This window comes from Furipterus horrens, unplaced genomic scaffold (assembly GCF_987537825.1).
Source record: "Furipterus horrens unplaced genomic scaffold, mFurHor1.1.pri manual_scaffold_17, whole genome shotgun sequence".
Classification (NCBI taxonomy): Eukaryota; Metazoa; Chordata; class Mammalia; order Chiroptera; family Furipteridae; genus Furipterus; species Furipterus horrens.
Genome location: NW_028327187.1, coordinates 13823922 through 13968100, shown reverse-complemented (window position 1 = coordinate 13968100; position 144179 = coordinate 13823922). Strand labels below are relative to the sequence as shown.

General features: G+C 39.3%; 2 protein-coding genes and 2 pseudogenes across 3 annotated transcripts; 2 read left to right on the top strand and 2 right to left on the bottom strand.

Moving 5' to 3' along the window:
- Window positions 1-21357: 21357 nt before the first annotated feature.
- Window positions 21358-22834, bottom strand: LOC149990574 (annexin A11 pseudogene; annotated as a pseudogene).
- An 8279-nt stretch (window positions 22835-31113) lies between these two features.
- On the bottom strand, window positions 31114-32212 carry LOC149990573 (heterogeneous nuclear ribonucleoprotein A1-like). Its single transcript, XM_090264019.1, has one exon. It carries the CDS (start codon window positions 32210-32212, stop codon window positions 31220-31222), a length of 993 nt encoding a protein of 330 aa, XP_090120145.1. The 3' UTR covers window positions 31114-31219.
- A 24174-nt stretch (window positions 32213-56386) lies between these two features.
- On the top strand, window positions 56387-143781 carry ZDHHC15 (zDHHC palmitoyltransferase 15). Of its 2 annotated transcripts, XM_090263898.1 has the most exons (13): window positions 56387-56622; window positions 73199-73225; window positions 80268-80362; window positions 97868-97988; window positions 110329-110398; window positions 111894-111926; window positions 112640-112760; window positions 117298-117430; window positions 118992-119118; window positions 125389-125492; window positions 134940-134999; window positions 137072-137150; window positions 142779-143781. In XM_090263898.1, exons 1-12 carry the CDS (start codon window positions 56487-56489, stop codon window positions 137116-137118), a joined length of 1074 nt encoding a protein of 357 aa, XP_090120024.1. In that variant the 5' UTR covers window positions 56387-56486; the 3' UTR covers window positions 137119-137150; window positions 142779-143781. The 2 variants fall into 2 exon arrangements, with proteins under 2 accessions (XP_090120024.1, XP_090120023.1); XM_090263897.1 differs by lacking the exon at window positions 134940-134999 and having other exon boundaries at window positions 56437-56622.
- Window positions 127122-127996, top strand: LOC149990572 (leucine-rich repeat-containing protein 59 pseudogene; annotated as a pseudogene).
- Window positions 143782-144179: the final 398 nt, after the last annotated feature.

Here is a 144179-nt window from a genome sequence, read left to right as displayed (position 1 = left end):
TTTGCTCCCTCCCGCCCAGCCCACCCCTTCTCCCGCAATCATATCCCTCCCCATTGTCCATGTCCACGAGTCATTTTTACACTTTCCTTGACTAAACCCTTCCCTTACTTATCCCCCTTCTCTCCCTCTCCCCTCCCCCCTATTGACTGCTATTCTGCTCCTTGTCCTATTTAGTTCGTTTGTTTATGTTGTCCTTTAGTTTCTTATATTAGGTGATATCATATGGTATTTTTTTTTCTTTGCCTGGCTTATTTCACTAAGCATAATTCTCTCTAGTTCCATCCATGTTGTCGCAAATGGTAGGAGTTCCTTCTTTCTCTCTGCTACATAGTATTCCATTGTGTAAATATACCACTGTTTTTTGATCCACTCATCTACAGATGGGCACTTAGTCTGTTTCCAGCACTTAGCTATTGTAAACAGTGCTGCTATGAACATAGGGGTGCATCAGTTCTTTTGAATTAGGGTTTTTGGATTTTTCGGGTATAATCCTAGCAGTGAAATTGCTGCACCAGTCTGCATTCCCACCAACAGTGCAGTAGGGTTCCTGTTTCTCCACATCCTCGCCAGCATTTGTTGTTTGTTGATTTGTTGATGATGGCCATTCTGACTGGTGTAAAGTGGTATCTCATTGTGGTTTTTATTTGCATCTCTCTGATGGCTAGTGATGTTGAGCATTTTTTCATGTGTCTATGGACCTTCTGCGTGTCCTCTTTGGAGAAGTGTTTGTTCAGTTCCTTTGCCCATTTTTTAACTGGGTTGTCTATTTTCTTGATGTTGAGTTGTACAAGCTCTTTATATATTTTGGAGATCAGTCCCCTGTCTGAGATATCATTGGCAGATATGTTTTCCCATATGGTTGGTTTCCTTTTCATCTTGCTAATGTTTTCTTTTGCTGAGCAGAAACTCTTTAGTTTGATGTAGTCCCATTTGTTTATTTTTTCCTTTATTTCTCTTGCCTTAGGAGATGTATCCGTGAAGATATTGTTACGTGGAATATCTGAAATTTTCCTGCCTATGTTTTCCTCTAGGACTTTCATGGTGTCACGGCTTACATTTAAGTCTTTGATCCATCTTGAGCTTATTCTCGTGTGTGGTGTAAGTTGGTGATCTAGTTTCATTTTTTTGCATGTCCCTATCCAGTTCTCCCAGCATCATTTGTTAAAGAGGCTCTTCTCACTCCATATTATGTTCCTTCCTCCTTTATCAAATATTAGTTGACTGTAGATTCCTGGATTTATTTCTGGGCTCTCTATTCTGTTCTACTGATCTATATGTCTGTTCTTATGCTAGTACCAGACTGTTTTGATCACAGTGGCTTTGTACTATTGTTTGATGTCTGGTATTGTGATCCCTCCTGCTGTGTTCTTCTGTCTTAAGATTGCTTTGGCTATTCGAGGTCTTTTTTGGTTCCACGTGAATTTTTGGAGTATTTGTTCTAGGTCTGTGAAATATGACATTGGTATTTTAATAGGGATTGCATTGAATCTGTAAATTGCTTTGGGTAGTATGGCCATTTTGATGATGTTGATTCTTCCCATCCAAGAACATGGTATTTGCTTCCATTTATTTGTATCTTCCTTAATTTCTTTCTTCAATGTTATGTAATTTTCAGAGTACAGGTCTTTTATCTCTTTGGTTAAGTTTATTCCTAGGTACTTTATTTTTCTTGTTGCTATAGTAAATGGTATTTTCTTTTTTGTCTCTGTCTCTGCTATTTTATTGTTGGTGTACAGAAATGCCTTAGATTTCTGTATATTTATTTTGTACCCTGCTATTTTGCCAAATTCACTTATTATATCGAGTAGTCTTTTAGTGGAGTTTATACGGTTTTCTCTGTATACTATCATGTCATCTGCATATAATGATAGTTTTACTTCTTTTTTCCCAATTTGGATGGCTTTTATTTCTTTTTCGTGTCTGATTGCTGTGGCTAGGACTTCCAACACTATGTTGAACAGGAGTGGAAAGAGTGAGTAGCCTTGTCTTGTTCCTGATTTCAGGGGAAATACTTTCAGTTTTTGTCCATTGAGTATGATGTTGGCTTCAGGTTTCTCATATATAGCCTTAATTATGTTAAGGTATACTCCCTTTATTCCCATTTTGCTGAGTGTTTTCATCATAAATGGGTGTTGTAATTTATCAAATGCTTTTTCTGCATCTCTTGATATGATCATGTTATTTTTGTCTTTCATTATGTTTAGGTGATGTATTATATTTATTGATTTGCGAATATCCCACTTGATTGTGTTGTATGATATTTCTGATGTATTTGCCAATATTTTGTTGAGGATTTTAGCATCTATGTTCATCAGTGATATTGGCCTGTAGTTTTTTTTCTTTGTTGTGTCTTGACCTGGTTTTGGAATTAGGGCAATACTGGCTTCATAGAAAGAGTTTGGGATTTTTCCCTTGTCTTGGATTTTTTGGAATAGTTTGAGGAGGGTAGGAGCTAGTTCTTCCCTAAATGTTTTGTATAATTTGCCTGTGAAGCCATCCGGTCCAGGGCTTTTTTGTGTCAGGAGATTTTTGATTACTGTTTTGATTTCCTTCTTTGTTATTGGTCTGTTGAGACTTTCTACTTCTTCTTGGTTCAGTTTTGGAAGGTTATATGTTTCTAGAAATTTGTCCATTCCACCTAGGTTGTCAAATTTCTTGTCATACAGTTGTTTGTAGTAATTTCTTACAATCGTTTGTATTTCTGTGGTATCAGTCGTGATTTCCCCTCTTTCGTTTCTGATTTTGTTTATTTGGGTTTTCTCTCTTTTTTTTCTTGATGAGCCTGGCTAAAGGCTTGTTGATTTTGTTTATTTTTTCAAAGAACCAGCTCCTAGTTTCGTTGATCTTTTGAATTGTTTGTTTGGTCTCTATGTCATTTAGTTCTGCTCTGATCTTGATGATTTCCTTCCTTCTTCTTGCCCTAGACTTTGTTTGTTGTTGTTCTAGTTCTTGTAGCTTCAGGGTTAGATTTTTTATTTGAAATTCTTCTATCCTTTTCAGATATGCCTGTATTGCTATGAACTTCCCTCTTAGGACTGCTTTTGCTGTGTCCCATAGGTTTTGAGCTGTTGTGTGTTCATTATCATTAGTTTCCAGAAATTTCTTGATTTGTTCTTTGACGTCATTGTTAACCCATTCATTATTTAATAGCATATTATTCATTCACCATGAGTTTGGGTGTCTTTGATTTTTTTCCTCAGGTTGATTTTTTAGTTTCAAGGCATTGTGGTCTGAAAACGTGCTTGATATGATTTCAATTTTCTTGAATGTGTTGAGGCTTGTTTTGTGTCCTATTATGTGGTCTATCTTTGAAAATGTCCCGTGTCCATTTGAAAAGAATGTATATTGTGCTTCTTTGGGGTGAAAAGTTCTATATATATATATATATATACATTGTATTCGATCTTCCAGTCTGGTTCGATCTTCCAGTCAGGGTACATCAGAGAAGGAAAACTCTGACTCCAAAAAACCTCCGCTGCCTTGCGGCATACCTCTTCAGGGGAAAGGCTAAGGGAGTAAACCCCGACAGAAAATCCGGAGCCGGAGTCCCTAAGGCGGTTTGACGTTGTAGTCAACACCGGCAACTCCTGCGGCGCACCTGAACCCAAGCTGTATCGACTCCGTCTTTCCCTTGGACCCTTCAGCTGCGAAGAGAGGGGGGGTCTGCTGCATGGGCAACAGCAGACCCTCCATATTACCCTGCCCAGGCTCTGTAGCTTCAGCGTCATCGCAAGATGTCGATTCAACACGGGAGGAGACAGATACCATGTCACTCCCGAGTCGGACTGCACAGCCATTCTTGGCGGTGCAGATAGACTCTGAAGAAGCTACACCATCGTCTCTCGAGACGGACGGCTGCCGACGATATATCAGTTAAGTGCATGTGGTTTAGTGTGTTGTTTAATGCCTTTATGTCCTTGGTGTTTCTTTGCTTCAAAGATCTGTCTATTGTTGATAATGGTGTGTTAAAGTCCCCTACTATGAGTGTGTTGCTGTTAATATCCTTCTTGTGGTCTTCTAGTATTTTATGTATTTGGGTGCTCCTATGTTGAGTGCATATATGTTTGTCAGTGTTATATCTTCTTGATGGATTGTTCCCTTAAGTATTATGAAATGTCCTTCTTTGTCTTTTTTTATTACCCTTGCTTTGAAATCCATTTTGTCTGATATGAGTACTGTTACCCCAGCTTTTTTTTCATGTCTGTTTGATTGGAATACTTTTTTATATCCCTTTACTTTCAGTCTGTGTAGATCTTTTGTTTTGAGGTGTGTTTCTTGTGGACAGCAAATATGTGGGTCTTGTTTTCTTATGCATTCCGTTACCCTATGTCTTTTAATTGGAGCATTTAATCCATTTACATTTAAGGTTATTATTGACATGCATTTATTCATTTCCCTTTGTACCTGTGTTCCTCTCCTCTTTTTTTCTTCTTTTTTCTTAACACATTCCCTTTAGGATGTCTTGCAATGCTGGTTTGGTGGAGATGTATTTTTTTAGTCTTCCTTTGTCTGAGAAGCTCCTTATTTCACCTTCCAATTTGAATGAGAGCCTTGCTGGGTAGAGTATTCTTGGTTGTAGGCCTTTGTTTTTCATTCCTTTAGATATTTTTGACCATTCCCTTCTGGCTTGTAGTGTTTCTGTTGAGAAATCGGTCGATAGCCTTATCGGAGCTCCCTTGTTATGTTATTCGCTGTTTTTCTCTTGCTGCTTTTAGGATTCTCTCTTTGTCTTTGAATGTTGCCATTTTAATTATGATGTGCTTTGGAGTGGGTTTTGTGGGGTTCCTCTTCATTGGGACTCTCTGTGCTTCTTGAACTTGCATAACTTTTTCTCTCCTCAGGTTGGGAAAATTTTCTGTCAATACTTCTATCAGCTTTTCTATTCCATGCTCCTCTTCTTCTCCCTCTCTTATTTCAATGATCCTGGTATTATTTCTTCTCATGCTATCCTATAATTCCCTTACATATTTTTCATATTTTTTCAATCTTTTTTCATCTTGTTGTATTGTCTGGGAATTTTTTTCTATGTTGTCCTCTAACTCACTGATCCTATCCTCTGATTCGTTTAGCCTGCTTTTGATTGAGTCTACTGTGTTTTTCAGTTCAGAGATTGTGTTCTTCATTTCTTCCTGGTTCTTGTTGATAGTTTCTATGTCCTTTTTTATGCTGGTGTAGTTCTCTGCAAGTTCCCTGTAATTTTCTTGGAGCTGTTGGTAACTTCCTTGGAGGTTGTCGTAGTTGTTTTTAAGGTTGTCGAGTATATTGAGTTTCTTCACCATCATTGTTTTGAATTCCATGTCTGACATTTGGACTATGTCTATTCCATCTACCTCTCTTTCTGGGGATTCCTCTTTTCTTTTCATTGAGAGATTGTTTCTGCATCTTACCATGTTGGATTCTTCTTGTTTGTTTTTGTTTTTCGGGTTTGCCTGCTTTGACTTCCCACCTTTGTGGTATGAGATTCTTTATAGGAGATCTGGGGGTTTCAGTCGTGCAGTCTCTTTGATCTCCTGAGACTGATGTTCTGGGGATACCCTTTATGTCATTTGTTTATGCTGTCTGGTTATATTTCAGATACTCTTTTGTAGAATCTTCCTTCTGGCTAGTTGATTGAGAGTCACTCTGTCCACTTTGTCTTGAGTTTTTTTGTGGAGATGTCAGTTCAGCCTTTGTGTGTCATCTTCTTTTTCTGGATCCACAGCTGGTCTATTGAGGCGGGCCAAAGGTTCCTGTTTCTTGCAGCAGCGGTGTGCGCCTGCGGTGGCCAGCGTTCCTTTGGCACCTTTTGGAGCCAGCCAGTGTGCTTGTGCGCACGTGCAAGGTGGCTTTCGAGCTAGCCTCAGGCCTGCCGAGCCGTGCCCCGGGAGTTGGTCTTTCGCCCCTTGGGGCGGGGCCCGGACACTTGTGCACAGTGGAAGTGAGCATCTGTGAGTCACCGCCACCCACTGTTCCCGCGCCGCAGCCACCCTCAGTTCCCGCACCCTCCTGGGTGGGCAAAAGCTGAGCCCGTGCAAGTGGTCTGCGTTCTGGCCTGGCGCCCACTGTAGCTGGCTAGCGGTGTCTGCGCATGGTCCTCTGCGTGCCCAGGGGGCCCTCCCTGGGCCTGTTGGGGCACTGATCTTATGTCTGTTGGGGTGTGTCCGAGGGACGCCTGGATGCGTGGCCTTGCGTACCTGGGCCATTGAATGAGGGCACTTCCCTGTGTGCCCGCGCGACCCAAGGGGAGGGTTGGGGAGTGGGCGAGTGTAGTTCTGCACCTGCGCTCGTCAAGAATGTCCTATCACCCCGACCTTTCCTCCCCTTTCCACAGTTCACAAGAGAAAAATATAAAGGAAAATCATGTTGTCATATGCACAGCAGTATGCTGTTTCTTGTTTTTCAGCGCCAGATGCCACCTTGCCCAGTCCTGTCTCTGCCAGCAGGCAGAGATCCGCTCTCCTCCCGATTCCTCTCTGGGAAAGCCTGTGGTCACCAAAAAGCCTTTGTGTACTTCCAGCTGCAGCTCAGGGAGCCAACCCATTCAGAAACCCCGTCTCGTCCCTTTTTCCTCTGCTATCCTCACCAGACAGGTTGTTCCCAGATGGTTTTCTCTAATCCAGCAGTGCCAAGGCTCAACTCCTGGCAGTGTCCAGCTGCTCACCGAGATGTTCTGTCTGCAATTAGTCCAAACTACAGGTAAGTCTCGGGAGCCAGAAAGCGCAGCCTCCCCTCACTCCTCTGCCATCTTCCTCCTACAGTCCTTGGATCAATTTTTCACTCAGAGCCCTCTGAGGCCTTTCCCACAGCCATATTTTAGTTCTCTTTTGCCATTCCACTGCATTCCATTCCATTCTTAGGTGAAGATATGATATCATATCTTAATGTGCCATCAAGCCTGTACCCTTACTGAGCCTGGTGATAACCTTGGTGACCACTGCATCCTGCTTGGAGCTGCTGAGTATGTTGACGCACACCTCACTAGGAGTTCTGAAGCAGCCAGAGAAGAGGCAGTGCTGAGACTGGCTATGACTCTGTGCTGCTGGCCTGATGCTTACCCCTGGTTTGATTCAGGCACATATACAAAAGATTTCAGGGCTCCGGACTCAGGTATCACTAGTAGATTTCTCTGAGAGTGGCTCCTGTTGTTCTCAGTGTCACAGGGTCATCCTATGTTCTGACCACAGGTACCTGTTGCACTGAGTGACTGCCATGAGAGGGAGCCATTTGGGCTGTGCTGAGTGACTTGCATTGCTTTAACACTTTTACCCTCAGCTCCTCAGTGGGTTTATATTCCATCCCATGGGAGCTAGGCCAGGAAATAAACCTGACTAAGCGATATAGTTCTATCCTCAGAATCACCACTTCCTTCCCACAGTTGCAGCACTGTTAGTGGGCCAAGATGGACTTCCTGGCTTGCTCTTCCATAGGATGTCATTTCCTAGTATTCATGTCAGTTCCTAAATCAAACAGTTCTCTGGTGGGAAAGAAATAGTATCTCACTATGGCTAAAAATTTTCAATGCCTGACTAATTTTGAGGTTAAGCATATTTTCCATGAAGAATGGGATATGTGGGAGGAGGGGAGGGGGATGCATGCATTCTGCAGGTCACCACCCATGCCCAGCAATGTCTAGAATGCAACAAAAGTCACCATTTAATCTCATCATAGTAAGATACCTGCAAAGTTACTCTCATAGAAAAGAGACTACAGGGAAGTACATTCAGTACTAAGAGTGATTATGTATTGGTAGTAAAATTATGGGTGATTTTTTAATTCATTCTGGTAACTTCCCCCTACTTTCAAAATTTCTTCAGCAACTGTTTCAAGTCCATGTGGTGTGTTAAATATGAGAACAAGATCTGTAATGATAGGTGGGCAGTGCTGGTCAGAGAAGACTAAGTGAACTGGTTCAAGAGGGGTTGTCTGAGGCCATTCTCTGAGGTAAATAGAAGCAATAGAAAGAAACCTTCTGGATCTTGATCCTGCACCATCAGGTAATAATTCAAGACCCTCAAACTTTTTGTGCCCCATTGACTTCTTTGTTCACCTCTAGACATGAAATTCTATACCACGAGTATCAGAGGCCTGGAGAAGGTCCTTGTCATGGGACCTGACACATGGTAAACCCCAAATGGATGCAGGCCATGATTATTATTACTATCACTATTGATCAAAACATACCATGGCAGACACTTCCTCCACCTCTAATCTCCTTTTCCCCCTATCTCTACAGGGAATTCTGTCCCCAAAATAATGTAGCTAAATTATATGCAGAGTATGGATAATCCTAAATTTCAGTATCCAGAAAATAGAGAACAAATCCTGTCAAGGTCTGTATTGGGAGACTAGGCAAGTGCTGATCATAGAAAGAATTGAAGATCATTGTCTGCTGCAACCCACCATGCAACACAACAAGACAGAGAATTGTCACTATTCTACCTAAAACAGCTAGTGTCTTTCATATTCCCACTCAAGACAAGTAGGTAGATGCCCTCTAACAGGACATCAGGGACTCCTTTCAGTACCTTTCTTACACTGCAGCAACCAGATCCACTCTCTCCTTTCCTCCCCCTCCCCCAACTACTAGAACCATTCACTTTCATTTGTCTATGTACAGTTCTTTTGCCTCAGAGTCAATTTTCTCAGGTCAAGGCCCTCAGGATATTACTTTGCACAGTCAAACCCTGGATCTCATTGTGGCCATTGTTTCTGAAGGCCAATTTTTCTAATTTCCTTTCACTGTGCACCTCACAACTACAAAAGAAGAACTGCAGCTAATGATGTGTCTATAGCTTTTCAACTCTCCCTCCTTCCTCCAGACCCAGGATAATTGAGATGATCCTGTTGCTGTCTACCACAGAATACTCACTTATTCATTCATTCATTCATTCACTCACTCATTCATTTAATTTGTGATGCTATTGTCAACATGGTTTCACCTTCATGCTGAACCAAAAGATTCTTTAAAGTATCTCAATCATAGTCACTTATGCCAAGACTATAGAGCCTCCAGAATGATGTAGGGCCTACTGTACTGTTAACCTTAAAAATAAAAAGCAACCAGCATTTATTTGAGATGAAAGAATAGCTATTCAGGAAGCAATGATTCAGGAAGAAATGCAAGTAGTGTTCCAATTACAGGGTGAAGGCAAAGGAATTTTATGAGAAAGGAAGGAAAATAATTACGTGAATAGAAGAAAGAAATTTCTATTAGTGTTAATAAGCTAAGTTATTAATTAGATGTATTGTGGTGCTAATTCTCCAGAATGTCTTCAATTTTCTGCTCTGTGGTGAGGGTGCCTGCTTTCCTGCTGAGTTTGCAATCAGTTATTTCAAATGTTTTTTGGCCCAGTCCCAAGGTTATTTTGCCCCCTTCAAACATTCCAGAGATTTGAGGAGTAAGACATGCAAGGTAATTCCTCTGGAATAGCTGTTCTGACTCCATTTTAAAAGCGTTTCACTTATGCCAACTTTTCACAGTACCATCCCTGGGCCCATTTTAAGCTCTTATATAGAATTAAAATTCCACAGGTATTGCATTGAAAGCACTGTTGGTCTGTGACATACTCCTCCAGTACAGCAAAGCAAAACCTCATAGTGACCTAATTTGAAAAGATAAGATCCTGGGACCCATAGAGAACAGATGGAAGAAGGGAAGGAAGGCCACAAAGAGGATGGGACACCAGGCTGCCCCACCCTCTGTACTCTTTGGGGTTCAGTGAAAAGAGGCCTTTAACTTAAGCACTCAAGGCCCCTAACCTAGCAGTTTTTGTTGTCCATGCTCTAGTGCCTGCACTTCCTAGCTTTGCTCCATTAAGCCCAGCTATCAAAATATTCTATTTTAATGCAAGTTTTTGGAGTCTAGAAGCTACTGCAGGAATTGAAGCAGCAAACATATTTATATTTTGCATTAATCTAAGCCTCTGTATTAATAAGGCATGAAACAATGTAAAGCAAGAAAGAAGCTTTTATCCTTATGAACGGCATCAGCGCCATACAGAACCACTCCTAATGTCCTTGATTGTCATTTCCTTGAAGAAGCAAACTCTGACAACTTAGTGACAATAGGTACACAGCCACTGCATTTCTTTCTTTCATATATCACCCCATATTTTTTAAAAAGATTTTATTTAGTTTATTTTTAGAAAGAGGGAAAGAGAGGGAGAGAGGGAGAGAAACTTTAATGTATCGTTTCTTCTCACACGCCCCCCTACTGGGGACCTGGCCTGCAACCCAGGCATGTGCCCTGACTGGGAATTGAACCTGTGACCCTTTGGTTCACAGGCCAGTGCTCAATCCACTGACCACACCAGCCAGGGCCCATATCATTTTTTTAACTGTCACTTATCACAACCTAAAATTAACACGGTAATTTATTTGTTTATTTTCTGTCTCCATCCACTAGAAGGAATGATTCTTGAGAACAGACCCCTTCTGGGTTTTTTTGTTTTAATTTTAAGTTATTTTTATTGTATTTTTTCCATTACCATTTAGGCCCCCATTCCCTCTTCCCCGTCCCCACCCCCAAAAACACCACTGTTGTCTAAGTCCATGAGTTCTTTCTCTATTTTTGTTTTTAGACTCCTTGTGTTCTTAGTTGTCTTGGGGCCTCAGGGTCTAATAACTGTGTCTGGCACATAATAGGTGCTCAATGAATATTTGTTTTATGAATTAATGAATGTATGAATGGCTGGATGGATGACCCCCTTAAAATGGGTTCCAGGGCTAGTTGGCTTTCTGTTTATTCCACTCAAGTACCCAGGCCTAGACCCACAAAGTAAAGAAACAGCAGAAACTTCCTGCCAAGCTTTTTTAAAAGTATATTTTATTGATTATGTTGTTACAATAGTTCCAATTTTTTCCCCTTTGATACCCTCTGCCCAGTACCCCCCTTCCCTCCAGCAATTCCACCCCCTTAGTTCATGTCCATGGGTCATGCATATAAGTTCTTTAGCTTCACCCTTTCCTATATTATTCTTAACTTCCCCCTGTCTATTTTGTACCAACTGATTATGCTTCTTAGTCCCTGCACCATTTCCCCAATCTCCCCCTCGCCCCTCCCAGCTGATAACCCTCCAAATGATCCCCATACCTATGATTCTGTTCCTATTCTGGTTTGCTTCATTGGATTTAGTTTTTATTTTTTAGTTTCAGTTGTTGATAGTTGTGAGTTTGTTATCATTTTAGTGTTCATAGTTCTGATCTTTTTCTTAAGTAAGTCCCTTTGACATTTCATATAATAATGGCTTGATGATGATGAGTTCTTTTAGCTTTACCTTGTCTGGGAATCACTTCATCTGCCCTTCCATTCCAAATGATAGCCTTGCTGGATAGAGTAATCCTGGTTGCAGGTTGCCTTTCATCACATTGAATACTGCTTGCCAGTCCCTTCCTGGGTGCAAAGTGTTCTCTGAGATATCAGGTGACAGTCCCATAGGCACCCCCCGGTAGACAACTCTCCGCTTCTCTCTTGCTGCTCCCAGGACTCTATCTTTCACCTTTGCCATCTCAATCATGATGCATCCTGGTGTGGTCCCCTCTGGGTCCAGCTCATCCAGGACCTTCTGTGCTTCCCGGACCGTATGTCCCATCTCCTTTGCAAAATTTGGGAAGTTTTCCTCATTTTTAAAAGTTCTTGCTTGCTTATTCTGCATTGGTTGACTATTTTTTTCTTCCTTATGTTCCAAATCATTGATTTGAACCCTGGTTTCCTTCCCTTCACCATTGGTTCTGTGTGGATTTTCCTTCGTTTCATTTAGCATAATCTTCACTTCTTCTCTTATGCATTTGCCATACTCAAGCATATCTGTCAATCCTGTGAGCACCTTTATCACCAGTGTTTTGAATTCTGCGTCTGTTAGGTTGTCTATCTCCTCGTCGCTTAGTTCTCTCACTGGAACCTTGATCCATTCCCCCTTTTGGAACATACTTCTCTGTCTCCTCATTATGACAGGATCTTGTGTTTGTTTGCCTCCGCATCCCAGGAGAGCTGTCTCTCCTGTTACATTGTAAGCAGCAGAGCCTTAAGGATTCGTTAGTGCAGGGCGACCTGTTTCACCACGTTGTGGCTCTGTATGTGGGGGAGGGGTCCAAAAGGGAACAATGCCGCCTGCCCAGCACTTGCCCCTTTTCCAGGCACCTCTCCCACTTCTGCACTGGACTGGCGCCCCTCTAGCTGCTGCCCTGGCTGTCATTCCAAGAATGGGTGGGTCTACGGACGTTCTAGGACCATGCGGGCCCTTTAAACAAGCGGACTCTGCTGAGAGACTGGCAGTTTGTGCCTCCGCCCTAACCCCCATTGGTCTGCAAAGTCAGAAGCAATGAGGCTTGATTCTCTACGGTGCCGGGATCGTGAGCTGTGAGGTCCAGTGAAGACCTGGGGACGCTCTCCAGGTGTGCCTCCCGATATTTTAAAACATGTGATTGCACTTTCTGCTGGCCTGCCGCTGCCTCTGCTGCTGCTGCCTACACCACACTGCATCCTCTTCGCCCCGGCTTCGCCCCGCCTACTTGTTTGGATGAGTATTTCTTCTTTATATCTTTGTTTGCTGGACTTCCATGCAGTTTGATTTTCTGGAACTTCTGGCTGTTTCTAGTTTTGAGGTAGTTGTATTCCTTCTTAGTTGTGGAGGGAGATGCAGTGTGTGTCTACACCCCCATCTTGGCCAGAAGTCTGGCTGACAAGTACTTTGAAGGCAGAGATGACACAGCTAGCTTGGAAGATCCGTATAGCAATAATGTCCAGACATGACTGAAGAAGTCCTTCTATTTCTTCTCTATATTGAGGACTTTATTATCATAATGTTAATATTATAATTTGTGGCCTAACATTTGGATTTTGCACTTTGAACTCTAAGGCTACTTTAGAAACTCTAACTCTGATCTTTGGAGTTAACTCTGTGCTGTTTGGGTTTGGTTTTTTATTTTATTTTATTTGTTTTTAGAGAGAGGAAGGGAGGAGAAAGAAGGGAGAGAAACATCAGTGTGTGGTTGCCTCTCATGCATCTCCAACGGGGGACCTGGCCCACAACCCAGGCATGTGCCCTGACTGGGAACTGAACCAGCGACCCTTCGGTTCTCAGGACCGCACTCAATCCGTTGAGCCACACCAGACAGGGCTGTGCCGTACCATTTTGTTAATAATGACCCAAAAGCTTTTGTTCTATAAGCATGAACCAGAAATAGGATATTGACTAATACCTAATCAGATATTACACATTGTCCTTATCTCATAAGAGCATTTCTAATCACTGAATCAGTCAACTATTTCAAGGTCCAGTTGCCCCCACTAATCAAACAACCAGTAATGTAAGTTTCTGACCTTGTTTTCCTAAGAAACACATCTCGTGGGTCATGAGCTCCTTACGGCTTTTAGCTTTAGAAACATTGCCCATCCCAGCCATCTATGAATAAAATTATCTCTTATCTTAGAATTTTGATTAACAAGATGACGCTGAATGGGTCCAAAAACTAACGTTTTCTTCTTTCTCAATTACCCTTTCCCTGTAATGTCGGCCAACACCAGGGGGCAAAAAAAACCGGCCCACAAAATAACTCTGCGGAAGGGTCTAAAGGGCAGTCCGCATGCCTTCCGGCCGGGGACAAAGCGCCACACTTCCCATCAGCCCTAGCGCTAGCGTCGCTGGAGGGCCTGGCTCCAGGAGCGCCAGTTTCCGCTGCGTTGCTATGGCTTCGGGGACCCGCCTTCCAATGTCCGCCCAAAGGAATCTCAATCGCAAATCGACTGCCCTGGCGACCCCCAACCGCACCAGCTGCTTTGTGGGCTCACTGCTCCAGCTACTGTCGCTTTTTCCTTTCCACCTTCTGGTACAGGCTCCTCCGTGGACTACTCTGGGTTGCAAAGGGAATGTCCCTCCGGGTATTCTTCCCGGCTGCGTGAAACTGTGGCCGCTAGATGGCAGCACGACTCCACAAATGCTCCGACTCCGGCCCTGTCCCGTCTCTGCGTTGGGAAGAAAGCGGTCTTCGGAATCAAAACTCAAGTCATCTCTCAGCTGAGGCAAGTCTGTTTCAGGAGCCCTTGTAGCTCCCACCTTTTTCCTTAAACATCTTTGATTAGTAGCCGGCTTGTTAGCTTTCTCGCATGTGACTTTTTATTTTTGCCATTGTGCCAAGTGTCCTGAAGGGCTTATTTTAATTTTCCTGTTTTGTTTATTAAATAATCGTTCTAGCCCAGGTCCATGCATTGTGGTGCAATTGGTTAATAATATTATATATATGTCAGATGTACAATGTTATAACACATCATCTCTATATTGCGGTGTGCGCTCACCACCCAAAATGTAGTTTCCTTCTGTCACCATATAGCTGACCCATTTTACCCTCTGCTTTTCCCTCCTCTGCTTTTTATCTGGTTACCAGTCTTATTTTTTCACTGTTTTTGCGTTTATTTTGTTTATTGCTTTCTGTTTATTTCATATTAGTGAAATCATATGCTTCTTGTTATTTTTCATCTGAGTTTTTTCTATTGACTACTCACAATTTATCTCTTGTTGCAAATAGCAGTAGGTCATAGCTACTCGTGGCTCATTAATACTCCATTGTGTATATATACCACATCTTTATCCAATTATTCTTTGAGGAACACTTGGGAAGTTTTTGTCTTCGCCATCATGTATATTGTGTAGGAACACAATCATAAGAGTGCATATATTTTTATGATTAAATGTTTTCAAACTTTTCTGTTTGTGACAGGATAGGAAGATATCTCAGTTATATGGTAGCTCTATTCTTAATTTTTTGAGAAATCTATACATTGTTTTCCATAGTGGTTGTATCAGTTTCTATTCCATCCATCAGTATGAGGTCTCTCTTCACATCTTGCCTAACTTTTTTGATTTTAGAGTATATTTTATTGATTATGCTGTTACAGTTGTCCCAGTTTTTCCCCCTTTGCCCCCTCTGCCTGGACCTGCTTCCCCTCCAGCAATACTCCTTTAGTTTATGTCCACAGGTCGTGCGTGTAAGTTCTTTGGCTTCTCCCTTTCCTATACTATTCTTAACATCCCGGTCTATTTTGTTCCTACCAGTTATGTTTCTTAGTCCCTGTACCTTTCCCCCCTTTCTCTCCCTTCCCCCTGCCAGCTGATAACCCTCCAAATGATCCCCATACCTATGATTTTGTCCCTATCCTGGTTGTTTGCTTAGTTTGTTTTTGTTTTTTAGATTCAGTTATTGATAGTTGTGAGTTTGATGTCATTTTGATGTTTATAGTTTTGATATTTTCTTTTTCTTAAGTAAGTCCCTTTAACATTTCATGTAACAATGGTTTTGGTGATGATGAATTCCTTTAGCTTTACCTTGTCTGGGAAGCACTTTATCTGCCCTTCCATTCTAAATGATAGCTTTGCTGGATAGAGTAATCTTGGTTGTAGGTCCTTGCTTTTCATCACTTTGAATCCTTTTTGCCAGCCCCTTCTTGCCTGCAAAGTTTCTTTTGAGAAATCAGCTGATAGTCTTATAGGAACCCCTTTGTAGGTAACTCTCTGCTTTTCTCTTGCTGCTTTTGAGATTCTCTCTTTATCTTTCACCTTTGGTATTTTAATCATGATGTGTCTTGGTATGGTCCTCTTTGGATCCAACTTGTTAGGGACCCTCTGTGCCTCCTGGACTTGCATGTCTATTTTCTTCACCAAGTTAGGGAAGTTTTCTTCCATTTTTTTCAAACAGATCTCCAATTTCTTGCTCTTTCTCTTCTCCTTATGAAATCCCTATGATGAGAGTGTTGGAACACTTAAAGTTGTCCCACAGGCTGCTTACACTATGCTCGTTTTTTTATTATTCCTTTTTCCTCTTGTTCTGATTGCTTGGTTTTTGCTTCCTTATGTTCCAAAATCATTGATTTGATTCTTGGCTTTATCCACTCTATTGTTGTTTCCCTGTTAATTGTTCTTTATTTCAATTAGGGAATCCTTGGTTTCTGACTGGATCTTTTTTATGCTGTTGAGGTCCTAACTAAGTTCCTTGAGTATCCTTATAACAAGTGTTTTGAACTCTGCATCTGATAGATGACTTATCTCCATTTTGTTTAGTTCTTTTTTTTGAGTTTTGATCTGTACTTTGATTTGGGCCATGTTTTTTGTCTCTTCATTTTGGCAGCCTCCCTGTGTTTGTTTCTATATCATAATTAGGTAGAGCTGCTATGACTCCCAGTCTTGGTTGGACCTAATATAATAGGGGTCCTGTAGGGTCCAGTGGCACAGCCTCTCCTATCATCCAAGCTGGGTACTCGAGTTGCACCCTTTGTGTGGACTGAGTACACCTTCCTCTTGTAGTTGCGGTTTGATTGCTGTTGGCAGGTCAATGGTAGGGATTTACCCAGGCCAGTCAGCTCCAAAGACTGGCTGTGACCACTGACCACCAACCTCCACCCTCCATGGAGGATCAGCTGTGCAGGGGCAGGGTGGTAGTGCTCTGACATGGTCTGTAGCTGTCCACTGGGTGCACTGGCCCTGGGGTGTCCTGGGTGGTGCCGGCCAAGGTCAGCCCCCACCTGTGTTTTGCCTGGTGCTACCCTGCCTGAGCTATAAAGCAATCTGAGATGGCTGCTATTTATGCTGGGTTTGGAGATTCCTAGGCAAAGCCAAGCTGTGAACCTAAACTGGCTGCTGTTAATGCCAGGCCTGGGACCACTTAAGAAGATGGGGTCTTGGGGCTCACTGAGGCCGGCTGTTGCTTGTTTGGTAGGATTTAGGAAGTTGTGAAGCATGAGCCAAGATCAGCCACTCATATGGAAAAGTCTCTGTTAAACAGCTTGCGTGGGCCCATTATGTGGGTGGGAAGCAGTCTCAGGTGATTTCCAGGGTGGAGCAAACAGTGTTAACCAGGTTGATAGAGTCTCAGTTATGGCACCCGCCTGCCAGCTGTGTGGCTTTGTAGTGGGAGGGTTCAAAAAAAGGACTTTGGCCTCTGCCTGACTTTCTGTCTTGGAAAAAGCTTTCCCCCTGCTCTCACCTTCATGCCAGACAGTTCAGTTCCTCCCTGTATGCCACTGGTGCCTTGCAAGCTGCTACCCCAGTGCTGGAGCTCAGAGGGAGTGAACTTCAGTCTGTGTGTGGATTCTTTAAGAGGAACTGCTTGGGAGTCCTCAAGTTTCTTCTACAGACTCAATCCCTGCTAGGTTTTGCTGCCAGAAGTTGTGGGGACTGACTTATCACTCTGGCAGTGGAACCCTGGACTTGGCGTTCTGTTGTGGGGCTGGGACTCCTTGCTCCAGAGATATTCCTCCTGAATTTTTACCAACCACATGTGCTTGTGGACCAGCCCACTCTGTGTCCCCAACCCTCCTAGCATCTGGATAGATGTAGTTTCTTTTAATTCCATAATTGTCAGACTTCCATTCAATTCGATTTCTGGAAGTTCTGAGTGATGGTTCTATATTTTAGTTGTAATTTTGATATGGTTTGTGTGAGGAGGTGAGCCATGTTTTCTATGCTATCTTGAATGGATGTCTTAAAATTTAAAATTTGGAAAGTCTATCAAAATGTATCAAAAGGTTTGGGCATTTGACTAAACAGGATCATGGGTCATTATGAAGCAATCCTTAATTACCCACTTAACCAGTGTGAAAATAAAAGATTTCAAAGACAAATATATAAGTTTATGTAACTGTTAGCAAAACCTAGGTCTTACTATTGAGGTTATTCAGTTTTCTTAAGTAATCAAGGATCTGATTAAGACAACATAAAACACAAGAACTTATTTTGAGAAAACACAGCCTTTTCTTTGGAGACAGAGAAGTTTTTCACTGCTTTAGTAGTAGACCAATCATCCTTTATAGCAGAGAGAGAAAACCTAATCGAATTTTGCATCATCTTACTTTTGAGATTTAGGTTCTCTCACACGGTCACATCCTTTTCAGCCTTCCTTAATGTTTTTTATTCCATTGATCAGAGAGAAACACCGATTTGTTGTTCCACTTACTGATACATTCGTTGGTGGATTCTTATATGTGCCCTGACTGGAATCAAACCTCCAACCTCTTGAGACTAGGCACTAACCCAGTGGTTCTCAACCTTCCTAATGCCGCGACCCTTTAATACAGTTCCTCATGTTGTGGTGACCCCCAACACTAAAATTATTTTTGTTGCTACTTCATAACTGTCATTTTGCTCCTGTTATGAATCGTAATGTAAATATCTGATAGGCAGGATGTATTTTCATTGTTACAAATTGAACATAACTAAAGCATAGTGATTAATCACAAAAACAATATGTAATTATATATGTGTTTTCCGATGGTCTTAGGCGACCCCTGTCAAAGGGTCGTTCGATCCCCAAAGGGGTTGTGACCCACATGTTGAGAACCACTGCTCTACCCAGTTGAGCTACTCCACCGGAGCCAAATTTATTTCAGTCTCACTCAGCTTGATTCCATATAAAATTTCCTCTCTCAAGATCCTGTTTCACAAACCTATTACAACTTTGTACATTCAGATTTCTGTCCTTTTTTTCCCTTTCCCATACTCAAAAGAGCCTCACTTTAGGACAAAATTAATGTTCTTTCCCTCAAAAATACATCTCCATACCTAATTATCTTTTTATGAGCTGAAACATATTCTTTTTCTTGTATGCACAGTTGTTTTCCCTATTATTTTTAATTCCTCTTGTTTTAATTACATCTATTAACACTCTTAACGTTGAAAAACCTTACTTTCTTGTGAAAACAAAAAAGTAGGAAGTGGTGAACCGTTACACCACTCTTCATTCACCCATTCTTTCTTTCTAATTAAGGGTGATGTTGGTTTTTAACATCAGGTGAGTTTGAAAAGTACAATGCTATAACACATCACCTTTATACCGTGGTGTGTGCTCCACACCCAAAATCTAGTCTCCCTATATTTTATGCACTTTAGCCTCTGCTTTTCCCTCCAGGAACTGCTTCTGTTGTCTGTGCCTGCAGCACGGGGACTTAAGAAACGGCCCAGAAATAACTCTGGCGGAGGGTCTAAGGAGCAGGCCGCATTCCTTCCGAGTTGGGACGGGGCGCCACACTTCCCATCAGCCCTGGCGCTCGAGGGCCTGGCTCCAGCAGCTGGAACTTCCGCTGCGTTGCTATGGCTTCGGGAACCCTCCTTCCAATGTCCACCCAAAGGACTCTCAATCGCAAATTGACTGCCCTGGCGACCCCCAACCGCGCCAGCTGCTTTGTGGGCTCCCTGCTCCAGCTACTGTCGCTTTTTCCTTTCCACCTTCTGGTACAGGCTCCTCCGTGGACTACTCTGGGTTGCAAAGGGAATGTCCCTCCGGGTATTCTTCCCGGCTGCGTGAAACTGTGGCCGCTAGATGGCAGCACGACTCCACAAATGCTCCGACTCCGGCCCTGTCCCGTCTCTGCGTTGGGAAGAAAGCGGTCTTCGGAATCAAAACTCAAGTCATCTCTCAGCTGAGGCAAGTCTGTTTCAGGAGTCCTTGTAGCTCCCACCTTTTTCCTTAAACATCTTTGATTAGTAGCCGGCTTGTTAACTTTCCCGCATGTGACTTTTTATTTTTGCCATTGTGCCAAGTGTCCTGTAGGGCTTATTTTAACTTTCCTGTTTTGTTTATTAAATAATCGTTCTAGCCCAGGTCCATGCATTGAGGTGCAATTGGTTAATAACATTATGTATGTGTCAGATGTACAATGTTATAGCACATCATCTCTATATTGCGGTGTGCGCTCACCACCCAAAATCTAGCTTCCCTCTGTCACCATATAGCTGACCCACTTTACCCTCTGCTTTTCCCTCCTCTCTGCTTTTTATCTGGTGACCAGTCTTATTTTTTCACTGTTTTTGTGTTTATTATATTTATCGCTGTTTATTTCATATTAGTGAAATCATATGCTTCTTGTTATTTTTTGTCTGAGTTTTTTCTCTTGATTACTCACAATTTATCTACGTTGTTGTAAATAGCAAAATGTCATAGTTACTCATGACTCATTAATATTCCATTGTGTATATATACCACATATTCTTTATCCAATTATTCTTTGAAGAACACTTGGGAAGTTTTTATATCTTTGCTATCATGTATATTGTGTACAACCATGATTGTAAGTGTACATATATTTTTATGATTAAATGTTTTCAAACTTTTCTGTTTATAACAGAAAAGGAAGATATCTCAGTTTTATGGTAGCTTTATTACTAACTTTTTGAGAAATCTATACATTGTTTTCCATAGTGGTTGTACCAATTTATATTCCAACCATCAGTATGAGGTCTCTTTTTCTTTACATCCTGCTTAACTTTTTTTCTTTTTTTAAGTATATTTTATTGATTATACTGTTGCAGTTGTTCCAATTTTGTCCTCTTTGCCCCCCTCCAGCCAGTACCCCTTCCCTCCAGCAAGCCTCCCCCTTAGTTTATGTCGTGTGTGTAAGTTCTTTGACTTCTCCCTTTTCTATAGTATTCTTAACATCCCCCGTCTATGTTGTTCCTACCAATTATGCTTCTTAGTCCCTGCACCATTTCCCCATTTCTCCCCCTTCCACCAACCAGCTGGTAACCCTCCAAATTATCCCCATACCTATGATTCTGTTCCTGTTCTGGTTGTTTGCTTATGTATTTTAGATCCAGTTGTTGATAGTTGTTAATTTGATGTCATTTTAATGTTCATAGTTTTGATCTTTTTCTTTTCTTTTTTCCAGAATGTTCCAGAGCTGGCTGACTTTAATTTAGAAACTGCTTTTGGCTATCATCATTCAGGTTTAAGGCACATTCTCAACTATTAGAAGCCCTGTAACTGGCAGGGAGTTGGCTTTGTTTTTGTGGTTTTACATGGAAGAAGGAACAGCTGAGTTTCTGGCTTTTTTTTTTTTTTTTTTTTTTCTAAAAAGCACTGAGTTTGGCAATAACAAAGCTCAGGACACATTCTTGCCAGATTCAAAAATTACCCTTAAAGATCTTCCCTTTTACTCCTCAGTGAGGCATGGGGCTCCCCAATGTGACAGCAGAAAGACTCTGTATGGCAGCAGAGAGACTTGTATGAGCTGTCTGGCAATGACTATAAAAAAAAAAATGCCTCCAAATAAAGATTAAAATTACAGGACTAAAATGAAGCTGAGTGTCTCCACTGCAAGGAAAAGGGAACGACTGCCTGAGTCAGGAAACAAAACAGCTATGCGAGCAGCGAGAGACCAAGCAGGGTGGAGGAAAAGGTGTCCTGAGACTTCCAGACCAAGCCCAGGCCCTGCAGCATGAGCATGACACCCAACTGGGAAGGGTGAATGGAAGACGGGGCCAAGGCTCTACGATGGTCAGCACTGGGACACCTAAGGGGCTATTTTGTGGGTTTGACAGAAACAGACATTCTTTTGGCCTTTTCCTGGCGTCAGTGTTGCTGGCTGGTGGACAGAAGTGAACCACCAGTCACTGCTCAGTCATTGCCACCACAGATCTTCAGCAGAATCTTCTAGTAATCCCCCAAGGTGTCTCCCATGATGTTGTGATACAGCAACTTGTCACACAGCTGCTGGTACTCCATCCTGATGTGTAGGAGGTCAACCTCGCTGTGAGACACCATAATGTGAATCAGGGTCTGGTCTTTCGTTCCTGCTCCCCTCATGGCTTTGTTGAACCTTTCAGCAAAGAAGATAGGGTATCCTTGAGATATTTCACCACGGTCAGCATGCCCTGCTCCAGGTCCACAGAAATCTCCCAACATCTGCTATTCTCAATGTGCTGATACTCATTGAAGACTGCCACCAGGAACACAGGATTGCATTGAACTTGGACTCATCTGTTCCCAGGCGGTTCTCCCCAGCTGTGTGCAGCTCCTGAACATCTCTCTGAATGAGTGACATGTCTACATTTGTGCTCTCATCCTAGTTTCCCTGAGAGATAGATAAAGAGCTGCTAGAAGTACCCTGACATGTCGCTTCAAATGGCCTCCTCCAGGGTCTTTTTGCATTCTGTTTGGTAGGCTCTGCTCAGTTCCCAGATGTGCTTGTTACTATGGGAGGCAAGGATCTCAATGAGGCAGGCATCATCAGTGCCAGCCCCCTTGATGACTTCTCTTATCTCATAAGCATCAAAGAGGACTGGGGTCTTCATCATAGCCGAGATAGTGTTTTCAAAGTTTTCTGACAGTTCAGATTTCAGATATTTGATGAAATCCTTCCCAGAAGCTGTCTTGAAGGACAGGAGGATCTGTTGCCGTTGTTTGTTGGAGTGACTACCCAGGCAGTCAGTGATGGCCTGCTCATCAGTCCCAAAGCCTTTCATATCCTTTTGCAGGACCTGAGCATCTCGCAAGGGGTCAAAGCCAGGAACATCTGTGATGGTACCTCACATTCCAAACTGGGCAGGGGTGACGGTCCCAGACCCTTCGTACCCTGGGTAGCTTGGCATCAGTTGCTCCTGCTGCCCAGAAGGTGGCGGTGGCTGCCCAGGGTAGGTCATGGGTGGCTGCCCAAGGTAGGCCCCTGGGGGGCTGCTGTCCAGGAGGCACCATAGGCTGGCATGGCACAGACCTCTGGGTATGGTGGTTAAGAGGGCATCCCAGATGGTGGGTTCCCTCTGGGGGGCAGGTACATTCCATATGGAGGCACAGGCTGCTGGGTAGAAGAGGGTCCCAGGGGCCCCCCAGGATACATGTTTGGCACATTGGCTCCTCCGAACATCCCAGACATGTTGGCTGCCATTGCAGAGAGGTAGTCCTGGTTGAACTGCCCTATGTAGTTGGCCATGTTATCCAGACCTATAGTGGTACAACTGGAGGGTAGCCACCTGCAGACGGAGGATAGCCTGCATAGCTTGTGGTCCGATCTAGCCACTGGCCACAGGCGTAAGGTACTGTGAGGAGTGAAAGAAGATGTGGGCAGCAGTGGCACTCTTGTGGGTGTTCCAGGCATGGCGCCTTGGGTCGGTCTGGAGCTCAGTCCTGCCTGATCTTTTTCTTAAGTTCCTTTAACATTTCATGTAATAAGGGCATGGTGATGATGAACTCCTTTAGCTTTACCTTGTCTGGGAAGCACTTTATCTGCCCTTCCATTCTAAATGATAGCTTTGCTGGATAGTCTCGGTTGCAAGTCCTTGCTTTTCATCACTTTGAATATTTCTTGCCAGTCCCTTCTTGCCCTTCCTCTTCTCCTTCTGGCACCCCTATGCTTCAGATGTTGGTGTGCTTAAAGTTGTCCCAGACATTCCTAAGCCTCCTCATTTTTTTGCATTCTTGTTTCTTCTCTCTGTTCTGGGTGAATGTCTTTCTTCCTTCTGTTCCAAATCATTGATTTGAACCCTGGCTTCCTTTCCTTCACTTTTGGTTCCCCATATATTTTTCTTTATTTCACTTTGGGTAACCTTCATTTCTTCCTTTATTTATTTATTATTTGCCATCCTCTGTGAGTTCTCTGAGCATCCTTATCACCAGTGTTCTGAACTCTGCATCTGATAGGTTGGCTATCTCTGTTTCATTTAGTTCTTCTTCTGAGGTTCTATTCTGTTCTTTCATTTGGGCCATATTTCTCTGCCTCCTCAATTTGGCAGCATCCCTGTATTTGTTTCTGTGTGTTAGGTAGAGCTGCTTTTACTCCCTGTCTTAGTAGCATGGCCTTTGCAGCAAAGGCATCTGTAAATTGTGTGGGACAAAGTCTTAGGTAATTGTGATGGTGGGGCCACCTGCTTCACTGCTCTGTGGCTCTATTTGTGGTAGGGTGCTTGGAGAGGGGACAGTGCCGCTGCCTGGCTTTGGCAATTTGCCCAGCACTTGCCCTATTTCCATTCACTTCATTCACTTCCTGTGTGCAATTGGTGCCCTTCTAGTTTCTGCCTTGGGGTTTGTGTATGTTCTAAGGCCATGCGGGCCCTATAAGTGGTGAAAATCCAGCAGTTTCTTCCACTGCCCCAACCCCCAGTGGTTTTTACAGCCAGAGGTGATAGGGTTTATCTTCCTGGTGCTAGAACCCTGGGCTGTACACGCTGACCTGGGGCTGGGCTTGCTAGCTCCCAGGGCATCCCTCCTGATTTTTATCCACCATACATGAATGTGGGACTTCCCGTTCTGCCATCGCTGCTTGTCCAAACCACACCACCTCTCTGCTCCATCTCCATGACTCTGCTCCTCTTACCTGTCGGGATGAATGTGACTTCTTTAAATCCTTGGTTGTCAGACTTCCATATAACTCAATTTTCTGACAGTTCTGGTTTGTTATTTATTTTTGAGATCTGGTTTTAATTTTTTTATGGTTGTGCAAGGAGGCGAAGCGTATCTACCTAGGCCTCCATCTTGACTGGATATTCTTTTTCTTTTTTATAATAACCATTCTAACATGTGTGAGGTGGTATCTATTTGTGGTTTTGATTTTCATCTTTCTTTATAGGTAGACAAGTTGAACACCTTTTCGTATATCTATTGGCCATTTATTCGACAAGTGTCTGCTCGGTTTTTCTTCCAAAAAAAACATTATAGGATTGTTTGTATGCTTGATGTTGTTGAGTTGCATAAGTTTCTATTATATTTTAGATATTAGCCCTTTACCAGAGGTATTGTTTGCAAATATCTTCACCCGTTTGGTTGATTGTCTCGATGGTACATTGATGGTTTATTGGGCTGTCCAGAAATTTTTAATTTGGTGTAGTCTGATTGATTTTGCTTTTACAACACTTGCCTATGGGGTCAAGTTTATAAAATCTCTGAGACCATGGTCTATAAGTTTAGGATCTTTGTTTGTTTATATGTATTTTATTATTTCAGGTGCAATCCATTTTCTGTAAATTATTTGTGTATGGTGACAAATATCAGTTTAGTTTTATTTTTTTGGATGTGTCTTTCCAATTTTCCCAGGTATTTTATTTTTCTTGTTGCTATGGTAAATGGGATTTTTCTTTCAGTTTCTATCTCTGAGTTTTTATTGTTGGTGTATAAAAATGCCTTCGATTTCTTAATATTGACTTTGTATCCTGCTATTTTGCCGAATTCACTTATTAGGTTGAGTAGTTTTTTTGTGGAGTCTAAAGGATTTTCTATGTACACTATCATGTCATCTGCAAATAATGACTTTTTACTTCCTCTTTTCCAACTTGGATGCCTTTTATTTCTCTTTCTTGTCTGATTGCTGTGGCTAGAACTTCCAAGACTATGTTGAATAGGAGTGGAGAGAGCGGACATCCTTGTCTTGTTCCTGATCTCAGGGGGAATGCTCTCGGTTTTTGCCCATTGAGTATGATGTTCGCTTCAGGTTTCTCATATATGGCCTTTATTATGTTGAGGTATGCTCCCTCTATTCCCATTTTGCTGAGAGTTTTTATCATAAATGGGTGTTGTACTTTATCAAATGCTTTTTCCGCATCTATTGATATGATCATGTGGTTTTTGTCTTTCATTTTGTTTATGTGGTGTATTACATTTATTGATTTGCGAATATTAAACCATCCTTGCATCCCTGGGATGAATCCTACTTGATCCTGGTGTATGATCTTTCTAATGTGTTGCTGGATCCGGTTTGCCAATATTTTGTTGAGGATTTTAGCATCTATGTTCATCAGTGATATTGGCCTGTAGTTTTCTTTCTTTGTTGTTTCTTGACCTGGTTTTGGAATTAGGGTTATACTGGCTTCATAGAACGAGTTTGGGAGTCTTCCCTCATTTTGTATCTTTTGGAATAGTCTGAGGAGGATAGGGGTTAGTTCTTTCCTAAATGTTTTGTAGAATTCACTTGTGAAGCCATCCAGTCCTGGGCTTTTGTGTGTTGGGAGTTTTTTTTATTACTGCTTCAATTTCGCTAGTTGTTATTGGTCTATTCAGACTTTCTGCTGCTTCTTGATTCAGTTTGGGAAGACTATAGTTTTCCAGGAATTTGTCCATTTCCTCTAGGTTGTCAAATTTCTTGCCATACAGTTGTTCGTAATAATTTCTTATAATCCTTTGTATTTCTATTGTATCAGTTGTGATTTCTCCTCTTTCGTTTCTGATTTTATTTATTTGGGTCCTCTCTCTTTTTTTCTTGATGAGCCTGGTTAAAGGCTTGTCAATTTTGTTTATCTTTTCAAAGAACCAGCTCCTACTTTTGTTGATCTTTTGAATTGTTACTTTAGACTCTATGTCATTTAATTCTGCTCTGATCTTGATGATTTCCTTCCTTCTACTTGATCTGGGTTTTGCTTGTTGTTCTTCCTCTAGTTCTTGTAGCTGTAGGGTTAAATTTTTTATTAGAGATTCTTCTAGCTTTTTTAGGTAGGCTTGTATTGCTATGAACTTTCCTCTTAGGACTGCTTTCGCTGTATCCCATAGGTTTTGGGTTGTTGTGTGTTCATTATCATTGGTTTCCAGGAACTTTTTGATTTCTTCCTTGATGTCATTGTTAATCCATTCATTATTTAATGCATGTTATTCATTCTCCATGAGTTTGAATGTTTTTGAGTTTTTTCCTTGAGGTTGATTTCCAATTTTAAGCCATTGTTATCTGAGAAGATGCTTGATATAATTTCAATTTTCTTGAATTTATTGAGGCTTGTTTTGTGTCCTACCATGTGGTCTATCTTTGAAAATGTTCCATGTGCACTTGAGAAATATGTATATTTTGCTTCTTTGGGGTGAAAACTTCTATATATATTGACTAAGTCCGTTTGATCTAAAGTGTTGTTCAGTGCCTCAATATCTTTGGTGTTTCTTTGCTTTGAAGATCTGTCCATTGTCGACAATGGGGTGTTAAAGTCCCCTACGATGAGTGTGTTGCTGTCTATATCTTTCTTGGAGTCTTTCAAAATTTTCCTTATATATTTGGGTGCTCCTAAGTTGGGTGCATATATATTTATAAGGGTTATATCTTCTTGATGGATTTTTCCCTTAAGTATTATGAAATGCCCTTCTTTGTCTCTTTTTATGGACTTTGCTGTGAAATCTGTTTTGTCTGATATAAGTATTGCTACCCCGGCTTTTTTTTCATGTCCATTTGCTTGAAATACTTTTTTTCATCCCTTTACTTTCAGTCTGTGTAGATCTTTTGTTCTAAGGTGTGTCTCTTGTAGACAGCATATATGTGGTTCATTCTTTCTAATCCATTCAGCTACCCTATGTCTTTTAATTGGAGCGTTTAATCCATTTACATTTAAGGTTATTACCGATAAGTACTTATTCATTGTCATTCTTCCCCTTTGTACTCGTGTTCTTCTCTGTCTCTCTCTGTTTCTTTATCTTCTTAGAGCAGACCCTTTAGCATCTCTTGCATTGCTGGTTTGGTGGAGATGTATTCTTTTAGTCTTCCTTTGTCTGAGAAACTCCTTATTTCGCCTTCCATTTTGAATGAGAGCCTTGCTGGGTAGAGTATTCTTGGTTGTAGGCCTTTGTTTTTCATTACTTGGAATATTTTTTGCCATTCCCTTCTGGCTTGTAGTGTTTCTGCTGAGAAATCTGATGATAGCCTTATTGGAGCTCCCTTGTATGTTATTAGTTGTTTTTCTCTTGCTGCTTTTAGGATTCTCTCTTTGTCTTTGAATGTTGCCATTTTAATTATGATGTGTCTTGTGGTGGGCCTGTTGGGGTTCATCTTCATTGGGACTCTCTGTGCTTCCTGGATTTGCATGACTCTTTCTCTCCTCATGTGAGGGAAGTTTTCTGTCATTAGTTTTTCAAAGAGGTTTTCTATCCCTTGCTCTTCTTCTTCTCCTTCTGGAATTCCTATGATACGGATATTATTACGTTTCATGTTGTCCTGCAGCTGTCTTAGAACCTCTTCAGTCTTGTTCAGTCTTTTTTCATTTTGTTGCATTGTCTGGGAGTTTTTGTGTACGTTGTCCTCCAGCTCGCTGATCCGATCTTCTGCTTCCTCTAGCCTGCTTTTAATTCCTTCTACTGTGTTCTTCAATTCAGAGATCGTATTCTTCATTTCCTCCTGGCTCTTATTGATAGCTTCTATGTCCTTTTTCATGCTCGTGTAATTCTCTGTGAGTTCCTTGTAGTTTTTCTGGAGTTCCTTGTAGTTTCCCTGGAGTTCTTTGTAGTTTCCGCTGAGCTCATTTAGCTTCTCCATAATCCATGTTTTAAATTCCGTATCTGATATTTTGCTCCCCTCTATTTCATTTAGCACTCTCTCTAGGGATTCTACCTTTCCTTTTGATGGGGTGTTGTTTCTCTGTCTCCCCATTTTTGTGATTCCTATTGTTTGTTGGTGCTCTTGGAATGATCTGCTCTTCCTGGATCTGCCTCTGGTAGCATCAGGTCATGTACCAGACTGGCCCTAGGCAGCCTGTTGGGGACCTCCAGTGATCTACTGCCTTTGTCTCTCTTCTTTAGTTGTTAGTATATTCAATGTGTGATTGGCCGTCAGGCTTAAGGACCGTGGGTGTGGCAGCTTAATTCCTGTAGGCAGGGCTTTTATTTCCCCTAAGTATGATGCCACTTGGAGGGGAATGGTCTGTCTGCTGTACTGGGGCTGAGTCAGCACTGGCTGGTCCTTGGAGGAGGTTAGTGTAGCTTCCACTTACTCCTCCGCCCTCCTGGATCTCCGTCTGTGTTGTCGTTGGTGATATTTCTTTAATCTGTCTGGTTGTATTTCAGCTACTTTTTGGTGGATCTTTTTCTCTGGTTAGTTGATTGAGAGTCACTCTGCCCACTTTGTCTAGAGATCTTTTGTGGAGGTGTCAGTCACTCCTCTCTGCATTCGTTCCTGGAGTCTCTCCTTAACAGGAGCGAGCTGAGAACACTGTCCCTACTCCGCGGCCATCTTCCCCCTCTCCCTCTTTGTGTCTTTTTAGAAAAATTCCATTTGTTGACTTTAGAGAGAGAAGGGAGAAAAAGAGAAACATTCATCTGTTTCTCCACTCATTCATGCACCTATTGGCTTCCTCTTTTATATGCCCTGATCAAAGATCAAACTCACAACTTTGGCATATTGGGATGACACTCTTGACCAACTGAACAACCCAGCTTGGGTTCTTTGTGTCTTTCTTTTTTTTTTTTTTAATTTTGTTGAACAGTGTCTTATAGTTTTTATTGTATAGGCCCTTCACCTTTTTTATTGTTTATTTCTAGGTATTTTATTTGTTTTGTGCCAATTGCAGATGAAATTGTTTTATTTTTTTTTGAAATTTTATTGTTTTTAAATGGGAATGCAATGGATTTTTGTACATTAGCTTTGTATCCTGCCACTTTAACTGTATTTGTTTATGGTTTCTTTTTTCTTTTTTTTTTTTTCAGATTTAATGTGTTTTATTGATTAAATTATTACATTTGTGCCAATTTCCCTTCCCTCTGCTCCCCTCCACCCGGTGGCCCCCCTCCCTCCAGTTGTCCCCCCCTTTTAGATTATGTCCATTAGTTGTGCATACAGTTCCTCCCAACCTCTCTCCGTCTATTCCATTCCCTCCTACCTTGATCCCCAATTCCTATATCATCTCCCTCCCTTTCCCCATTCCCCCTCCCTGTTGACCTCCCCCCAATATGCTTCCCGTACCCACAGTTCCTTTTCCACTCTCGTTGCCTATTTAGTTTGCCTTTGTTTCATCTCCCTAGCTTCTGTTTTTTTTTAAACCAGTCCCTTTAACATCTCATATAACAGTGGTTTGGATCTAATGAACTCTTTCAGTTTTATTTTGTCCTGGAAACACTTTCTCTGTCCTTCTATTCTGAATGACAATTTCGCTGGGTAGAGTATTCGTGGTTGTAGGTTTTGGATTTTCATTACTTTGAATATTTCTTGCCAGTCTCTTCTTGCCTGTAGGGTTTCCCTTGAGAAGTCAGCTGATAGTCTAATTGGGACCCCTTTGTACATAATTCTTTTCTTCTCTCTTGCTGCTTTTAAGATTCTCTCTTTATCTTTAATTTTTGACATTTTGATTATAATGTGTCTTGGAGTGGTTCTCCCTGGGTCCAGTCTCTTGGGAACTCTCCTTGCTTCCTGGACCTGCAAGTCTATTCCCTTCCCCAAGTCTGGGAAGTTCTCCTTTATTATATTTTCACTCAATTTTTCAAGTTCTAGTTCATCTTCCTTGCTCTCTGGCAAACCAATGATTCTTATGTTGGGCCTTTTATAGCTGTCCCAGAGGTTTCTGATCCTTTCATTGTTGCTTCCCATTTCCTCTCGCTGCATTGGTTGACTGCTTGTTCCTTCTCCATATTCCAGTTTGTTGAAATGAACTCTGGATTTTATTTCCTTTCCTTCTGTCTCGTATGCGGTTTTGTTCCTTTCGTTATGAAAGTTTTTCGCTTCTTTCATATCTTTTTCCTGCTCTTTTGTGAAATCTGTAAGCCATCTGTTAACAATGGCCCAGAACTGAGCCTCTGACAGGTTTCTTATCTGTTCATCTGTCAGGTTCTCTATCTGCTGTCTGGTGAGTTGTGTCACCGGGATTTCTATAGTTGTCTGCCTCATTTTGACAGATGCGTTTTGTTTTCTTGGGCCGGCTGTCGGGGGCAGTGCCTGTGTACGCGTCACAAATCAGCGACCGGCCGGCGCCTGCCTCTCCGCGACCTATTTCGCAGCCCTGTGGTGCTTTCTTTGGGGCCGGGGGTCCAAGATGGATTCACACAGTTATTCAGCTAGGAGACTGGGATCCGTCCTCCCGCCCCCCTGGGCCTCACTGTTCAAGGCGATGCGGCGGCCGCTCTCCCCAGCGCCGGAGTCGCGCACCGGCAGGGGCTTGGCCGCAGCTGGGATTCCTCGCCGGGGTCGCGCACCGCCAGGGGCTTTACGGATCCGGGATTCCTCGCCACCCGCTGTTGTCCAGGTGCGACCGCAAACAGCACTGCCCTCTTTAACTCTTACCTGCCCAAATGGCACCGCTGGTTTATAACTTCATATGTTGAACTTCCGTGTAGTTTTACTTTCTGGAATTTCTAGTTATCCTTTGTTTTGAAGTAGTTGTATTCTTCTCTAGTTGTAGAGGGAGACCTAGCGTGTCCGTCTAAGCCTCCATCTTGGCCGGAAGTCTCCTTTTTTTTTTTTTTTTTAAAGACACATTTATTCAGCGTCATGATCAGACTATTACATTTAGCAATCAACAGCATGGGTGCAAAAAAAAAGAAAAAAGGAAAAAAAAACTACATTAAAAACCCTTTTTTGGAATGCTTTACACTTTCCACAGAACAGAAACTAAAATAATCTGTTATACAATTAGTCACAAATACAGTCCTCGAGTTTTTTGCCCATTCACATGAGTATTGTCTAAAGCATGCCTTCTTTGTAGCAGCTAGGCCCTGTCACCACTGTGCTTGGCTGAGTTCACAAATCTGTTGTAACCTGTAGCTTCCCTGTCACTTCTCTGGCTCTCCTCTCCTGCTAAGCTTTGTTTCCTGGTAGTACTTAAAACCTTCTGCCACTGCCATAGCTACTGCTGCTGCTGGAACCACCATAGCCACCTTGGTTTCGTGGTTTGGCAAAGTATTGGCCTCCACCACCATAAGGGCCAGAGCTTCTGCCTCCAAAGTTTCCTCTTTTCATGGGTCCAAAATTTGAAGATTGATTGTTGTAATTGCCAAAATCATTGTAGGTTTCGCCACCTCCAAAATTACTTCCATCATTACCAAATCCATTATAGCCATCCCCACTGCCACCATATCCGCCACCACCACGGCTACCACCAAAGCCACCTCGACCACTGAAGTTTCCTCCATGACCAAAGTTGTCATTCCCACCAAAACGACCTCCACGACCACCTCCGAAGTTTCCAGAACCACTTCGACCTCTTTGGCTGGATGAAGCACTAGCCATCTCTTGCTTAGATAGGGCTTTTCTCACTTCACAGTTGTGGCCATTTACAGTATGGTATTTCTGAATGACAGTCTTGTCTACAGAGTCATGGTCATCAAAGGTAACAAAAGCGAAGCCTCTCTTTTTGCCACTGCCTCGGTCAGTCATGATTTCAATCACTTCAATTTTCCCATATTGTTCAAAATAATCTCTTAGGTGATGTTCCTCAGTGTCTTCTTTAATACCACCGACAAAAATCTTTTTCACAGTTAAGTGTGCACCAGGTCTTTGAGAATCTTCTCTTGAGACAGCCCTCTTTGGTTCCACAACTCTTCCGTCCACCTTGTGTGGCCTAGCATTCATGGCTGCATCCACCTCCTCCACAGTGGCGTATGTGACAAACCCAAAGCCTCTGGAGCGCTTGGTATTTGGATCTCTCATCACCACACAGTCTGTGAGCTTTCCCCATTGCTCAAAATGGCTCCTCAGACTCTCATCTGTTGTTTCAAAGCTCAAACCTCCAATAAAGAGCTTCCGTAGCTGAGAAATAAAAGGCATCCAAATTGGAAAAGAGGAAGTAAAACTGTCATTATTTGCAGATGACATGATAGTGTACATAGAAAACCCTATAGACTCCACAAAAAAACTACTCAACCTAATAAGTGAATTCGGCAAAATAGCAGGATACAAAGTCAATATTAAGAAATTGAAGGCATTTTTATACACCAACAATAAAAACTCAGAGATAGAAACTGAAAGAAAAATTCAATTTACCATAGCAACAAGAAAAATAAAATACCTAGGAATAAACTGAACCAAGGAGGTAAAAGACCTGTACTCAGAAAACTACATAACACTGAAGAAAGAAATTAAAGAAGATACAAATAAATGGAAGCATATACCATGCTCATGGATGGGAAGAATCAACATCATTAAAATGGCCATACTACCCAAAGCAATTTATAGATTCAATGCAATCCCTATTAAAATACCAGCAACATATTTCACAGACCTAGAACAAATACTTCAAAAATTTATATGGAATCAAAAAAGAGCCCGAATAGCCACAGCAATTTTGAGGAAGAACACAGTAGGAGGAATCACAATACCTGATATCAAACTATACTACAAGGCCACGGTAATCAAAACAGTCTGGTACTGGCATAAAAACAGACATATAGATCAATGGAACAGAATAGAGAGCCCAGATATAAACCCAGGTTCATATGGTCAACTAATATTTGACAAAGGGGGAAAGAACATCAAGTGAAGTGAAAAGAGCCTCTTCAACAAATGATGTTGGGAGAACTGGACAGGGACATGCAAAAAAATGAAACTAGACCACCAACTTACACCATACACAAGAATAAAATCAAAATGGATCAAAGACTTAAACGTAAGCCGTGATACCATAAAAGTCCTAGAGGAAAAAATAGGCAGGAAAATTTCAGATATCCCACGTAGCAAGGTTTTCACTGATATATCTCCTAAGGCAAGGGAAATAAAGGAAAGAATAAACAAATGGGACTACATCAAACTAAAAAGTTTCTGCTCAGCTAAAGAAAACATCAGCAAGATGAAAAGAAAACCAACCATATGGGAAAATGTATTCGGCAATGACATCTCAGACAAGGGATTGATCTCCAAAATATATAAAAAACTCATACGACTCAACACCAAGAAGACAGACAACCCAATTAAAAAATGGGCAAAGGACCTGAACAAACACTTCTCAAAAGAAGACATACAGAGGGCCCATAGACATATGAAAGTATGCTCAACATCACTAGCCATCAGAGAGATGCAAATAAAAACCACAATGAGATACCACCTCACACCAGTCAGAATGCCCATAATCAACAAATCAACAAACAACTTGTGCTGGAGAGGATGTGGAGAAAGAGGAACCCTGGTGCATTGCTGGTGGGAATGCAGACTGGTGCAGCCGCTATGGAAAACAGTTTGGAATTTCCTCAAAAAACTAAAAATGGAACTGCCTTTTGAACCAGCAATTCCATTACTAGGGTTATATCCGAAAAATCCTGAAACACCAGTTCAAAAGAACCTATGCACTCCAATGTTCATAGCAGCACTATTTACAATAGCCAAGTGCTGGGAAAAAAAAAGAGCTTTCGTAGCTGTTCCGGCTCTTTGGGAGACTCTGACTTAGACATGACGACTTCAGGGCAGGAGACTTGAATGATGCTTACTCAGCGGCATCCACCGGCAGAAAGTGTTTATGGTTTCTAATATGACTTTTTTGTGTGTGGCATCTTTAGGGTTTTCTGTGTATAGAATGATGTCATCTGCAAAAAGTGACATTTTTATTCCTAAATTGGATGCCTTTTATTTCTTTCTCTTGCCTGATTGCTCTGGCTATGACTTTAGTTCTTTGTTGAATAACAGTGGTGAGAGACATACTTGTCTTGTTCCTGATATTAAAGGAAAGCTTTCAGTTTTTCACCATTGAATATGATATTAGTTGAGAGACTGTCATATATGTTGAGGGGATTTCCTCCTATACTATTTTATTGGGTGTTATAAGTGAATGTTGTGTCCTGTTGAATGCTTTTTCTGCATCTATTTATATGATCATATGATTTTATCTCGTCGTCGGCAGCCGTCCGTCTCGAGAGACGATGGTGTAGCTTCTTAAAAGTCTATCTGCACCGCCGAAAATGGCTGTGCAGTCCGACTCGGGAGTGACACGGTATGTCTCCTCCCGTGTTGAATCGACATCTTGCGATGACGCTGAAGTGTCCTCTCCAGTGAAGCTGAAGCTACAGAGCCTGGGCAGGGTGATATGGAGGGTCTGCTGTTGCCCATGCAGCAGACCCCCCCTCTCTTCGCAGCTGAAGGGTCCAAGGGAAAGACGGAGTCAATACAGCTTGGCTTCAGGTGCGCCGCAGGAGTTGCCGGTGTTGACTACAACGTCAAACCGCCTTAGGGACTCCGGCTCCGGATTTTCTGTCGGGGTTTACTCCCTAAGCCTTTCCCCTGAAGAGGTATGCCGCAAGGCAGCGGAGGTTTTTTGGAGTCAGAGTTTTCCTTCTCTGATGTGTCCTGACTGGAAGATCGAACCAGCGACACTTAGCTCGCAGGCCGACGCTCAATCCACTGAGCCAAACCAGCCAGGGGATGATTTTATCTAATACTTTGTTAATGTGATGTATTACTTTGATTGATTTGCATACATTGAACCATTTTTTCAAACCTGTAATGAACTCCATTTGATATTTTAAATAATGTTTTGTTCAGTTTGCTAGTATATTGTTTAGGATTATGACATCTATATTCATCAGGGATATTGTTTGGTAATTTCCCTTTTTTCTGTTCTTCTCAGGTTTTGATACCAAGATAATGATTTCATCATAAAATTAGTTAATAAGTATTGCCTCTTCTTCAGTTTTTTTGAAAACTTTGAGAAGGGTATGTCTTTTTTAAAAAATGTATTTATTTTTTTATAGAGAGAGGGGAAGGGAAGGAGAAAGAGGGGGGGGGAACATTGACATGGGAGAGAAACATTGATCGGTTGCCTCTGGTATGCACCCCTACTGGGCACTGAACCCACAACCTAGGCATGTGCCCTGACAGGGAATTGAACTGGTGACCTTTCACTTTGTGGGATGATGCCCACCAACTGAGCCACACTGGTCAGGGAAAATCTTCTTTTCTCAATTTTTTTTTCTTGAGAAAAATAGGTCTTAAATCTTTTTTAAATGTTTGGTAAAATTCACTAGTGAAGCCATCTGTTTTGGAACTTCAACTCCTTAAAAGGGTGTGTGTGTGTGTGTGTGTTTAGATTTTCTTTTTTTTTTACACTTTATTTTTATTGATGACTTAATTTCATTACTTTTGATCTGTCTAGAGTCTCCTTATCTTCATTCTTTAGGAATGTTCATATTTCGAATAACCTGTCAATTTCTTCTAAGCTATCAAATTTGGTGATGTTTAGCCTTTTATAGTATCTTCATAGTTCTTTGTACTTCTGTTTTGTCCATTGTAACTGCTTTTTTATTTCTGATTTTGTTTATTTGTGTCCTTTTATTTTTGTTAGTAAGTCTAGCTAGAGGTTTGTCAATTTTGTTAATCTTTTCAAAGAAGCTCTTTGTTGCATTAATTTCTTTCTATTTTTTCCTCTGTTTCATTTGATTCTGCTCTAATTATTATTATTTTCTTTCTTCTGATGACTTTGGGCTGCTTTGTTCTTCTTTTACTAGTTCTTAAAGATGTAAAGTTAGGTTGTTTACTTGGGATTTTTCTTGTTTCTTGAGATAGGCTGGTAATGATATAAACTTCCTCTTTTTTAGTGCTTTTGCTGCATCCCAGAAGTTTTGATATGTGTGTTGTTATTCTTGTTTGCCTCTGTGTGTCTTTTGAGTTCTTCATTTCTTCTTTGACCTGTCATTTTTTTAGTAGCATGTTGTTTACTCTCCACATATTTGTGGCTTTTCCACCTTTTTTATTTTTTTCTGTAGTTGATATCTAATTTCAAAGCATTGTGGTTAGAGAATATGTTTGGTATGATTTCCATCTTTAAATTTGTTGAGGTTAGTTTTGTGCCCCAGCATATGATCTATCCTATACTTGAGAATGTTCTACATGTACATGAAAAGAATGTATAATCTGGTAGATGAAAGGCTATGTAAATATAAATTAGGTCTGTTTGGTGTAATGGGTCATTTAAGCAAATATTTTTTATTTGTTTTCTGTTTAGATGATCTATTCATAGCTTTCAATAAGGTATTTAGATCCCCTACTATAATTGTGTTTTTGTCAGTTTCTCTCTTTAGTTTTGTGAGTAGTTGCTTTGTATATTTTGCTGCTCCCGGGTTGGGTGCATACATATTTTAAAAAGTACTATGTTTTCTTGATATAGTGCCACCTTTATCATTACAAAATATCCATGTTTGTCTCTTGTTATTGTTTTTATTTTGAATTCTATTTTGTCAGACATAAGTATGGCTACATCTGTTTTTCTCTGGATTTCATTTGCTTGGAGTATCATTTTCCACCCATTCAATTTTGAATCTGTTTAAGTACAGCTGTAATGTGTCTCCTAATGGCAGTATATAGCTTGGTTTCATCTTTTAATCCATCCTGCTACTCTGTAACTTTTAATTGGTGAGTTCATTTTATTTATATTCAGGGTGATTATTGCTTTATTAAGAATTCCTATAGTAATTTTTCTTTTGTTTTCTTGTAGGTCTGTGTCTAAATTATTTCTCTTTATCCTTTTTTCTTTTATTTTGGATTGGTGGTAATCTATAATTTTTCCACTGTTTCTTCTTTTTATGTTATGTATGTCAGTTTTAGATTTTTGTTTTGTAGTTACCATTGTTTATGCAAAAAGTTTTCTGTGTACAATAGTCATTTTTCTTCTGATTACATCTTATTTCCATTTGCCTATGGAAGTTTAGTCCTTTACCCCCTTTTATTCATGTTTTTTCTGTCAAACAATTTTTCATGCTGTGCATTCATTTCCAAATTGCAGTAGCTATTGTCTTCTTTTTAAATGCTTTTAACATTTTTATCCTTTATGTTATATTAAAGTGTTTAATATCCTATTCTGAACAATAGTTATAATTTTCTGTTTCTGTCTGTTAGTAATCTTACTCATACTTTAGTATCCTTTAGTCTTTGTTTATGGTAAAAGAGCACCTTTTTATATTTCTTGTATGCAGGTCTTGTGGTGGTGAATTCTTTCATTTTCAGTATATGTGGGAAAGCTTCTTTTAAAACTTCATTGTTATTGTTGACACTATTACAGATGTCCCCATTTTCTCCCCCTTTGCCCACATCCACCCAGCCCCCGCCCCCACCTTCCCTCTGGCCATCACCACGTTGTTGTCTGTGTCTATAGGTCATGCATATATGTTCTTTGGCTAATCCCTTCACCTTCTTTCATCTCCTCTCCCTTATGACAGCTGTCTGTTCCATGTATCCATGCCTCTGTTTTTATTTTAATTCATGTTTATTTTGTTCATTAGATTCCATATATAAGTGAGATCATGTGGTATTTGTTTTTCTCTGACTGGCTTATGTCATTTAGCATAATAATCTCTAGGTCCATCCATGTTGTCACAAAAGGTAAGAAAGAGTTCCTTCTTTTTTACCACCACATAGTATTCCATTGTGTAAATGTACCGCATGTCCACTAATGAACATCGAGGCTGTTTTCAGATCTTGGCTCTTGTAAATAATGCTGCTGTGAACATACTGGTGCATATGTTCTTTCAAACTGGTGTTTCAGGATTCTTAAAAGATATTCCCAGAAGTAGGATCACTGGGTCAAAAGGCAGTTCCATTTTTAATTTTTTGAAGAAATTCCATACTGTTTTTTACAGTGGCTGCTCCAGTCTGCATTTGCATCAACAGTGCACTAGGCATTCCCTTTTCTCCACATGCTTGCCAGGACTTGTTGTTTGTTGATTTATCGGTGATAGCCATTTTGACATCATCTCTGATGATTAGTGACGTTGAGCATTTTTTTAATATGTCTATTGGTTATCTGTATGTCCTCTTTGGAGAAGTGCCCATTCAGGTCCTTTGCCCATTAAAAAAAATTGAATTGTCTTCTTGGTATTGAGTTGCATAAGTTTTAAAATAGATTTTGGAAATTAATCCATCATCAAACGTATCATTGGCGATTATGTTCTCCCATACAATTTTTTTTTATTTTTTTTATTTTTTTGCCGTGCAGAAACTTTTTAGCTTGATGTATTTCCATTTAGCCATTTATTCCTTTGCTTCCCTTGCCCTAGGAGACATGTCAGCAAAAATATTGCTACAAGAGTTGTCTGAGACTTTACTGCCTATGTTTCCTTCTAGGATTTTTATGGTTTCATGACATAAATTTAAGTCTTTTATCCATTTTGAGTTTATCCTTGTGTATGGTGTAAGTTGGTGGTCCAGTTTCATTTTTTGCATGTACTCATTTCCCAACACCATTTATTTTTATTTATATTAAAAAATGCTCACCTGATTATATTTATTGATTTTAGAAAGAGAGGAAGGGCGATAGAGAAAAACAACAAAGATGCGAGAAAGGAAGATTGATCGGTTGCCTTCCATATGTGCCCTGACTGGGGATCAAACCTGTAACCTAGGTGTGTACCCTGACAAAGAATCAAACCCAAAAACTTTTCAAGTATAGGGCAATGCTCCAACCCACTGAACCACCTGTCAGAAGCCAACACCATTTACTGAAGAGACTGTCTTTACTCCATTGTATGCTCTTGCCTCCTTTGTCAAATGTTAGTTGATCACAAAGGCATGGATTTATTTCTCAGCTCTCTGTTCTGTTCCATTGCCAATACCAGGCTGTTTTGATTACAATGGTCTTGTAGTATAGTTTGATATCAGGTATTGTGACACTTCCAACTTTGTTCTTCTTTTTTAAGATTGCTGAGGCTCTTTAGGGTCTTTTTTGCTTCCATGTAAAGTTTTGGAACATTTTTCTAGATCTGTGAAATAAGTCATGGAGTTTTAATAGGAATTGCTTTGAATCTATATATTTCTTTGGGTAGTATAGACATTTTAATGATGTTAATTCTTTTAATCCTTGAACATAGTAACCTTCCAGTTATTTGTATCTTCCTCAATTTTTTTTCAATATCCTAGTTTTTCGAGTACAGGTCTTTTACCTCCTTGGTTAAATTTTTCCCTAGGTACCTTTTTCTTTGTTGCAATAGTAAATGGGATTGTTTTCTTAGGTTCTCTTTCTAATATTTCATTATTTGTGTATAAAAATGCCACCAACTCATGAATATATTTTTATGCTGCTAATTTACTGAATTTATTAGATCTTGTTTTTTGGTGTCATCTTTAAGGTTTTCTACATACAATATCATGTAATCTGCAAATAAGGACAGTTTTTTTTCTTCCCAATTTGGGTGTCTTTTATTTTTTCTTCTTGTCTAATTGCTGTGGCAAGTACTTCCAGTACTATGTTGAATAAGAGTGGTGAAAGTGGACCCCCCTGTTCTGTCCTCATCTTAAAGGAAACTCTTATTTATTTTTTGCCCATTGAGTATGATGTTGGCTGTAGGTTTGTCATATATGGCCTTTATTAAATTGAGGTGTGAGCCTTCTCTTCTCACTTTGCTGAGAATCTATCATAAATGAATACTAGATTTTATCAGTGTTTTTCTGCACTTATCGCTATGATCATGTAATTTTTATCTTTTATTTTGTTTATGTAATATATCAAATTTATTGATTTGTGAATATTGTACCAACCTTGCAACCCTGGAATAAATTGCAGTTGATTATGATGTATGATCTTTTTAATGTATTGTTTTATTTACTTTGCTATATTTTGTTGAGGATTTTAGCACCTATGTTCATCATGGATATTAGCCTATAATTTTTTTCTTTGTAGTGTCTTTATCTGTTTTCGAATTAGGATAATGCTGGCCTTGTAAAATGAGCTTGGGTGTCTTCACTCCTGTTGAATATTTTGGAATAGTTTGAGGAGAGATGTTAGTTCTTAGAATGTTTTGTAAAAATTCACTTGTGAATCCATTTGGTCCAGGACTTTTGTTTGTTTGGAGTTTTTTGATTACTGCTTCAATTTTACTAGTTGTGATCATTCTATTCAGATTCTATGATTTTTCCTTATTCAATTTTGGAAGATTGCATATTTCTAGGAATTTATCTATTTCACCCAGGTTGTCCAGTTTGTCAGAATATAATTGTTCATAGGTTTTTAAAAATAATCCTTTGTATTTCTGTGATGTCAGTTGTTACTTCTCATCATTCATTTCTGATTTTACTTATTTGGGTCCTCTTTCTTGCTTGCTTTTTTCTTTCTTTTTTTTTTTTTTTTTTTTTTGATTAGTCTGGTTAAAGGTTCATCAATCTTGTTTATCTTTTCAAAGACCCAGCTCTTGGTTTCATTGATCTTTGTATTGTTTTTTTAGTCTATATAATTTATTTCTGCTCTGATCTTTATTGTTTTCTCCCTTGTACTTACTCTGGGCTTTGTTTGTTTTTGTTTTTCTAGTTCTTTTAGATGTAGGATTAGATTGCTTATTTGAGATACTTTTTGCTGTTTGAGGCTGCTAACAATGTTATGAAAGATGCCTGTAATATATTCTAGTGAAAGAAGTCAATTACAAAGGCTGAGATATTAAAATGATTTCATCTGTATTAACTGTCCATAATAGGTAAATTTATAAAGACTGAAAGTAGATTTGCATTTTTTTTAGGCATGTATTTGAATGGGGATGGTGGTTGACTGCTCATATATATGTTTCTTTTAGGTTGTGAATTGAAAATCTCAATAAATCTGTTTATTAAAAATCTTTGTCAGATAATTCCAACACCTGTTTTGTATTGTTATTAGCAGGAGTTGATTATCTTTTCTTATTCAAGTTGTGTATTAATTTGCTAGGGTTGTCATAATAAAGTACCACAAATTGGGTAGTTTAAACAAAAGATATTTATTGTCTTACAGTTCTGATAGTTAGAAATCCAACATTAAGTTACCAGCAGGGTTGGTTCTTTCTGAGGGCTGTGAGCAAAAATCTGTTCCATGCCATTCACCTAGTTTCAGGTGGGTTAGTGTATAGTTCTTGTGTTATTTTGTTGGCTGTACTTACAATAATTATTAAGTTTTCTGAGCCTTTGCAATGCTATTCTAGTTTATTTCATTCTTCTGGTTCTGCCTGACCTCCTGCTATATCTATGCTAGTGCCACCTGTGGGTATTGATGGGTTTTCCCTAGGTCACTTGTGTCATTATGTAAGGAATAGAGGATGTCAAACCCACTGGACAGAGAGCACTTCCCCTGAACCATTCTACATCCACATAATGTTAGTGAGCTCACCACTCTATCTCTGCTAGTGGCACTAAGTAATGGAAGCACCTATCTTTACCATCTTCTTCCACTGATGGGGCAGTAAGTGTTGCATGGTCTGAGTAGGTAGAGATTCAAGAAGCCATTAGCTTGATTTACCTTCTTCTTCTAGGCAAAAGGCCAGGAGTTGGTGGACCTGATTCTCTTCTGCCATTGGGCAGAAATCCAGGATATATTTGGCTTGGATCTTCTGTCATTTCATGGAAGGCCAGGAACTACTGGTTCTCATTCGCTCTGTCACACAGGATGGAGGGCTGGGAGATTGCAGGTCTGTTGGCACATTTGATGCTAACAGGGGGGCCTACCGCTTCTGGTGGATTTGACACATGAGTTAGTTGGCTTGTCTGATTGTTCTGTTGCCACTGCTTTGGGCAGATTAGCTTACTGCTTCCAGTGCCCATAGCTGGAGAAAGGCCAGAGTTCTGTTTTTACTGCCACTGGTAGATTTTCTCACTGCTAATGGGCAAAAGATGGGTTGTACTGTCCTCCTTTATTTTGACACTACTTTTGTGGGAAGATTATGGTAGCTGTGGTGACCCACTAGGCTCTGCTACTACCACTGTTGTGGTCACATCCGTCTGTCTACACTGTGTATATATACCAATTCTAATACACACAAATAATGCATATATGAATTTTGAGTTTCTGGTCAAAATGGAGTACTGGAGGCCAGAGGCCAGTTTATCTTTACTGAGACAACTCTTTTAAAAATAGACAACATATGTAAAATGATAATTTAAAAAGAAACAAACCAGGCAGAGAAATACAGTGAAATGTGAGATTCATGCAGCAATGTGAGACCTATAATTGTGTCAACTTGCTTTCCTAAGAGAGGTTCCAAGTCTCACTGTAGTAATGGGGATCTATGGCGTGCCACAGCATCTCCCAGAATTGAAGAAATATAGCTGAGAGTCAGGGGAAACCAAGGTAACTTGGGTTTGCAGGACATAGTAAGGAAGAGGATAGAGTAGTTACATAGAAGTTACATAGAGAGAGGATAACAGATATGAACAAAGGATTCTCCTCAAGTATGTAGCAGGTTGCTGATCAATACTTGCATGTGAATAAAGTACCCCAAAACAGAAAAAAGAACCACATAAAAAATAAGGTAAGAGAGTAACCAACACTAATTCAGATATAGTGTCTCTTTCAAGCATCTAGACTGAAAAATCACATAATTCATGGAGTAGTGGGTAAAATACTCAGAAGGGTCTTGACTCAGTAGTGACGAATAATTATTCCTAGAATAAACAGAGCTGTATTCCTACCTAATGAATAATAAAAATAAAACCAGAAAGACTCAAACTTTCATGTAACTTAACCACTTTACAGAACAATGCTTAATAGTATTTATAGAAATATAAAATCAGCATTAAAATGGTAATATTCACAATATCAGTCATCCAATGAAAAAGTACCATTCATGCAAAGAAGCAGGAAAAATTATCCATTATAAAAAATCAGTCAGTTGAAACTGGTCAGAACTGTTACTGATTTAAGAATTAGTAGACAAGTATATTAAAGTTATTTTAAGTGTATTCCATATGTTCAAAAAGTTTAATAGAGCTAAAGAATGTTATTTTAAAAAACCAATTAAAACTACTAGAGATGAAAACTACAATGACCAAGATGAAAAATATACTGGGTGGTAGTAACAACAGATTAGGCATTGCAGAAGAAAAGACAAGTGAAATTGATGGCATAGCATTGGAAACTACGTGACATAAAACAGAGGAAAATTTGTTTAAAAAGAACAAAGCATCATTAAGCTAAGGTAAAACTTCAAGAGGCCTAATATGCATGTGATTGTAGCCCTAGAAGGAAGAGATAAGGAAAAGGAAGACATATATTTGAATAATAGTGGCCATTTTTTTTTCAAATTTGATAAAAATAAAGAAGCTCAACAAACCCCAAGCACAGAAACATGAAGAAAAATAAGCAAAGGCATGTAATAATCATATTGTTCAAAACAAGTGAAAAACATCTAAAAGCACCCAGAGGAAAAAAAGGCATGTTATATACAGAGGAATAACATTGAAGAGGACAGTAGATACCTCTTTGGAAAGAATGTAAGCAAGAAGACAGTGCATAAATATTTTTAAAGTACTGTGATGTTTAATTTTATATGTCAATTTGGTTTGGCCATAACACCCAGATATTTAATCAAACATTATTCTAGATGTTTCTGTGAGGATATTTTTGGTAAACACTGAGTAAAGCAATTTGTGGGAGATCTTATCCAAACATTTGGTGGTCTTAATAGAACAAAGACTAACTTCTACTGGGCAGAAAGGAACTATGATAGTGTGACCAGCACCAAATTCTTAAAATTATTTATCTGTTTATCTATCACATATTGTATTGATCCTTTTTCTCTGTATTACCTTGACTAGTACAAGTACTGAAAAATTAAAACCATCAGCTTAGAATTCTATATCTGGGTGTGGGGGGGGGGATTCTCAAATAGATAAAGGTGAAATGAAGACTTTTTTAGGCATACATTAGCAGCAGATCCACACCACAGTCAGAGACAAATACCATATGATTTAACTTATATGTGGAATCTAAACAACAAAATAAGCAAAATAGAAACACATATACAGAGAACAGATTGACAGCTGTCAGAGTGGAGGGGTATTGGGGGGCTGGGTGAAAAAGGTGAAGGGATTAAGGAAAATCTTATAGACACAGACAACAGTATGGTGATTACCAGAGGGAAGGGGGAGTAGTGAAGGTAGAAAAGGGTATGAGGGGGATAAAAAGTGATGGAAGGAGATTTGACTTGGGGTGATGAACACACAATATAATATACAGATGATGCATTATAGAATTGTACGCCTGAAAGCTATCTAATTTTTTAAAGACTATTTTTTAGAGAGGGGTAAGGGAGAAAGAGAAACATTGATGTCTGAGAGAAACATCGATCAGTTGCCTCACATGCTCCTGAAACTAGGGACCCAGCCCACAACTCAGGCATGTGCCCTGACTGGGAATTGAACCGGTAACCTTCCAGTTCATAGGCTAGTTCTCAATACACCAAGCCACACCAGCTAGGGCTGAAACCTATATAATTTTATTAACCAATGTCACCCCAATAAATTCAATAAAATATATTTGGAAAATGATAAATGAAGTCTTTCAGAGGAGGAAAATGACATTTTGTTGTAATACATGTCACCATAAAGGAACGAATATCTGCAAATATGATAACTGCAGGGATAAACATATAAGGTAATTCTATTATTTAGACATCTTTAAAAAGCTTATAAACAGTAGTTTCTGCTTTCAGCTGGAATATGTAGAGATGTGGAAAGAGCCATACAACAGAAAAAGTGCTGGAAAAAATGTAAATTACCAACTTTTCTTGAGCCTGTAAGTGAATTGAACTAAGGGCAGACAACTGACCTGAAATCTGGAGAGAGAGAGAGTTACCTTCAAAGAAAAACAGCTCGATCATTGTCTGCCCAGAATAGATGTCATGAATGCCATATAAATTGTAGGAAGATTAAACTAGAAATATTTAGCCAACTGCTAAAGGCCAATCGTGTACTAGCATGAGAGCATGAAGTCCCCAGGAGCCTCAGGCACAAATGTGTTTTCACCCCTTTGCAGGATTTTCCCCCCCTAGAAACCCCATAAATAAGATTGAAGAGAATTCTAAGAAAGCTCCCCCCACCCCTCGTTTCTGGCTGGAGGAAATGAATAAGAGTCATTGCCAAAATCAACTTAGACCCACATCCTCCTATCCATCTGCATTAAAGAACAAAAGACTATCTTTTTTAAAAAAGATTTTACTTATTTATTTTTAGAGAGGGGAAAGGAGGTAGAAAGAGAGATGTCAAATGTTCAAGAGAAATATCAATTGGTTGCCTCTTACACAGCCCCAACTGGGGACCTGGCCTACAACCCAGCCATGTGCCCTGACCGAGAATCAAACCAGCAACCTTTTGGTTTGTGGGATGACGCCCAACCCACTGAGCTACACCAATCGGGGCCAAAAGACTTTATCTTTAGTGTAGTTCACTAGTGGAAACTCATTATTGCAGTTGAGTAAGGGTAATGAAGACCACCACCAAATGTGTGCCCATATTTATCTCCCCAGTGGCTTTTAGATTTGGAGGGGGGAATACTTGTGAAGAATATACCTGAAAACCCTAGTTCAAAATATTTGTCTAAAATTGAGGCTTAGAAAGAACATGAGAGAATGCCATTTTCACCCATCTACTCAGAAGGCTAACACACCTCAAATAAATATTATAGTGGAGTATAGCTGGAAAAATGTCAAGAGGCAGATTATGTGGAACAAAAAAGAAAAAATCCAAAGCCAAGAAAAGATACAAAAACAAGGTATTACTAGGGGATTTTGAAATCTCTTGTGCCCATAGCAACAACAAAATCCAAGTCTGATAACCATAGCAACAAATTCCAACTCTGGCAACCACAGCAACTAAGTAAATTTCATACCTAGTTTAACTCCTAACTAGATCAATCAAAACATCCACACTTAACGGCCAGAAGAAGAAAAAGCACGTTAATCTTAAAGTATAAATAATTTATCTCAGTAATACTATTCTATACATGTTCATCTTTCAACAACAACAACAAAACTAGCATAACAGCATGAAAAAAAAAAACGTTTGAAGAGACAAATCATTTGAAGCATACTCAGATATAACATGGATGTTAGAGCTTTCAGATAGAACATTTAAAACAACTGTGACTAACAAGTTTAAGCAGTAGTTCTCAAAGGAGGGTAATTTTGCCCACAGGGAACATTTGGCAATGTCTGGAGGTATTTATAATTGTTATAAGATGTGCTACTGGCATCTTTTGGGTAGAGGACAAGATGATGCTAAACATCTTAAAAGGCATGAAACAGCACCTTACAACAGAATTATCTGGCTGAACATGTATATTATGCTGAGCTTGGGAAACCTAGAAAAGCCCATGTTAAAAGTTCTATTGGAAAAAAAGTAGAAATCATGCAAGATTATATCAGTTCTTTTATTAGAGAAAAGAACATAAGAGAATAAAATAGATATGATAGAAATATAAAATACAAAATCAGAAATTAGATTGTCTCTGATGGGCTCATTAGTATACTCACTACAGTAGCGAAAAAAATCCCTAATCTTAAAGAGGAGTCACTAGAAAATATGCAAGCTGAAGTACTAAGAGGAAAGAGTAGAAAAATAGTACAGAATATGCAAGCACTGTGAGACAATAACAAGTGGTGTAATACACGTCATTGGAATCCTATAAATAGAAGAGAGAACAAAACAGAAGAATAATATGAAAAAATAATAGCTGAGAATTTCCCAAAATTACTAATACTACTGACTGAAGAATTTCAGGGAACATCAAGCAGGATAAATACAAAACAAAACAGAACAAAATAAAAACATATACACACATAGCATATCACATTCACTCTGCTAAAAACTAATAGCAAGAAAATCTTGCAGTCAGCCAGAGGTTGGGGCACATTGCTTACAGAGGAAGAAGGACAAAAATTACAGTACTCAGAAACCATACAAGCAAGAAACCTCTTTTTAAGTGTTGAAAGGGAAAAAAAAACTATTATCCTAGTATTCTATAGTGAGTGAAAATACCCTTCAAAAGTCAACCCATGCGGCTTACCTGACCTTTAAAGAACACCCTCCCAGCAACAGCAGAATACACATTCTTCTCAAGTACACATAAAACGTTTACGAAAATAGACCTTATCCTGAGCCATAAAACAAGTCTTAACAAATGTAAAAGAATAAAAATTATACAAAGTATATTCTCTAGCAATAACATAATTAAACTAGGGTCAATAAACACTTCTGGAAAACCACAAATTTGGAAATTAGACTAAACACATGTGTTATAGAGGAAGTCTCCAAGGAAATTAAATATTTTCAACTAAATTAAAATGAAAAGATGACATATCAAAATTTGTGATGCAGCTAGAGCCCTACTTAAAGAAAAATGTATGGCATTAAATGCATATATTAGAGGGCTTTTGGTCAAAATGGTGGTGTAGGTAAATACGCTACTTAAATCCTCGCACAACCACATCAAAATTACAACTAAACTACAGAACAACCACCATTCAGAAGCATGGGAAATCTAGCTGAATGGAAGTCCTACAAACTAAGGATATAAAGAAACAGGCACATCGAGACTGGTAGGAGGGACTGAGACAAGGAGCGGGCTGGTCCCACACCCACATGTGGTGGATAAAAATTAGGAGGGATATCTTGGTTGTAGAGGTCCCCATGGGGAGCAGGGGGTGCCAGACCCACAACAGGCACCTCACCAGTCCAGGATTCCAGTTCTGGGAAGAGAAGTCCCTATAACTTCTTGCTGTAAAAACAGTGGGTATTGTGGCTGAGTGAGACGGAAGGCTTCTGGAGTCCCAGAAAGTTCCTCTTAAAGGGCCCACACAGAGACTTACTTGGGCTCACTCCCTCTGAGCTCCAGCACTGGGGCAGCAGCTTGAAAGGCAACAACGGACATATTGGGAGGAACTGAAGTAGCTGGCATCAGGGTGGGAACTTGAAGGGCAGCTTTCCCCCAGATGAAAGTACTAGCAGAGGCCATTGCTCCTTTTCTGAGCCAACACTCTAACAAAGCCTGCAGGTGGGCACTGTATCTGAGACTCCATCAACCTGGCTCACACTGTTTTCCCAGCCTTGATGATTCTCTGAGACCCTGCCCTTCCCAACTTTCAGGCCCACCCACGTTGTTTCCAGTGGCTTTTCCATATGAATAACCTGTCTTGGCTCATGTTTCAGATTTTCTTAAAATCTCTCAAACAACCAGCATCTGGCCCCAGTGCCCCATATCTCTCACTTAGTGGCCCCAGGCCCAGAACTAGTAGCAGTTGGCCTTGGTTTGCAGCTCAGCCCTGCCTGGGTACCTCCAAGCTCAGCACAAGTAGCAGGCATATGTAGATCACTTTGTAGCTCATGCTGGGTGGCCCCAGACAGAACACAGGCTGTGACTAACCTTGGCCTGCACCTCCCTAGAGGCCCCAGAGATAGGGCACCTGGTGGACAGCTTCATATCATGTTGAACCATTGCCAACCAACCACCTCCATAAGCAGCACATTCAAGGGGCAGACTCAGCAGGCACCAGAGCCCTACTGAAGTAAGCCCTACTCTGTGGGGTAGCCCTCGGCACAGCTGATCCTCCACAGTGGTCAGAGGTCAGTGGTTGGTTTTTGCAGCTAGTCCTTGTAGCTGATTGGCCAGGGGTGTGTATAAATTTCTCCCATTGATGTGCCAATAGCAATCAAGGCCCATCTACAACAGGATGAACTTCGAGGTATTATGCTAAGGGTAATAAGTCAAAGAGAGAAAGGCAAATACTATATGATTTTATTTATATGTAGAATCTAAAGAATAAAATGAATGAAGACAGAAACATATTCATAGACACAGAGAACAAACTTGCCATATGGAAGGGAGGGTGAGAGGCTGGATGGAAGGGTGAAGGGATTACGAAGTACAAAATGGTAGTAACAAAATATTCATAGGGATGTAAAGTAAAGCTTAGAGGATATAGTCAATAATATTGTAATAACTGTGTATGGTGCCAGATGGGTACTACACTTATTCGCGGATCGGTTTGTAAATTATATAATTATCTGACCAATATGCTGTACATGCAAAAGTAATATGAAATAATATTGAATGTCAACTGTAATTAAAAATAAATTGAATTTTAAAAACCATAACCAAAAAATTAATTGCCCAAATGTTTGTTAACTGGTGAAATGAAAAATAAGGTGTCTAAATTACTCTTTGTTCTAAATCATGAAAAAAGACTGTAAATTAGATACTTTATCTTTAAGTACTGACCTATCTTTTTGGTTTCCACTTGTATTACCTAGATTGCACTTTATTTCCTATCACCTGAAATATCTTATCTTAAGACAACTTTCTCTCTGGTTTCTAGCTCTAGCTTCTATCTTCAATTGTACTTCTGAGAAACTCTGTCTATAGAAAGGATTTCCTATTCTCCTATCATTTCTCTGTATAGAAAATTTACTGCCATATACTATTCTGAGAACTTTATATATGTTAACTCACTTAATCATAATAAATTATTATTTTATCTCCATTTCAAAGATAATGAAACTAAGGCCCAGAGAGATTAAGTAGTATTCCCAAGATGTCATAGCTGCTAAGTGGTGGAACTTGGGTTAAAATCCTAAAATCTGGCTCCAAAACTCATTTTCCTAATGAATGAAGACTCGAAGCCAAACACCTGTACCTGAAATCATCTTCCCCTATATTCAAACCGTAGTCAATTCTGACCTCATCCTAGAGGCCTCACTACATGTCAGTAAGATCAACCATATTAAATCAATGTTCCCAAAGCCATTCAGATACTTGTAAAGCCACAACTCCTGGTACAGAAGGGTTGTTTTTTTTTTTTTCACAACTGCTATTGTAGAGTTCTTTCCAGTCTACATGCTATTCTAGATTATACCAGTGATAGTGTTACAAGATTGCTAGGACTAGGTTCAGGAAAGAGGGAGAAAAGAGAAGGAAATAGTGAAAACAGAAAAAAGGAAGTTGGAAGGCCAATTCCACTTTCTACTCACCTGTGTCCTTGAATTTGTGACTAATTTAGGAAATTTTCACGCAGAATTAGAAGCCAGCAGTCTTTTGGGTAACAAGGCCATAAAATCTGTGCTTGAGCATAGTCAATCTGCAACAAACATAATGGCACTATCACAACGAGTCACTACTTATTCTAATTGTACTATGCCAAAATAATTGGTGACTGAGAACAGAATAAAGTTCACAGAACTGCCTCATTATACTCTTTTTATTTATACTTTCAACTTGGTCTCCCTAATGTATACCAAGCCCATGGCTGTCTGCCATTACTGGCTCCTGAAGGCTTGTTGCAAAAGATAGTCCAGTCTCTCCTCATAGGGTGTAATGGAGGCCTATGTACTTACCTGACACAATGTGTGTGTGCATGGTGGGAAGTAAAACCTCATGGGTGATACCTGTGGTCATCCCGTGAAGGAGAATGGACAGATACACAGCCTTTTATATTATAGGAGTGGTATACTTTGCATAGCCAGGGTTATATGCTGACTTGACATATTCTGTTTTCATATCTTCACAGGGCTAAGTAAGAAGGAAGCAACTGGCCTGGGAGGAACAGGTCATGAATTCAGTAGTTACTGCCCATGACCACTCATAACAAGTGACTTTCAAACTTTTTAAGGTGTTATTCTTAGTCCATGGCCTTGTAGATATGGTAGAACTTGAGACAGTTTCTTCATAGTGGATAATGCTATTTTATGCTTCAGATTTACATGAACTAATCTCACAAGGAAAAAACCCCACCAAGTCTGCCATTCCTGATGGCTTTTCTCAATGAGTAGACTATCCCAATGTATTCCTGATGAGTGTACATTTGGTTACCAATATCAATTTTGATAAAGAAGGAAAAGCTGGGCAATGTAATCTCTGCAATTGGTCTATACCATTTTCATCCCTGATCAAGTCATCTTCACAACCTTCCTTCTATCATAGTGCCATCTAGACACTAGAAGCAATGTAACCTAATAAATACAGGCCTTGGAAGACTAGCTCTAGAGAAAATTTCTAGAACTCTTTCTGCATCAAGGAATTTAGTGGTCATTTCAAATATAAATGAAAGAAAATGAGGGTATTTTCTCCTCTACCTGTTTTTGTACTAGGTTCCTCTATCTTTTATTCTTAGAATGGAGACCCTCCCCCCAACACAGACACACACACACAGACACACACACACACACACACACACACACACATTCAGCCAAATTCTAGGGGATCTATCCCTAGTGGCATCTTTAAAAGCTGATCCCTTTTAACTATTTTCACTAAATAGTGAGGGAAAGCCCTCACTATTTCTTTTCTACCTGTATTGATAACTTCATCTCTGGTTTGATCTGTTGCCTATAGTTTTTATCTGTTGCCATTTGACAGAATACAACATCCATTTATGATTTCTTCAACAAAATGAAAGCCATATATGACAAACCTTCAGCTAACATACTAATGGTGGAAAACTGAAAATTTGTCCTCTAAGATGAGGAACAAGATAAGGATGTCTAGTCTACTCTCACCACTGTTATTCAACATAGTACAGGAAGTCCTAGCCAGAGCAACCAGGCAAAAATACAATAAAGTAAAATAGCCATCAATTTTGGAATAAAGAAGTACTACTGTCATCATTTAGCAATGACATAATTTTTTATATAGAAAACCCTAAAGATTCCACAAAAATATTAGAAACAATAAAAGAAGTTGCAGGATTTCAAACCAATGTACAAAAATCTGTTGCATTACTATATACTAAAAATGAAACATCAGAAAGAGAAATGAAGAAAGCAATCCCATTTGTAACCACAACAAAAAATAAAATATCTAGTAATATACTTCACAAAGGAGGTGAAGGACCTGTAGGCTGAAAACTGTAAGACATTGTTGAAAGAAATTGAAGAAAATATAAAGAAATTGAAAGATAGTTCATGTTCATGTATTGGTAGAATTAACATTGTTAAAATGGCCATATTATCTAAAGCAATATACAGATTTAATGTAATCCTTATCAAACTCCCAATGGCATTTTTTCACAGAAATAAAGATATATATCAAATTTGTATGCAGCCACAAAAGACCCAAATAGCTATATCAATCCCGAGAAAAAAAGAACAAAGCCAGAAATAGCATAATCCCTGACTTCAAAGTATGTGTATACTACAAAGCTACAGTAATCAGAACAGTACAATATTGGCAGAAGAACAGAAACACAGACCACTGTAACAGAATTGAGAGCCCAGAAGTAAACCCACTCATATACAGGCAACTAATTTTCAACAAAGAAACCAAAAACATACAATAGAGAAAGAAAACTTTCTTTAATAAATGGTGCTGGGAGAATTGAAAAGCCGCATGCAAAAGAATGAAACTAGTCTTCTGACACTATACACAAATATTAACTCAAAATGGGATAAAGTCTTGAACATAAGACCTGAAACAATAAAATACATAGAAGAAAGCATAGGCACTAAACTTAGGGTCTTTGGTGTCTGAGTGGGTTTTTTTCAACTTGACACCAAAGGGAAGGGATGTAAACACAAAAAATAAACAAATGGAACTAGATCGAAATAAAAAGGTTCTACACAGCAAAAAACAAAACAAAACAAAAAAAAAACCATCAACAAAACAAAAAGGCAAACAACAAAATGGGAGAAGATATTTGCAAACAATACCTCTGACAAGGGGCTAATATCCAAAATACATAAAGAATTCAACAACAACAAACCAATTAAAAAATGGGCAGAGACCTGAACACACACTTTTCCAAGGGAGACACACAGATGGCCGACAGATATATGAAAAGATGCTCAATCTCACTAGGTATAAGGGAAATGCAAATCAAAATCACAATGAGATACCGCTTCACACCTCTTAGAATGGCTATTATCAAAAAAGACAAGGAATAGCAAATGTTAGAGAGGATGTGAAGAAAAAGGAACCCTCATTCACTGCTAGTGGGAATACAGACTAGTACAGCCACTTTGGAAAACAGTATGGAGTTTCCTAAAAAAAGAATAGAGCTACCAACAATCCCTCTTCTAGGTATCTACTTGAAAAGTTTGATAACATTTACTTATAAAGATAATGTACCCCTATGTTCATTGCAGCATTATTTACAGTAGCTGAAATATGGAAACAACCTAAGTGTCCCTTGACTGATATTTGAAAAAAGACATGGTCATGTATACAATGGAATACTGCTGTGCCATAAAAAGATGAAATATTGCCATTTGCATCAACATGGAAGGATCTTGAGAGCATTATGTTAAATAAACTAAGTCGAACAGAAAAGGACAAGAACTGTATGACTTCACTCTTAAGTGGGATATAAGACAAAAAAGCAACAAGAGAACAAGCAAAACAAACAAGTAGATACAGACAACAGTATGGTGGTTACCAGAAGGGGAGTGGTATGGGGAGAGGGAGAAGAAGGTAAAGAGGGTCAAATATATGATGACAAAAGAAGACTAGAATTTGAGTGGTGAGCATACAATAGAAGGAAAACCTGCCATTTGGAACAACATGGATGTACCTTGATCATATTATGCTAAGACAGATAAATCAGAGAAAGATAAATACTATATGATATCTCTTATATGCAGAATCTAAAAAAAAACCATGAAATCATTTAAAACATTTTATTGACTCATTGGGGCAACATTAATAAAATTACATAGGTTTAAGGTGTACAGTTCTATAATATATCATCTGTATATTGTATTGTGTGTTCACCACCCAAAATCAGTCTCCTTCCACACCATTTATCCCCCCTTTACACTCTTCTACCTCCTGCAACCCCCTCCTTTTCCTTTGGTAATCACCATACTGTTGTCTGTGTCTATGATTTTTTTCTTAGTCCCTTCATTGACCTGTAGAGTATTATTAGTGAAATAAGCCAGTCAGAAAAAGACAAATACAATATGATTTCACTTATATGTGGAATCTAATGAACAAAAGAAGATAACAAACAAAATAGAAACAGACTCATAGATTCAGAGAACAAACTGACAGCTGTCAGAAGGAAAAACCTGAAATCTTAAAAGCAGAAAGTAAAATGGTGGTTACCAGGGAATAGGGATTGAAAGAATGAGAGATGTTGTTTAAGGGCACATACCTGCAGCTAGTAAATAAAGAAGTCCCAGAGATGTAATACACTGTACAGTGTTTATAGACAGCAAAACTGTACTATAAACTCACTAAGAGACTAGATCTTAATTGTTTGCAATACTAAAAGAACTTATAAATAAATGATGTAATAGCGGTTTTAGCTAAGGCTACAGTGGCAATCATGTTGCAATTATAAATGTATCAAATCAAAATGTTCTAACCTTAAACTTACTCAGTGTTGCATGTCAAATATATCTCAATACGAATTGTCAAAAATGGTAACTATATGAAGTGATGGTTGTGTAAACTAGCTTGATTGTGGTAATCATTTCATATAAACATTGTAGTATATGTAATAGCAAATTATCACTCTATACACCTTAAATATATACAATTTTTATTTGTCAATTATATCTCGACAAATCTGAAAAAACATAATATTTAATTATCCATGTCAGAACCTTAGGGCTCAAATAATTAATTAAGCTGTTAAAATCCTGCAACTGTAATGAGTCTGCATTTGATTATATCATCAGTTTAGTAATACAACCATGAAGTTAACTTAATCGGAAAAAAAACAAAGCTCTTCTCCCTTTTAGAAATTTACTGTGTATATTATCATGAATAAAGAACAGAGACAACCTTGTCGAAATCCTTGCTCCCACATTGCAGTCACACAGAATGCGAATCAATGATGGGTCTCAGCAAAATAAAAAATTTCTTCATGTCATAGACCTTTGAAAATCATTAAACAGTGAGTATCAAATCCATAAATGTCAAAAGCTTGCTACACTTCTATTATTGCACTTGCACTTGTGTCACTGAACACCTGTGGTACTGATGAGAACATGAGCTTCCTGCAGATAAGGCCTCTGCTTTGTCATTCCTTTTACACTAAATTTGGCCTAACACAAAGCAACCACTCCAAAAACATTTGTTAAATTAAATTGCTTCTCTAATTGGTCTCTGCTTTTGGGCCATCCGCCTCTCTGAAATTCTGCCAGTTCTTTTACAAAAATACATCTCTCATAATGTAATCCCATTGTTCTCAAATCTTTTATTTTATTTTATTTATTCATTTTCAGAGAGAGGAGAAGGGATGGAGAAAGAAAGGGAGGGAAACATCGATGTGTGAGAGATACATCGATCGATTGCCTCTTGCACGCCCCCAGCTGGGGGTCTGGCCTGCAACCCAGGCATGTGCCCTGACCCGTAACCTTTCAGTTCATAGGCTGGTGCTCAATTCATTGAGCCACACCAGCCAGGGCAATCATTAATGGCTGTTCATAATCTGTTTTACAGGATTATGTGCACACACCCTGTCTGAGCATATAAGGACCTTCAAACCCTGCCCTCAGCCTATATTCTCAATCTTACAAGCAGGCTCTTATCTTCACACACCCTCTTCTCAAGGCACACTAGCTGTTCCTAGAACACATTGGATTTTTATTACTCTTGTGTCCTTGCAAATGCTGTTTCCTCTGTCTGAAGCTCCTTCCACGCTCATCTGCCTGTCAAACTCTTATTATTAAAGCTCAGCTTAAATATCACTACCTTTGAGGCTTTTCCTGACCCCTCACAGAATTAATGTCTCCCCATTTATTTTTTCTAGATCAGTATGTTTACTTAGTTTGAAAATGGACTAAACAAACTCAGGAGGGAAGGGAAGAAGAGAAGGAAGGAGGAAGAGGCCCGTCAATGGACTTACCCAAGCAAGGACTGCAACATTACGTGTTAAGCATATTGTTCAAGCAGCAGTGGGAGGATGAAGCTGAGTGACCTTTAAGTCATGAGATGTTAAGATGAATCTTTGACACTGTGTGTATGAGTTCTCGAGTGTGTTTGGCGACGTGGGGGGGGGGGGCGGCAGGGTGTAAAGAGAGACAGAAACAGAGCTCAGAGAGGAGGTGAGCGTGGACTCGGTGCAGTAAGGGCAGATGGGCAGACCCAAATTTCTTCTGCTTCACAGTTTTGCAGAGGTCTAGCCCTGCATCTAGCACTGTAGCAAGTGGGTGGGAGAGGAGAAAGGGGGAGGGCTGTACTCTCTCTGAGCGTGCCTTGCCTCGACTGCCTGACGGATCACCTTCCGCTCCCAAACGGCCAATTCCTGTGCGCCGTGACTCATGCTTATTGTGCCAGCCAGGGCGCTCTCTGCCCTGCAGCCCCACAGGTGGTGTCGGCTCGGTGAGAAGGTTCCAGCCAGGGTAGGCAGTGGAGCGCCGCGCAACGCGCCTTCCAGCCTCCCAGCTGCGGCCCCAACAGTTCCAGCCCAGCGCCAGCAGGCCTGCTCGGTCGATCTTCGAGCTGAAGATGCGGCGGGGCTGGAAGATGGCTCTGTCCACGGCGCTGCGGTGCTGCCGCCGAGTACTTTCCTGGGTGCCAGTGCTTGTTATCGTCCTTGTCGTGCTCTGGTCTTACTATGCCTACGTCTTTGAACTCTGCCTGGGTAAGTGGAGCTGGGCACGTAAGGTAGGGAAATTATGCTCCATCATAACCGTCTGCCCTACCCCTTCACTGTGGTGTCTGTTCCCTGTGCTCTTCGCCTTCACACTGCGGTTTTTCTTTAGCTCCCTGGAGAGCTCCCCACCTCCAACCTCTGGATTCCCACAATATTTCTTACGCCCTTCCAGCACTTCCGACCTAGGATTTCTTACATTATTTCCTGGCCTTGCCCACAAGAAATTCCTTGCTCTTCCCACTAGGGCTCCCTTTTCTCATACCGGACAAACACTTGTGCCTTGTGTTCTCATTCTGGGGGCTCCCGCCCTACCAAAGCGAGGAAACAGCATATCCCGTATTTTTAAACTGTCTACTTACATTACGAATCCCACCAATGCATTCAACTAGCACCTCCACATTTCCCCAAAGCCTCTTACTAGGAATCTCAAAATATTTCCTGTGTTCTCTTGCTCTCCTTTCTCCAACATGGGATTCATCTTTTTCCTATATCGTCTCACATTGACTGAAGTGCTTCACATCTTCTCCACAGCACACCTTGTTCTATCCCATCAGGGTTCATTAACCCTTTACAAAGTGGTAAAACTTTCATTCTCTTTCCCTGTGGGCTTCACCATTTTTTTTTCCACTTTCTCCATTGTAATGGGAGTCCTACAATATATTCTGTCTTGTCTCCTCACACTAGAGTCCCTGACTTTATCACAGTGGGGTTCCCCTTAGTCTCCTGCCTCCCTGCTTTGAGGAGCATTCAGTACTTCCCTTAGAGGCTCCACATTATTTTTGGACACCTCATGCTAGTCACCTTGCTTTTTTATCACACTATGGTCCTGCCTAGTCCATTGTCTTCTCACACTAGAGTGCCCTCTTTACTCTTCCACAAGGGTTCCCACAATATCTCTTATACCCCTTCCAAGGCCCACTACTTTTCTAATGTTGACCTGCCCTTTTATCTTTTTCGAAATCTACTCCGCACCTCCTGAACTTCTCTTCCACTGTAAGCCCCACATTTGCCATCCTCTTTCTCTGGAGTTTCTTCCTATTATTTTGTCTTACTTCCCCCTAGGATTGCACTTGTACCCTGTCTTCTCAAACAAGAAAAACACCATCTGTTCCCATGGGAATTTCTAATATTTCTTGCTGCCCCTTCATTAGACCACCCATTTTATAAATTTGAGGTCTCCTCTTGTACCCTGTCCTGTCACACTAGGGAGCATTCCATCTTCTCCTTATCTATAAAATGGTTCCCACAGTATAGCCTATTCTTATAAACACAGAATTCCACAATTTTTCTAGACATAACCCCCAAGACCCTATCCTGTGTTTCCCCACTTGGATTACCCACCCCCAGTCCCTTATCTTTACCACTAGTGTCTTTATTATATCCTGTCTCCTCACAACAGGACCTCTGCGTTTCTCACAGTGAGACCTCCCCTTGCCTCTATTGTCTCATACTGAGGAATTCCCATTTCTTCTCTGAGGTTTGACGAATAGTTACTGTCACTTCAATACTAGAATCTCACTTCTTTTTTCCCATTTTTATTGTTGTTCTATTACAGTTGTCCCATCTTTTCCCCCATCGCTAGAATCCCATTTCTAGTATCCTTAATTTTGTGTCCTATAATGTTCTCTATTCATTTAGTGTAAGCTTCCAGTATATTTCCAATCCTCTCACATGAGGACTCCTATTTGTCCTGTTGGACAGCCCCTCCCAATTCCTTCTGAGACTGCTTTATTTCTTCATATCAGATTCTTCTCACTTTAAAAATTATGGTTAGGGTCCTGCTTTATTCCACCCCTGGACTGACTCCACTTGTAACTTCCTTCTCTTACATATTTGACAAAGTAATAGTCTATGCCAGGTAGACTGGGATTAACTAGGGAGGCAGGAAATAACCTTCTTTATAGAATTTTCTTCTAATCAGTTATGTGCATCAGAGTTTAAATTTTTCTCATCACCTTCTTAGTTTTATTGTGGAAAATGCTGAAAGAGTTATTAAAATTAAATACAATTAGTTGCCTTCACAGGTACACATTTTGGCTTTGTTTTTCTTTCTTGCTTTTTTAATCTAAAGGATTGATCAAAGGGTTAAAAGCTCAGCTCCATTTTTATGGTATGGAGTTTGTGCCTAAGTTTAATGCCATGTTGTAAATACTGTTTAACATTTTGGAATTTTTCAATACTGACCTACATGAACTTTGCCAAGAAATCATTTAAAAATTAATGTGATTATGGCCAACAGGTTGTACTTAATATGTGGCAGGTTATACTCTAAGCAGTGTAGATATATTAGTCTCTCTATATTAACTCATTTAATCCTCACAGTAACCATACTGTTCCTGTTGTACAGATGTGCAAACTGAGGAACAGATGAGCAAAATGAGGCAAAGACTTAGTTAGAATCAGTGCAAATAATCAGCCTTCTACAAGTTCTTATTAAGCCATACAATATTAGAAGCTGAAAGGAAATGCAGAGCTCACTTATTTTGTTTTAACATATTTGCAGAATATTTGTTACATTGTTTTTAAATGACTATATACACCTACGTCTCTCTTCCTCTCTCCCTCCCTCTCGTTCTCTTTTAGTTGTTATACTAACCTTATGAGGTACATATTATCATTATTCCCATGTTCAAGACAAGACAACTGAGACACAGAGTAAGAAGCTTGCCTAAGGTTACAGAGCTAGTAAATAGCTAACCTTGGATGGCAACCCAGGCAGTAGACTCCACAGTCTGTGTATTAACCACCGCATTATCTTAACTCTCTGCCTCCTCTCAACTAATACAGAGGTCAAAACTTATGACTCACAGGCCAAGTGTAGCCTGCAGATGTGTTATTTGGCCTCAACAATGTTTTCTTAACATTTAGCACCAGTTACTATTATTTAAAAAACAGGAGAGTCAGGTAGCCTTAACTTCCAATTCTGGCTCCACCAGTCCATTCTGTCATCTTCATTTTACAATCTTTAATAAATTAGAGACCTAGATTTCAGAAAGGTTAAAATACATTTCCTAGTCACACGTTTAGTAAATTAATGGACAATTGGATGTCAAGACTACCTGATATAAAAGAAACACAACCAAATTAACAGATTTGAGTTTCAATATGACTCAAAAAGTATTACTAAGGACTTCTTTCTAGAAATAGAACCTGATGTCTTTCTCTTTAATGTGAGGTCAGAGCTGAAGCCAAAAGTGGTATTTTTGTCTTACAGTGTGAATTCTGCCATTTACTAACTAGAAGACCCGCAGAAAGTTAAGAACATTCTCAACCTGATGCCTCACATAAACCTTACTTGTATGCTTGTTCATTCATACCACAGAATTTACTTAGTATCTACTATATGTCATTATAACACTGTTGTGAGATTTTAAGTAGTCGTCGTCGTCGTCGGCAGCCGTCCGTCTCGAGAGACGATGGTGTAGCTTCTTAAGAGTCTATCTGCACCGCCGAGAATGGCTGTGCAGTCCGACTCGGGAGTGACATGGTATCTGTCTCCTCCCGTGTTGAATCGACATCTTGTGATGACGCTGAAGCTACAGAGCCTGGGCAGGGTAATATGGAGGGTCTGCTGTTGCCCATGCAGCAGACCCCCCCTCTCTTCGCAGCTGAAGGGTCCAAGGGAAAGACGGAGTCGATACAGCTTGGGTTCAGGTGCGCCGCAGGAGTTGCCGGTGTTGACTACAACGTCAAACCGCCTTAGGGACTCCGGCTCCGGATTTTCTGTCGGGGTTTACTCCCTTAGCCTTTCCCCTGAAGAGGTATGCCGCAAGGCAGCGGAGGTTTTTTGGAGTCAGAGTTTTCCTTCTCTGATGTACCCTGACTGGAAGATCGAACCAGCGACACTTAGCTCGCAGGCCGACGCTCAATCCACTGAGCTAAACCAGCCAGGGCCAGATTTTAAGTAGTACGATATATGAAAAACATGCATCATAGTTGATAATCCATTGTGTGAGTGTATTAAATAGTAACTTGATATTACTGTTGTTAATGAGGATATAAGGGATTCTGCTTGGCTCAAAAAAATAAGCAGCTTAGACTTTTAGATAGGAAGGAAATTAAGAAATTCACTTTTTAGGTAAAATTCTCAACATAAAATTAACTATTTTAAAGTTTTCAATTCAGCGACCTTTAGTAAATTTGCAATATTATACACCATAACTAATATCTAGTTTCAAAACATTTCATCACTCCAAAAGGAAACCTCATTGTCATTAAACAGTCACTCCCCATTTCTTTCTACCCCCAGTCTCTACCAATCACTAATCTGTGTTTTGTCACTAGACATAAATTGTACCATATAATACAGAGTGGGGCAAAACTGGGTTTACAATAGTTCATATGGAAAATAATATAATAATAATACAAGAATAAATTCTGTGTTTTGCATACTCACAATTATAAACCTACTTTTGCCTCACTTTATATGTGTCCATTTGTGTCTGGATTGTTTCAATTAGCATAATATTTTTAAGGTCCATCCATAATGTAGTATCTAACAGTACTTCATTCATTTTTATGGCTGATTAATATCTTATTTTATGTACATACCATACTTTACCCATTCATTAGTTGATGGGCATTTGGATTGTTTCCTCTTTTTATCTGTTCTGAATAGTGCTGCTGTAAACATCTGTTTGAATACTTGTTTTCAATTCTTTTGAGTAAATATCAGGGAGAGGAGTGGAGATTGCTGGGCTGTATTCTATGTTTAACTTTTCAAGAAATCTCCAAAATAATTTCCACAGTGGTTACACAATTTGATATCCTACCTGTAATATAGGAGTTTTCCAATTTCTCCATATCCTCACTAACACTTGTTTTTTTCCATTTTTATTACAGACATCATAGAGGGTATGGAGTAGCACCTCATTGTGATTTTTATTTGTATTTCCCTGATGATTAGTGGTGTTGAGTGTCTTCTCATGTGCTTGTTGGCCATTTGTATGTTTTCTTGTAAGAAATGTCTATTCAAGTTCTTTGCCCTTTAAAAATTGGGTTATCTGTCTCTTTGTTTTTGAATTGTAAGATTTCTTTATATATTCTGAACACTTGACTTCCATCAGATAAAGACTTTACAAATATTTTCTCCCATTCCATGAGTTGCCTTTTCACTTTTTTTTTATATCACTTGATGCACACACAGTTTTTAATTTTGATGAAGTTCAATTTATCTGTATCTATTTTTGTTGCCTTTGCTTTTGGTGTCATGTCTAAGAATCCATTGCCAAATGCATGGTCATAGAGAGTTATCCCTGTGTTGTGTTTTCTCCTAAGAGTTGTATAGCGTTAGCTCTTACATTTGGGTCTTTGATCTATTATGAGTTGATTTTTGTATATGGTATAAGGTATGAGTCCAGCTTCATTCTTTTGGATGTGGCTATGCAGTTGTTCCAGCATTATTTGTAGAAGAGACTATTCTTTTTCCATTAAATAGTTCTGACATGATTGTCAAAAATCAATTGACTATAGGTGTATGGATTTATTTCTGGTCTCTTATATCTGTCCTACTGATCCATTGTCTATCTTTCAGCCAGTACCACAGTGTTGATACTATGTTTTTGTAATAAATTTTGAAATCAAGAAATGTGATTTTTACAACTTTATTTTTCTTCGTTAAGACAGTTTTGAAACGGCATGTCCGCCAAAAAAAAAAAAAAAAAAAAAAAAAAAAAAAGACTTTTTGTTAGGATCTCTTGCAATTCCATATGAATTTTAGGATCAGCTTTTCCATTTCTGCAAAATGGTCATTGAAATTTTGATTGTACTGAATTTGTATATTGTTTTGGAGATAACTGTCATCTTAATATCAAGTTTTCCAATCCATTTAAAATGGGGTATTTTTTCACTTATTTAGGTCTTTAATTACTTTCCACAATATTTTGGAATTTTATTTTATTTTATTATATGTATTTTTTCCCTTTGGCTTTCTTTCTTTCTTTCCTTCCTTCCTTCCTTCCTTCCTTCCTTCCTTCCTTCCTTCCTTCCTTCCTTCCTTCCTTCCTTCTTTCTTTCTTTCTTTCTTTCTTTCTTTCTTTCTTTCTTTCTTTCTTTCTTTCTTTCTTTCTTTCTTTCATTGTTTATTCTATTGCCCTTGTCCCAATTTTTCCGTTTTGCCCCCCTCCACCCAGCCCAGCCCTCTCACCTACAGGCAATCCCTTCTCCATTGTCCATGTCCATGAGTCATTCATACATGTTCTTTGACTAGACCTTTCCCCTTCCTTCCACCATTCCCTCCTTCCCTCCTTCCCTCCTACAGCTGTCAACCTGTTCTATGTTTCCATGTTTCTGGTTCTATTTCTCTCATTAGTTAATTTTGTTCACTAGTTATTTTATATTTTTAAATCCTCACTCTGGGATATGTTTATTGATTTTATATATGGAGATAGAGTGGAACAGAGAGAAAGCGAGAGACGGAGAGAGAGAGAGAGAGAGAGAGAGAGAGAGAGAGAGAGAGAGAGAGAGAGAGAGATCAACGTGTGAGAAAAACATTGATCAGCTGTATCCTATAAGCACTCCTTTTGGGGATCCATCCAAGCTGAGTATGTGCCCTGCCCTGGGGATGGAATCCACAACCCTTTGTTGTATGGTACGATGCTCCAACCAACAGAGCCACCCAGCCAGGGCAATAGTTTGGAATTTTAAGTATATAAGTCTTAAGTCTCTTTGGTTAAATTTATGCCTAAATATTTTATTCTTTTTGATGCTATTATAAATGGAATATTTTTCTTAATTTCTTGTTCTGATTTTTCATAGCGTGCGCATAGAAGTAAAACTGGTATGGGGTGTTGATCCTTTATTCTGCAACTTTGATGAATTTGTTCATAGATCTGATAAGTTTTTTTGTGGATTCTTTAGAATTATTTATACATAAGATCATCTCACCTGAAAATAAAAATGATTTTATTTCTTTTCGATTTGGATGCTTTTTTTCCTTGCCTAATTGCACTGGCTAGAACATCCAGTTGAATAGAAGTGGTGTAAACAGGCATCCTGACCTTATCTGAGGGAGAAAGCTTTCAGTCTTTCACCACTGAGTAGCTGTGGATTTTCCATAAATGCCCTTTATCTCCTATTTCTAATTTGTTTGTTTTTTTTTAGAATTTTTCATGAAAGTGTGTGTATAATATTATCAAATGCTTTTCTAGCATCAGCTGAGATTATCATATGGGTTTTTCTTTATTCCATTAATGTAGTGCATTACATGATTGACTTTCATATGTTGAAGCACCCTTACATTTCTTGGATTCATCTCACTTGATCATGATGTATAATCCTTTAACATGCTGCTGAATTTGACTTGCTAGTAATTGAGTAGTTTCGCACCTATATTCATAAGAGATATTTGTATGTAGTTTTCTTTTTTGTGACATCTCTATTTAGCTTGAGTGTCAGGATAATGCTAGCTTCATATAATGAGTTAGAAGGTGTTCTTTCATCTTCAAATTTTTCTAAGTTTGAAAAGGAGTGGTGTTCGTTTTCCTTTAAATATTTGTTACAGTTCACTAGTGAAACCATCTGGTCTTGGCTTTACTTTGTTGGGATGTTTTTGATTACTGATTCAATCTTTTTACTTAGAAGTCTGCTCAATTTTTTTTTTCTTCTTGAGTCAGTAATGGTGTTTTCTTTTTTTCTAGGAATTTGTCCATTTCATCTAGATTATCTAATTTGTTGGCATACAGTTGTTCCTATTTAATCTTTTCTACTTATGCAAGTTTTCTATTAATATCTTTGCTTACATTTCTGATATTAGTAATTTTAGTCTTTCTCTTTTCTTTTTTTTGTTCAGTCTAGTTGATCTTTTCAAGGTCCCAACTTTCAGTTTTTATTGATTCTATTGTTTTTGTGTTCTCCATTTTTTCTCCACTCTCTGCTTTGTTATATCATTCTCTTTGCTAGCTTTGAGTTTGGTTTTCCCTTCTGTTTGACTTCCTAAGGTATAAAGTAACATCGTTGATTTGATATTTTTGTTCTTTAATAATGCAGGCATTTAGAGACATAAATTTCCCTCTAAGTTCTGTTCTCACTGTATCCTGTAGGATTTTATGTGTTGTATTTTTAATTTTAATTAGCCTCTAAGTATTTTCTAATTTCACTTGTAATTTACTCTTCATTCCACTGATTAAGAGTGTTTTGTTTAATTTGTCCATAATTTTGAATTTTATAGTTTTTACTGTTATTAATTTCTAGTTTAATTTCATTGTGTCAGAGAAGACACTTTGTATTATTTCAGTCTTTTAAATTTATCAAGATTTTTTTGTGGTCTAACATATGGCCTATATGGGATAATGCTCCATGTGCATTTGAGAAAAATATGGATTCTTACGTTATTAGGTTCAGTTCTTTACATATGTTTGTTAGGTCTGAATGGTTTGCATTGTTGTTCAAGTCCTCTATTTTCTTATTGATCTTTTGTCTGGTAGTTCTATCCATTGTTAACAGTGGATGTTGAAGTCTCCAGCTAATATTTTAATACTGTTTACATTTCCCTTCAATTCTATCAAGGTTTGCTTCCTGCATTTTAGAACTATGTTGTTAGGTATGTATTTGTTTATAATTTTTATGTTGTCTTGGTGGATTGGCCCCTTTATCAATATATAATATCCTCCATTGTCTCCTGTATCAATTTTAACTTAAAGTCTATCATGTCTTATCATAGCCACCCTAGCTCCCTTTTGGTTACTATTTACACAGATGTCTTTGAAAAACTGTCTTCCAAAGTAGCCGTATCATTTGCATTCTTACCAGTGATGAATGAGAGTTCCTGTTGCTCCACATACTTATCAGTATTTGGTGTTTTAAGTAATCTGGAGTTTAGCCATCCTAATATGTGTGTAGTGATAGCTCATTGTTTTGCTGAATTATTATTTGATTAAATTACTTTTAGTGTACCCATTTTGCTTTCATTTTTAATATAGTTTTAGGTTTTTATAGTGCTTGTTCTGTTACAATTAACATGTAAACTTTATAATAATGAAATTTGAATTAATACCAGCTTAGTCTAATAGTATACAAAACTCTGCTTTTTTATAGCTCCATTCCCCGCTTTATGTTTTTTATTTTCCTACTTTATGTTTTTATTGTCATGAATTGCATCTTTATGCATTGTGTGCCTATTAACATAGATTTAACATTACTGTTTTATGCCTTTGTTTTTTAAATCATATAGTAAATAAAGAAAGAGTGGAAAATCAAACATACAATACTACTGGCTTGCATGTTTATCTGTGTAAATAGAAAACAGATTCTCCCCCCTGGGAGGCTGTTTTTGCTGCCTGTTGTGAGTTGTTTGCTTGTTTGGTGATTTTTCTGTATTAAAGTCTATTCTCTGTTATGTGTGGCCTCTAAAGTCTCTGTTCTTTAAACTTCTTGTTAGTTAGTCATTTGATAAAGATTTCATGACTGTCTGGAGACATATAAAAATAGAAAAGAAGAAAAAAATATTCTCCCCCACCTTTGCAGATTAGCTCTGTGTTGGGGGCACTCCAGCTTCTTCCAGACCGTTTAAGACTGCCTTAGTATTTACCCCCTGCTTTCCAGTGGCTGAAGGCCAGTTAGAAGTAAAAGCTTAGAATGTGGGAAGGGGAAGTGGGCAAGGTAGGGGGGAAAAACGGGGGGCGGGGGGAATGGGACAACTGTAATAGAAAAACAATTAAAAAATTTTTTTAAAGCTTAGGGCATTCGCAGCCTTTTCTGACCATGCATCCACCCTCCCAGTGTATGTTTCCTTCCCAATTCCATGGCACAGACGGCAGGTTTTAAACACTTACTTCCCTGCCAATCTCCTTTTCAATGTCTTCCTTCCCAAGCTTTTTATTCTGTCATTTGCCTGTCTGAAATGTTGTCCTGTGCTCCAGGGGGCTGCTGCCATCAATACCTGTGCTTATAAATGCTTTCAGCAAAAATCACCCAAGAAGGTGCCTCAAGCCTAGGAATGCTCTGACAGACAAAACACAGGGAAGCCTTTGTATTGGTTTTTGAGGGAGGCACCAGGCAGGCAAGACTCCCAACCAACAATTTAAGAATTGTATGCTGTATTCTCACTGTAGTATTGGTAACCTGTATGAAGCCATTCTCACAGACTCTCCAGATCCTGGGTGAGAAGGATGGTAGACAGTCTATTTACAATATTGCAGTACTCTCTTTCAAAAAAGTGACAGCTCCTTTTTGCACTAACTCTTTCCTCCTGATTATTGTACATCTTTTACTAGATTCCACAGTTCTGTAAAAGTTGATTCTGACAGTTTTTTCCACTTCAATCATGGCTTTGGAGAAAGGACAAAAACCTGGAATTCCCTACCCTGTTATTTATTTATTTATTTTTTTTTTGGTGACTGACAGTATCCATTTTGAGGTTAAAAAACAGACTGGCCAAGAGATTAATGCTAAAATATTCATTTTGTAAAAGTTTAGTATGACTATAACATTTTCATTTCAAATATAACTGAAGTATTCTTAGTCTCTTACTTTAATAACAAAAAAAGGCAATATTAGAAAAATAAAGGCAAAACTACCAACATAAGTGCCACAATGTTTTAGAATAAAGACCTTCTTTTTTAAAAACAAGAAGTCTGTAACATCCAACAGATAATTTTGCAAGTAAATATCTTCCCTTAATCTTACTGACTCCTTACAGATTTCAGGTGTTAAAGGACATAAAAGTCAAGTCCCCTGCCTAAATAATGTCTAAATATCCTCTACAACATTTGTAGATCTTTGAAATTGGAAACTCTCTAATTTCCAATGCTGCCAGTCTGGTTGATCATCATTGCCATTGTCATTATCATCATCATCATCATCATCATCATCATCAATCACCATTTTTTCTTATATTGGGATAAAATGTGTTGACCTGCAGTTTGTACCTACTGATTCTTTTTCTTTCCTCTGTTCTTGGATCATATAAACCAGTCACACTTACAAAGGTCAGTCCTGAAATTACTTAAAGACAGCTGTTCCCTACCTGGCGATTTCACTGGCTCTCACTAATTTTTTTACATCTACATTGCCTCATTCTAACATTCACAAAGCACTGTATAATCTCCCTCCTTCACTCAAAAGTGCTGTTGCATCTACCAAGCAAATAGGAGGTAGGACCTCCACTTCTTGTTTAGTAGTAAGTATTCAGCCATAGATGTAGAAAGAGACATACCAAACACCAATTTGTCAGCTACTCGTTTTTTAAATGTTATATTTCAATTACAGTTTGCATTCAAAATTATTTTGTATTAGTTTTAGGTGTACAGCATAGTGGTTAGATAATCATATACTTTACAAAGTGGTCCCCCTATATTTCAAGTACCCACATGGTGCCATATATAGTTATTGCAATACTATTGACTATATTCCCTATATTGTACTTTACAAATCTGTGATTATTTTTTTCAGAGATTTTATTTATTTATTTTTAGAGACGGGGGAAGGGAAAGAGAAAGAGAGGGAGAGAAACCTCAGTGCGTGTGTTGCCTCTCATGTGCCCGCAACTGGGCACCTGTCTGCAACACAGGCATGTGTCCTGACTGGGAATTGAACCAGTGACCCTTTGGCTCACAGGCCAGCACTCAATCCACCTAGCCACACTAGCCAGGGCAACCTGTAACTATTTTGTAACTATAAATTTGTACTTCTTAAATCCTTCACTTCATTTACCTAGGCCCCCAAACCCCCTTTACTCTGGCAGTCATATGTCTGTTTTCTGTATCTATAAGTCTGTTTCTATTTTGTTTGTTCATTTATTTTGTTCTTTAGATTCCACATATAAATAAGAGCATATGGTATTTGTCTTTCTCTGTCTACCTTATTTCACTTAGCATAATATCTTCTAGTTTCATCCATGCTGTCACAAATGATAAGATTTCTTTCTTTCTTTCTTTCTTTATTCATTTATTCATTTATTTATTTACTTATTTACTTTGAGAATGCATTTATTAAAGCTGGGGACAGTAAAACCAGGAAGGGCTTAGGATAGAAGAAGCAACAGAAGAGAGCCTAAGCAGTGCTGCTTTGGCTTACTGAGAAGTCGGAGAAAAGGGGGCCTTGGAGACAGGTTCAGGGGGTTAGCCTGGGACAAGCTGCTGCTGTTGTTCATTGCTCACTGGTTGCAATTATTGTGTAGACTTTCAGAGTTTAGGACATGCATTCATCAGAGGTAATAAAGGTGTGGGCATGCTCCCTGGAGGGATAGCGAGCCAAGTTCATTCTATTTTATGCCAAGTAGTATTTCATTATATATATGTACCATGACTTTTTTAACCACTCGTCTATTGATGGGCACTTGGGCTGCATCCAAATCTTGGTTAATGAAAATAACGCTGCAGAGACTTCCGGCCAAGATGGAGGCCTAGACAGACATGCTGCATCTCCCTCCACAACAAAGAAGGAATACAACTACCTCAAAACTAGAGACAACCAGAAGTTCCAGAAAATCGAACTGCATGGATGTCCAACAAACAAAGATATAAAGAAGAAATATTCATTCAGACAGGTAGGAGAGGCGGAGCCAGGGCGGAGAGGACGCAGTGTGGTGGCGGCAGCAGTGGCAGCAGCAGCAGGCCAGTGGAAAGCGCAGTCACACATTTTAAAAAGTCGGGAGGGACACCTGGGGAGCGCTCCCAGCATCAGACCAGACTGCGCAACTCACGGTTCCAGCACTGGGGAAAATAAAGCCTCATTGCTTCTGACGGAGCAAACCACTGGGGGTTGGGGCAGAGGCAGAAATTGCCGGTCTCTCAGCAGAGTACACTTGTTTAAAGGGCCTCAGGGTCCTAGAATGTCCGCAGACCCACCCACTCTGGGAACAACAGCCAGGGCAACAGCTAGAGAGGCGCCAGTCCCATACAAAGTGGGAGAAGTGCCTGGAAAAAGGGCAAGTGGTGAGCAGGGGGCACTGTTCCCTCTCAGATTCCTCCCCCACACACAGCGCCACAACGTGGTGAAATGGGTTGCCTTGTACTGATGACTACCTAAGGCTCCGCCCCTTACAACATAACAGGTGCAACAGCTTTACCTAAGAAACAGAGGCAAACAAACACAGGAGCCTGTCAAGATGAGGAGACAGAGAAGTTGGCCTAAAAGAGGGAACAGATCAAGGTTCCAGTGGGAGAACTAAACGACGAGGAGATAGCCAACCTAACTAATGAGATAGCCAACCTAATAGATGGACAGTTCAAAACACTGGTGATAAAGATGCTCACAGGCTTGACAGATATGCTTAAGTACAGAAAACGCAAAGGGAAGAAGTGAAGGCTATGCTAAATGAAATGAAGGATAATCCACACAAAACCAATGGTGAAGGGAAGGAAACTGGGATTCAAATCAATGATTTGGAACATAAGGAAGAAAAACAATCAACCAGTACAGAATGAGGAAACAAGAGTTGAAAAAAATGAGGAGAGGCTTAGGAACCTCTGGGACAACTTTAAATGTGCCAATATCTGAACCATAGGGGTGCCAGAAGGAGAAGAGGAACAGCAAGAAATTGAAAAGTTATGTGAGAAAATAATGAAGGGAAACTCCCCAAATTTGGTGAAGGAAATATACATACAAATCCAAGAAGCACAGAGAGTTCCAAACAAGCTAGACCCAAAAAGGACCACACCAAGACACATCATAATTAAAATGCCAAAAGTTAAAGATAAAGAGAGAATCTTAAAAGCAGCAAGAGAAAAGCAGAGAGTTACCTACAAAGGAATACCTATAAGACTCACAGCTGATATCTCAAAAGAAACTTTGCAGGCAAGAAGGGGCTGGTAAGAAGTATTCAATGTGATGAAGAGCAAGGACTTACAACCAAGATTACTCTATCCAGCAAAGCTATCATTTAGGATGGAAGGGCAGATGAAGTGCTTCCCAGGCAAGGTAAAGCTAAAGGAGTTCATCATCACCAAGCCATTATTATATGAAATGTCAAAGGGACTTAAGAAAAAGATCAAAAGTATGAACATTAAAATGACAACAAACTCACAACAATCAACAACTGAATCTAAAAAAAAAAAACCAAAATCCAACTAAGCAAACCAGAATAGGAACAGAATCTTAGGTATGGACATCATTTGAAGGATTATCAGCTGGGAGGTGGAAGGGGGAGAAATGGAGAAATGGTACAGGGGCCAAGAAGCATAATTGGTAGGTACAAAATAGACAGAGGGAAGTTAAGAATAATATAGGAAAGGGTGAAGCTAAAGAACTTATATGCATGACCTATGGACATGAACAAAGAGGGGTAGGATTGCTGGAGGGAAGGGGGATACTGGGCAGAGGGGAGCAAAGGGAAGAAAAATGGGACTACTGTAACAACATAATCAGTTTTAACATTCATAGTTTTGATCTTCTTTTTCTTAGATAAGCCCCTTTAACATTTCATATAATAATGGCTTGGTGATGATGAACTCCTTTAGCTTTGCCTTGTCTGGGAAGCACTTTATCTACCCTTCCATTCTAAATGATAGCTTTGCTGGGTAGAGGAATCTTGGTTGTAGGTTCTTGCTTTTCATCACTTTGAATACTTCTTGCCTGCAAAGTTTCTTTTGAGAAATCAGCTGATAGTCTTATGGGAACTCCTTTGTAGGTAACTCTCTTCTTTTCTCTTGTTGCTTTTAAGATTCTCTCTTTATCTTTAACCTTTGGCATTTTAATTACGATGTGTCTCTTATGTTAGCCCTCCTGTTGTGGTTGAGTCTTGATTGCTGTTGATTCAGTAGACTTCTTAAATCAAAACAACAATGTGTGTCTGCTCTGTCTTTGCTTTCCAATCTGACATTGATATTACTAACTAGTTAATGTTGAAACCTTGATTAGAAATGTGGTTTCTAATTATAATGTTCTAAAGAGGATACTGGAGCTTTTCTTTTGGTATCTTTAATATTGATTCATTCATCAATTCAGCTGTCATTTATATGCCAGGTGTTATGCTGAACAAGATTACTGGTTCATTATAATAGGGTATAACTCAAGAACAACCAAACAAAGAGACACAGAGGGCAAGGTAGTGGGTAGGGGCATAGGACTTCCATGTCCTCTCCAGCTGCACCACTCTCCTTGCACCTCTACCTGTTCACCAACCGGAAGAGTGTCAGCTACTCTTTATTAAGATGATCTCTAAGCTATTCTGCTCTCCCTCTCTAACTCCTTTTAAAAGAGATGTTATTAACCCAGTTCAAGGTCTAGTGGAACTGATGTAGTCACATAACGTGTATGTGCAAAAATCATGAGTTTCCAGGTTAACCCACCAAGGTTTCTTGTTTCTACTTTCACTTTTATTGTCTAAGTTTTGTTTGTGCTTCTTTTAATGATTTTTAAGCAAAATTCATTAACTGGAAAGAAAAAGGTAATTGCTGTCAATCTCCAGGTATAGGAGAAAAAAAAGACATTATGTTGTCAGATTTTTAGCACAGACAAAAAATGGAACAGGTTTGGCGAAGTCCATTTAAATGATTATTAAAAGAAGAATATTAAAGACTCAACAAAAATAGACCTGAAAATGAAGGGAAACAGAAGGTATGACTGATGAAGAACCCGAGGAAATAGCCCCTACATATAGTCAAATACCGTTTGTTTGTTTTTTAACCACATTTTTCTGGCCTTTATGTGTTTATTGTTGTGTATGTAAACTATCTTAATTTAATAGCTTTTCATGATTGGTAGCCATGCCTTATAATTTCACCTTACCTAAGCACCTAGTACAATGCACAGAAATGTTTGTTGGTGAGTAAAGACAGGTAGGCCTCACTTTGTGCAAATGACATTATGAACAAAAGTTTTGTATGTAACACAATATGCCAGGAAGAAATATTTGGGATAGGTAGATACAGCACATGGAAAAATCATCTGAGGCTGGAATCTAGTTCCAACTTTACCACTAATTTGACATATGACCTTGAGCAAATCACTTGATCCTACTCTAATTCATTTTTCCCATCTTTAAAATGACACAGATAAATGAGATAATTGCTAAATTTTCTTTCAGTTCTGATATTCTCTGAAATCTTAGTTCAAATATAATAACAATTAATATTAAGTACTTGCCTTGTGCCAGATACTATGCTAAACAGCATTTTCATGCATTAACTCACTGAAATCTCAAGTAATGTGAGGTAGGTACTGTTAGAGGAGTTAAGGATCTTGCACAAGGTCACAAAATAGTGTGACTGGGCTTCTCACCCAGATAGTTTGACTTCGGAGCTGGCATGCAACCTCTGCACTGCTGCCTCTAAATATACAAAAGATGTTTAGTATTTAAAGATGTTCTACAGTGAATAGTCTGGAAAAATGAATAATAATCTCCTAATTTATCAGCTTCAAAGTTTTAAGTGTTACCACTTGCTATTTCATTTTAAATCAGGCTATACCTGTATTTGTTTAATGAGTACAAATTCTTAATTACTCCAAGTTTAAGACAAGGAAGATAACAAAGAATGAATTTTAATCCTTCCCTTATCTCAGCAGGCCGGTGATTTCCTAAAGTACCATTGACAAACTCGCTAAAAAATAATGCTAATGAAAAATGGATTAGAAAAATAATATTTTAAAATATCACTAATTTTGACCTTTTTCTCTTTTTCCACAGTTACTGTTTTGAGCTCAGCAGAAAAAGGTAAGAGGGTGTTGTGAGTTGTATTGATCAGCACTGTATCCCTTTTTCTATCTGAAAGTGAGTAAAAACCTATAATTTGAGCAACTTTCCCAGGAATATACTGAGGTGAATGGAAGTTAAGGATGATGGTTTTCAGGAAGCTTACTCAGAGGTAGAGCAGAACATATTTTCAGTGGCCCCTCTGGCTATAGGACAGGAATTGAAAGTTATCAACATTTATGACAGAGAAGAGTACAGATAATCACTCTGCTGGCCATAGTGACCCTAGGCTTTCTCTTGGTTCATCACTGCTTTCCTAGGTACCTTGCCTTTTTACCCAATTCACTCCCTCTTCAAGGCATGGAGTAAGGACTCCACACAGGGCTTCTAAGTCTTTCACCATCACAGTTCCTATGTATCTATTTTACTCCACTCCATTTCTCATCCCCATCTTGGCCCTATCTGCAATTTATACTACCATTCTAATGTGATTGAGGTATTTTTCCATTAAAAATGTGTAAACTAAGCATGAATATTAACAAACCTTTAGCTTTACATTATTTTTTCAGGTATAATCATAAGTATTTATGCAGCCACTTTATATAGCCACTTTTAATTCTCACTTCATGGGTATTAATTGTTGTAATTCATAAACTACAAAGCATTCATATTGTGCTATTTAAAGCTCCAGTTTGCTATTACTCATTCAATAGAGCTGTTGGCTATAGAGTCTAGAGTGGTGGGAAGACAGTAGCTCATACTAATTAAAAGTATGAGTTCTGGAGCTGAGCTGTCTAAATTCAAATCCTGCCTTCAGTACTTCTTAATAAATTATTTTACCCTCTTTTTGTTCATTTTATTCACGTGTAAAATAGAACTATTAACATTACCTACTTCATAAAGTTGTTGTGAGAATTTAATGAGTAATTGAACGTAAAGCAAAACAGTGGTAAGTAAAGCGCCTTAGAGCAAGTCTTGAGTTGCCTCTTATGTATGGTTCTTTTTTTAAAGTATATTTTATTGATTACACTGTTACAGTTGTCCCGATTTCTTTTCCCCTTTGCTCCCCTCTGCCCACTACCCACCTTTCCTCCAGAAATCCCACCCCCCTTAGTTCATGTCCATGGTTCGTGCATTATAAGTTCTTTGGCTTCACCCTTTTCTATATTATTCTTGTTTTTCAACAACCATTAATTTATTGAGGTTCAAAAGGGTTTTCTTTTAATGTTTTAACTTAAAAAAAATCTCTTCCTTTTATTTTTAATTCTAAATTCTATCCTGGCTTTCTTTTCTCAATGGGGGTGGGGGTGGGTGGGGGAAGTAGGACAGATAGAAATATTAATAATGTTTAAAGTAATAATCATGAATGACATAGACATTGACTCCCATGTTTCCCTGAAAATTGTCACTTCACGATTCTAACTGAAGAGTTCGTTATTTAAAGTCTCAAAAGGAGGTGGTTGTTAGGCTATGAAATTCTCCAGGGCATGACCAGCTTCGGGCAGAGCTCAGTACTGAGAACTTGGAGAACCCACTGAAGTAGAATTAGACATTAGGGAAAGATTGGCTTTGGCTGATCTGGTCCCTGGAGTTGAATCAAGGAGAACAAAGGCAGGGTTATAACAGAATGTTAGCATGGCCAAGGAAAGCACAGGACTCGGGAGGAGGCTCTGGTTCTCGTGTTCAAAAACACCATGGGACAAGAAACACTGAACTTCCACTCACTTCTGTAAGGGTCCTTTGGGAATCATTGTGTTTGATGTGGTGAAAAGGAACCCCGCAATGGCAGGAACCTTCAGCAGAGTTCAACAGAACGTAGATCTGGCCCTCTGCCCACATTTGTTAATGGAGGCACGTTCCCCCACTACACACACATGTACACACACACACACAGACGCACACACACAAACGCACAGGCATGCATGTGCCTCCCACCTTATGAGCCACACCAGTGGATGCAAATTCCAGAAAAGCTATGAAAACAAAAAATTGGAGAAATACTTGTTGGTTGTCTGCCCAACCACAAGATATATAGTTCAACCTCTACTCTTTCCCAGGAATATCCTAAACTAAGCAGTAGAATTCAAAATTATAAGGGAGAACATCCATGAATCTGTAAATTTTATGAAAGCAGTAGCCCCTCTTGGCCCCGAGGTCACCAGTTCTCAATCAGCAATGGTTACACGGCTTTAGTAGCAGATTTCTGAGGGAAGGAGGAGGAAGGAGGAACGTTGGTTCTCATGTTTGTGCAAAGTGAGATGTGTTGTTTACTTCACTTATAAAGTGCCCCATGTTCTTGACATCTCTCAGAGAGTAGTCAGTTCCATTGGCCACAATGTCCTTGCATGAAGGAACCATCCATTGAGTCAGTTTCTTGCAGAGGGACCTGTGCTAATGCTTCAGAGGCTGTGAGCCTGAAGTGTCCACAAGTGAGCAATTAATATAAATTACAGAAATATTCTCTGGAAAGACTGTAAGTCCAGTGGAACATGTCAGCTCTTGAATGAGTCACGTGTCTGCCATCCTCTTTCCTGTTTCTTATTGTTTGTATGGACAAAGAGGTTAATAAAGATCCAGGGATTTTTCAGGATGTAGTTTGCTCAGGCCAGAAATGAAGAAACACTGTGGGAAGTCACAACCTTTGGTGGTTTGTGTAGAAAACTTCAGAGGAGTCCATGTTGGAAAGTTAAAGAAAAAGTTACAGAGATGAGAAAGATTATAGCAGTCAGTAAGCACAGGAGCAGGGGGTAGAGTGACTGACAGGAGTGGAACAGGAAGTCCCAGTTATTGAGAAAACGAGAGGAAATGAGGATGGCTGTAGAAATGCTGCGGAGGTGGAATGTGTTTTGTGACATGTGATGCTAATGTCAGACGGGGCTTCTGCATCCCAGAAAGAAAGCCAGTGACTCAGGCCAACAGGAGCTGGATTCCCTGAGTACGCACAATAAAACAAGGCCCCTGGGGGACATTTATTTCTTATGTATTTTTAAAAGTCAATGAAAATAGTATCTCATCATTTCAAAGATGTTAGCTTTGAAATGAGATGCTATAAGTTTCTAAAGTTAGAATTTAGGATTTAAAATCATGTCTTAGTATGCCAGTATACAACTATGTTTCTTTTCTATGTTTATACAATAAAATATTTTACAAGATCTGGTAAAATATATAAATTGTCTGCTCTTTTGCAATCTGCTACTATTGCTGTTTCAGGCTTCCCCCATGTCAACCACAATTTAACCCTGTGATCCAAATAGTTAATGATCTCTTCCATTCTCCAGGCGGTGGTGGGGCAGGGGGTTGGGGAGGGGGATCCCAGAAGGTCACAGCTGAGATCGGTTGACTGACAGTGTTGATACCTCTCCTTAGACCATTCAGCACGTGGATCCCAGAAGCTTGCAGAGGGTTTAAACAGAGGTCCTTGAAGTAAAGCTTTTTAGGACCTAACTTCCTGGGAAACAAACAAATGTTTGTTCTAGCATTTGTGTGTGGCTTGGTTGGAATTCTTATGGACAACCGAAAACAGTGCCCCAAGGGTTGTTAACCATAGATACTTCTGCAACATGGCCCCATATCTCCTATATTCATTTTCCATTGCTGTGTAGCTTATTACCACAAACTTAGAGGCTTAAAGCAACATTCATTTGTTATTGCACAGTGTCTGTAGGTCAGAGGTCTCGGCATGGCTTAACTGGGTCCTCTGCTCAGTGTCTCACCAGGGGGTCCTTCTCCAAGCTCACTGCTTTTTGGCAGAATTTTATTCCTTATGGTTGTAGGATTGAGGCCCTCAGCTCCTCAGGGTGTCTTGCTGTCTCCTGCCATGGGTCCCTGTCCACAACAGGACAGTTTGTTTCTTTCCAGTCAGTTGGAGAACTGTACTGATTGGAATCTCTCTGACTTCTTCCCCTATATTATTCTTAACTTCCCCATACCTATTTTGTACCTATCAATTATGCTTCTTAATCCCTGCACCATTTCTCCCCTTTTCATTTCCCAGCTGATGACCCTCCAAATGATCCCCATACCTATGATTCTGTTCCTATTCTGGTTGTTTGCTTAGTTTGTTTTTGTTTTTTGGATTCTGTTGTTGATAGTTGTGAGTTTGTTGTCATTTTTAGTGTTCATAGTTTTGATCTTCTTCTTTTTCTTAAATAAATCCCTTTAAAATTTACATAATAATGGCTTTGTGGTGATGAACTCCTTTAGCTTTACCTTGCCTGGGGAGCACTTTTTCTGCCCTTCCATTCTAAATGATAGCTTTTCTGGATAGAGTAGTCTTGGTTGTAGGTCCTTGCTTTTCATCACATTGAATACTTCTTACCAGTCCCTTCTTGCCCGCAAAGTTTCTTTTGAGGAGTCAGCTGATAGTCTTATAGGAAACCCTTTGTACATAACTCTTTTCTTTTCTCTTGCTGCTTTTAAGATTTTCTCTTTATATTTTACTTTTGACATTTTAATTATGATGTGTTTTGGTGTGGTTCTCTCTGGGTCTAGTTTGTTTGGGACTCTCTGTGCTTCCTGGACTTGTATGTCTATTTCCTTCACCAAATAAGGGAAGTTTTCCTTCATTATTTTTTCACATAAATTTTCAATTTCTTGCTCTTCCTCTTCTCCTTCTGGCTCTCCTATGATTCAGATGTTGGCACATTTAAAGTTGTCCCAGAGGTTCCTGAGCCTCTCCTCATTTTTTTTCCAATTCTTTTTCCTTATTCTTTACTGTTTGAGAGTTTATTTCTTTCTTGTATTCCAAATCATTTATCTGAACCCCAGTTTCCTCCCCTTCACCACTGACTTTCTGTGCATTTTTCTTCATTTCACTTAGCTTAGCCTTCACTTCTCCCCTTATGCATTTGCCATAGTAAAGCATCTTTGTGAAGTCTGTGAACATTTTATCACCAGTGTTTTGAACTCTGTGTTAGGTTGGCTGTCTCTTCATCACTTAGTTATCCCAGTGAAACCTTGATTTGTTCGCCCTTTTGGGCCATACTTCTCTTTCTCCTCATTCTGACAGGCTCCTGTGTTTGCTTGCCTCCACATCCCAGGTAGAGCTGTTGCTCCTGTTACATTGTAAGGGACGGAGCCTTAGGATTTCATCAGTATAGGGCAACCTGTTTTAGCAGGTTGTGGCGCTGTATGTGGGGGAGGGGTCTGAGAACAAACAATGCCCAGCACTTGCCCCTTTTCCAGGCACCTGTTCCATTTCTGCATCGGACTGGCACCCCTCTAGCTGCTGCCCTGGCCATTGTTCCCAGAGTGGGTTGGTCTGGGGATGTTCTAGGACCGTGGGGGCCCTTTAAACAAGCGGACTCTGCTGAGAGACCGGCATTTCTGCCTTCACCCTAACCCCCACTGGTTTGCACAGTCAGAAACAATGAAGCTTGATTTTCCACGGTGCTGGGACCCTGAGCTGCTAGGTCCAGTGAGGAGCTGGGAATGCTCCCCAGGTGTCCCACCTGACTTTAAAACGTGTGACTGCGTTTTCTGCCAGCCTGCCACTGCCGCCACTGCTGCTGCTGCCACCACACTGCGTCCTCTCTGCCCTGGCTCCACCTCTCCTACCTTTCTGGATGAATATTTCTTCTTTATATCTTAGTTTGCTGGACTTCCATGCAGTCTGATTTTCTGGAACTTCTGGTTGTTTCTAGTTTTGAGGTAGTCGTATTCCTTCTTAGTTGTGGAGGGAGATGCAACATGTCTCTACACCTCCATCTTATATACCTTCAAATTTTGAACCTTGTGTTTGTATTCCCTTTCATAAGAAATACAATGAAAAACTTAAGTATAAAAACTCTATTATATGTGTATTATGTTTATATATATTTATCAAAGCATATAAAAAACATCTGGAATGATATACAACAAACACCACACCGAACAGGTATTAGGACTTAGTAAGGGGAGGTGGAAAGTTAGATGTATGTGTGGGATGGACATTTACTTTTTTACTTTATGCTGCTTGTATTTGAAAGGAGATTTTATAATTACACAAATCAACCACATAAAAAGAAATCTTATACTATAGGTCTGGGGGCACTGTACCAAGAGTGTACAGCTTTTTAAAATCTAACCATAAATGTATGAAAGGCTCAGCACTATTAACATGTCTGTCTGTAACATCATTCCCTTTAGTATTTCTGATGGATTGAAGTAATAAGAACTTGTGTTCACCACCCAAATCCAAGAAAGCACACAATGCAATATACAAATAATATATTATAGAGTTGTACAGTTGAAACATGTAATTTTAATAACCAATGTCACCCAAATAAATTTAATAATTTTTAAAAAGGAATAAGAACTTACCATGCAAGAACTCAAATGAAATAGTAAGCTGACCTTCAGTCTTGTAATGACCTTTGCGGAGAGTGCTGAAATTTCCCATACCAGAAGAACTCTCTAGGAGGCAAAGGGCATAAAAAGATAAGTAGTGGATAACCACTTTTACAATGGTCCCGAAGGTACACCTCACATTTTGAAAGTGTGTAGTGTTTAGAGCTATTGAAAAGAGCTTGTGATTTAGAGTCAGAAATCCTCTTTTTTAAACTTAGCTATATTACAGAGCAGCTGTGTGAATCTGGATTATCAACTACCCCTATAGTTAATCAACTACTCCTGTAGTTAATCAACTATCCCTATCCTATTACTTATCTCAGAAACTTACTAAACAATTAAATGAGATATTATGAGTGCACATTCTAAATTATATAGTGTTGTGCAAGTGCTGTCATTATTTTTCATCACCCACAATGACAGAGTTAAGGACGATTGGTTACAGTAGTTTCCCCATATTGTCATAAAGGACATTTCCTCTTTACTCCTAGAATTGCATGTCAACTTTTAAAACATGCAACTTCCAGAACATCTCTGGTTCAGAAGTTCTCATTATAACTTGTTACCCTCACTGTGTGGGGAAAAAGTAAAAATTAATGTTTCATGGTAATACTATAAAAAATACTTGTTACTAGAAAACAAAATAGAAATCTGTTGTTGAGCTTTATGTCTTTTTGAACTCTTAGAAATGGGCAAAAGGACAGTGTAAACACTGTTTTATTTTCTTAAATTTCAGTTATCTACCTCATATTCTACCATGCCATCTTTGTGTTCTTTACCTGGACCTACTGGAAGTCTATTTTTACACTCCCTCAACAGCCAAACCAGAAGGTAAGAATACTGGTTACTTCATAAAGGCTAAAAACAGAGGCAGGTAGAAATGCCAGTAATGCAAGAAAAGGACAAAAAGGGAAGCAAAAAGCCTTCTATTACAAAAATAGAGATTCAGAGTAATCTTTCAAAAGGACTCTTAGTGATAAAGATAAATTAAGTGTAGGATTGCCTATTGAAGGTATTTGTGAAATCACCAGCCATGGATATATTTAATAATAGAAAACCACTGCCTGCATTGGTGACATAATTAGAGAAACAAGAATCCATTTGGATTCTGAGAACTCATCTAGTTCAATTCTATGAAACTATTATTTTGGAACCCAGTGAGACTGTGGAGACAACTGTTGGGAATAATTTGCAATGGTTAAGTTGATTATTTTCAAATTGTGCTACATTGAATCAAAGTGTTCCCTGCGATATTCGGGAATATTTATCAAAGAATTTGTAATTATATCAGGCATTTATATTATGTGACTACTATAAAACAAGTTTACTTCCAAAGTAAAAAGCAAACAAACAAAAAAACCCAGGAAGAGACTTAAACAGCCTACAAACATTAAGGAAAATACTGGTTTAAATTTTATGATTTATGGAATCAAGTTGGTACACAAGAAAAAATAAAATTAAATACAAAAGAAGGCAGTAATATAAGAACTGATGAACATAAAAGATATAAGCTTATAGAAAATAAATAGCAAAGTTGTACAAGTTCTCCTTGTAAGTAGCTATTTGAAATATAAATGAATTAAGCTATCCAATTGAAAAGCAGATATTTCCATAATGGATAAATATCATCTGTTTTATCCGGTCTACAAATGAGTCACTTTAGAACTAAAGACATAATTAGGTCAAAGGTAAAAGGATGGAAAATGTTATTCCAAGCAAATAGTAACCTAAAGATAGCAACAAGGATAGCTGTACTAACATCACATAAAAGAGGTTTTAAGCCAGAAACTGTTGCAAGATACAAAGAAGGAAAAGATCTCCCTGAGTGATGTCAGAAAGATGACAGAGTAGAAGACACTGGCCTTTGTTCCCCCACACAAAAAACAACAGACAGCTATGCATGAATGAAAATAGCCATGGCAAGGGGTGGGGCTAAAGAGTCCAAGTGCCTGCAGCAACACAGTGGAACCAAAAATGGAGAATAATCATACAGGAAGGATTGCTAGGAAGATTAATATGATGGAGACATCTTGAGAAGGCTAAGAACAAATAAACAGGGCGGTTGCTAACAGTACCAGCCACATGGCAGGTGCTAATGCAGTCACCAGTGGTCTGCTTTGTGGAGAACCCTGGCAGCTTTTGCCACCAAGGACCTCAACAGTTCCCAGGACAGCCACGAATCCCCACAGTTTTAACAGCAGAGGACCTCAGAATGTTTGTTGGGATGGACCCCAGCAGTCTCTACCACAGAGGATACTTGCAGCTTTTGCTACTGAGGTAACCGATAGCCATCACTGCCACAAACTCTCCTTAAAGTGGGATGCTGCTGAGAGCTCCTTACAAAAAGAAGCCACTGTTGTGCCATCCAGTACTAAGGCTGCCACCCCCAACCTTGTGCTTTCTCTAGACCCCAGAGCCATGGCTGCTTTATATGCACCTGCCACCAGACACCAACATCACAGCCCATTCCACTCATGCCCATGCTCCAAACACTGGCTCCATAGCCACTCTGACTATACCAGTACCTCAGACACCAGAGCCACTAACAACACATGATATCCCATGCTGCAGATCCCAGAGACACTATCATTCCATGCACACTTGTGCTCTGGACCCTGGACCCACAGCTGCTCTGCAAGTGTTCACAATATGGAAACTGGACTACTGCTGCAGTGTATGCACCTGTCCTCTAGAACCCATTACCATAGCTTCTCCACAAGTACTCAAAGTTAAGACACCCAAGTCACCACCATATAAGATTCATGTATATACCATATATACCTGCTCTCTGGACTCTTGCTCCATCACTGCTCTGTAAATGCATGCATCTAAGTCAATAGAACCCATGCCTCAGACCCCAGAGCCTTTGTAGCTCTGTGAGGTTGTGCTCTGGAACCCAGTTGTGTGGCTCTTTCCCAAGCCCCTTGACCTTACCAACACTGCAGTGTGGGTGCCTGTACCTCAGGCACTAGTGCCACCACTGCCCCAGACCCCAGAGACACTCCAGGAACTTCATGCTTGCCTCCAATCCAGAGTCTGGCTCCATGGCCACCCCATGGTCACCCATTCTTTAAACACCACTGACATAGCCACCCTGGGAGATAAAGAGATCAGGATTATAGCAGCCTTTACCGCTGAAGACCCTAACAGACCTCACTGCTGCTGCAGACACATGCGTTCTTGGTCACCGAGGACTCTTTCAGTCTTTGCTGATATTGATGACAGCTGACAGAATTTTAAAGAGACTGTGACACTGCATCTTCCCTGGAACTGGAACTCCCTATGCCATCCAACTGGCACCCTTATACCCACCCACAGGTAAAGGTATTTTCCCACTGAAGCCAGTCCATAAAATCTGGAAGAGGTGACTGCTCCATCAAGTGTGTGCACATCAATGCAATGCTTCACAAAACACAAAAAGTCAAGGAAAAATGGCACCACCAAAAGAACACAATATTCCAGTACCAACTGCAAATAAATGGAGATCTTATGGGAAAAAAAAACCTCAAAATAATTGTTTTAAGGAAACCCGGAAAACTGCAAAAGAACCCAGATAGACAACTAATCTAAACCAGGAAAACAATACATGAACAAAACAAGAAGTTAAACAAAAAATCATAAAAAGGTACCAAACAAATTCTGGAGCTGGAGAGTACGATGAATAAAAATGGAAAACTATATAGAGAACAATAGCAGACTTGATCAAGAAGAAGAATCTTCAAACTTAAAGACAGGTTATTTGAAATTACAAAATTAGGAGAACAAAGATAAAAAATTTAAAAAAGAATGAAAAGATGAAGATAGCTCATGAGAACCATGAGACGCCATCAGGGAAAAGAATATATGCATTATGGAAATGAAGGAGGACGGGGATGGGGCATAAAGCTTTTTAAAAGAAACAATGGCCCGAAACTTCCCAAGTTTGAGGAGAGATATGGACATCCAGGAACATAAAGCTCTAAAGTACCCAAACAGTTTCAAACAAGAGGACTTCACGAGGACACATTATAATCAAACTTTCAGAAATCAAAGTCGCCTGCAAGCCAAGTGTCACTGGTTCGATTCCCAGTCAGGGCACACGACTAGGTTGCACGTCAGGTCCCCAGTTGGGGACACGAGTGAGAGACAACCACACAGTGATGTTTCTCTCCCTCTCTTTCTCCTTTCCTCTATTGTTACGGCTACATAGGCGAGATTGAACACTCTGAAGCGGTGTATAAAGTTAAGCAAAGGATTTTTAATAATGGCCAGGAGTTGGGCAGACCCTGAGCAGGTCTCTAACATGCTCCAACCTACAATGGAGTCTAAACGCTGGGTTTTTATACTGGTGCAGTCTCTTTGTTTCTTCTTTGGCGGGAAACAGCCTTAGGAAAAGGGGGCTGGGCTGGACTGCAGGAATGTCTTGGCAGTAACAGGAACAGAAATTCGCAAGGCTAAAGGTTATCTTCGACAGCAGTATAGCTCTTCAGCCAGGGACGAACTCCCCGTGAAGCAATTTATTTTCAAAGGGCTAGACATTCTGCAAAGCACAACCTTCACAAATGTTATAAACCAGACACGAGCAAGCAAATGGGAGGTGATAGAGGCTGAGGTGCTTTTAGCTTGTAAATCACTAATTGCTATAACACTCCTTCTTGCATTCCTTTTTCCAGGGCCTTTTAGCAAGTCCTTGCTTCTTCTTACAAAGAACATTTAAAGCCCTTACGTACTTACTTATTGAAACTTTTTACAGGGACTATTTGGTGCCCCTACACTATCTCTAAAAATAAATAAACAAACAAATAAATCAATTATTATTTTTAAAAAGAAATCAAAGTTGAAGAGATAATTTTTAAAGCAGTGAGAAACAAAAGGCTGGTCACTTGCAAGGGACGCACCACAGACAATCAGTGGATTTCTGAGCAGGTACGTTGCAGGCAAGAACAGAGTGGTATAATATATGAAAAATACTGGTAGAAAAAGCTACCAACAAAGATTGCTTTGCTCAGCAAAGCTACCCTTCAGAAATAAAGGGCAGAATTTTCTACCAAAAATAAACAAATCAAAAAACAAAACATGATAGAGTTTATCACCAGAAAAACTGCCTTACAAGAAATGTTGAAGGGAGTTCTTCAAGCTGAAATAAAATAGGTGCTAATTAGTAACATGAAAACATATAAAAGTTAAAATCTCACTGGTAGTGGTTAGTATATAGACCAATTTAAAATACTCTAATACTATAAAGGTGGTGTGTAAATCACTTTTAATTCGAGTATCAAGGTTAAGAAGACAAAGTAAAAACATAAAATGTTTGAGAGAAAATAAGGCAGCAATTCTGCATGTAATTCAAATCAACTTTTACAAGCTTAAAATAAAATTTTATAAATATAAATTGTTTTTTTTAAGCTCCAATATAATCACAATGAAAGAGAAAAAAAAAACCCTCTAACAGATACACAAAAAATAAAGAAGAAAAAAATCAAAACACACCACTACAGAAAATAAACAATAATGGAAATCAGCAAGAAGGACAAAGGAACAAAAGGACTACAAAACAGCCAGAAAACAATTAATGAAATGTAACAGTACACATTTACCTATCACTGGTTACTTTAATTGTGAATGGATTTAAATTATCCAATGAAAAAACATTGAGTGACTGATCAGATAACAGAAAAAATAAGACACAACTATATGATGCCTATAAAAGACTTCATGTTTAAAGATTCTCTTTAGCTGAAAGTGAAGGGATGAAGAAAGATAGTTCATGAAAATAGAAACCAAAGAGAGCAAAGGTAGTTATGCTTATACCAGGCAAAATGTACTTTAATTCAAAAACTGTTACAGGAGACCAAGAAAGTCATTATATAATGATGAAGAGGTAAATTTATCAAGAAAATATAACAATTTTAAGTACAGTATATATGCATCAGCCATTGACACACCTAAATATATAAAGGAACTATTAACAGAACTTAAGGGAGAAATAGATAGTAATACAATAACAGAAGGAGACTGCAATGCCTGACTTTAATCAATGGATATAATATTCAGATAGAAAAATCTATAAAGAAAAAGCAAATTTGTAGAATACTTATAGCCCAAATGAACCTGACAGACATATACAGAAAGTTCTCTACACAACAGTAGCAAAATACTTGTTCTTAAAATATACACACAGAAAATTCTCCAGGATAAGTCATTTGTTAAACCAACAATAGTCTTAAAATTTAAGAAAATTAAAACCATATGAACAATATTTTCTGGTTATAATTGTATGGAACAAAACTGGAAAATTCATGCATATGTGGAAATTAACACCCTCCTGAACAATCTATGGGTCAGGAAGGAATCAAGAGAGAAATCAAAATAATATAGTGACAAATATGAAAATGGAAGTACAACATACCAAAACTTAAGTAATGCAACAAAAGCAGCTCTTAAGAGGGAATTTTATAACAATAAATAACTATATTGAGAAAAAGTAAATATCTCAAATAACCAACCTAAGTTTTTTCAAAGAACTAGAAAAAGAAGAAGAAACTAAATCTGAGATTAATAGAAGGAAGGAAATAACATATATCAGAGAAGAAATAAATGAAATAAAGACTAGGATAAAGAGAAAATATCGAAGAAATTAAGGGCTAGTTTTTTAAAAGATAAAATTGACAAAACTTTAGGTAAACTAAGAATAAAAGAGAGAAGACTCAGAGATAAAGTCAGAAATGAAGGAAGAGACATTAAAAAGGATCATAAAAAACTACTGTAAACAATTAATAAATTGGACAACACAGAAGATATAGCTATTTCTAGAAACATACAATCTACCATGAGTAAAATATGAAAAATTAGAAAAATCTGAGAGCAGATAAATTATAAATAAGGACTTTGAATCAATAAACAAAAAATCATAGACACAGACAACAGTACGGTTGTTACCAGAGGGAGGGTGTTTGGGTGGGTAGTAAAGGGTAAAGGGGGTCAAATATATGGTGACAGAAGATGAGTTGAATTTGGGTACTAGGCACAAAATGCAATTTACAGATCATGTATCATGGAAATGTACACTTGAAACCTATATATCTTATTAACCAATGTTACCTCAATAAATTTAATTTAAAAAACAATAAAAAATCTCTGAACAAAGAAAAGTCCAGGGCCAAATGGTTTCACTGGTGATTCTACCAAATATTTGAAGGAGAGTTAACAATAATTGTTCTCAAATTTTTCCAAAAATTTGAAAAGGACAATATACATCAAAACTCATTTTACAAGAACGACATTACCATGATACCAAAGCCAGACAAAGCTACTACAAGAAAAGAAAATTACAGGCCAATATTCCTGAGGTACATAAATGAAAAATTCTTAACAAAATATTAGCAAATATGCATTATGGGAATGTGCATTATGGGGAAAAAATACCATGGCCAAGCGGAATTTGTAAATCCTGGGATACAAGGAAGTTTCAACACATGTAAATAAAAAAATATGATACACCATATTTACAAAATGTATGATAAAAATTATGATCATTTCAATTGATGCAGGAAAAAACATTTGACAAATTTCAACACCCTTTTATAATAAAAAAATTATCAACAAATTAAGTATAGAAGTAATGTATCTCAAAATAATAAAGGCCATATACGGCAAGCCCATAGCTAATGTCACACTCAATGGCGAAAATCTGAAAGCTTTTTTTCTAAAATCAGGAACAAGACAAAAATTCCCACTCTCTCATCACTTCAGCATAGTAATTGAAGCCTTATCTAGAGCAATAGACAATAGAAAAATAAAAAAAGGCATACAACTCAGAAAGAAAGAAATTAAATTTTGTTTGCAGATGACATCTTATATATAAAACACCCTAGACTCTACAAAACTTTTAAAATAAGTGAGTTCCATAAAGTTGCAGGATAAAAAAACAAACATAAATCAGTTGGATTTCTATACTCTAAAAATAAGTTACTAAATAAAGAAATTAAGAACCATTTACAATAGCATTGAAAAAAATAAAATACTTGGAAATAAATTAAACCAAAGGATGAAAAATCTGCAGAAGGAAACCTATAAAACAATGATGAAAGACAATGAAAAAGGCAGAAATAAATGGAAATATGTTTGTGTTCATGGATTAAAAGAATTAATATTGTTAGTGTCCACACCATAAAAGCTACCTATAGATTCAATGCAATCTCTATCAAGATTTAAATGGCATTCTTTCAACAAAAGGAAAAATAACCATGAAAAGTCACTTAGGACTGCAAAAGATCCCAAAGAAAGCATTCTTGAGCAAAAAGAACAAAGCTGGAGGCACCACACTTCCTGTTTTCAAATCATGTTATAAAGCTCTAATAATCAAAACAGTATAGCACTGACATAAAAATAGACACATACATAAATGTAACAGAATCAAAAGCTCAGAAATAAACCCATGCATATATAATCAACTAATCTTCAACAAAGTTGTCAAGAATACACAATGGGAAAATGATAATCTGTTTAGTAAATTTGCTGGAAACACTGGATATCAGTACACAAAAGAATGAAACTGGACGTTTATTTTACACCATTCAAAAAATAATTTAAAATGGAATAATGATTTAAATATAAAACCTCAGACGATGAAATTCCTAGAAGAAAATGAAGAAAACCCCCCTGAAATTGGTCTTGGAATGATTTTCTCTTTTTTTGGATTTGACACAAGAAGTATATGTAACCAAACCAAAAATAAACAACTACAACTACATTTAACTAAAAACTGTATGCACAGCAATAGAAACAATGCAATGATATTGCAATATATGAAATAGGAGAAAATATATGCAAACTTTATATCTGCTAAGAGATTATTATCCAAAATATACGGAGGTCTGTCTGGAAAATCCAGCTTTTGTTAATATAATGAGAATGGTTTGTGCAACATTGATGTAACCTGGCAGCCAAGGAGAGTGGACTGGGACATGCATGTGTGAACAATGATGACTTCACTGTACTAGTTAGTGGGGGTGGTAGACACCGTTGAGTGAGCATGTGTACTGTATGGATGTCGCATTCAAAATGACTGAGTGAGCAGAGCAATGAATCTGCATCAGATTTTGCATTAAGCTTGAACATTCCTCCATGGAAACAATTTGGTTGATTCAGAAGGCTGCAGGTATGGGCAACTGGGGATTGGCAGCTTCATCGTCACAGCGTGCTGACTTACGCATCACATCTCCTGCAAAGTTTTTGGTGAAACATGAAACCACTCAGGTGACTCAGCCCTCCTACCAGCCACATTTGGCACCCTGTGACTTTTGTTTTTTCCCAAAACTAAAATCACCTTTGAAAGGGAAGAGATTTCAGACTGTCAATGAGATTCAGGAAAATATGACGGGGCAGCTGATGGTGATAGGGAGAACTCTGTGAGATCCCAAGGTGCCTACTTTGAAGGGGACTGGTGTGTCATTGTCCTATGTACAATGTTTCTTGTATCTTCTTCAATAAATGTCTCTATTTTTCATATTACATGGCTGGATACCTTCTGGACAGACCTTGTATGGAACTCAACAACTTAATAGCAAAAAACAAACACGAAACAAGTAACTCAATTTAAAACTGACCAAAAACCCGAATAAACTTTTTTAAAGGAAGACCTGCAAATAGCAAACAGGTGTATGAAAAGGTGCTAAATATCAAGAAAATGCAAATTATCAGTGAAATGCAAATCAAATCACAGAGAGATCACCTCACAGCTGTCACAATGGCTATTATCAAAAAGTGAAGGATGTGGAGAAAATGGAATCTTCTTGGTGGGCATGTAAATTGGTGCTGCCACTATGAAAACAGAATAAAGGTTCTTCAAAATATTAACAATAGAATTACCATATCATCCAACAATGCCACTTCAGGGCATATATCTAAAGGAGATGAAGTCTGTATTTCAAAGAGATATCTACACTCTTATATTCATTGTGCCACTAATCACAGTGAAAAAGATATGTCAACAATCTATAAACACTTATATTATAAAAAGGAGCACTATATCAATGCAACATACTTTACACCTTAAAGAATCAAAAAATGAGCAATCTAAACCCAGTTATCAGAGTAAATAATAAGGATTAAAGCAGAGATAAAGTAAGTAAAAATAGAATACATACAATAGAGGTAATAAATAAAACCAAAAGTGGGATTTTGAAAAGACCAATGAAACTGACAAACCTTTAGCTCAACTAATGAAACAAAAGAGAGCGAAGACACAAATTACTACTATTAGAAAGAAAAGTGGGACATTACTACAAACTTTACATAAACAGAAAGAATTATAAGAAAATATTATGAAGAATTATGTGTCAACAAATAAAATAATCTAGATGATATGGGTAAATTACTAGAAACACATAAACTACAACTGAATCAAGAAGAAATAAAATGTATGAATATACCTATAGTAAGTAAAAAGATAACATTACTCAAAAATCTGTAAAAAATAAAAGAATAAAGACCAGGACCAGATGGTTTCAGAGGTAAATAACAAACATTTAAAGAAGAATTACCACAAGTTTTTTCTCAAATTTTCCCCCAAAAATGGAAAATGGGAGAGGGAGAAACACTTCCTCTAGTAAGCAAGAAAAAGAAAGTCATCTAAATGTGACAGGAAGAAATAAAATTATTTCTGTTCACAGATTACATGATAAAATGAGTTTGGGAGTCTTCCCTCCTCTTGAATTTTTTTGAAATAGTATAAGAAGGATAGGGGTTCTTTTAAAAATGTTTGATAAAATTCTCCTGTGAAGCCATCCAGTCCAAAACTTTTGTATGCCTGAAATATTTTTTATTACTGCTTTAATTAATTATAATCGATCTATTTAGAGTCAGTTTTGGAAGATGTAGGCTTGTATAAATTTATCCATTTTGCCCAGATTGTCCAATTTGTTGGCATATAATTGTGATATTTTTTTACAAACCTTTATATTTCTGTGGTGTCAGTTGTTACTTCTTTCTCATTTCTGACTTTATTTATTTGCATCTTCTCTCTCTTTTTCTTGATGTGTTTGGTTAAAGGTATGTCAATTTTGTTTACATTTTCAAAGAATCAGCTCTTGATTTCATTAATCCTTTGTATTTTTTGTCTCTATCATTTATTTCCGCTCTAATCTTTATTGTTTCCTTCCTTCTGTTTACTTTGGGCTTTGTTTTTATCTAGTTCTTTTAGGTGTAGGGTTAGATGGTTTATTTGAGATTTCTTGATTCTTGAGGTAGGCCTGAAATGCTAATGATTTTTTTCTTGGAACTCTTTTTGCTCTGTCCCATAGATTTTGGGGTGTTTTGTGTTCATTTTCATTTTTCTCCAGATAACTTTTAATTTCTTCCTTGATCTCATTGTTGATGCATTCATTGTTCAGTGACATGTCATTTAGCCTTCATGTGTTTGTGTGTTTTTCTATTTTATTTTTTTGTAATTGATTTCTAGTTTCATACCAGTGTGGTCAGAAAACATGCTTGATATGGTTTCAATCTTCTAAACCTTATTAAGACTTGCTTTGTGTTCTAACAAGTGGTCTATCCTAAAGAATGTTACACATGCACTTGATAAGAATGTACATTCTGCTGCTTTGAGGTGAAATGTTCTGAAAATATCAATGAGACCCAATTGGTCCAGTTTATTGTTTAAGATCACTCTTGCCTGCTTTCTTTTGTCTAGAAGATCTATCCATTGATATCAATGGGGTGTTAAAAATTCTCTACTATGACTGTATTACTGTCAATCTCTCCCTTTATGTCCACAAGGTTTTCTTTATATATTTAGGTGCTCCTATGTTGGGTGCATATATGTTTACAAGAGTTATATTTTCTCCCTTCAGTATTATGTAAGGTCCTCCTCCTCCTCCTCCTCCTCCTCCTCCTCCTCCTCCTCCTCCTCCTCCTCCTTCTCCTCCTCCTCCCCCTCCCCCTCCTCCCTTTCTTCTTCTTCTTCTACCCTTTAACATTTCTTGCAGTACTGGTTTGGTGGTAATAAACTCCTTTAATCTCTTTTTGTCTGGGAAACCATTTATTTTGCTTTCAATTTTAAATTATAGCCTTACTGGATAGAGTAGTTTTACTTGTAAGTCTTTCCTTTTCATCACTTAATATTTCTTGACAATCCCTTTGGCCTGAAATGTTTCTGTTGAGAAATCAGCTGACAGCCTATGGGAGCTCTCTTGTAGGTAACTAACTGTCTCTTTCTTGCTGCTATAACAATTCTCTTTGACTTTAGCCTTTTCCATTTTAATTATGATATGTCTTCGTGTGGCCCTTTTTGAATGCATATTGATTGTGACTCTGTACTTTCTTGACTTGTGTGTCTTTTTCCTTCATTAGGTTAGGGAAGTTTTCTGCCATTTTTTCTTTATGTTTTTATTTTTTAGACTTTATTTACTTTCAGAGAAGGCGGAAGGGAGGGAAAAGAGAGGGAAACATCAATATGAGAGAGATACTTGGATTGGCTGCCTCTTGCACACCCCCAGCCCAACTGGGGACCTGGCCTGCAACCCAGGCATGTACCCTGACCAGGAACTGAATTGGCGACCTTTTGGTTCGCAGGCTGGTGCTCAATCCACTGAGCCACACTGGCCAGGGCTCTGCCATTATTTCTTCAAACAGTTTTTCTGTTCCTTGTTGTCTCTTTTCTCTTTCTGGTGTTCCTATGATGTGGATGTTGTTACACTTGATGTTGTCCCAGATGTCTCTTAGACTTCCCTCATTTCTCTTAATTCTATTTTTATAATGTTCTCTTTGGGTGGTTATTGTTACTTTTTCCTCTAATTCACTTATTCTATCCTCTGCTTTATCGAACCTTCTGTTGATTCCTTCTGGTGTATCGTTCATTTCAGATATTGTATTCTTCATTTCTGACTGGTTCTTTTTTGTGGTTTCTGTGTCTTTTTTAAGGTTTACTATCTCTTTGTTTAAGTTCTCACTGAAATCATCTATTCTTCCCCTAAGTTCTTTGAGAATTCTTATAACCATTTATTTTAAATTGTGCATCTGGTATCTTGATTGCTTCCATTTCATTTATTTAGTCTTCTGTGGAGTTATCTTGTTATTTCATTTGTGGCATGTTTCTTTGTCACCCCATTTTGTCTGCCTTTTGGGTGTCTCTATTAGATAGTTCTCTCACTCCCAAACTTCTTATCATGGATTTGTGATGTAGGTGTCTTGGGCTCAGCAGCACAATCTTTCAAGGTACTTGAGGTAGGTGCTCTTGGAATATTTTTTGTGTGTTATATTTACCTTTCTGTTGTAGTTTAGTCTTGAATGCTGTTGACCCATTCGTGGGTGGGGTTAATCCTCAGGTTGACTGTAAGGATAGACCTCTATTACTGTGTATGAGTCACTGTTCAGGGGCTGCCCCATGAGCTGAATTTGTTTCCAGCAGGGTCTTGTGCCTGCTGAAACCCCCCTTTGGGTGTGCTACTTGTATGACTAGTTGGGTAGCTCTAGTGTGGTCTGAAGCCCACCACTGTTGTGTTGGTTCTGGATCTGCTTGGGCCGGGTATGGTGTAGGTTGATGTCAGATGTTGTGTGTACCAGGTTTTGGGCTACCATTCTGGGGAGCTACCATGCTACTCACTGTCAGTGGCTGCATCTACTGGGCCTGGCTGTGTTTGGAAGGGCCATGCTGTGTATGAGGGTCAGCTTCCTGCAGCTCTGAGCTGGAGGCAGATCAATAAAAGGTACAAGGCTTTCTGAGATTCACTTCTCTCTGTTGGTTACTCTGCCTTTCACTGAAATTTCCTGGACTTGCTCCAGAGCCTTCTGAACAAAACAATCCACTGACCCTTCCACAAGGTGCAAGTTCAGTAGGGTGGGTTGACTGGTGTCAGGAGGATGGTGGGGGCAGCATGGTCAGTCTCTTAATGTGTGCGTGGGGGTGCCCACTAGTCTAGAGCCCTACCACTTAGTCTCTGCTAGAGTCTTAAACTCTAGCTCCCCAGAAGGAGTGCACTGTAGGTTTATGTTCGGTGGAGCCAGCCATCCCCTCTGCAGGAGCAAACTCAGCAGAGCAGAGTCACTGAGACTCTGAAGGACTGATCAAAAGAGTCTACTGTTTTGGTTGATTCTAACCTAAGCTGCAGGAGGGATGCAAGTACTTTGCCTCTCCACTTCTTCACAATCACAGCCATCTGAATCCTGGACAGGAGGCTCTGAGGGAGACATGCTCTGAAGGTCCCAGCTCTGAGAAGCACTCCCTATCTTCATAATTTTAATTGGTAAAAAGGAATGATGAGTTTTTTGGGCTTAACTGATAGCCACAATATTAATATTTTAAATATCAGCTATATCCTGTTCTATCACCAATTGTCCCACCCAAAATTCATTTGCTGGCTCATTGTATTCTAATCCTCAAAAAGGCTTGGTTAGTACCAGAAATTGGGCATCCAGGCATGGCTTATTATTCTAAACAAAAGCCAACTTGTTGAATAATCACAAGGTATTCATCATATACAAGCAGTAACAAACCTGCCTCTACCTTTTATGCAGGCGCTGTGTACTACCAGAAAGTTATATTCCGAAAGACATCCCAAAAATTTAAGTGTTGTCCCAAGGTACTCGTCGTCGGCAGCCGTCCGTCTCGAGAGACGATGGTGTAGCTTCCTAAGAGTCTATCTGCACCGCCGAGAATGGCTGTGCAGTCCGACTCGGGAGTGACACGGTATCTGTCTCCTCCCGTGTTGAAGCTACAGAGCCTGGGCAGGGTGATATGGAGGGTCTGCTGTTGCCCATGCAGCAGACCCCCCCTCTCTTCGCAGCTGAAGGATCCAAGGGAAAGACGGAGTCAATACAGCTTGGCTTCAGGTGCGCCGCAGGAGTTGCCGGTGTTGACTACAACGTCAAACCGCCTTAGGGACTCCGGCTCCGGATTTTCTGTCGGGGTTTACTCCCTTAGCCTTTCCCCTGAAGAGGTATGCCGCAAGGCAGCGGAGGTTTTTTGGAGTCAGAGTTTTCCTTCTCTGATGTGCCCTGACTGGAAGATCGAACCAGCGACACTTAGCTCGCAGGCCGACGCTCAATCCACTGAGCTAAACCAGCCAGGGCTGGTCCCAAGGTACTAGTATTATTAATATTAAAAATAGTTGTTACAAACTTCATACTTTTGAGTCAGTCAATATAATTTCTTCTAAGGAAACAAAATAACTGGTTATTTATTAAATTTACATTATTTAGTTAGTATTGTATAATGTTGATCTATAGCCTTTTGGTTGGGAAAATTCTTGGATTTTATATATCTGTCCAGTTCATTACAGAATCCTTAGCACCCATTAAATGCTCGTAGTGCACCATATTTATAACAACCAAAAATGCCCCTACATATTCCTACATACCCCCTGGCAATACTCACCTCTCACTTTACATAAACATGGCATGATACCATAAAAACGCACCACTTGAAATGTTTCTTAAAATAGTGTTTGATTTTATGCATTTCCAATTTTTAAACTTAGATACATGTAAATGATCTTAAATATTTCATTGTTTTACTCTTTTATTGATGTATAACATACATATTCTACTCCAACAATTAAGCTGTAAAGACTAATTTGATGAATTTTTACCTATATATACACCCATATTATCACCATCCAGGTTAAATTTTGAGAATTTATAACACCTCAGAAATATCCTTTATAACCCATAGACACAGACAACAGTGTGGTGATGGCCTGAGGGAACGGGGAGTGAGGGCTGAGTGGAGGTGGGCATAGGGGGGGAAATGGAGACATCTGTAATAGTGTAAAAAATAAAAACAAAGGTAAAAAAGAGAAGAAATATATTTTATGCCACTTCCCAGTCAACCTCCTTTCAAAGGTAACCACTAATCTGACTTCTATCAGCTTTGCCTATATTTGAAACTCACAACAAAAGAATGATAGTATGCTTGACTTAGGTGGCGAACACAATACAATATACGGATGATGTATTATAGGATAGTACATCTGAAACCAATATAATTTTATTAACTGATGTCACCCCAATAAATTAAATGAAAAGAGACAGAGACATTTTAGTTATGATGTTCTCAGTGTGGACCTCTTTGAGTTAATCTTATTTGGGACTCTGTGCACTTCCTGGACTGTGTGTCTTTTTCCTTCACCAGGTAATAGTTTTCCCTCATTATTTCTTTAAATAGGGTCTTGATGTCTTGCTCTCTCTCTTCTCCTTCTGGTACCCCTATGATGCAGCTGTCATTACACTTCACGTTGTCCCAAAAGTTCCTTTAACTATCCTCATTTTAAGTATTGCTTTTTATTTTTCAGTGCTCTGATGGGGTGTTTTCTGCTACATTGTCTTCCAAATTACTGTTTTGATTTTCTGCTCCATCCAATCTATTGCTTATTCTTTCTAGTGTATTTTTCATTTTTGATATTATATTCTTCATTTATGACTGGTTATTTTTATGGTTTATATGTCCTTTTTCTTGCTGTTGTAGTTCTCACTAATTTCTTGAGCATCCCCAAAACCTTTTTTTTTTTTTTACCTCTATATCTGGTAGTTTGCTTGCCTCCATTTCATTTAGCTCTTTTTCTGGAGATTTCTTCTGTTCTTTCCTTTGGGGCATGTTTCTTTGTCTCCCCAGTTAGGCTGTTTTTTTTTTTTTCTGATTTTTCCTATGTGCAAGCTAGATCCACTCTGTTTCCTATGGGATCCAGTGGAGCAATCTCTTTGATCTGGGTATTCCAGGAATGTTCTTGTGTGGATTATGTGAGCCCTCCTGTTGTGATTGAGTGTTGATTGCTATTGGCTAGTTCATGCATGAGTTCAACCTTCAGGCTTACTAACTCTAAGGATCAACTCTTACCATAGTATGCCAGCTACTGTGTAGCTGTGACCACAGTAAGTGGAATTTTCCTCAGTAGAGCCTGGTGCCTGCCAATATATGTCTTTGGATATGCCTCTTGTGAACCTAATTGGATCCTGCTCTGATGCTGTCGGAAGCTGGCCATTGGGTGTGTTGGTTCTGGGCCTCTTGGGAGGGAGTGTGGTGCAGTCCAGTGTCAGATGCTGCCTGTGACTGGCCCTGGGCATCCTTTTTGGAGCAGTCTTGATGTATCTTCTTCTGTAAATTCTTGGTTATAAGACTTCTGTTCTGCTAATCTTCAATTGGTCATTCAGGTTGATTGTTCTATATTTTAGTTGTAATTCTACTTTGGTCCTGCAAGGAGGTGAGTGTACCTTCCATCTATTCTACCACCATCTTGAATCTCAAAAAAGAGACTTTTTATAACTTGGTACTTCTAGCACTTTTACACCAACTTATGAAATAGGTATTATTGCCTCTATTTTACAGGTGAATAAACTTAAATTGAAAGCGTCTGATTTTCAAAAGTGATTTTTTTAACTATTAAGTGGAAGAGATGAGATTCAAACCCAGAAAGTCTGAACACAGATTCTTCTCTTTTTTATTTCTGCTTACACTTTGGCACAGACAGAAGAAAGCTTTAAGTTTTGTGTAATTTTGGGAAATTGTTGGTGTATTTTTTGCAAGACTAGCAAAGTATGGTGCAGAGATGTCAAGAAGCTCCAAACCAGACTACAAGTTTGAATTTCCAAATTTCTACTCATTTGCAAGATTAGAATATGCAGATAATATAACAAGCAGTCTCATCTAGATTCTACAAAGTGTCACCTATGAAAAATATTTATATCCTGGCTGGTGTGGCTCAGTGCATTGAGTGCTGGCCTGCAAACCAAAGGGTCGCAGGTTTGATTCCCAGTCAGGGTACATAACTGGGTTATGGGCTGGGTCCCCAGTTGGGGGCACACAAGGGGCAACCACACATTGGTGTTTCTCTTCCTCTCTCCCTCCCTTTCCCTCTCTCTAAAAATAAAATTTAAAAATCTTTTAAAAATAAATAGGAAAATTTCTATAATATCATTTTTAAAAAGAAAAGAAAAATAGTTACAAGTTAATAACAAGCATAGTTAATTATCAGTAGGGTCCTGTCAGCAAGGTGTCACACATCTGTATGCAACATCATATTGTGGTATAATGGAGTGGAAAGGGCACAAGTCTTGGAGTAAGGTGAACTAGGTTTGCAACTTAGTTTTGCTCCTTACTAGTTGAGTGAGTGTAAAAATACTCAAGTTACTTAATCTAAGTTTTATTTTATTTATAAAACAATGCCAATTAGCACACAGAGTTATGAAGATTGAGATAAAAGCCAGATAAGATAATTGAGATAAATATCCAGAGAAATTATAAGCCAAATCGGTGCCTGAGCTTTAAGGATAGGTAACAAATATTTTCTTCTAAATAATTAGTTTTTTTTTTTTCATTTTTTGTGAATCTTGAAAAACAGTCTTGTTTCTTATTTCTGCTTTCAGTTCCACTTATCCTATACAGACAAGGAGCGCTATGAAAATGAAGAGAGACCTGAAGTCCAAAAGCAGATGCTTGTTGATATTGCCAAGAAGCTACCAGTTTACACAAGAACCGGGAGTGGAGGTCAGTTCATCTAAAGTCAACTAGAGAGGTACATCAGCAGAAAGTTTGTTATATTTATCCTCAGGCTAGCCCCTTTTTTTCTCCTCTCTTCTGAAAAACACTATGGAGTCTTTCTCAACGTTGTATTATAAGAAATTTCAAGCATACATCTAAGATGGGTGAATTATACAATGAATATTTGTATACCCACCACTACAGTTTACCACTGACATTTTACTATATTGCTTTATCACACATCTGTTCACAAACCCATCCCTCAACTCATCATTAATAAAGCCAACTTATTTTTTGGTACATTTTAAGGTAAATAGCAGATATCAGTACATATCCACCTAAATATTTTATCATTTTGGGGGGCTGAAGTATACATGTATGTGTGAAAACATGTACAGATAGTAAGTGTACTATTCAGTGTTTCTGCAAATGTATACACTTGTGTAACAAAAACTTCTATAACCATTGTTACATCCCATAATATTCTCTCATGCTCCTTCCCAGTAAATCCCAGTAAACACAACCACTGTTCTGATATTTTTACACCATAGATTAGTTTTACCTGCTCTAGAATTTTGTATAAATGGATTTATACAGTACTTACTGTTTTGTCTGCCTTATTGTATTTAGCATAATGTTTTTGAGGCTTATTCACATGATTGTGTATTTCATACCCTTTATTACTGAGTAATACTTTGTTGTATGAATATATCAGTTTATTTATTCATCCATTGATGTACATTTGGGTTTTCTCTGGTGCTTAGATATTGAGTTAATCTGCTACGAACATTCTTGTACAAGTATTTTTGAAGAGATGTCTTCATTTTTCTTGGATAAATATATATTGCTTCACTCCCTGCACCCTATTCCCTGGATCCTTGAAGCATTTGTTTGAAGCCCCCATGATACAGGGTAATAGAAGGCTTCTCTGAAGAAATATCATTTGACCTGAGACTTGAAAATGAGGAGGAACTGCAAAATACAAAAGGCCCTGGGAAAGGAGCAAGCTTGCATCATTAGAAGAAAAGACAGACATGCGGTGTGGCTGGAGGAGAGTAATACAACTTAAAGCTGAAGAGGCAGTCTAAGGCCAGATGATGCAGTCCATATTCAGGAGTTGGGATTTTATTCTAAGAGTTTTGGAGATCCATTGGAAGTTTTAAGTGGAGAGTGATATGACCTAATTTACATTTTAATAGATCACTTGGCTCTTTTGTAGAAAATATATTGTAGGGTATGAGGCAAGAATAAAAGCAAAGTGAATAAATAGGCAACAACTATTGTAGTCATCTAAGTGAGAGATGATGGTGGCCTATATCTTTAAAACCAATCAAGCTAGAAAAATAAATAGGCATCCAAATTGGGAATGAAGTAAGTGTCACTTTTTGCAGATGTCATAATTCTTTATATAGGAAACCTTAAGGGCCCTGGCTGGTGTGGCTCAGTGGATTGAGCGTCGGCCTGCGAGCCAAGTGTCGCTGGTTCGATTCTCAGTCAGGGCACATGACTAGGTTGCACGTCAGGTCCCCAGTTGGGGGCGCGAGTGAGAGGCAACCACACAGTGATGTTTCTCTCCCTCTCTTTCTCCTTTCCCCTCTCTCTAAAAATAAATAAACAAACAAACAAATAAATACATAAATTATTAAAAACAAAAACAAAAACAAAAACAAAAACCGTAAGGACTCTACTGTTAGGTTGCCGAGGTGGCTAAGAAAGGATCCAGAGCCAGAAAAGTCCAGTTAAGGGTTTTATTAGGAGAGAGACACTGCAGGCAGACAGACTGAGTCTGGACAGGCCACAGCCCCAAGGGAAGGGGTAGAAAGATTTTTAAGGGTGTGGAGCAGACCCCTGGGGGGTGAGTCATCCTGCTGGTCAGCTCCAGAGTCCATGGTTTAGGTTTTTGTGAAAGAACAATGTCCCCTGATTAGGGATGGCTGTCAAGAGACTTATGGTCCTTGTTTCTGAGAAATGATTGCAGGAGAGGAGACGGGGCAATGGGGGTATAACTAGTTCTCGGCAGGACGCCAGCAGCCATGCCTCAGTTGCCTCTGATAATAGGGAACCTTGTGATTGGGTGCAGGGCACAGGTGGTGGCTCAGGTCCTGCATGACTACAGGCCACAGTTCTCAAGAACACAATGACAACTGACCATAGCCTGTTTTGCAAGTCCTGACACAGGTAGCAGGTTAGAGAGTAGGCAACATGGGGTCTCTGGCCCTAACATTCCAGGCTGTTTTTATTACTTTTACTGGGGAAAGAGGGCGATGGTCTGGCTTCTGAAGCTGCTTCAGGCTGACATTTAGGGTGTAGAGCTGTCCCTAAGCCATGTCCATGAGTTGGGCCTGGAGTTGGGCCTGCTTGAGTTGGTATTATTGTAAGACGAAGATTGTTCCTGTTGCTTTCAGAATTGTTTGAGTCTGGAAGATATAAACTTCACAAAGAGGTTAAAGATACATAGGCCAAGCATAGAAGCAGAAGTATCATGAAAAGGGGTCCTAGGAAGGGTAGCAACCATGTCATCTTGGGAAGCTAGGAAGTAAGATCAATCGAGGGGCTTAAGTTTTCAATTTTGGATGCTGATTCTAATATGCTTTGGATATTTTGTTAGACTTGACCTTACTTGTGTATGTAAAAGCAACATTCTTCCTCAAGATATAGGCATGTCCCACCTGCTGAAGCAGTGAGAAGGTCGAGGGCTCTCCAGTTTTGTAGAGCCACCCCGGCTAGGGAGCCTAGCTGTTCTGGAGTGCAGCTAGAGTTTCCCCCATCTTAGTTAATATTTCAGCTGTGTCTTGGGAAATTTGGTGCCATATGCCTACTGAGGTGCCCCCTGTTGCAACCCTGGCAGTGGCACTGATTAAAGCTATTGTGGGGATTAGCAGGGGTCCCCCTCTTTCAACAAGGTGTCCCTTTCCCTTAAGGGGGAAGGGAAGTGAGGTGTTTTCCCAAGCAAGGGCTAACTCTGGGAATAGGTATCCTAAAGAGCATTGCCCTATCCAGTTTGAGGATGTGGTCCAGTAGGCACGCACTCTGCAGATCCAGTGTATCCCTGAGGGTGGGTGTAATTCTGCAAACAAGTATTGAGTTAAGAGTAGTTCTGGTCTGCCTTCTCTTGAGGTGCCATGAGTAACCCTAGTTCCCCATCATTCTACCCCTTAAGCCACTAAAGATGCTATGAACAGAGGGTACAGGATGGGGGTAAGGTTCCCTGTGACTGGAATTTTTATGTATTCAGTGAAAATTGAGCCCTGATTTTCTCCGAACTGGAGAGCTACATTTCGGTCTTGGTACAGAGTGGGGAAGCTCTGGGTTTCTATTTTGGCAAGAAGGGGGCCTGTTTCTGAAATGGATTTTGGTGGGCCTACCTATACAATAAGCAGAGCTAACATTTGAGGGTGTGTTAGTAAGGACAGCAGGTTGTGGGTTTCAGATGTAGTGGTAGGCCTAGGTCTGTTCATCCTCTAGTAGGAATGGGTGGTATTTTATGAGGGGTCATCTGAAGGAATGGAGAAGTTATACTGACACTGCTCTGGCTCAGCTGGGGTTCCTGTGCTCCTTAGATTCGTGATGCAGAAGAGATAGGTGGTTTTCAATGATCAATGATAAGAGAAAACACCAGGCCCTGGGGAGAATGCCATTTGGAGATGAAGAGCCCTGGCCATGATGTGGTTTTGTACCTATTAAGAATCCAGGGGCCCCAGTGTATGTATAATTGTTCGTGAGTCTAAGATTACAGGAAGTATTTCCTCATTGGGACAGTGTCAGGGGCTGGGCATACCCTCAACTGAGGTCAGAAAGGCAAAGTCAGCAGGAGTAATTTAGTTTAAGGGATTAGGCAAAGCGAGCCACTAAATCAAATGGGGTTTTAGGCCAATTCAGTCAGACAGATGGAGAAAAGGACAGGAGTAATATGCTAATTAGGGCTAATTGAGCTCGAGCCATGTTATAATTTGCTGGTAAGAGTAATCCTGGAAATCCCCTTGGAGAAAAGCATCCCACAAAAAAGCAAGGAGGTCCTCCTCAGTTGCGATGGGAGTAGGGAGTTGAGCAATAAGACGGAGGACAAGGGTGAAAAAGGTCTCGGGAGTAACCAGTGTCCTGGAGGAGACTGGTGAAAAGATTGAGGGGAAGTTTGTCTGCAGGTACTTAGCTCGTTTCATCCTTGTCTCTGGTATTCCGGTGAGTTGGTGACGGATGGGTGACAAGACCTGGGAGTGGAGCGGAGTGAAAGTGTCTTCAGTGCAGGGTTGTCTGTCGGGGTGGATGCCTTCTTGAGCCTAGAAGAGTGGATACATTGGGAGAGCCCCCAAGGCTTTGCAGCTGTAGGGGCAGTAAGCACAACCTGGTGGGGTCCTGTCCATCTGGGAGTTAAGGTTTCCTGTACTTCTGACGGTGTTCTGAGGAGGACCCAGCCCCTGGGCTCTAGGGTAATGGGGGCCAGAGAGCCCTCTACTGGTCTGAGGAGAACTTTGTTAGCATGTTCTCAAGAGTTGCCTAGTCGGGGTTAGAGTTGGGAGATAATCTCCAAGCAGGGTGGGAGAGCTGGGGAAATTGGTAACTAAAAATGGCTGACCGTCCATGAGTTCAAAGGGGCTAAGGAAGGTGGGTGCTTTGGGGGTGTCTCAAATCCTGATAAGCACCAGTAGGGTGAGGGAGATCAAGTCCATCTTTAGTTCTAAGGAAAGCTTCATTAGATGCGTTTTTAGGATGGCATTTGCTTTCTCTGCCTTGCCTGAAGATTCGGGATGATAGGGAATGTGGAGTCTCCACTGAGTATTAAGTGCCTTGGCTGTCTCTTGAGTAATTTGGGATATGAAAGCAGGGCCATTGTCAGGTTGTAAGGGGTGGGGACCCCAAAGCGTGGGATAATTTCTTTTAAGAGAGCAGGGGTTACTTCTGATAACTTTCCCGATGTGGCAGGGAATGCCTCAATTCACCCTGAAAAGGTGTCCACTAGGGTTAGGAGGTATTTGTATCTTTTGATGGGAGGCATGTGGGTAAAGTCAATCTGCCAGTCCTGTCCTGGAACTTGTCCCCTAGCCTGCTGGATAGGAAAGGAGGGAGGTGGTCTAAGTCCCCCATGGGAGAAGAGGTCTGGCTGTAAATATAACATTGGGTGATGGCTGTAAAGTGGTGGCTAGTTGGGGGCAGGTTATTAAAGGGGTGAGGAATTTAAGCAAAGGTTTAAACCCTACATGTAGGGCCTTGTGAAAGCGAGTAAGAATTTTCTCCCTTTGTTTTAAGGGGAGTATTAACCAGCCTCCAGATGTAAGCCACTGCCCCTCCCATACAGCTCTGTTTTGTGTTAGTGCTTTAGTTTCTTTTGGAGTGTAGTGAGCAATAAGGGAGGGGATGGTGAGGAGTTACCACTTGGAGCTGCCATAGCAGCTCTTTTTGCCTATCTGCCTGCTTTGTCATTCCCCAGGGCAATGTCTGAAGAGGTACCTTGGTGGCCCCTCCAGTGAATGACAGCTACTGGAGAGGCATCGTGGGCCCTCTGTAAGAGTTTAGAAATTAAGGCATTGGTGATGGATGAGCCTTTTGTTGTGAGGAAACCACTTTCTGCCCATATAGCCGCATGAGAGTGCAAGATGTGAGTGTAAATGTTGATAATCATTTTTTTGTTCTAGGGCTAGGTCTCAAATTAAAGCAATTAATTCTGCATGCTGGGAGGATGTCCCTGGTGGCAATGGGCTTGATTCCCTGATTTGTGAATGGGATACTATTGCATATCCTGCCCTTCATTTACTATTAGTGACGAAGGAGCTCCTATCAATAAATCATGTATCTTCTGCATTGGGCTGGGGAGTTCCAGAGATTTGGGGAAAGGGGGAGAGTAAGCTAGAGAGAACTTCAGTACATAAGTGAGGGTCTTGTTGAGGAGTAGGTGAGGGTAAAAGGGTGGTTGGATTGATGGTACAGTGCTGAAGAGTTACATGAGGGGCTTGCAATAGAGTGAGGAATGTCTACTGGAGTCGAGAGGGGTGTAAGAATTTTCCAGCCTGATTGGAGATGAGGTCAGCAATAGCATGAGGAGAATAAAGAGTGCTGGGTTGAGAATAGGTGAGTTTACGTGCCTCAATTAAGAGAGTGGTGGCTGCTGCAAGTTCTCTGAGGCAGGTGGGCCATCCTCTGGCAGTGGGATCTAGCTTTTTGGATAAATATGCAATGATTTTAAGGTCAGGGCCAGATCTTTGTCCTAAGAGTCCTAGAGCAATGCTCTACCTTTTGTCAGTATATAAGAAGAATGGCTTATTTAGGTTTGGCAGCATGAGTGCTGGTGCTTTAGTAAGGGCCTCCTTTAGGACCTGAAAGGGCTGCTCTATGGGCTTATCTGGTGGTAGAGGTTCCTGTAAGGGTCCTTTTGTTGCCTCATAAAGCGGTTTGGCTAAAGTGGCAAAATTGGGAATCCAATTTATAAAATATCCAGCCAGCCCTAAAAAGGAAAGTAGGTCCTGGTTAGTGGTAGGGACTGGCATTGAGGCAATCAGTGTGCGCCTGTCTGCTGCCATTCCCTTTTCAGTGGTGTCAGAGTGAAGCCCAGATAAGTGACTGAGGTTTGAGAGATTTGGGCCTTCTGAGGAGATACCCAATACCCTAATTTTCCCAAGTGATTTAAGAATCTAGCTGTATGCTGTTGGGAGTCTGCTAGGGAAGGGCTGCATAACAGCAGGTCATCAACATATTGTAGAAGGGTAGAGGGAGAGACATCTATTTCCCATAAGTCCCATGCAAGTGCCTGCCCAAATAAGTGTGGGCTGTATCTGAAACCTTGAGGGAAGACTGTCCGGGTTAACTGTTGAGAGAGGCCTGTCTCAGGATCAGTTCAGGTAAGGGCAAAGAGTTTTTGGGAATCTGGGTGTAGAGGGATAGTAAAGAAGTTATCTTTTAAGTTTAAAACTGAATAGTGGGTAGTGTTAGATAGAATGAGAGAGAATAGTATAGGGATTAGGGACAATAAGATGTATTGAAATTATGGCCTGGTTGATGATTTGTAAATCCTGGACTAGGTAGTAGGACCCATTGGGCTTATGGGTAGAATGGGATTGTTGTAAGGAGACTTGATTTGTTTTAACAGTCCTGCCTACAGGAGATGGGAGATAGTAGGTTCGATGCCCCTAAGGGCCTAGCAGGAATGGGGTGTTGAGGTTTAGCTGTATATTGGGTGGGTCTTTCAGTATGATGGAAATGGGCTGATGATGGGGTCATGACTGCTGGAGGGTCTGTGTTCCAAACTTCTGGGTTGAAGATGGTGGGAGGAAATGGAAGAGGAGTGTCAGGGTTTAGAGAGGGATCAGCCAATGAGAAGAGGAAAATGCTGTGTGAGTCCTGAGGGGAGGGAATGAGTATTTGGGCTTTAAACCTGGCAAGAATATCCCTACCCAGAATTGGCATGGGACAGTGGGGACAACGGGGACAGCGAGGGATGATTAAAAATGAGTGCATAAAAAGGTGACCCTCTAAGGTGCAAGCTAGTAATGGGGTAACAGCAGGCTGTGGTACAATGCCATCAACCCCAATGATGGAGACTGAGGGATTGGCCACAGGTTTGGAGTATTCAGGGAGAGCAGAATAAATTGCCTCTTGTTGGTGAGAAAGGAGATTGGCTCACCTGCTACTGACAGATTTGCCCAAGGTTCTGTCTGAGAGATGGGCATGGAAACCATAGTGATCCCTGAGCACCTTCAGTCTTCCACTGCTAGTCCCAGAAGGTCTGGGAGTTCAAAACCAGGGGTCCAATTCAAGTGGTAACTGATACCCCCTTGCCCTGAGAGGCCCGGGGGCAGTTGGACTTCCAATGACCCTCTATTTGCACGGTGGGCACAGCCCCAGAGGGGATTGGGAATTTAGGCATTGTTTAGCCCAGTGCCCAGGTTTCCCACACTTAAAACAAGCCCATGGAGGGGCTTTTCCTTTTTGCCTGGGAGACTCTCAGGTCTCTTTGAAAGCCAAAGCAAGCAGTTGGAAAGCTTGACTATAGGTCTTGGCCTTAGCCTCTTCCCTTCACTTCTCCTGATGGGCCTTTTTCTTGCCTCTGTTATTGAAAACCTTAAAGGCCAGTTTAACTAATTCAGTTTGGCCCATCCGAGGTCCCACCTGTAAATTTTGGAGTTTAAGCTAGATGTCCGGGGCCAACTAAGAGATAAAATGCATGTGTATGAGTGTGGATCCCTCCAGGGAATCGGGGTTCAGGTTGGTGGAGCATTGGAGGGCTTCTCATAATTGGGCAAAGAAGGCTGTGGGGTTTTCATTTGCTCCTTGTGAGATTTCTTTTAACTCATCATAGTTGACTGCCTATTGGGCAGCTGCCTGGAGTCCCCCAGTTAGGCAAGTTATCATACGATTGTGGGCTAGACTTTCCCTCCTGATAGTCCCAATCAGGCTTCTTGTGGGGGGCCACAGTAGTCCCAATGGGACCGTTATTAGGGTCCTGTCTGTTAAAGAGTGTCAGCATGAGCCTGGGCTACCAACCAAACCTCTTCCTTCTCCTCAGGAGTCAGGCAGGTAGAAGGATAATGTAAAGGCGGTGCCAGGAGAGGTCATAGAAGACAGTGAGATATTGAAATTCCTTAATGAAACGGGTAGAGTAAGAACCGAGGCATTGTTCTATTTGGGAGAGGTCAGAGAGGGAAAAGGAACATGAACCCAAATGGGGCCCTGGGGTCTGGCAAGCTATCTTAAGAGGGAAGACAGGGTGAGGCTGAGAGAGGGGCTGGGGCCGGGTCAACCTAGTTCTGTGAGGTAAGAGAGGGGGTGAGGAATCATCACAATGTAGAGTCTGAGGGAGCTGGCTGGTTGGGACCAGCTGCCCCCGGGACATGAGGAGGTGGAGGAGCATAGGGAGGAATAATGGAGAGCAGGCAGTTTTTTAGGGGATCAGAAGGAGTTTGGGGAGTCAGAGACAGAGCAGTGGTATCTGTAGGATCAAAATGGCTGCATTTCGGGAGGGGAGATCGAAGAAGGAGGATCTGGTAAGTGGAACAGGATTGACAGAGGGTGGGGTACCTATGCAGTTCAAAAAAGGCTTGAACGTGGGGGATTTCACTCCATTTGCCCACATAATGACAATAGTTGTTGAGATAAGTTAATATTAGGGGGTCAAGTGTCCTGTTCTCAGGCCAAACAGACCCATTGTCTGATTTATATTGAGGCCAGGCAGTGTTACAGAGAAATATCGGTCTTTTAGGCTTGATGTCCACTTCAAGGACTAAGTCCTTGAGGCTTCTCAGGAGACACCCCAGGGGGGGGGGGTGTTCTGCAGGGGTTTGGATTGGCTCGAACCCCTATTGGCAAGGAATAAATATGAGAGGGGTGAAGAGTAAGACCTGTCTCCCAGCTTGAGGGCCTCTCAGGGGCCACCCCACCCTGTGAGCTATCAGAGCCAGGTGTCTCTCGATCGTCTCACCCTCAAGGGTCCAAGACCCAGTAGCACCTCTCACCCAGTGCTGGGGGTTCCAGAATGTTGTCCAGTGACAACAGGAGCAGAGAGAGGACTAGAAGCATGGGGAGAAAGCAAACTCCTTACCCTGGTAGAGGCTGGTGTGGATGCAGAAGGCCAGGCAAATGGGTGTCCCTGGGTCTCCTAGGTCTGGCTTTCAGGCCTCCAAACCTCACAGAGACGGGGTTAGGGGGTTATCACAGGTCGAGCTTCCACTGCCCACTGCTCCCCTAGTCTCAGGTCTCAGGAGGCCAGAGGAAATGTCCCAGGTTTCCGGTCCTGGGCTTCAGCACCAAAATGTTAGGTTGCCGTGGTGGCTAAGAAAGGATCTGGAGCTGGAAAAGTCCAACTGAGGCTTTTATTAGGAGGGAGACACTGTGGTCAGACCGGTTAAGTCTGGACAGAATGAAGCCCCAAGGGAAGGAGTAGAGGAAATTCTAAGGGCATGGAACAGACCCTCAGGGAGTGAGTCATCCTTCTGGTCAACTCCAGAGTCCAGGGTATAGGTGTTTGCAAAACAACAATGTCCCCTGATTAGGGTTGGCTGTCATGAGATTTATGGTCCTTGTTTCTCAGAAATGATTATGGGAGGGGGGAAGGGGCAATGGGGGTGTAACTAGTTTGCAGCAGGATGCTAGTGGCTATGCCTCAGTTGCCTCTGATGATAATAGGGAACCTTGTGATCAGGTGCATGGCTGGTGTCGCAGACCCTCTTTGTTTCAGCACAGGTGGTGGCTCAGGTCCTGCATGGCTGCAGGCTGTAGTTTCTAAGGATACAGTGGCCACTGATTATAGTCTGTTTTGCCAATTCTGACACAGGTGGGCAGGCAACATGGGGTCTCTGGCCCTAACATCCACCAAAAATCAATTAAAAATGAAAAATAAATAGAGTAAAATTGCAGGATACAAAATTAATGCACAAAAATCCACTGAATTTCTACATACTAACAATGAAATTTCAGAAAAAAAAAATGAAAATAACAATTCCTTTTGCAATTGCAACAAAAAGAACAAAATACCTAGGAATAAACTCAATAAAGGATGTGAAGGACCTATATACTGAAAACTACAAAGCATTATTAAAAGAGATTGAAAAAGACACAATGAAATGAAGAGATATTACTTACTCATGCATTAGAAGAATCAACATAGTTAAAATGTCCATACTACTTAAAGCAATATTAATGCAATCCCCATTTAAAGAGACACACAGTCCAGTGGAACAGAATTGAGAGCCCAGAAATAAAACTACATGTATATGGGCAAATAATTTTTGACAAAAGAGCCAAAAACATAAAACAGAAAAAAGAAAGCGTCTTCAATAAATGGTTCTGGGAAAATTGGAAAACCATACGCAAAAGAATGAAATGGCTACCGTTTGTCCCCATGCACAAAAAATAATTAAAAATGGATCGAAGACTAAATATGACATCAGAAACAATACATTACATAGGAGAACACATAGGTACTATGTTGTGGACCTTGGTCATAGAGAAGATTTTATGGATTTAACCCCAAAGGCAAGGGAAGTAAAGGCAAAAATAAATTAATGGGACTGCATCAAACTAAAAAGCTGCACAGCAAGAGAAACTGCCAGCAAAACAAAAGACAACCAACAGCAAGAGTTTACTATCCAAAATATGGAAAGAACTCATACAACTCAACAGCAAACAAGCAAACAATCTGATTAGAAAATGGACAGAAGAGCTGAATGTGCAAATTGGCAGTTACAAAACAGTTATGGGGGTGTTAAGTACAGCATAGGGGATATAGTTAATTATATTGTAACAATTATGTATGGTTTTAGAGGGGTACTAGAATTGTCAGTGTGATCACTTTGTAAGGTATATAATTACTATGTTGTATACCTGAAAGTAATATAATATTGTATGTCAACTGTAATTGAAAGATTTTTAAAAATTATAAAAAAAATGCCTTTCATGTAATGAAAATAAAGTAAGAAAGGAAAGAGGGAGGGAGGGAGAAATGATTTTTCATATCAGACTTACTGAGTAGAGAGGACCCTGAACTATGGGTTCAAGAAAACTGTACTGGTCACAGCCTGCCTGCCACTCACTCATTGTGTGAACTTATATAATTCAGTTGGTTTGGTTGAGGTCTTCTTTCATCTGTGAAATGATCACTTGATGTAATTGTTCTAGAATGTCTCTTATGTTCTCCAAATTGTTATTTTAAGAACCAATATATTTACCATGCTTTAAGAATTTTACTTACCTCATAAAGCCTCTGAAGACAGAACATAAAATATGAATCCTAGTTTTCAGATATGAGGGTTGAAGTAAACAAAGGCTAAATGATTTTCCCAAGATCACTCAGTTGACTATATGGTTTGTTTTATAATACAAAATCTTATGATTAAGTATCTTATCTAGTCCTAAGATATGAAAGCTTTCCCCTTACCTTCATCCCCCCAAAAGCACTTTCAAGATCTATACAACAGAACATTCTCCCTCTTTCTGTCTTGAGTATACCTGAACCTTTCCACACCCTCTTTGTTTCCCTCTCCCCTTTCCCTCTCTCTGGGGCACACCAGCACCTTTCCCCTTCTTCCTCCCTCAGGCATGTTACCTTTGCACAGGCTCACTCTCCCTCTCAAAGGGCCCTCTTTTGCCTCTGTAACTTAATTCCTGAGCAGCCCAGCTGACTCATTTATTCTACCTTTGTAAATTTCTAAGTAACTATTGCTTGTATTTGAAAAAAGAAAGCATGGTACAGCAGGAAAAAATACATGCCACAATTCTCTTATGCCATCTGTTTTTTACTTGATAACCTGAAATGAGTTTGACTACCTGTAATCAGTGTATAGCAAGCCATTCAGATAGGCTAGGAAGATACATGGTATCACATTGACCATAATCAGTGCTAACCATCTTATTTTTCCTATAGCTGTAAGATTCTGTGACCGGTGCCATTTGATCAAGCCAGATCGCTGCCACCACTGCTCTGTCTGTGCTATGTAAGTGACAGTCATATTTCCCCTGGACTGAGCTTGGCCACTGATGGTTGCCTAGACAACAATGTGACTGATCTTAAGATGTAACCATTTCTAAATAAGAACATTTCCTATCAATCATAATGAGTACATGCCAAACACCTTCACAGGGATATTATTCAAACTATTCTAAGGATAGGAAAGAAAAATCAAACCCCATTTAAAAAATAAACATTTCAATAAAAATGAACATTTTATTTTAGAACAGTTTTAGATTAATAGAATTACTGTAAAGATAGTTTTCATATGTCCCACACCAAGTTTCCTTATTATTAACATCTGATATTAATATGGTAAATTTGTTACAATTAATGAATATTTATACATTATTTTTGACTGAAATTTATCCTCTATTTAGATTTCCTCGGTTTTCCCCTAATGTTCTTTTTCTATTCCAAGATCCCATTCAGGACATCACATTACATTTAGTTGTCATGTCTTCTTAGGCTTCTCTTAGCTGTGACAGTTTCTCAGACTTTTTTTTTTTTTTAATAGTCTTGACAGCTTTTAGGAATTGTCAAGTACTTTGTAGAATATACTTCAGCTGGGATTTTTCTGATATTTTTCTCAAGAATGGACTTGGGTAATGTATTTTGGGGAGGAGGACCATAGAGGTAAAGTGCCATTCTCACTGTATCATATCAAGGGTACATAGTATAGACATGACTGATCATTGTGGTGTCAATTTAGATAATCTGGATTGAGGTAGTTTGTGTCAGATTTTTCCACTATAAAGTTACTCTCTTCCCCTTTCCAAGCTGTACTCTTTGGAACGAAGTCATTATGTGCAGCCCACATTAAAGGATTGAGGAGTTATGTTCCCCCTTCTTGAAGGCAGAGTATCTATCTACATATGTTATTTTGAATTCTTCTGCATGGGATATTTGTCTCTTTTCCTTCATTTATTTATTTATTCAATCATTTATTTATATCAGTATGTAGGTATGGATAATTATTTTATATTTTGTTTTACAACTCACTACTCCTTTGTTTCATTACTCAAATTGCTTCAGCTTTGTAAAACCCCATTTTTTGTTAATAAACATAATCTTATCTTTCTTCTTGGGTGCTTGTTCCACCTGTATTTATTTTACCCTTGATTCAAACACAAGCTATAACCATAAATTTTCTTATGTACTTTTAGTAAACTAAGTATTGAGCAAAATGAAGGATGATGTCTTAGACTTCTCTGTATCAATATCCTAGAATTCACAATCCCTTTTAAAGGTTGGACTTCTAGGCATGTAACTTGTCACCAGCATGATTCTGTAAATTGTTGTGATTGGCTAATCTTAGGAAGAAGTGAGAACACAATTGTTTTAGAGTAGCTATAGTGGAAATCTAAGCATGAGTGTACTGGCACCATGTAAAAATACTAGTGAGACCTTCAGTTCAATTATGAGGTGCTGCTTCATATCCATAGCCCTACTTATCAGACTGTATTTTGCTCCTTTTTTAGGTGTGTATTAAAAATGGACCATCACTGCCCTTGGTAAGTTCCTTTTATTTAATTATTTCCTTTAAAAAGATCAAAGTTGCTTCATATGCCTACTTTACTAAGCATAGTTGTAACATGCCTGTTTCTGCTATTCACTGGGCTTTTTATCTGTGGGAGGGAAAGGGGGCTTAATATTTTAAAGCAAGAGGAAATATACCACCAAAGGCATGGTAGTGAATTCTTGTGGTCACAGAGTTAATGGTCTCTTGTCCATTAGCTTTAGTAATTAGATATAATAATGAAATAGAGCACAAAATAATTCTCTTTGACATTACACAATCTGTTTTTTTTTTTTTCTGTCTTGGTGTTTGAAATTCTCTAGATTGTTAACTTCAGCAATTCTCCAAAATTTCTCTCTGATCTAGGGAACCAGTCTGAAATCATGCCACTGTTCTAAGTATAGCTACTAAGGTTTTAATAGGTCTTCAGCATGCAAGATCTAGATTTGCTTGGGTGTGTCAGGAACCAGCCCAGAACGAGTAGAATGGCCAGGTGTCTCTGTACCTGTAAATAAAAGGAGAAACAAGTGAGGCATGAACCTGTTTTTCTAATCTGTTCCTCTAAAGGGACTTTATTTCTGTTGAGTTCCTATGCAACACATAATGAAACATCAGGAGCAACATACTTTAATTGCTTAATTCACTTATGTGTCAGTGTGCTCTTAATAAATGGGTCCGATTTCAAATTAGTTTTTCTCTTTTTTTTAGGGTTAATAATTGCATTGGATTTTCCAACTATAAATTCTTCCTTCAGTTCTTAGCTTATTCTGTTCTCTACTGCCTGTACATTGCTACAACGGTCTTCAGCTATTTCATCAAATACTGGAGAGTAAGTTTAAAAACCCTGAAGTTCCCGGCCACCCCCACCCCAAAACCCCAAATACACACCTAGTACGGTCTGTGACATTGTTCACCTTATCTTTCTTTTATGCTTTTAAATAACTAGTATGGAAGTAACCAGAAGGGAAGGCACCAAAAGCAAGTTTTCCATCTTGAATATTCTGAGATTCAGGAGATTCAAAGATTCCCATTGAACAAGTTTCTGTCATATATGAGAATCTTTTTAAGGTGTTCAGGAACCTAAGCTCTTGACTCTTACTGATTCTTTACAATGTACTTCTCTAGTCAAGTTTTAAAAATTTACATCTTACCAATTATAGATTTGACAAATGCTGAAACAAATTCCACATCCTCAGCTTCTTAAGAAAAAGGGGTAACAAAGTACTCCCTCATTGTTAGAAAATAATTTCTAATTCCTTATTCAAAGGAGAGTTGCAAAATTTCTGCTGGAAAGAAAGGTACATTGGCTCATCTTCACATATGACCAAATGAAATTAAGAGTCTTATTTGAACTTTGTATAGCAAAGCTGGAGTTCTAATACTGGCTCTATTACCTGCTTCACTGGCTTATTGCCAAAACCAAATAAAACAGATGCTGAAAGCACTCTACTTTTCAAAATATGATTCTAATAATTATAATGAAATCTAAAAAATATCCTACTTTCGTTTTTCTTCTACTTGAAGATATATATCATATCCCATCTATTTCCAAAAGAATTGAAGGCAGATTTTGAGTTTACACATGTATACAGGGTCTGGCAGAAGTATAGTAAAATATGTTGTTTTGTTTCATGCCAGTAGACTCCAGAAGACATTCCCTCCACACAACTCTAGTGTAATTACAAAGACATCATAACCTTCCATGAAGAGAATTGTTCAAACTGAACCTGAATAACAAAAGACAGATGTAGGCAGGGCCATTAGTGATTTTAGGAATTACACCAGAGCCTGTATAACGGGAATATCTCGCACCAGGTAGAGATAAAGCAGCAGGGAAAGAACGTGAATCCTGTGATCAGAATGTGGATTATAATAAACTGGAGGGGGAAAAGGGAGAAAAGCAAGGCAGTGAGAACCTAAGTAGCTGAGAATATTTAAATTGTTAAATAGTGATTCATCCCTACTAATATAGGAAGTATAGTGTAGAAAATTATAGTGACATGTGCTTTCCATCCTCCTGTCCACTTACTTAATCGATTCAAATATTTAATAAACGTAAGAATCAGGAACGATGTAATGGATATCAAAATTTTTAACTCAGAGACACAAAAGTATAAGCAGAAATGAGATTTTCTCATCAGTTTTGTATTTTTCCCCAAATACAAAATGCTTCACCATCTTGGTGTTTTTTCATTGGCTCTTTTCCACAGCACAGGATCTCTTCTCTATTGCTTGTTTCTATGACATGTTTGGTGTTTTATTCACACACTGAGCTACTACTCTGAAAGTAAATAAAATCTACTGCATCCAATTCAGCAGGCAATGCGTCAGCCTTAGTCTTCACTACAGACTTGACTTGGCCCTTAACACAGTAAGCTACTGTTTAAGAACTACTCAATTCTCTCACAACAGAGTAAACAACACGTTTTGCCTTTGGCATTCCTAGTCAGCCAATAATCAAATACCAAAATGCTAGCCAAGTGCCATATGCTTTTTTTCACTCTTAAAAGATAATATTTGGATTTGACTCAATCACCAGAAATCTGTCAATATTCACAAGCAATATCAGCAGTGAACATAGCCTTGTCCTTTCCTATGCCCTTATTTTGTCTCCACAATATACTAGCTCATTCCTGACAGATGAGAAAGAGGCAAAGAAACCTGTCTTGGCTTTCCTTCAAATGAAAAGGACATTGACAGTTCAGAGAAATGCTTCTTTGCAGTTTCTCCAGCCGGAGAGCACTTTGGAGCAGTTTAGAATTTTTTTTTTTTTTCCAGTGTGAATCGGGTCTCCCTTAAAATGAAAAGTAAACACTGCCATTTATTTTAAAAGCTATTGAAACAAGGAAACTAGCTGTGCTTCTAAGAACGACAACATTCAGTTGTGTGGTACTTTACCATTTTCAAAGCACTTTTATATCTATTATTTCATTTTATCCTCACCACAGTCTTGTGAAGTAAACAAAGCAGGAATTGTTAGTCTCATTTAAAGATGATAAAACTGAGGCTTATGATAGGTAAGCGACATGCTCAGGATCACCCAGCTTGTAAGTTTCAGTCAGGATTTGAATCTGACTCTAAGCCCAGTGATGTTACTGCCCATAATGGTCCTGCTATGGAGAAGCTCTAGTTCCTTTGGAATAAAGAATTCAGAAGATCATCAGATTGTGTCTTTCCTCTCAATATTAACTTAAAGAGTTGCTATTTTGTTAGGAAATTGATCTTTATCTTATGAAAAATTAGTAATATAATTCTCTAGTTCTGGGCCATGATCTCCTCACAGAGGCTATGAATTAATTTGGAACCAAGGTAATAGGTATTATTTTACCAGTATTCCCCGGAACTGTTTCTGGTGGTTATTGCTTTGAGTAGTTTAGCTTGGTTTTCTCCTGAAAAAGTAATTTTGAGCATAGGGCCATCACCCTATTCTAATAAAAAATGTTAAATATTAAGTATTTTATCAAGGGACAGCACAATAGATATGATTTGACAAATAGAAGAGAGTCCTGTAAGAGTAATTAGGGGAGAGAAAGACGTCCAGCTCAGCTATCCAGGGTGTGAAGTGACTTTATGTCATTCCCTCTGGTGTAGTCATTTTCTATTGTCCATTTCAACATAAAAGGTAAATATTAAAATAAATATGAGTTTTAAAAGCTTTAAAAAACATACTGAAAAAGTAGAGATGTGAAATAAAAATCCAGCCAGGCAAAAACTACTACAGAATGATATATGGAGTTTTATCCTATAAATTCAAAACAAAACAAACAAAAAACAATCATATTCTGTTTGAGTGCTTAGGCCAAGAGGTATCATTTTAAAAGGGAGCTTCAGATAAAAGTTCCTGAAGGTTGAAGTCCTGGGGGTAGCTATTGTCTGGGGTACAAATTTCATGCAAATTTCACCCAGACCACTCCTCAAATGAAATCATCTCACTGGCTTAATTCTGCTTATGTTTGTTCTTCAAACACACACACTCTGGAAGATTGCCAGTATTTCCTTACATCAAAAGGAATAAAAATCTCCTCTTAAGAGAAGAAAATAATATTTGTAGTAGCCAAATTTGCCAAGTGTTTTCCAGCCTTGACTTTCTCCTTCCCAACTAGAGTAGAACCAGATCCTAATGTAAGGCCTACTTCAAGAATCACCTTTAACTGTATCACTTGAGGTCACTTGGAAACATTTGAAAATAATTCATCACATCAAAATAATGATCAGCACAGGAAAGGAGGGAATGAAGAAAAGTCATTCTCACAACTGCTCACACCAAAATTGAAAGAAGTTTCTAATATTATCTTCAGAAAACAAAACGTTACATGCTGTGCATGCTGTATAACTTTAGAAAATTCATTTTGGTGTAGGGCTGCATATTAAAAGAAAGTCTGGTGCCACATAGATGATAAGATGCCCCAGCTAACTATAGAAATCTTAAAGTGCAGTGATGGCCTGAGGGAAGAAGGGATGAGGGCTGGGTGGAGGTGAGCAAAGGGGGAAAATGGGAACATCTGGAATAGTGTAAATAATTTTTTTAAAGATTAAAAAGTCTTTAGCTATCTACTTTTAAATTTGCCTGTCAAATACTGCTTGATTTTACTGTCTAAACATAATTTTAGAGGATGTAATATATCAGCATATTGTACTTCAGCTACTAAAAACAAAACAAAACAAAACAAAACACACACACACACATATAGTTGGTAGTGGCCTTAAAATAAGGTCATGGCTTATGGGAAGAATGTTTTAAAATTCTACCTATGTACTTTTTTTGGCAGTAAATGTTTATTGGAATGGAAGGGGGGAGGAAAGGAGGAAGAAAAAGAGGAAGGAGCAAGGAAAGAAGGGGGAAAGGGTGAGAAAAGGAGCTCTACCTATGTATTTTAACTTCTTACATATATCACCATGACATTTTCAACACACATATGTGTCCAAGGAAACATGCCATATAAAGTATTCCAGAATAACCCACCTTGAGGTAACAGGATGAACCGTACGATCTCTAAATTACCTCTAGCTAAGGACTCACAATTTGGAAACTAACTGGGAGAACAAGTCTTAAGACATTGCATACCAGTTATGGACTGAGTATATCCTTTTCACATTACCCTTTTCTATTGGGTACATTATAGACTCTTATTTTACACTGAACTGCACTTAAGCAAGAATCCATTTTAGACTTTGTAAGCTGAAAGCATATCCATAAGAGGTATGGTCATCAACAGAAAGAACTGTTCTGTAGAAATTTTACAAAATCTACCTTTTAAGTCACAACTAGACATTTTAAATGTATGAAAAATTTCTAACCAGTATAGAAAAGCTAGTCAAGCCTCACTACTTTAACCTTTTGTTTCTGTTTATTATTTCTTTCCTAGGGGGAATTGCCCAGTGTTCGCTCTAAGTTCCATGTCCTTTTTCTCCTCTTTGTGGCCTGCATGTTTTTTGTCAGCCTCGTGATTCTCTTCGGTTACCATTGTTGGCTTGTCAGCAGAAACAAAACCACCTTAGGTAAGACTGAATATTAAGACTAGAAAAAAAACACAGTAATGTATATCATAGTGACCTAAGAATTGTTCCCAAGGAAGAGGAAAACTTCCAGTGAAGCATTTTAGCTGCAGTGACATCCCTTTGTCTCCAAACGGAGACAAATGTAAACACATTTTACCAAACTGGAGAGCCATGCTGAAGGAAGCTTACATAAGGAAGATAGCAGTAGTGAATGAAACCTCACACAAAACCAAAAATGACCTTTGCTCTTTATAGTTCATATTGCATAATAGCTCTCCAGATGTACAGGTGGAAAATTTCCTAAAAAATGTTCACATGAGGAAGCGAAGGGCAGAGTCAGTACAGAAGGGAATACCCGAAGCAGGAGGTAAAGGTTGATAAAGATAGAAGAGTCTAATTTATTGCGCACATCCAAAAATAGAGTCCCAAGAAAGAATTCAGACCAACAAATTATTGAATATCTACAATCATCAAGGAGCTGTGTAGGGACTGTGGGAATAAGATAAACACCTTAAACAATTGAGTCTCTGGAAAATGAGTACAAGAAATGAACTTTTTTTTTTCCTGTCCATTACTTTGTACTCTGGGCTGTTATTTGGAGAACTATATTTCTGATGGATTACAGTGCAGCAATGTTTTCATCTATAGTGAAAGAAATATTTCCATTGTATGCAAATTAATACATAAGGAGTGAGGAGAAAGGGTCATATTGGTAATGTTCAGCTAAAACAGATTTGAGGAAAGTTTAGTACAAAATCCACTATACTTTTAAACTCATTTGCTAATAACACTAACAGGTAAGAAAGCATTTACACTCATTTTCTAAACCAAATATATATGTAGTACCTAGTTGCTAGGATGGTAGATTCAGCTGCAAATGGAAAAGTACTAAAAACTTCATGATAAGAGTCTGAAAACAAAGAACAAATAGGAAATGGCCAGATACAGCCAGAGTCCATCAGTGAAAGTATTTGCTTAATGGAATAAATGTGTGTTTAAATATAATATGTAGTAACATGGTTCAGTTTCTCAGTCCTTAAGGTGATTATAGTTTGCCCGGTTTCTTATACTGCAGCCTTCAGTGTGAACATCTTCATTTCTGAAGTGATTCAAATCCAGATCAATGTTATTATCATCTCTTTGCATTTTATTGCTTTGGCCCCAACTTTAAAGATGGAGACTATTTGGTTGTTGTCAACTAGATTCAAATAAAGTGCTATTAAATTTATTCTGTTGCTACTTACATGCAGCACTACAAAATATATTCTGTGCCTGTGGCTGCCTAATTATTTCCTCCATCATATGTTTTTTCTGCCATTAAAGAAAAAGAGAATAACAATTCTTTGTATTTAATAATGAAGTTACTTTGTATTAAGTGGTTAAAATGGTTTTTCCTAAGTAATATAGCAGTCACTAAGAATGAAGGGCCTATGCTACCACAGCAAAAAGATCTCATAGAACCAAGTCACATGCATGGAGAACTATTAAATCATGATAGTCCTGAAATTTATTTCTTTATTGTTTTCTTCCTCTTTTCTTCAACTCCCCTACCCTGCACTAGAGGCCTTCTGCACTCCAGTGTTTACAAGTGGCCCAAAGAAAAATGGGTTCAACCTTGGCTTCATCAAAAATATCCAGCAGGTTTTTGGAGACAACAAGAAGTTCTGGTTAATACCTATTGGGTCCAGGTAGGTAATTATTACCACTGAAAGAAGTTGATGCTGGGCCATACCTTGAAGTATCAGATTCAGTTTTGATTGAAAGATGCAGCTGGTATCAGTGCAGTGTAAAACTCTATTCCCTAAGTTTTTCATTTCTAACTTAGCAAAGATAAATCAGGAAGTAAGGGTATGATAAAACAGACATTCTTGTGCTTTTTTTGTGGTAGTGTAAACTGGTACAACTCTTTTATAAATGAATTTGGTAATATGTATTTTAAAATCATAAGAATATACAGGTCAATAATTCCATGTCTGAGAACGTATTATAAAGACAGAGACAAACTAGGCATAAAAATATTTATCACAGCATTATTTCCAACCAATAATTAGGATACAACCTAAAGTTTGACAATATGGGAATACATAAATGAAAATTAAAAAGTGAAAAATAATGGTTATAAAGATTATGTCACAATAAGTCAAAAAATGTAGAATTCAAAATGGTATGTACACTGAATATCATTTCGGTGAGATGTGCACTTGCGTTAATTTGAAAGCAACCTAGAGAGCTAAGAACATATTTTTATTTTTTAATTTATTATAGAGCACTATAATATTTATTTATTTAAAGCTTATATATTTTAAAAGTGAATCTGTAAAATAAAAAATATGTAAAAATAGGACTTCCAGTCAAGATAGAATAGTAAGTAAATGCTATGCTCTCCTCCTCCCATGATCACATCAAAATTACAACTAATTATAAAACAATCACCCTGGAAAACCATCTGAACACTAGCTGAATGGAACTCCTATAACTCCTATAACTAAGGATACAAAGAAGAATCCACATCGAAACTGGTAGGAGGTGTGGATACTGGAAATGGGCTGGTCCCACACTGCGTACACCAGCTTGGAATACAAGTGCTGAGGAGTCCCTGTGATATCTGCAAATCAGTTTGGATTCTGTTTGGGTGAGATGGAGGGCTGCTGTAAACCCAGACATCCTCTTAAAGGGCCCGAGCACAGACTCACTCAACTACAAAAACTCCCCCTAAGCTTTAGTGAAGAGAGAGCAGCTCAAAAGGCACCAGGGTCATATGGGGAGAAACTGAATTGTGTGGCTTCAGGCAATGACTGTTCCTTTGTTGAGCCCTATTCCCATATAGCCTATAGGCACAGGATGGTGCCACTGTTCCTGTGTTGAGCCCTTTCCCCAGACAGCCTGAATTCTCAGGTAGGTTCCAAATCAGAATCTGCATTAACCTGGTAAATACTCCTGGCACCATGCTGGTGACTCTCTGGGACCCCACCACACCCAACTCCAGCAACACCAGAGTCTCTTTCAGCAGTTGTTTCTTACAGGCAGAGGGACGTGGCCCATACTGGAGAATTACCTAAAACCCCTCAGAGGTCCACAGGCCCCAGGGAGGTGACAGCTGGCCTCTGTGCACCCTGTGCATCTTCCTGAGTGGTTCAAGGCCTAGAAATGATGGTAGCTGCCCTAGGTAAGCAGTGAGGCACTTCACATGATACTCTGGGCAGAGCACAGGCAGCTACCAATCATGCAAGAGGCCACAGAATCAAAACACGCAACGGCCAGGTTCAGACCACAAAAGAACACCACCCAATAAACTCCACATATAGCACACCCAAAGCGTGGTCACAGCAGACACTAGAGGACCAATGTGGGGAATGATGCTTCATGGAGTCAGCCCTAACATAACAGCTCGCCCCCTGCGGTCCAGGCCAGGCTTCACAGCCAGTCTGAGGGTCAACCTCACCCACTGATGTGTCAATAGCAATCAAGGCTCAAAGACAAAAGCAGTACATAAAAAGCCCACACAAAAGATACTCCAGGAAAATCCAGCTCAAGTGACCAGGGAGATTGCACCACTGGGCCTCACAGGATACCTACTACAGAAGGCCACCCTGCCAAGACTGGGAGATGTAGCAGATCTACCTAATACATAGAAACAAAAAGTGTCAGCCAAAATGAGGAGACACAGAAATTGTCCCAAATGCAAGAAAAGGAGAAAACTCTAGAAGAAGAACTAAATGAAATGGAGGCAGGCAATCTACCAAATACAGAGTTTAAAACACTGGTTATAAGGATACTCAAGGAACTTAAGGGAAGAATAAATGAAATCAATGAAAACATCAACAAAGGGATAGGAAACATAAAAAAAGAACATAGAAAGCATTAAAAAAATCAGAAATTAAGAATGCAGTACCTGAAATAAAGAATACAGTAAAAGAAAGAATAGCAGGTTAAATGAAACAGAATTAAATCAGCAATTTAGAAGACAGGGTAGTGGGAAATACCCAATGGGCATAGCAAAAAAAATTTTTTTAATGCTAATGAGAAATAACAGGTCAAGGTGACAGTGTAAGTAGATATGGCTCACCTCTTAGCATAACCACATCAAAATTACAACTAAATTATAGAACAACCATCAGCCAGAACCACCAGAAGTCAAGTTGAATGGAAGTCTGACAACTACGAAATTAAAGAAACCACATCCATCAAGATGGGTAGCAGGGGCACAGACATGGCACAGGCTGGTCTCTCACCCAAGTGGGGTGAATAAAAATTCAGGAGAGATATTTCAAGAGCGAGGAGTTCCAGCTTCACACCAGGCCCACCAGTCCAGGGTTCCAGTGCCAGGAAGATAACTCCCCACGACTTCTGGCTGCAAAAACCAGCAGGGATTGAGTTGGTGGAAAAAACTCCTCAGCCCCAAGCAGTTCCTCTTAAAGAAACCACACATGGACTCACCTACTCAGACTCACTCCCTCTAGGCTCCGGCACTAGGGTGGCAGCTTGAAAGGCCCCAGTGGTATACAGGGAGAAATTGAAGTGTCTGGCATCAAGGCGAACAGAGGCCATTGTCCCTTTTCTAAACCCTCCTTCCACAGAGCCACAGAGCCAGCAAGCTGGTGCCATATATGAGACTCCATAACCTGGCTACACTGTCTGACCTGCCTTAGAGATCCCCAGAGACCCTGCCCGACCCAACTCAGGGACCTACCCAAGCTGCTTTTCCATATGAATGACTGGTCTTGGCTCATGTTTCACAACTTCCTAAATCCTATCAAACAAGCAAAAGCTGGCCTCAGTGAGCCCCTGGCCTGGCGCTAGCAGCAGCCAGCCAACATTCACAGCTTGGCATCATCCAGGAATCTCCAACCCAGCACAAGCAGCAGCCATCTCAGATTGCTTTATAGCTCAGACAGGGTGTCCCCAGGCAATAAAAAAGGTGGGGGCTGAACTTGGCATGCATCACCAAGGACACCTCAGGGCCAGTGCACCCAGTGGACAGCTACAGACCATGTAAGAGCACCACCACCCTGCCCCTGCACAGCTGATCCTCCACAGAGGGTGGAGGGTGGTGGTCAGTAGTCACAGCCAGTCCTTGCAGCTGACTGACCTGGGTAAATCTCTCCTATTGATCTTCCAAGAGCAACCAAGGCTTAACTACAAGAGGACGGTGTACTCAGCCCACACAAAGGGCACACCTTGAGTACCCAGCTTGGGTGATAGGGGAGGCTGTGCCACTGGACCCTATAGGACACCTAGTACATTAGTCCATGCTACCAAGACACAGAGTCAAAGCAGCTCTACCCAATACACAGAAATGAATACCGGGAGGGTTCCAAATTGAGGAGGCAAAGAAATATGGCCCAGATGAAAGAAGAGAACAAAACCCCAGAAAAAAAGTAAATGAAATGGAGATAGCCAACCTATCAGATGCAGAGTTCAAAACACTGGTAATCAGGATGCTCATAGAAATGATTGAGTACAGCCACAAAATGAAAAAAGAAGTGATGGTTATACAAAGTGAAATAAAGAAAAATAGACAGGGAACCATCAGTGATGGGAATGAAGCCAGGATTCAAATCAGCAATCTGGAACAAAAAGAGGAAATAAACATTCTCCCAGAACAGAAAGATGAAGCAAGAATGCAAAAAAACAAAACAAACAAACAAACAAAAAAAACAGCAAGGACAGGCTTAGGAACCTCTGGGACAACTTTAAATGTACCAACATCCAAATCATAGGAGGCCAGAAGGAAAAGAGGAAGAACAAAAAATGGAAAACTTATTGGAAAAAAATAATGAAAGAAAACATCCCTAATTTGGCGAAGGAAATAGACATACAAGTCCAGGAAGCACAGAGTCCCAAACAAGTTGGACCCAAAGAGGACCACACCAAGGCACATCATAATTAAAATGCCAAAGTTTAAAGATAAAGAGAGAATCTTAAAAGCAGCAAGAGAAAAAAAGTTACCTACAAAGGAGTTACTGTAAGACTGTCAGCTGATTTCTCAAAAGGAAAGGCAGGAAGGGACTGGGAAGAAGTATTCAAAGTGATCAAAAGCAAGGCCCTACAACCAAGATTACTCTATCCAGCAAAGCTATCATTTAGAATGGAATGGCAGATGACGTACTTCCCAGATAAGGTAAAGCTAAAAGAGTTCATCATCACCAAGCCATTGTTATATCAAATGTTAAAGGGACTTATTTAAGAAAAAGAAGATCAAAACTATGAACACTAAAATGGCAATAAATTCACAAGTATCAACAATAGAATCTAAAAAGCAAAAACAAGCTAAGCAAACAACCATAACAGTAACAGAATCATAGGTATGGAGATCATCTGGAGTGTTATCAGCTGCGAGGGGGAAGGAGGAAAATTGGGGAAAAGATCCAGGGATTAAGAAGCATAATTGGTAGGAACAAAATAGACACAGGGATGTTAAGAATAGTAAAGGAGAGAGAGAATCCAAAGAAGTTACACCCATGACCCACGGACATGAACTAAGGGGGTATTGCTGGAGGGAAGGCTGGTCTAGACAAAGTGGGGGGGCAAAGGGGGAAAATTGGGAGAACTGTAGTAACACAATCAATAAAATATGCTTAAAAATCAACTCAAAATAGATAAAAGACTTAAATGTAAGATGTGAAACCATAAAGTTCATAGAAGAAATATGAGCAGTAAAATCTCTCACATTTATTTTCTGAAGTATTTTTTTCTGATATAGCTCTTTGGGCAAGGGAAGGAAAGGAAAAACAAATGGAACTACATCAAACTAAAAAGTTTTTGCACAGCAAAGGAAACCATCAACAAAATGAAAAGACTACCCACTGAATGGGAGAATATATTTGCCAGTGATTGATAAGGGGTTAATATCCACGGTTTACAAAGAATTCATACAAGTCAACACCAAAAACACACAAACAAACAAACAGCCCTGGCAAATGTGGCTCAGTGGATTGAGCACTGGCCTGTGAACCTCAAGGTTACTGGTTCGATTCCCGGTCAGGGTACATGCCTGGATTGTGGTCTGGGTTCCTGGCTGAGGGTATGCAATAGGCAATTGATTAATGTTTCTCTTATACAGTGACGTTTCTCTCCCTTTCTGTCTCCCACCACTCCCCTCTCTCTAAAAATAAATGAATAAAGTCTTTAAAAAACAAATAATCCAATTAAAAAGTGGGCAGAGGACTTGAAATCTGTTAACTTTCAGTCAAACACATTTGTGAACATGATAAAAGGCAGAGGTAATATCAAATGAATAATGCGGAAGTCACTTCTACAGATTTGGAATGCATTCAGATATATAGACTCTAATGTTCAAATTATAACCCACTTTAGTTAGGGCCAGCTCAGTTTCCTCAAAGGCATTCCATCTGCTAGTGGCCACAGATTAACCTCAGAGGTAGTCCTAGGTTACCACAGATATCCATAAATTGGGTTCCACATGTGAATAATTGCACCCAGAATCTGCACTCTTAGGGATGCCTCACTGTTTCTTTTGCCCAATTCTTAATAACCTTTCTGCTATACAGGCCAAAGAGTGGGGCATTCAGACAGTATTATCTGTCACCAGTTCAAAGCAACTTATCTCTACTGTATTCAATGATACTGAATCTGGCAATTTTCTTTGAAAATTTAGAAGCAAACAATAAGATAGTGGCATATAATTGAGATCACCATATTAAATGATATTTATGCAGTGTTTTATACACACATAAGATGTTTTTGTTTGTAAGTAGCTCTTTAATTTGTTTCTTACAATGCCCAGTCAAGTGATACAGACAAACAAGATATAGAAATTGAAGGCAATACAGCAACTAAATGATGCTATTATAAGATTCTATTCCACTACAGCTCTAGCAAATAGGCTAAATGGTTTAAATGTTGCTAAGAACCTCCTTCTTATTTCTAGTAGGATTATTAACTTACCAAAAGTCTATGTCAGTTGCAAGAAGTCACTGCCTTCCTTTTCCCACCAGCCCTGGTGATGGACACTCCTTCCCTATGAGGTCTATGAATGAGTCGCAGAATCCACTGCTAGCAAACGAAGAGGCCTGGGAAGACAATGATGATCACAGCCGAGGTAAGTAGGCTCAAAAAGAAGGAATTCTTTTCTCCACCCAGCAGTCCAAGCACTAATAAAGACTATGTTGATACAACCATGGTAGTGTGGTGAGCAAACAGGGTCCAGAAAGATTATATAACATGTCAATCTTGTAAGTTCCCTTTGGATGGACAAGGACAAGTATGGGCAGATTTGTTTAGCAAATATGAGTGGCTTAGGTAGTATGAGGTGGCAACTTGGGAGGTTCATCACCAGCTTGTGATACCATGATAAATAGTCAGATAAATCAGAAAATATAATGAACAGTGCTATGCATTTTTGTAAACAGTTCTGCCAGTTGGTCACTCATTGTCCTTTGCTTGAGTTAATTTAATTAGTGGGCAACAGCTTACCTTTTTCTACCCCGATTCATTCACAGTGGTTATGTTTTCTGTAAAATCTCGTTCCTGTTCTCTTTTAGAATGATTTAAATACATGAAAAAATAAAAGATAGCATTGCAGGCAAGGCTACAGATGCATGTAGTCTACTTTTCTAAAAGGCAGAGGAGCAAAGGAAAAACAAGGAAGCAAACTTTGCCCTTCCGCCTTTCTCCCACCAGATTATTGGGTCATCTTGAAATATTTTTGTGAAGAGCTGAAAGTTAAGTTCTCAAGCCATGTACCTCCATTGCCACCTATTCTTTGTCTTTGTGTAATGCTATGCTTACCACTGTGTCTTCAACATTTATTTATGTTGCTAATAACAGGCTTCAGAGGGTAATATTTAGTGGCTGGTCCCAATAATGCAGTAGCTGACAGAAATTTTGAGTAATAACTTGAGGCTCATTAAGGTGGGGACAGAGCTGGGAAACAAGCCTTTCTAAATATTCACCCACTTAGATGATCTAGGCCCAGATTCTGTACCCGGAAGTCCAGTTTTAGAGTGAATTATGTTAACAAGACTAAGGAAAGCAAAGCAGTCCCAAATCCATAATTCCAAAAGGAAAGTGTTCTTGCCAAGCCCAAAGAATTTGTAACGGTAGAAACTCCCTTACCTTCTCTTGCTGACTCTATTGAAAAACTGATTGTGTTTTGATTGACCTTCCTTCAGGTATCAGTCCTTTTTTTTGGATATTTTATTGATTATGCTGTTACAGTTGTCCCAATTTATTTTCCCTTTACGCCCCTCCATCCAGCAGGTATCAGTCTTTTTGAACAGACTTTTACTTATAGCAGTTTCTAGTAAAGGTAATAATTTTTATTTTGGTATTAAAAAACCCAAACTAATAGAAACCAGAGATTTACAATGTCTTAACCTGGTTTAAAATATCTCCATAATGGAAAAAACAATTCATATCTGAGCCTGGTGTTGGCAAGTCTAGATGTAGCACTACATTATAAAGAGGTTATTTTCTTGAGCCAGTTTCCAATTCCAGACTTGATAAGAAATATCCAACCATAAAAAAGGTATAGCATCACCAGTGGGAGCTGGAAGCAGGGATCATAATGTGGCCAGGGGGCAGACAGCGGTGGCAATTTCATACCTGGGGCGGCAGAGGACACAGGTGTTGTTGGTTGGGTGCGAGTTTGCTGAGCTGAGGAGGTACTTCTTATGCATCTCCTGCCAACCAAAGCCCCAGAGTGAGGACCTGCTCAGAGTGTGTCACCATGACCAAGGCCAGTAGCAAGGGCAGGAATCTCCATGGCAAGCTGGATGGCAACGAACTGAACCTGAGCCTCAGTGACCTGAATGAGATCCTGGTCAAGGAGCTGGCTACCCTTGCAAAGGCCACCATACTGGATCTGTCCTGCAATAAACTGACTTCTCTACTGTTGAATTTCTGTGGCCTCACATACCTGCTGCACTGGACCTGAGAAAGAACAAACTGCAACAACTGCCACAGACCTTGGCTGTCTGGTGAACCTCCAGCACAATATCCTCAACAGTAAGTTGGTCATTCTGCCTGGCACCTTTGCTCAGTTCAAGAGCCTGAAGTGGCTGGACTGAAGGACAACCCCCTGGATCCTGTCCTGACTAAAGTGGCAGGGGATTGCTTGGATGAGAAGCAGTTTAAGCAGTGTGCCAACAAGGCATTACATACAGCACATGAAGGCTGTGCAGGTGGCTCGGCAGTGAAAGAGGCAGTGGCAGCTGGAAGTATTAGAATGAGAGGCCAAGCAGTGAGCTAAGGAGGCTCAGGAGCAGGAACTGCGGAAGTGGGAGAAGGTGGAAGAGAAAGAACACTGGATAAAGGAGTATGGTGCCCTCAAAGCATCCAAATGGCAGCAGAATAAACCTAAGAAGGAAACAAATCAGGTCCTGAAATCCAAGTCTGGTTCTTTGTCCCGTTAGGCCACCCCAGAAACACAAGTGGTCCTGGGCTGTGCTCAAGCTACTGCTGTGCATGGCCAGTAGGCTGGTGGCGAGACTGGTGACAGAGATGCAGCAGCCTCTGCATCAGCATGATCACCATCTAAGACAATGCGTTCCGGATCTGTGTAGCTATGATATCCTCCAGTGGGAGACCGATTCTCAGCAGTGACCTTGTCTTCAACAGCTGCTGCCTCCCAGCCTTGGAGCTTCGATTCCTATGGAATTGGATTCTGCTGGACACAACCTCTTCTTAGTGTCAGACCTACCTGCAATCTCAAATGGCTGCCAATGGGTACCTGAGACTTTCTCTTTGTAGGACTTCTTTGTTCCTTAGTCAGGGTTCCCTGGTGGCATAATAACTGGGAGGGAGGGACAGGAAGAAACCTGCCTGCCTAAAGGAATAGGCTTGAGGGTGGGAAGAGGAAAAACAGAGCTTTTTCTAGTTGTTATACAAAGCTATGTAAAGGCGAGGCTCATTTATACTAAATGGTCAGCTGTCAATACATTCATACTTTTATATGTCACAAACCCCTTCTTTCATTTCTCCGAGGGTAGCCAGGGCAGATCAGGAGGCAGTGGGTTGTTATTGGGGACTAGGAAAACATCATACTCAGCAAATCTAGCCTAAGTTGGAGGGGAGGGGCATACCTATTTTCTTAAGGAGCCCAGGTATTCAGACATTTTAATGACCATACAAAACCTCAGGCTTGGAAAGAAACTTCAGGACTATCCACTCCAATAAACCACCTGCACATAAGGAACTTGAGGCCTTCCATGACTCGCTTAGAGCCTCCCAGCTAGTTTGAGATAGCTGGACTCCCACTCTGGTATCTCCGCCCCCCCCCAATCATTTTGCCTTCCTTATAATGTCCTGAGAGAACAGAACTCACACAAGAATTGAATATATCTTAACCAGAGTATTGAATCTTTCATGTAGACAGATTTATGATATACAAATAGAAATCTCAGTAATAAAGGTCTTGGGCAGCTCCTGTGGAGTCCTGCCCCTACTTATGTGGCTTCTGTAAAATACCTAAATTTTAGACCATTAACTCACTGATTGCCTGTAAACAAGAAAGTGGACCCTTGCAAAGCCACGCTGTCTGTGACAGAGGTTAGTAGTTGGTGTGACTAAATGCCTCAAAGGCAACCTGAAGATTCCAGTGTTATAGAGACTGAAGTTAAGAATTGTTTGATCCTAGACCTAGAACTACAGTTACACAGTGAAGGGAATCCAGTAGCATCATGGCATTTAAAAGTGGTCAGGAACTGTGATGACTGGCATAAATAAGGGTAGGACTGCCATTCTCTTGTCTGCTAGAGTATGCATTTTCTTGCTCAGTGCCTCCTTTGCTTCATTTTGATGGCACCTGTATGTAGGGATCAGAAATGGCTGTGTCATGGTGCTCATTCATTGAAATCTCCCAACTGCAAGCTCCTTCCCTCTCACCCAGAAGAGCAAAAGCCTATTATGGTTCAGAGACAGAGGATGAGGTCCAGCTTGTTAGACATCATGGCCCAGTTGGGTAGGACTGCCACATGTGACTGTCCTGATACTAGAAGAATAGACTTTTCTCCCCCAAGGATAGCTGTGCTGCACAGGCCCACATGTTACTCAGGCTCACTACACATTCCTTTAGTCTTCCTCCAAGCTCCAGAGCCATTGATACAAATGCTTAATTGAAACTAAACACATAGTACATGAAAGAAGATTGAGAGAATATGAAGTTGGCGTAGTGATCAGACCCATTCCCTGGTTAGTTGTGGCAGCCTCAGTGGGTCAGAGGAAGACTGGAACACATCCAGCCTAGTAAAACCAGTCCATCAAGAACAATTCACTTGTGATCTCAAGATTTGATGCTGAGGTTTTTTTGCATCTTCACAACTGTTAAATATGTAACTGAGTGGTCAAAAAAAGGTATACTATTTTATAATTTAGAAAGTACTTTCATATACTTTTTTCATATCCTTGGTCTCTCACAATTTTCAGGTTTAGTAGGCATTATTATTAGTACCATCCCCAATTTATAATTGAGGAAACCGAGATTTGGAAATGTTAAATACTTATCCAACATCATATAGCAAGGAAAAGGCAGAACTTGGATTTACAGTAAGGTATTCTGTCTGTCCTTTGGACAAATACATCAGAGACATAGTGTTGTGATTGGATGCCATCTTGTTGTCTGATGCGTTCAACACCTTACATAAACTGTAAAATCATAGACTATAAACAGTCTTTAGCTTTAGCAAGATTGCTACACCATCCCAGGTACATGAAGGTTTTTTAAAGTCCATTGAAACAGATTCCACAATCCTCCTTTATCACCCATTACAGTATCTAACAAATTTAACTATTAGAAAACTGTACTTTTCTCTAATACAAGTTCTTATGCTTCACTATTTGTGCAGTTGATTCTGTTATCTTTTAAATTTTTTCTCTTTTTTTTTCCAGGTGTATGATTCTGTAAACATCATCTTTGTATTGTGTGCTCAGTATGCCAAGTCCAGTTTCCTTCCATTACCACATGTCCCCCTACCCTATCCTACCTGCCTCCCACACCTTTTCCCTCTGGTAATCACCATGCTGTTATCTGTGTCTATGAAGGTTTTTTTTGCTTAATCCCTTCAACTTTTTTACCCAGTCCTGCAAGCCTCCCTCCCCTCTGACAACTGTCAGTCTATTCTCTGTTTCTATTTTGTTTGCTAGTTAATTTTGTTCATTACATTCTACATATGAGTGACATGATATGGTATTTGTCTTTCTCTGAATGGCTTATTTCACTTAGGATAATGCTCTTCAGGTCCATCCATGTTGTTGCAAAGGGTAAGATTTCCTTCTTTTTTATGGCCAAGCAGTATTCCATTGTGTAAATGTACAACAGCCTTTTTATCCACTCATCTAGTAATGGACACTTGGGCTGCTTCCAAATCTCTAAAATATAAAACCAAAAATTTGCTTGCATTTGCTAATATAGCCTTTGGTGTTAATGATAACCAGGGCTTGGAAGAATTGATCTCATTATTTTAAAATGCTGGACACTTATTCAGAAAAATATTGACTTCAAACTCTAGAATATTATAGGCCTTAAATATACCCTAATTTTCTACTCCTCTGTTTGGTCAAAAACAGAACTTTTTTTTGTATGAGGCTATTAGTAACTATTCCAGGTAGAAGAGGATTCTGATTTATTTTCAATTTGGTACTTTCTGCTGCCATGATAATCCATTAAGAAAAATAAAAGACCTCCAGTCAAGATGGAGGCATAGGTAAACGCTTGCCTATTTGCACAACCACAGCAAAAATTACAACTAAAGTACAAAATAACTATCAATCAGAATCATCAGAAAATTGACCTGTATGGAAGTCTGACAACCAATGAATTAAAGAAGTCACATTCATTCAGATGGTTAGGAGGGTCAGAGATGCAGAGACATGGGGATGCAGAATGGATGGTCTCGCCCCCACGTGTGGTAGATAAAAATCAGGAGGGTTATCTCAGGAGCAAGGGATCCCAGCCCTACACTAGACCACCCAGCCCAGGGATCCAGTGCCAAGAAGATAAGTCCCACAACTTCTGGCTGCAAAACCCAGTGGGTGTTGGGGCGGCAGAAAGAACTGTGGGATTCTCAGGCATCTCCTCTTAAGGAGCCTGCAACAGACTTAGGACTTACACAGACTCACTCTTTCTGGGCTACAGCATGGGGTCAGCAGCTGGAAGGGCACCACTGGCATATGAGGGGAAACTGAAGTGTCTGGCATCAGGGTGAGTGCCGAGGAAAGCTTTCTCTTGGACAAAACTCCAGAGGCCAGGTAGCAGCCATTGTCCCTTTTTTGAGCCCTCCCCGACACAGAGCCACAGAGCCCTGCACCATATCTGAGACCATCAACATAGTTCCCAGAGGTTGCCCCACCCTGGTGATTATCTAAGGCTCTGCCCCATCTGACTTAGCAGTGTGCTTTTCTACATTAGGTCACACTACTAAGACAGGGAATCAAAGCAGCTCTACCTAATACATAGAAACAAACACAAGGAGGCTGCCAAAAGGAGGAGAAAAATATGGCCCAAATGAAAGAACAGAACAAAACTCCAGAAAAAGAACTAAACAAAATGGAGATAAGCAATCATCAGATGCAGAGTTTAAAACACTGGCTATTAGGATCTCAAGGAACTCATTTGGGTACTTCAACAGCACACAAAAGACCCAAGCAGAAATAAAAGTTATACTAAGTGAAATAAATAAAAATTTACAGGGAGTCAACAGTGGAGTCGATGAAGCCAAAAATCAAATCAATGATGTGGAACACAAGGAAGAAAAAACATTTAAACCAAAACAGCAAGAATAAAAAAGAATTTTAAAAAATGAGGATAGAGTAAGGAGCCTCTGGGAAAATGTCAAATGTACCAACATTTGAATCATGGAGTGCCAGAAAGAGCAAGGAATTGAAAATTTAACTTGAAAAAAATAATGAAAGAACCCTGGCTGGTAGATTGAGTGCCAGCCTGTGAGCCAAGAGGTTGCTGGTTCAGTTCCTGGTTAGAGCACATGCCTGGTTGTGGGCCTGGTCCCTGATTGGAGGTGTGTGAGAGGCAACTTGATCGATGTCTCCCTCCCTCTCTTTCTCCTTTCCTTCCCTCTAAAAAAATTAAAAAATAAAAAATGAATGTTAAAAAAAAGTAAAAATAAGTACTTTAAAAAAAATGAAAGAAAACTTTCCTAACTTGGTGAAGGAAATAGACATACAAGTCCATGAAGCACAGAGAGCCCCAAGAAAGTTGGACCCAAAAGGACCACACCAAGACACATCATCATTAAAATGCCAAAGGTTAAAGATAAAGAGAAAATCTTAAAAGCAGCAAGAGAAAAGCAGATAATCACCTACAAAGGAGTTCCCATAAGACTGTCAGCTAATTTCTCAAAAGAAACTTTGTAGGCAAGAAGGGGCTGACAAGAAGTGCTCAAAGTGATGAAAAGCAAGGCCCTACAACCAAGATTACTCTATCCAGCAAGGCTATCATTTGGAATGGAAGGGCAGATAAAGTGCTTCCCAGACAAGGTAAAGCTAAAGGAGTTCATCATCACCAAGCCCTTATTATATGAAATGTTAAAGGGACTTATTTAAATAAAAGATCAAAACTATGAACATAAAATGTCAATCAATTCAGAAGTATCAATAATTGAATATAAAAAACAAACTAAGCAAACAAGCAGAACAGAAACAAAAACCATAAATATGGAGATCATTTGGATGGTAATAATTGGGAGGGGAAGAGGGAGTATGGGGGAAAATGTGCAGGGATTAAGAAGCGTAATTGGTAGTTATAGAATAAGAAGGGGAATGTTAAAAACATAAGAAATGGAGTAGCCAAAGAACTTATATGTATGACCCATGGACATGAACTAAGGGAGGGAGGGATTGCCAGAGGGGATGGGTGGTACTGGGTGGAGGGGAGTAAAGGGGGAAAATAGGGACAACTGTAATAGTATAATTAATAAAATATATTTTAAAAAATAAAATTAAAAATAAAAAGTTGAACTAATAAGAAAAATAGCAGAAGAAATACACTAGTATTTATTAAAGCTATAATATTGGACTCATAAGGAGAGTTATGCGTTATTGTCTCTGAATTCAAGGATCTTGCATTTATTTGGGGAGATAACATATACATGAAAAGTTGCCTAACAAAACACAGTACAAGATATGTTTTTGATTAAATAAATAGAGCCATAAAATTTATGCTAGAAGAAATAAAAGGAGAGTGTGATTACTAAGGGCTGGGCTGGTCAGGAAAGCCTTTACAGAGGAAGTAGAATTTGGGGCTTAAATACTAGATAGAATTTGGATTGATGGCAAGGAATGAAGAGGCAGAATGTACAAGGAAAGTTACAGGCTGTAATGCATAAGACTCCAAGCTAAGTAAGAGGGATACGAAGAATGTAGCCTAGAGTTTAAATGGTAAGGGACAGATGGGGACTCCTTAAAGTAAGGGACTTCTCACCTTTATTTTAGTATTCTCTGCAACCCTGGTAGAATAGGCTTGCATTATAGAACATGATTGCTAGATTAATTCAGCAGGTGAATTGTTGTCATATCAGGTAGGTCCTTAGATATGACTAAGAACTCTATTTTATGAATTATATGGAACTACTAATGGTTTTGGAGAAGGGGCATGATGTAAGGAAAATGTTTTTGTAGGAAGATAATGAAGTTGTACTATCAAAGCACACTTCCACCCTGTGACAGTGGCTGCTCTAACTCTTAGACCTTCTGAGAGGATTGGTAAGAGCCTGTCTCTTCATCAGAACTCAGACTTTCCAAGTACATCCTGCACATACGAGCACTGGTTCTGACATAAGAGGCCTTTCACATCAAGAGCTTTGTTGTTTGAAAGTATCTCTGGGTGATATTCTATGCAATCACCTCCCAGTCAGACAGCCATTGAATCTTGCTTGAAGAAAAGATTACCTTATCATTTAGTTTGGGGGCACCTAACCAGACCTCTGTGATTATGCTTGAGGAAAATTAAAATACTACCATAGGACTTAGGCAAGATTCTAAGTTAAATTCATACTATCTACCTCAAAGGCACCAAGTGGACCTTACTTATTCCCATGCATAGTGGTGATAGGTAGGGCCAACTGTGGAACAGTCCTTAGTCTCAGTTAATTCTTTTGCAGCTGTCTGTATAAGAATTCCAGATATAGGCCTGTACTAACATCGTATCAAACTGATCTTCCCATGAGAAATATACATATGATTACATATGATTAGGTGCATGGTTCTTTTCCACAAGGTTATTTTCTCTCATTGCTACGTATAAGAGGCATTACCATTATGGGGGAGCATGTCTGGCTGGTTAACTGAAAATACAGTATATAGGAAAAAGAGAGGGGAGAGGGAGAGACTAACATTTGTTAAATTTATTTCAGGAGATAAGACACATACATGAAAAGTTGCCTAACAAAACAATACAGGATATGGTATTTGACCAAATGAGTAGAACCACAAAATTTGTGCTATAGGAATTCTAAGGGGATTGGTTCCCATAGGCTGGTCTGGTCAGGAAAGGCTTTACAGAGAAAGTAAAAATTTGGTCTTAAAAATTATATAGGATTTGGACTGGTGGAAAGGAATGAAGAGGGAGAAGATACAAGGAAAGTCACAATTAATGGTAAGTAAAGGGGGAGGGTCAGAGTTTCTTTCTTAAAATCAATATGCCAAAAGGCATAGTTTGGAGTGGCAAAACTTTTGTTCTCCCTCAAGTGGTAGTGATACAATTAAGTATAAATTTTAGAAAGATTACTCAGGTACTAATATGCAGAATGGCTTGAAATTTGGAAATACAAGAACCAGAAAGAGCAATAGATAGTTGAGCATGTGTCACAATGGCTTCATGAACAGTGATAACACTAGAAATGTAGAGGGAGGATCAAAGCCAGAAGACATTTTAAAAAACTTGAAAGAGTCCCAGTGACTAGAGAGATCTGGGAGGCATTTGTATAGAGATGATAGTTAAACCCATGAGAGGTGTAGAAGATAATCAAGTGAGAGAATCAAGGCTCAGAAAGTACATACAATGTAAAATTTGGAATCACCTAAGCAACGTTGACATCCCTCCGTGTGGACAAGGAAATGAATGGAGAAAAAGAAAGTCATAGGGTAAAGATAGAATCTTAGATGACACAATTCAGGGGAAAGCATCACAAAAATATTGCAAATGACAGAGTATCACCTTGTTATACAGATGAAAAAACTGAGGTTGGGGAGGTAGAGTGACTTATGTAAGGTCATGAAGCATTTGCAACTCAGCCTAAGGTCTTCCAGATTCCACATTGTGTTCATTTCCCTACTCTTCCCAATCTCTGAGAACCAATGGCTAGAAGAAGTTTACATATACTGTTATGGTCACTTCCCAAGTATCAGGGGTTTATGTGGGAACATAAGATTTTAAAAGAAGACAGGATTTCTAGGACAAGACAGGAAGACAACCAGATCTGACAGCATACACTAAGGCTAAAATGGCATCATTCTTGGTTGAAATTGACATGTCTTGAATAATGGTGAAATCATTACAGCGTAGGCAGCAGAAGCTCGCGAGGGTTGGCAAAGTGATTAAGTGCAGATGGTAGAACGAGAAGGTAAATTGACTTCCTAAATTCTGCATTTGATTCTACTTGTCAGAGCCTAATTTTTTGAAGAATCTGCATTTTTTCAATTTAGTCCTCACCAGGTGATGACTCTACCATTGCAGCCTTAGCTTAATCTCCCCTGGGAGTGAAACCATGAAGGAAGGTGATAATTAGGTTTTTAAGCTCAGGCTTAATGTCTGCAAGCCTAATTTTAATTCAAATAATGGCTGGAAGGAAGGGTCCTGTGCCAAACAGGTGTGTGGATTGCAGTGGTAAAGAGTGAAAGAAACGCATTTAGCGGAATAATAAAAGCCAGTTTCTGAAATGGTGCATTGCCCATCCATATCCACAAAACTTTCAGGCAGCCAACCATCAGCAAGAAGTAGCAAGACAAATAGTGCATTGCATTTCCAGAATTGCCTTTCATACTTTATCAGTCTTTACACCGTTGTCCATGTCCATGAGCCATTTATACATATTCTTCGACTAGTCCCTTCCCCTTCTTTCCATCATCCCTCTCCCTACTCCCCTCTGGTCACAGTCAGTCTCGTCTGTTCCTTGTTTCTGTGCCTCTGGTTCTATTTTGTCCATTAGTTTATTTTGTTTATTAAATTCCTCTTATAGGGGAGTTCATACGGTATTTGTCTTTCACTTACCGGCTTATTTAGCTAAGCATAATACTCTCCACTTCCATCCATGATATCACAAAAGGTAGGAGTTCCTTCTTTCTGCTACATAGTACTCCATTGTGTAAATGTACCACAGTTTTTTGATGCACTCATCCACAGATGGACACTTAGGCTGTTTCCAGCACTTGGCTATTGTAAATAGAGTTGCAATGAACATAGGGGTGCATAAATTCATTTGAATTAGTGATTCAAGATTCTTCGGGTATAATCCTAGCAATGGAATTACTGGGTCAAAAGGCAGTTCCGTTTTTAGTCTTTTGAGGAAATTCCATACTGTTCTCCACAGTGGTTGCACCAGTCTTCATTCCCGCCAGCAGCGCACAAGGGTTTCCTTTTCTCCACATCCTCGCCAGCACTTGTTGTTTGTTGATTTGTTGATGATGGCCCTTCTGACTGGTGATCACCTTCACTTTTCAACCTTACAGATTATCCAGAAGGTTCATCATCTCTTGCGGTGGAAACAGAAACGTAGCAGTTTTCACATTTCCTGCATCTCTAAGACAGGTCAGTATTCTGAGGGAGACACGTAGAGAGCAACTTGGACTGTTAAGGGGCAATTTTGGGAAGTACTAGGGAAGGAGTAAGTTCTCACCTTGGTGAACAAGATGTTAAATTCTTCACTCTTGTATTATTCATATAAGTATAAATTCTAGACATAATTTTCCTGTGTAATGCACTGAAACAGATACCTTTACTCTCTGTTAACTCACACCAGTCATTTGGACTAAAAGATCCCCAGGGTATCCAGAAACAGCCAAACATCCCATTCAGGTTATGTGCTTTTATACTACGAATTGTAAATCTTGTTCTGGTACATTTTAGGCCTCTAAAATGATACAGATTATGAATAGGTTTTTTTTTTTACTTTATTTTTATTGTTGACACTATATAGATGTCCCCATTGCCGCCCTCCCCTCCGCCCCCTCTGCCGGCCTCCACCCAGCCCCTGTATACCCTTCCCTCTGGCCATCACTACCCTGTTGTTTGTGTCCGTGGGTCACACATATATGTTCTTTGACTAATCTTCACCTCCTTTTGTCCAGTCCCCCTCCACCACTTCCCCTTGGTCAACTGTCAGTCTGTTCCATGTATCCATGCCTCTGTCTCTATTTTATCTGTCAGTTCATTTGGTTCATTAGATTCCAGGTCCTTTTTGCCTGAGTCCATTATATCAGTTAACAACCTACTCTGACCCACTCACAGGCAAAAACACCATCCCTATACTCCAATTCTCCCCAAATGCTAATTTGTCCAGCAGTATCAGGCAGCCTTACACATGAGATTCTCTTTGTTTAGTGAAAAGCTAAACAGCTTTCTCTTTGCAACATTCACGAGTAATAACCGAGTGTAATTCATTATTAAATGGACTTTTTTTTTCTTTTTGGTTTTTCAATTACAGTTGTCCCATTTTTCCCCCATTTCTCTCTGCCACCAGCCCACCCCCTCTCCCGCAATCGTATCCCTCCCCGTTGTCCGTATCCATGGACATTTTTTAGTGCTAGAAATACCATTGGGTTCAAAGCTCTGATCTGAAAAGCCTTCCAATTTTATTCCCATGAAAAAGCTAGCAACTATTCAGAAGCCTGTCAATCTGTTTATGAGCTCTTGGGTCTTCACTTTTTCCCCTTATAAAACGTTGCTGTGTGCCAGTACAGTTACTGTATAACATAAGACCTTGTATTTGCCAGCCACTTTGCTATTGTACTTGGTGTATGTTATGATCTCATTTAACCTTCACAGCAACTCTGTGAGGTGAATATTATTATTCTCATATTACTCATGAGAAAACTGAAGTCCAGAGAGGTTAAATCACCTATCCAGGGAGTCAATGGATAAACTAAAATTGCAACCCAGGTCTGTCTGACCTCTGAGCATGCTCTAACCACTGTGGCACTACATTTAAAAACATGACTTTGACTATTTACCAGTACCTTCACTTACAATCAAAGGTTAAAAAGTGGGAAGAATTAAATGTCTTTTTATCCAAAGCCCTGATGAAATGTTTGATATTTAAGTGAGACAGCTCGTATGGTAGCATTTAGATTTCACCTATCCATGGTGTGCACCTCTCACATTTTCTTATTTTCATATTTTACTATGGATATTCTATGAAGCGCTACTACTTTGACATGTTAACAGATGTTAAAGGGGAATGAAGTTCTCTGTTGAAGTAAATTTAGGGAACCCTGCATGAGAAAAATCAGAGTTGTCTTTACCATAGGGATTCCCAAGACTTTTACTATACAAATGAGTTTTGTGACTCCCCAAAATGAGGATGTAGTAGCCCTGTGAACCTATTTGACTGAACTTCTTTTATTTTGTGCAGATCATGGAACCTTGTCTTTAGTGTAGTACTTATCAAGACTTACAATATATTAAGGAACTTTGTCAATCCCCCCAAATGGAATAAATCTTGCCAAACTTATATTACCATATCTCTCTTTTTTCAGAACACCTTGAATGAATGTTAACTCATAAAACATATTTTTATATGATTTTCTTGGAAAGGAAAATTCCTTTTAAGCAATGCTTTTCCCAGGGAACTCTGTTAAAATAAGTTAAATGATTATTTTTGTGGGAAGAGTGGGAGAATCATTTCAAAACTTACCAAGATATGAAGAATTTTTAATGTGTACAGATAATTACTATAGTGATGTTTATAAAAGCTCCAAATAGAAAACAACCTAAATGTCCATCAATAACAGAATAGTTGGATAAGTATGTCTATGTCCAAACTATTAGATATTTTATATGTATTTTATTTTAAAAAGTTTTAATAATTAAGATATGAAAAATGAAGTGAATACCCATCCATTTACAACTTAGAACTAACGAATGCTAACATTTTTTCATTTTTTTCTCAAATCTTTGTATATAAAAATTATTGCCTTAATTTTTACACAAAAAGCACTGATCCCAGATGATATTTTCTTCAAAATGAAAATATAAACTTGGAGAAACATTTGTAAAGCATATAAAACAAAATTTAGCATCCTTAATTTACAAAGATCTTGGAAATCAGTTATAAAAAAGAAAAACACAGCAGTTAGAAAATAGGCAAAGGTACACTTGACAAAATGAAAGTTAAAATGAAAAATAAACATAAAATTTGTTGAACTTCACTAGAAAGCAATGCAAATTAAAAATACCCCAAAATAAATTTTTGTCTACAAAGCAGCCAATTTGTGAGTACCTAGTATTGGCAAGGATATATGGAAAACAGGTGCTTTTTAAATTTTATTGAACTTAGTGGGGTTACATTGGTTAATAAAATTATTTAGGTTTCAGGGTTACAATTCTATGTAACCTATATATTATATTATGTGTTCATCACTCAAATTTACCACTTACCCCCCTTTACCCTCTTCACCTCCCTCATCCCCTTTCCCTCTGTTAATCACCATACTGGTGTCTGTGTTTATGAGTTTTTTTGCTTAATCCCTTCACCTATTTCACTGAGCCCCCCAACTCCTCCTTCAACAGTTGTCAGTTTGTTCTCTGTATCAATGAGTCTGTTTCTATTTTGTTTATTTTATTCATTAGATTCCACATATAAGTGAAATTATATGGTATTTGTCTTTCTCTGACTGGCTTATTTCACTTAGCATAATACTCTCCAGGTCCATCCATGCTGTTGAAAAAGGTAAGATTTTTCTTCTTTTTTATGGCTGAGTAGTATTCCATTGTGTAAATATACCATAGCTGTTCTATCCACTCATCTACTGAAAGCATCTGGGCTGCTTTCAAATCTTGGCTATTGTGAATAGCACTACAATGAACACAGAGGTGCATATATTCATTCAAATCAGGGTTTCAGGTTTCTCTGGATATATTTCCAGAAGTGGAATCACTGAGTCATAAGGCAGTTCCATTTTTAGTTTTTTGAGGAAACTCCATACTGGCTGCACCAGTCTGCATTCCCACCAACATTGCAAAAGGGTTCCCCTTTCTTCACATCCTTGACAGCACTTGGTGTTTGTTGATTTATTGATGACAGCCATTCTTGACAGGTGTGAGGTGATATCTCATTGTGGTTTTAATTTGCCTCTCTCTGATGATTAGTGATATTGAGCATCTTTTAATATGTCTTTCGGCCATCTGTGTGTTTTCTTTGAAGAACTGAGTATTCAGATCCTTGGCCCAAAAGCCAATTATTGAGGCGCAAGGGTTGGTGCAAGGGAAGTCGGTTTATTGAAGAGCCAGCAGTCTGAGAAGAGGGAAGACGAATGTCACAAAGGCCATCTTAACATCTCTGTGTAGGCAGGGGTTTTTATTAGCTGGGAAGGGGGAGGAAGAACAAAGGAAACTGATGGGAGGAAGGGGGTTATGGGTTCACCATTGAAAGTGCAATGTGTGACTCAGCACAGTATGCTCCAATAACCATCTCAGAGCCAGTCAAGCATCAATCTGGTTTTTGTCATCCTGGTTTTATGGTCAAAGGCAAACAAATGTGCCGGAGCCAAAATACCTGAAAGCTGGAGTCTGCTTCCTTTTTAGGTTAGCTCCTAGAATCCTTTAAGGAAACGGGCAGTTTATCCATAGCTACATGTACATTTACAAGTCATTATTTACAGAAACGATTTTAAGAGAATGGTGGTGTGGTTTACACCAGTTAGTCTGCTGACAGTGTGCTCTTTATTCTGACTTGAAGGGTGAGGAAAGGCGAGCTCTCAGAGGTTGGGGGAAGCTGGTCAGGCTCTTTTGCTACGTTTCTCTGTCTGAAATGCTGATTGCCAGCCACTCGTGGCCACACCTCTGTGCTTCCTCTCTGCCCAGGTCACTGGGCTCAACTGCAGTTTGTACTGCCCACTCCTGCAAGAATGCTCTCTAAAATCTCTTTGCTCCTACTGGCTGAAGGGAGTGCCATTCCACAACCTGATTTCTCCCCTCTCCAGGCTGAGTCCCACAGTGAGTGCTGGGCTGCAGGACTGTGTCTGTGGCTCATCTCTGTTTTTCTCCTTTCCCATCTCCCCACTTCGCTCCCACTTGCCCACCTTTAGATGTTTCAATGAGTGGATCTGTCAGACGTGTTTGCGCATTGAGCAAGAATCCTTTGTTGAATTATAGCTGTTCAAATTGTTGAAACTTCAAAGGGAGAGAGAGACAAAGGGGGGACCTCTCATACTGGCAGTCCTCTGACCTAGAATCCATTTTCAAAGTATATTAAACATATTTATACTAGAAAAGATAAAAAAGTATGAAGAACATTAAAGTCACCCATAATCCACCACTGAAAGACTACTTAACATTTGGCTCTGTCCCCTCCAATATTTTCTATGAATATATATTTTAAACATTGAGATCATATTGTATTCAGTTTTAAGTTCTGCTTTTTTTAACTAATGCTGAAATAATTTCCCATTATATGACGGTATTGTTGTTTATGTAACCAATTCACTGCTGTCCAACATTAAGATTTTATCTAATTTTCACTATTATGAATAAGGGTCTCAATAATATCACTGGGCATAAACCTTTTTCCTAATAATCATTTTCTTAGGATAAAATTCTAGAAGCAAAATCAGTGGTACAAACTGTTTAATGACTCTTAATATATATGCCAAATTGTTTTCCAAAAAGCTGATACTAATAGTAGCTACCTGAGTGCCTACTGTATGCCAAATATAGTTTTAGATAGATTTTATTATTCCTAGTTAACAGATGAAGAAACTAAGGTCCATTGATATTATTTGTCCAGAGTCACAGAGATAAGTAGCAAAGCTAGAATTCAAATTCAGAATTGCCCAATTTCAAAGCTCATGTCATTTCCCTGTGAAATTTAAAATATAAATTGTTTTGCATGGTGATATTATTATATATTTACAGGAGAAAATGTGGAACATACAAGTAGAAAGTAGAGAAAATAAAAATAAATTACCCACAAATCCATCACTTACAACAATTTAGTGTAATTCCTCAGGCTTTTGTTCCAGATATAATTTCTAGGTTAAAAATAACTAAAATATTGCATATATAATTTTGCATTCTGCTTTTATTACTTAATATTTTTAATGCTGATCCATATTCTTTATAAACATAATTTTAACAATTGCACATTATTGTCAATGGATGTTACCATGTATATATTTAACTTGTTCAGCTTACCTGTGAATTTCTTTTTTTAATTCTCAGGACCCTCTATCTCCCATGAAGCTTACAGAGTTCAATGTTGGGAACCATTCTAATCTTCAAAATAAGTCACCATGGCGGATTGAAAGCTTCACTATATGAAAGCATTTTATCAAATACTTGCTGTGAAGATAGGTATTTCAGAACTTTACAGGTCATTTAATTTACTGACTGAATTCATCAATCTGGTAGCAGTTAATACCATTCAGTCTTCCTCTCTTTCCATCTTCCTCCTGGCCTCAATCTGTTAAAGCCTAAATGTGTATAAATCTTTCTCGGGGCTACTTTCCTTCTTATAAGGTAAAGCAGAATTAAAAAGACTTTCTTGAGGTCGTTAACTCCCTGGAAAGTCTATTAATCATATATATAGGGTCTTTGTGCTATTGAGGGGAATCACACTACAGACTACATTTGCTGCTTGTGTACATGTGCATTTACAAGCATGCATATGTGTAGTACATTTACACAAAATTCTGCTATGGTATTGTGAAAATCAAGTTTAAAAATATGAGGTTTTTATTCAATTTTTTTTCCTAAATAGCTATTTAAATATATGCTGAGCTGTGAACACCATCCCTATATCAGGTACCTAAAATTCAAGAGAGATTCGATACACTGTGATCAGGGTCCTCAAATTGGGAACTGAACAACAAAGTGAATGTTAAACCTGATTTCTGTCATAGATGTGTGGTGTTCCTGAAAGTACTACAGCTAATAGGGAAGATCAGATCAGATTTCTACTTTATTAAATATAACAATTAGTGTTTTATAGACTTTTAATGCCAGCCTGTGGTAAAATTCTCTAATTGCTTTTATTCTTTTTTTGTTACCTAGCTTTATTTTAGCCTTTATGAGTTATTGTTATGATGAAAGAAAAACTATAAGCCTAAGTTATGGACCATATATTTTGTTAGGGGGGTTAGTGGTGATTTTCAGGTTTCATTACAATACTATCCATCATGATAAAATTTTACAATTGAAATTGGCCTAAGGGTTAACACTAAAGATCCATGTTTTCACAGCAAGTGTTAATGTAAAGATAATGATAATCTAACAGTAATATGACAATCCTTTCTTTTTTGTTTCTTTTTTTTTTTTTTTAGTGTCAGTGGTATCTCAGCCATTAAGAGAGTTTACATTCATTCCCCATTAACTTATAATCATTCATTCTTTTAGTCCTAGTACCTAAATTAATGATCATGGACACTAATGTTGTTTCTTTATTATAATAATACCTAAGAGTATTGATGATTTGTATTTCTCAGGCAGTGCTCTAATGCCCAACTCTTGACCATGGAAGCCCCAGCTCTTACAGAGACCAGTGAGTGTTATTGGCACCTTACAGATTATCAAGGAGTTGAGCTATTGGAGAAATGTTAGGTTTACTAAATTATTTTCCCTAAA

Bases quoted from the DNA above. Each gene is read 5' to 3' on its own strand.
- LOC149990573 (XM_090264019.1), bottom strand. From the start codon at position 32,212: ATGTCATCTGCAAATAATGACAGTTTTACTTCCTCTTTTCCAATTTGG.
- ZDHHC15 (XM_090263898.1), top strand. From the start codon at position 56,487: ATGCGGCGGGGCTGGAAGATGGCTCTGTCCACGGCGCTGCGGTGCTGC. The intron at 73,226-80,267 runs GTAAGAGGGTGT...CTTAAATTTCAG, and splicing joins TTTGAGCTCAGCAGAAAAAG to TTATCTACCTCATATTCTAC. The intron at 97,989-110,328 runs GTCAGTTCATCT...TTTTTCCTATAG, and splicing joins CACAAGAACCGGGAGTGGAG to CTGTAAGATTCTGTGACCGG.